This window comes from Haemaphysalis longicornis, unplaced genomic scaffold (genome assembly GCF_048455015.1).
Source record: "Haemaphysalis longicornis isolate Haplotype H1 unplaced genomic scaffold, Haemaphysalis longicornis Haplotype H1 scaffold_61, whole genome shotgun sequence".
Classification (NCBI taxonomy): domain Eukaryota; kingdom Metazoa; phylum Arthropoda; class Arachnida; order Ixodida; family Ixodidae; genus Haemaphysalis; species Haemaphysalis longicornis.
This window is the reverse complement of record NW_027526409.1, coordinates 702,593-824,750: the sequence shown is the minus strand read 5'-3', so window position 1 is coordinate 824,750 and position 122,158 is coordinate 702,593. Positions and strand designations below refer to the sequence as shown.

Below are 122,158 nucleotides of genomic sequence, written 5' to 3'. Positions count from 1 at the left end.
GGTGTCCGCGAACAATGAACCAGACCACAGCAGCCGCCATCATGAACGTCGCGAGTTCAACACAGCCGTGCAATATCCATTTAGAGTTTTTTGCGAGTTCTCGCGCCAAACACACCCAGTCTAGTCATGGGCTGGGCATAGTGACCGTAGCGCCAATCAACTATGGGGTCGAATTCCACGGCTGGGTAACGTCGCAGCCAGGAAGTCAGTTGCATTTGATGGTACACCAACCAATTTTAGCAATAAACAATGAACGAACGAAGTCCCCAAGCCACCGTCAAACAATGCTATGGCTGTAGTCCGGGGTGTGGTAGGTCAGAAGGAAGAGTTCACTCTCATCTGAACCAATGGAGAGCCACACGCGCCATGATTATCCCACTGCAGTCGTCTTCGTACGCAGTAAAACACTTTCTATGACAGATGATACTATTTCAACGCCTATAACTCACTCGTCAATGTTCAAACAAGCTCATGACATGGTTAACTGGCACACTTTCTAGTACTAAGCCTGACGTGAGCACGTAAACAAAGTCAGCCAAGTTTGATAGAGTCGGGGGAAGGTCGTGTTTCCTACCCTGCAAGGGACTCCTCCGCTTGCTTTGTCTGGGCTTGTGCAAAAGCTGCAGTGGTGCTGCCCTCAAACATCGAAGAAACACAAGTTTGTGGAAGAAAACAGCACTGAGAAAATATTAGCCACCCCACGCCACTTTTACAAAAGAAGCTGGAGTCAGGCTGGTGTTTTAAAATAAACATCTGTTCTAAGGACGGTCGCACGTGTACGCCACAAGCAGGAGGGAGACTCGGGAGCTCCGCGTCAGCACCAGTTTATTCCAAGAATAGTTCTAGCAAACTCCTCGCGCTCCCCTTTCACGCGCCCTGCCCGCGATGGCGATGTAGCTGCGGATGCCACGCGACCTTGGAGGTTTACCGTACATCTTCCTTCGAAATAAACGAGGGAGGGAGGTTCAAGCCATATACTTCTTCGGTCGAGGGAGGTTCAGGCCGTATACTCCTTCGGTCGAATTACACAGCGTCCACAGCGGCTATGCCTATGCGATGAATCTTGGCACCTTGTTACGGCGTCCTCCCCAATGGTTCTATCTTGTAGTGCAGATCCTTGTGCTTCATAGGTTGACCGATGCTCATCTTGAGGGATAGTCACAAGGTGTGTTTGATTCCAGCGCACAGCTGCCTCTTTTTGTCGACGGTGTACGATCGGGGCTCGGTTGCAGCCTGTACCACAGTACCCTTTTTCTTAAGGTCAACAATCCAGACGTCTTCTCTGTCTCAAATGTCGGGCAGATTCCGCGTGCCGTCTCGTCGCTTTTCGCCGGGGCTCCTTGTCCTCTTGCTGGAACTTTTGGACAGCGCGAAAGTCTGGCAGCTCAGGAACCAGCAGTTTGGGCGCGATGGGGAGCTTAGCATGCAAGCGCCGTCCCATCAGTAGCTGGGCCGGGCTGTAGCCGTTTCGAAGCGGTGTCGTCCTGTCAGTCAGAAGTGTGGCGTAGACGTCACTTGTCTTCGAAGTCGATGCCTTAATGATTTTCACGGCTGATTCTGCCCTTCCATTACCCTGGGGATAGTGAGGACTTGAAGTGAAGTGTTGAAACCCGTACTCACGAGCAAATGTGGCGAATTATGACGTGGAAACCGTGGCGAACTGACGTCCATTGTCTATGACAACAACTTCGTGTATCCTATGGCGAGCGATGACCGACTTGCAGTAGGTTATCACTGTCGATGACGATAGCAGATCAAGACGGGCGATCTCCGGATATCTGGAGTTATAATCTGTAATGATCAGCCACCACTTGTTATGTTGGAAGTAAAGGTTCATTGCTATCCGCTGCCATGGCCTTTCTGGAAATGGTGTAGGTTTGAGCGGCATTTTCTTGTTGAGCGTCGTTTCGGCGCATTTATGACAACGCTTAACGGCTTCTTCGATGTACCGTGAAATTCCGGGCCACCATACTGTATCTGTTGCTTCTGCCAGCGTCTTCATGAGTCCGAAATGTCCCTCATGCAGTAGCCGCAGGATTGCTGGTCGGCATAAATGAGGAACCATTACTCTGTTACCATACCAAAGAATGTCACCTTTATGAAGCAGCTCGTGACGGAACTCGAAGAACTGCTTGGCTTTCGGACACAGGCCTCTTCTAGGTAGCCATTGTTTGCTGCAAAACCGCCTTAGTTTTATGCACAAACTGTCTTCCTGTTGACTGTCCTTCAGCCATTGTAGGCATGGCGCTTTGATGGGCACACTTGATGTCACGAAACGTACGAAGTTGTCGACTTCTTCAGCTTTATCCCAGGGACCTGTAGCCATGAGCGGTGCACGTGACAGTGCGTCTGCAGCCAAAAGTTCTTTTTCTGGCACATAGGCTATGCCGTAGCGGTAGCGCATCATGCGCATCCACAGACGCTGTAGCCTTGCGTGAGACCATCCAATGCTTTGGAGGTTAATATTGGAACGAGCGGCTTGTGGTCGCTTTCCAAACGGAACTGCTTACCGACGAGGTAGTCGGAGAACTTCTTGCAAGCGGAGACGAGCGCTAGAGCTTCTTTCTAGATCTGCGCGTAGCGTCTTTCTTTGTCCGTCAACAGGCGAGAAGCGTAGGCAATGACTGCATAGTTTCCTTTAGCCTGTCGTTGACGAAGAACGGCTCCAAGCCCAAATGAAGAAGTATCCGCTGTTACGACTGTTTCCTCGGCAGGGTCATAGACAGAGAGGACTGGACTTGTAAGAACTTCTTCCACTTATCGTAAGCAGTTTGTTGACATGAATTCCAGGCAAACTCTTGTTTCTTGGATAGGAGAGAAGTGAGAGGGTGGAACACCTCCGACAAGTTGCCAATAAACCGAGCTAGGTATGTTGCCATGCCTAGTACTCTTTGCAACTCTGTCCTGCTCGTCGGGGATTGCATCTCTGTAATAACCTTGATTTTGGCCTCATCCGGTCGGATGCCTTCCTGGCCGATTTTGTGCCTCAAGGAGATGAGCTCTCGGACGTTGAACACGCACTTGGCCTCATTGAGCGTCGCTTGGGCGATGCGCCGTAGAACTGTACGAATGGCCTCGTTGTGCTCCTCTGTGGTAGCTCTCCAAGCGAGAATGTCATCCATGTGACAAAAGACCCGTGGTATTCCATCCAAGATGGTGTTCATCTTCCTCGGAAATATCTCCGGGGCTGAGGCAATGCGAAAAGGGATGCGATCTAAGTGAAACCTTCCATATGGTGCGTTGAAAGTCGTTAGCTTCCGGCTTGATTCAGCGAGCCTATCTGCCAGAATCCTGAATTGGCATCGAGCTTTCAAAAATTTCTTGCTCCAGAGAGAAGTCCTAAAGTATAATCAACAGAAGGAATCGAGCGCCATTCCCTTAGCGCAAAGATGTTGAGCTCTGTGAAGTCCACACACACGTATGGCTCCTGTGGGCTTCACCACGGGCACCATTGGAGCGCACCACTGTGTTGGCTCGTCCACTCGAGAAATGACGCCTGTTTGTTCAATAAGTTCCAGTTCCTTTCTGGTCCTCTCGTTTACGGGAAAACGACATGCTCTGGGACTGCAGCAACGATTACGACAGCGTCACTTGCAAGAACGACGGCACAAATGTTGCCACTAGGCAATACACCTCCGTTTTCGAACTTCAAACACATCCACCATTACGTCTTTGTTCTCTTTCGTGGCATTACAATATTGTAAAGGGGTAAATTTATATTTGGGTCCACTGAAAATCGTATAAATACGATATACTTTGCCGAATGTTGGGTTACAGCCCCTACCTCAATAGTTTATACAAATAGGTGCCGCTTTCCGACGCTCATGGCTCGCGCTGTCATTTTCGTTACGCGTTTTAGGTCATACTATCATACCGCTCCACGGTGTATAGGACGAGATAGGTGAGTAGTGTGGACAAGGTCTCTTTAAAGCGTTTTCTGGCCATATACGCCGTATATTATATTCGGAATTGTGCACACAAACATTTTGTTGAATTTATCTCCTACCAAACATATTCGTGGATTCCACGAACAGTGCCATTACCAGAAGCGACAAATAAGGCCAAAGCCCTGCCTCCGCAAATTTGACAGACTGCTGTGCAACAAACAGAATAGCCCATGTCACTCAGAAAAACGAAGCGGTTTACCACCTGCCGCATAACAAAAGATGCACCAATGAAAGTAAACCGGGTAGAAATCGTAGGAACTCGTTCGTTCGACTTGTTCGCTCCACCATAAACGCTGTAGGTAGGTGCCTCGATTCACGCGCGTCTCCGCCGTATGGTAGCGCTGGCATCGAGGCACCCGAAAGAAGCTGTGGAACGCGGCAACATTCAATTGACTGGGCGAACCCCTAGTGTGTTGTCTTGGTAGGAACGAGACGGGAGACGAACTGCATGAGTGGTAAGCGGGAAAGAGAAGGGATGCATTTACTTGCCAGGGGCCCCAGTCGACTATCGTCTTGCGTCGACATTTCACACAAGAGGAGCAGATACGCGGCCAATTTTTTACGTCTGCCTTCCCCAGTACTGCCAACATCCCGGTTATATTTAAAGGAACATCTAAATCCTTCGTCATCGGGTTGTGCCAAGTGGTTTCATAAAACACGCTTGGTTTGAAATACCCACTCGTTGTGTAAAATTTGGAAGCAGATCCCAATCCACAGCACTCCAGATTTATTTGCGCAACTTCTAGAGATTACTGACATGTTCTCTTCTGCTTTTTCTATTGTGGTGAAGTGACGCGATATCACATGCATACGCGAATCAGGTGCTTGCAACGCAGAACTAAGGATCCAAATATTCCTACTAGTTCACGAACGCTAACCATACAATAGCCCCAACACCACCCGAACATCTTTTCCAAGACTTTTCTTGATGACTAGTTTATTTCAGCGTCATAAATTCACAATCAACAAGAGATTGAAGTGAGCTCTATCCTCAGGAAGTCAAAAGCGTTCTAGTTTGATCACCTGTAAATAAAAAAAAACGCCATCTCGAAAGGTCAATCACGTTCGTATCCGTGAGTAAACCTCAGCTTAAGACTGACTACTAGACCAGAAGAATCCGAAGAAGGGTCACAATGACTAGCCTACTAGCAGAGCAAACGGATAGAGGCCATGGCATATCACAGGACCTTGGCAACAACGAGGGTAAGGGCCTTTCCCATATTTCACGAGCCGGCAGTCGGCCCGACCAGGTCTGCATCTGAAACGACAAACAAAAATTAAAACGGTTGATCCCGGAACGTATGCCAGCTCTCATTGAGACGTTACGACGATAATAGAGAGTTTTAGCTGACCGTTTTTGACGGTCCGTTCCGCTCCCAACGGCCCACTCAGCACAACTGGAGCGTCATCAGCGGAAAGGCGTTTAGCTAACAGATAACCGCACATCCCTCGACGGGGAATCATTCGCGTTAGTGGCTGTGCCCTGTGCGTGTGTAAGCCAAATCTTCATCCAGAACGAAATATATGCATTTAAATTTTGGTCAGTAAAAACAAGCAAAATACGTTGTTTGTAGCCTCTTTTCGCCTTTTTTCATAATGTAGTCGCTGACACGACGTAATGGTCCTAATAATTTAAAAGAAGCCGTTCAACTTTTTGATAGCCAAGACAAAGCTGTCTTTCTGGGAGCTGCGCAGAAGCAGGCTCGCGCTTCGGTCGACATTTTAACTTTCGTTCAAAATCTTATATATGTGCATCTTTATCTATTTGGAGATGCTTTGGCGGTTTCGTCATCCTTGTTTCTACTAGAGGCCTGAAGTTCGCAGTAGCGCGCTCACCTAGCTGGGGGCAGTCATGTTGGAATTCCGCGGGATAGCGAAGCTGCCGCAACGGTCTGCTCAGCGAGCCATGCCAGCGGAGTGGCGCCTCATTCCGGTAACGCCGGTTGGGCCGGAGCACGCCACGCATGCGCAATGATGCCCACGCTTGCTGTCGGAGAGGAGCGGACTGTCAGATACGGTCAGGTAAAAATCTTTAGTACTTGGGATTTATACACAAAAGCCTTTTGAGCTCGGTTTTAGGAGATAGATGCAGGAGTAGGCCCTCCAGCGTGTCGAGTAACAAACCTCGTAGCGTGGACTCAACTAACGATACTTTCGCTGCACCCTCTCCACTCGCCACTTCTGCGGCGTCGAAATTGTTACATCAGTACTGCGCCCCTTCGCCGAACACACTTCGTGCGACTTCGCGTGTGCCTCACAGCTGCAGTTCCTTCTGACCACACACCGCAATGTCTGTAGTTCAGGCGCGTTTCACAGATTCGCCGCATTGTTTTGGAGCAACACCGGCGAGCCGTGTGTAGTTGGGGTATAACGAAGTCTACGTACAAAGGAAATATTAAAATAAATATAAAACAGGAAATAGTCACCGTGATGCAGCCAGAACCATGAACGTGCACACAACAATTTTTTCAGCAGAAGCGTATGGAATTTTACTTATTGTACGACACATTCTTGAGAACCAGATTCCCAATTCCATCATCTATTCAGATTCTTTGGGTGTTGTTCGCGCACTGGCATCGCACAAGCCCTCCAAAAACCGCATAGTTAATCTTATATTCAACACTATTATGTCCGTGTATGCACAAAAGCATGAGCTGCTCCTCCGCTGGGTCCCAGGATACGCAGGGATTGCTTTGAACGAGTTGGCAGACGAGAGGGCCGCTGCTGCTGCACTCAGGAACACTGTAGACATTACAACGATACCCTACACAGACCTCAAGCCACACATAAGACAACACCTGCTCAGAACATGGCAAACACACTGGGATGAACAGACCGACAACAAACTACATGTAATAAAGCCACACTTGGGACGGTACACAGCTGACTCACACAACAGACACACAGAAGTCGCCTTGGCTAGGCTGCGGATAGGGCACACCCATGCAACGCACTCGTATCTGCTGACGGGATCTTCTAGACCCCAGTGCAGCAGGTGCGGAAAGGCCCTATCCGTGGTGCACATACTAATCACATGCAAGGCACTTCACACAACACGACTCAAACACTTCAGAGAACTCTACAGACAACATATCCCACTACATCCATCGCTGTTTACAGGTGACGATGCCATAGTTTCCGTGAAACGTGTGTTTGAGTATTTATCAGACGTAAAGTTTTTAAACCTCATTTCCTATCACGCATAATCAAATCTGGCCCTATACACCAGCCCTCACCATTGCCGTTAATTGATTTTATTGTTGTTCTGGCTTTAGTAGCCACTATTTTTTTTAAGATACTTGTGTTTGGCGCTCTTTGCCCCAGCTGGCCTTGCGCCAAAAAACTCCTACCATCATCATCATCAAATCGTCACCATGTCTCTCTTTTGTTGTTGACGTCAAGCAATGCGTAGGGCAGGTTATCTGAGTGGCGTTGCGGTTGTAAAAGGCTCCTCTAGTCATCAGTCATCGCTTTACAAAGTACCGTGGTGCTGTATCTTTTCTTGTCACCTATACGCCCGTCAACACCACTTGTTGCGACGTGTTTGGGAGTTCTGCATTTTTTACACGTCAACATGTTTTTCTAGCTGTCGCGATGGCACAGTGGATAAGACGTTGTGCTTCCGAGTCCAAGAACGCGGGTTTTCTCGCGGCCACAGTGGCTGTTTTTCTGGGGGAAACGAAAAGCAAAAAAATATGAGACCATCTTCCTGTAGGGGTGAGTAGTATGCAAAGCAGCCATAGGGTCGATTCAAGTACCCATTAGTTCTGAGTTCGTCGTTTCCGTTAGGTTGAGGTACGTATCTACCGTTATATTTACAGCTTGCCATTATAACTACCACACTTTTCACTTACCGGAGCTACGAAATGGGAAACTGCGTTGAACTCATGGCTGTTGTGCATACTCCTCAGGCTTCCCCTACGGGAAGATGGTGTACTTTTATTAGATGCGACTGGGCTATATCCCTCCCTTGTCGTTGTTGCGCCGTCCACACCCCCACAGCGCATACTCGGCTGGCTGAACGCCTGGTGGTGTCTTACCCTTTAATGGCTCGTGGAGCGACAGTGTTACCGGTGTCTTCCTGGGCCGGCCCGAGATGAGCCGAGCATGCGCAGTGGGGGTGTGGACGGCGCCACAATAAGGGAGAGACAAGCGCCGACCATGAGATGCTGGAGCCACAGTGTTGCCGGTGTCTTCCTGGGCCGGCAAGAGACGAGCACACTTCCCCTTAAAGGGCTCCTGGAGCGACAGTGTTGCCGGTGTCTTCGTGGGCCGGTGGATGGACGGACGGCGGACAACGGACGACGGAGCGGAGAGCAAGAGATGCTTTGCATCAACAATTGAAGCCGTTCCGCTCAACGTGAAATCTGTCGCAAATGAAGAGCAGTGATTCGCCATTATGGGCTGCAGGGCCGTATTCTGCTCACTTGCTCACTGCAGGCCACCTATCACGGTCTTCGCCGCCCTGTCTCGCTCCTCGGAATTCAAATTTCCTGCCTTCGGAGAAGACGTGCGCCCCCTGCCTGAAACATCTCCAAAGGGAGTTGTTCTTTTTGTGCTTGCATTTCACCACACACGTGCGGGCACGGTCGGAGGAGGAGGAAAACTTTTATTCATATCAAATAAGAGCGGTCGGTGTCTTACCACACAGTTTGGAACGCGCTTTTTCTTGCCCTGATGTTTTTTTCGCTACTGTCGTAAAAACCAACACTACGAGCATTCCGCACTAAATGAACGCGGGCGCTTCCGGTTGGTTACGTATGTCAGTTACGTATTAGTTACCTGCGGTACGCCTCAAGCGTACCTACAGTTTTTTTTTGCTTTAAACAACGTGGATATGTATGACAAGCGCCAGCGGTTCGCAAGTTTCGAACGGGTATGACTACAGAAACCGCTTGGCTTTCGAAGCCTTTGTGGGACGCCGCTACGGCGGTACGCCAGGCTCAACTTGCGTCCGTTATCTCGCTGCGGCACCTGATTTCGTCAGTAGTGCGTTACATGTTAGAGCGAGCTACTACTACAAGGTGAGCCCCTTAAGTTCTCTGCACCTAAAACCTCGCGTTGTCTCACGTTAAAGTTTCCGAGGTGAGGGAGGAGTCAAATTTATTTCGGCAACTCGGAACCCAGGTGTAACTTCGGTTCGTTAGACCTCAAATTACCGAATAAATAAAGTAATCAATCAACTTGTTCTTTTGTTAGCTGCGATTTCTACCAGGTGGGAATAAATAGTGATATATTCAATTTAGTCTACGCTGCTGAAGCATTACCTTGAGAAATATATCATCCCCAGCTTTCTCGCGCAAAATTCCGCATTAGCAGGACCCAAGTGAAGCAACTGCAGGAAAGTGATATTTCGCATGGAGCAGAGACTCGACTTGACATAAACACTGGGCAAGAAGTTTCCAGAATTTTAAATAGTTTTTGCCTTACTCGCTGTCAAAGGGTATAGCACGTAGGTTTCAATACGATAGTTTCCTTGGTTCTGAAACATGGCAGAGTTAAGCGCAGAACTTCAAACACCGCACAATGCACGCTGAATTAGCAGAACCAAAATTCTTTAAATTACTCTAAACAACTGCAGAGTTATTAGTTCTGCAAGTATTGTCATGAGCCGAAATTCTGCACATGAGGTAGCGAATATCCGACATGCTCCCTCCCCTCCTCCTGAGCCCTATCGACAATGCTCAAGTTCACAAACTTACGACAGTATGGCTGTTCTGTTGGCAAATATTCGCAGCTGTCTCCCGAAAAAGATGCCATCGAGTCCCTTCTAGACGATAACGAAACCGACATTGCCATACTAACCGAGTCATGGCTCGCAGTGACACGTAGGTTAAATGCCAATGACTGTAAGCCGTAGTTCTTTTTTGGAATGGGCGTGTGAAATGCATTTGTGAAACGCGTGTTGTACAAAATACTATTTTTTCTTAATCCGGATACCTCAGTATAAAATAGGCTGTTGATTTTAACTGCAATTTCATATGCTTTTATTAGACGAAAGTCGTACAAACTATTAAGGTTAACTATTTTATATCTATCGAACAGCTCATTTGTGTGTGCGACCCGCCGCGGTGGCTCAGTGGCTAAGGCGTTGCGCTGCTGAGCACGAGGTCGCGGGTTCGATTCCCGGCCGCGGCGGCCGCTTTTCTGATGGAGGCGAAAAGCAAAAACGCCCGTGTGTACGAGATTTCGGCGCACGATAAAGATCCCCAGGTGGTCAAAATTAATCCGGAGCCCTCCACTACGGCGCGCCTCATCGCCTGCGTTGCGTCGGCGCGTTAAACCCCACAATCAATCAATCAATCATTTGTGTGTGCGGCAAATGCAACATCTGATACGACTCTCAAAACTCTCTTTTGCAATATAAGCAACTTATTTAAATTCGTTTTAGTTGCTGTGCCCCAGACTAACTGACCATAGGTTAGGTGGGGAAGAAACAGGGAATCGTAAATTAAAAGCTTTATTTTTTCAGGTAATATCTGACGGGCTCTATTTAGTATCCCAGTTATTCTACACAATTTTTTGTGAACTTCCCTAACGTGAACGTTTCAAGTTAGGTTACTAGAAAAGTGCACTCCTAGCACTTTCATAGTCTCAACTATAGCCACCTCTTTTGTGCCAAGCATTAGTTTAGGGAGAGGTGCAATCTTATTTTTGGGCCTAAAGGGTATGCCTTTCGTTTTGTCAGCATTAATAGAAAGGGAATTATTATTTGTCTACTCTAGAAAAATGGGTAATACTTCTTGACAAATGTTCTTAATATCCGTTGTTCTCTTTCCTGCAATTAGAATAGTTGTGTCATTCGCATACCATATAAGGTTCACTCAGGGGGTGTAACGATACACTACAGATATTTAATATATAGGGAAAATCACAGGGCACCTAATATGCTTCTGTGAGGAGGTACAGGACAGAGTGGTGGGTGCATCAGAAGGCGTCGACGACAAGAAAGTTTCGGAGATGTTGTTAAATCTTTTATTCAAAAAGGGAAGGCCGGAGTCCTGGTGGGGAGTTGGGAGGGGAGGATTCATGGTTGAAGGGGGATTGTATGAGTTCATGGTCTTCGGGAGGCGGCATCAGTTTCTGACAGCACAACTGTTCAGCATTGAATGGTCCATTCACTGGTGCAGACCATCGCTATATAACTCCCACTAGACCGCTCTTAGTGGCGAACCGTATTATAAGGTTAATGGTGTGTTCATCTAATGTGAGGGGATCGATAGGGGTTTAGGGATCTGGGATTGGGGAAGTGAAATTCTGGTATCGAGAGAATTTGGGGCATATCCAGACCAGGTGGTGCAAATCAGCCTTGAAGGCTTGCTGACAATATGGACATTTTGGGTTGATGGGGGGTAGTACCATTCGCGAAATGTTTCCGCTGAAACTGATGCATCTGTATAGAATTTGTTATTACAGATTTCTTGGGTTTTTGTAATAGAAGGTCTTTGTGAAACGTGATCTTTCGGCGTAAGCTGCTTGAGTCGGAGTTTATTTTCGTGTTTGTACTGGTGTATGTGGGTGGCGGGGGGTACGCTGGTATTTTCGGTCGTGCCCAAGCATTCAGGAAGGTCTGAAGGCTGGGTGACGGCGGGGTACGTGGAGAAAAGAAAAGAACACGCCTCCTGCGTAGCTTCGTGGGCTGCCTGATTCCCCGGTGCCGCCAAATCATGGCCAGGAGTCCAGTGTATGCGGACTTGAATGCCATAGAGTTGTATTGATTCCTGACCGGTTCATGTCGGAAGTGAACTTTGACGTGTTAGTATTTTAGGCTACTAGAACTCAGTGTGTTTAGGATTGACTTAAGTGTCGCAGTATGGTAGTAACTGTACCTTCATAGCGGCAGCTCGTTTCACCCAGATAAATGTTCGTCTCCGTCTCGTACGCCCTTGTCAAGCGCCTGTCTCGTGTGTGCGATGAAAGTCAATAGTTCTAGCCAGTAATAACATCACAGTTTCCCTGCTGTACTCCTGTCTGCACGCATGTAAGTTCAGATGAAAATTTACCTAAGGGTATGTACAGTTGTCGGTGATATAAGTAAGATGTTATAAGGTCAAGAACAGTACCGCGAATTTCATAGGTCAGTAATTTATTTAGCGGAACGTTATGACTCAACGAATCAGAAGCTTTGGATTATTCAATGTAAATTCCCAGTGTTAATAAATTTTCGGCAAAATTCTGTAGTATTGTTTCTTTTTGTTTAAGTAATGCAGTTTCCGTAGAACAATGTCTGCGAAACCTGGTTTGAAAACATTGGAGCAAATTGTTTTTAAAGATATTTAAACACCCTATTATATATAATCTTTTCAATCGCCTTCGAAAAAATGGGTAATATCGAGATCGGCCGATAATTTTTTTAACATATTGCATACGCCGCCTTTAAATACCAGCACACCTTTACCAGGTCGTATGCGATTAGGAAATACTCCATTTGCCAGGATTAGGTTAACTATATGAGTAATGGCAGTGCTATAATGTCAACGACATACATGAGAGGTTTAATTTGCATATATTCTGCATCGCAGCCGTTGGAATTTTTTAAATGAAGAATTGTAGCAGTGACTTCGCTTTCATCTGCGGGATTCAAGAATATGAAATTTGAATAGGAGCGGTCTTCAACAACATGCGAATTGTTTTGGCAAAACTTGAAGCTTGCGAATTAATCCACAAAAAAGTCATTGAATAGATTTGCTAACGGATGCCCTGAGATAGGCTTATAGTCATGATAAACCCCTACGACTGGGTTGTTTTCTTGAAAGCGGCCGAGAAGAGAATTTATCTTCTTCCACGTCAGCTTAGTTCGGTGGGTATCGGTGGCAAACAAGTTATAATAGTATGTTTTTTCTGGCTTTTCTGAGTTATTCACGTGGGGAAAAAGTGAAACCGTGGGCTATTGTTTTGTCAGGCTTCCTTCGCGTCTCAGACGCTTTTAGTTTACAAGTAGTCCTGATAGTATATTCTAGTGGATTACTGGGACTGTTGAAGAAGCTTTTAAAGCGGCGGACTTTGCGTCATGATTCAAGCGTTGGGAGCTCGGACCTGTCGCATAATTTAGTGATGGAAGCGTGCCTCCCGTAAGCGTGATAGATAAAACTTAGCGCTTTGTATTGACCACCTTCAATTCTTTCGTTGTATTTTTTGAGTGCGATTCCCCGCTGATGTGAACATGCTCCAACAATGCACGTACGAGGTGCGTGTAGGCAACAACTTTTGTCTTGCTGATGGAGGTTTTTTTAACGACGTTTTATGAACCGGAACCGCCGTGATGACACCGGGACTATGTTGGTGAGGCGAGCATGCATTCCAAGATAGATTACATGTTATAACAAGGCCTTGGTATTTGCACTGGGTGACATGTTTGGTTCAACACTCATTTATTTTAAAGACATTCTGTAGGAACCTTTTTACGTCGTAGTGCAAGCTGAGTGCATTTTATTTTATGTGAGCCAACTTCCCAACGTTTACACCAGTTTTCAACGATAACCTACGCATCTATTTGTTGGTGATCCTCAATTGATCGGATGTCATGGTAAACGACGGGGCCAACAGAAAAGCGACCTCGTACATGATTTATACAGCCTAAATGACTTAAATGAATAAAAATAGAAGCAGCCTGAGCACCGAACCTACCGGAGCGCCCGAGAGGAACGCCACCAAAGCGGATTCCAGATTCCCATGCTAAGAAGTTGGTGTACTTTGTAATGATAGAAATCTGGCCTCTGGGTTACTTTTGTGTTGCGTAATATTTGGCGCTGTTAAATATTTAGATGGAGATAAGAATCCTGATCGAAGGTGTTGCGGAAACCTAGAAAAACAAATCCTATTAGTGCAATCATCACTTTCACCTGGAAGTCAAGTGAAGGCGTGATTTCATTAGTTATGCAGATCACCAGACTCTTCGTTGATAGTCTACCCCAGAACCCATGCTGTGTATCCAGGCAAAAGTTTTCCGTTGCTAAAAATTGACGTGCTTGAAAAGGAAGTGTTCCAATACTTTGGTACAAGTACATAGCAATGACATAGGTCTCTAGTTGGATGGGGTAAGTGTCTCTAGATTTGTGCTTGATTTCAACCTATAGTATCGTCCAATCGTGCGGTATTTTGGTTCGGTCAACTCTTTCATTAAATATTGTTTCGATGCGCTTGGAGAGAAACTAGGAGGAAGATGCAGCATAATCACACGCTTTACGCATGGAAGAACATGGGGCTATGTGCCTGGGCCATGACAGCTATGCGCCTAGAGCTTACGCGAAACAATGAGGAAGATGAGGAATCGGTCTCGCTCTTTCCGTGGCCTATGCCTGATTTGTGACCCCGCCTACTTGGGCTGCGCGCACAGTGAACATTAAATACCTGTCAATACACCATTCTTTTTTTTGTGAATTACTCGTATTATGTTATGGACGAGGTTGCGGTGTGATCCCTATTGCTAAGCTTCACCCAACCCGGAGCTGTGTAGATGTCACCCCATCGGTATTCAGGCAATGACATCAAAACAGGAAACAGTGGGAACGGCACCGATCGTCGTCATGTTTCATCCATAAGACCCCGGTACGTTCAACGGCATGGATAATGTAGACATTAAAGACTGGCTTCGTATGTATGATTCGGTAACCTCTCACAACTGCTGTGATGATACATTGGTGCTAGCGAACGTCTACTATTAGTTGAAGGGAGCAACGAAGACTTAGTTCGACACTAAAGAGGCCACGGTTACAAGCTGCGACGATATTGCAAACATAAGCTCCGTGAACCTTTCGGGCAGCCCGTAAATACCCGCCTTGCTGCCATAAACCAGCAGGCCTCCCGTGTGCAAACATCTACTAAATCGTATGTTGTGGACATTTAGGACGTTATCTGGTGCAACTTCGTCGCGTGAGGACATTCCCCCATGCCCGGCTTCGGCACCTGATGACTGTGCTCTCCGAATCGGAAGCGTCAGTAAGGTCGTACGTCGGGAGCTGGAGGCTACGGCTCCGACACTTTGCAACCAGGCACCCAACGGCGGTATACATATGCTACCCATCAGCCAGGCCATCGTTCGCCGAGAAATTGCGATTACAGGCTTTTCTACCGCCTGCACCGCGAAGTTCCACAATGTCCACTACAAGTTTGTCTTCACCGCTCCGCGGGCCCACTTCGGCCTTCCTTCAGGCTCGGGATGGGAATCTAGCTTAATGGCGCACTGCGCAAGATAGGCCCATTTGCGTTAACTGCCGTCAATTAAACATGTCCCCTTTACTGCCGGATACGTTGGTTTTCGTCGCGCCAACATTCCTCCGTTGATTGTCGTGCCCTGGACGCCAGACCTCGCCGTTTTATGAGTAACGAACCAATTAACCGCCGTGTGCCGAAAAATCCACCCACTCTTCCCGATTCAGCCGTTCTTCATCTCCACTGTGTCGCCAGCCCTGCTCGTCGCAGCCTCGCTGTTTCCAGTCGCCGGCCCAGAGCAGACGTCCCTCTTTCGAAATCTGAGAAAGGCAGCTCCTGGAGATGAGGCTGCATTTTATACCGATTCCCGAAATCTATTTACCATACCGGCTCACCATATTTTACTGGAAGTACACGTAGACGGTGTGTCCGTTAGGGCCCTCATTGATACTGGTGTGCGAATTTCAAATATAAGTTTTGCCCTTCATCGTCGTAGTCGCAAAGTACTGACCCCTGCCCATTCTTGTATTCTGCGTGTTGCTGATGGAGGTACGCCTTCGGTTCTGGAGTATGTGCTGCCCGTTTCAACATCGGTGCCCAGAAAACTAGTTTTTTTTTCAGAGCGTTGGACCAATGCTCATATGACCCTGTTCTTGGTCTTGATTTCCTTAACACGCATTCTGCCCTAACTCTTCAGGAGGCCTACTCCAACTTGAACTCCCGTGTTCCTACGCTCCGATCGACAAAACTGAGCGGACGTTACGATCTCTATCTGTAGACCTTACCTGGTTACCACTGCATACTGCCACCTATATTCCGTATGCCGGGCCACCCCACCCCCTTTGCAGAGGGCGTGTACGAGGTTTCGCTCATCGTGGAGGTCCTCCTCACGCGCAATGTGGCGCTGCCTTACACAATTGTCACTAACTGAAAACGGTGTTGACATGCCGTTCATCAACTTGGGTTCCTCGGTGCACCTTCTGCCGAAGGGTATGTCGCTCGCAACGATTTGTCTTCCCGACGACTACCCCGTTGGCGCCCTGCCCGCCGCAGATAACCCTGATCATTCCGACGAGCACCCACTGACCAACTAAAGAATTATTTGTATTAGTGAGCATTAAGACCGGGACAAGGCTAAAGAGGAGAAGAAACACACGATAGATCTTCAACGTAGTTTAGTTTATGCCACAGAAACAGGTAAACACCAAAATGTACATGATATTTAAAACAGTTGCCATGAAAAGCAGTGAAACAATCAAAACGGTATCTCTCATATCACAGCCCGCATTACTGCACCAGCCCATATCACATGCAGTAAATTAAACCCAAACGTGTGTACAGCATTCATGCATCGCCAATGCTCAACCACCTTCACCACTCCAAAGAACTGAATTACTTTGCCGACAGTGCCCATGATGGTGAACTGACGCACCTTTCTCCTTCTCTGTCTATCAAGAAAGACTAGATAATTTCTCCTATCTGTTTCGGCTAGAGACCTCTACAGAATGCATGCCTGGCAGAAACCTAAAGTGTAACCCATGCACGTAGGACGATGATGAGCCGGGTGGCGGGCACCCATCTGCACTTTCACAGCCGCCTAGCTGCCGTCCGAGCGTTAGATTAGGCACCTGCCTGTTTGGCGAACATAGCACATTCTGCACGACAGAGGGATCCTGTAGACCAACCCCGTCCTACACTCCAAAATCCTTTTTCTGTGATTTACGACGCAGCTGGGCTTGATGCATGAGTTATTCACTCTACGCACCTTTTTTGACAGCCTCTCAGCTGCCGAGAACACCACCTGCACGCCACATTTCCCACAAACGTTTTTCAGTCCGTGGAATATTTGGTGCATGTAGGGCAAAGCCGCCACAGGAACATTCTTCCTTTGGCATTTCTTACCGGGCACGTGATCTCTCTTAAGATCTTTCACAAGGCTCTACGCCACATAGGTCACCATTTCAGGCGGAAAAGCTGAATCTTTCAGTCTGTGAGTTTGCTGAAGCAAGCTAACCCGCATTTTTTGCTGCAAGACCTGGCAAGCGCCAGTTTTCGAATGCTCCTATCTATGCTTCGCTTTACAAGCACTGAATAGGCTGACTGGTAGGCTAGGATGCCCATTTTACTGCGCGGAGCATACTGATAAAATGCCTAATCACCCCACCCGTGCAAGTGGATATCCAAAAACTGCAAAACAACCATCTTAGGCAACTCGTACGTGAACTGCAGACCATCTGCACACTCAGTAAAAATGCGTAGCACGTTGTCAACAATCTTATCTCTTTAACTGGACACAACTTGAATTGAATTGATTTGAAATTAAGTTTTACTTAAATGAAACACCGAAATGAAATCATACACATATCTGCAGATTTTAAAACTCAAGCTGTCCTTAAGGCGACAAGCACTCTTGACGTCACACTCGGCCAAAAGCAACTCACTGAGGACTGGGGCAATGCACAAACCAATGCAAATACCCTCTTTTGCAAACCCCAGCCTATCTTCAAACCTTAACCAAAGTAGGTCACAGATAAAAGTCTAAAAATTTCGAAACGATACAACACCACTTGTGTCTATGCTCTCCTGAACAGCGCCAGCATTCCAATTTAAGAATGGAGGAAAAAACCTCTTCCGTGTCAATAGAAAAATCCAAAAGGCCGGTCCCCTTTACTTCACACTCCGAGAAAAAATTAATAACTGCTTCCGAGTTACGTACCAGATACGGGTAGCGAAGCTTTAAGCCATTCAGCTGCTTTTGCAAAAACGTAGAGAGCGAACCTTGCCAAGAGCCTTTTTCCATCACAATTGCACAAAAAGGCACGGAACCTTTGTGGGCTTTTGACGTGTGAAACACTTTCATGGCGTCCGGTTAGGTTAGGTAGATTAAGATCATCACAGTGGCGCAGCGCTTCTTTGTTCACTTCAAGGGGATTGGCTGACGTGAACGCAAAATTCTTTTTAAAGCGTTCTCGGCTTTTTCTGTGAACAAGCCTTTTGTCATGACAACAAAACCACCCCCATTGTCAGACAACGTCAAGTCCATGCTTTGGTCACGCGAAAATACTATAGCGTTGTTGACAGCACTGCTACACCACGGCGCTCTGCTATTACCATCCACAATGCACTCTACCCCTTATGCGATACACCTGTCCGTGTTATCCAGACCAGCACAGGACACAACTTTTCTGACCATTGACAACAAACTAACAGAATGAATCTTGGGCTCACAACAAAATTTTAGACCAGAATTCAAAACAGACTCAGCTTCGCTAGTCAAGGTTACAACCCGAACGCACTTTACCTCCTGTGGCGGAACATTTTTCTCATAAGAAGCACGCTTTCAGGAACATAGCGTCAGAAGGCACCAATACCACAAAACATTCTTCACGGTTTCACTTTCACGATGTACGAAAGAATAGGTTTGCGCAGATGACGAGGACGAAGAGATGAGAGGACAGGACGAGCGTCTGTCCTCTCGTCTCTTCGTCCTCGTCTTCTGCGCAAACCTATTCTTTCGTACATCATGAACCAACTAGCCAGCAATCTAGTCCTACTAAGTCACTTTCACGAACTCAACGTTGATAATCCTAGGGTTTTCGCCAAGACGAAGTTTTTGAAAAAGCAGTTGAATGGCTTAAAGCTTGGGAACCCGTTTCTGGTTGATAATTGAGAAGAAGTTATTAGTTTTCTCTTGAAGCGCGAAGTAAGGGGAGCTGGCGTTTTTGCTTTTCATATTGATACAGAAGGGCTTTTTTACTCCATTTCAATAATGGAATGCTGAGCGCGCTTCAGGGAGCATAAACCGAAGATTTGTATCGTTGCAAAATTCCGCAGGCATATCTGCGAGTATCTTTGGGGCATTGTTAGATTTTTATCAGTCAACTACTATAGTCAGGTTTGAAGATAGGCTGGTGGTGCAAAAAGAGGGTGTTTCCATTGGTTTGCACATTGCCCCAGCCCTGAGTGACTTGTTCTTGGCCAAGTGTGACCAGCTGTTTGCTGGTCGCCTTGAGGAAAGCTTGAGTGTTAAGATCTCCTAATATGTGGATGATTTCCTTGTGGTGTTGGATTAAGTTGTGCCCGGTGATAGAGATAACATTGTTGCTCATGTGCTGCGTATTTTTACTTAGTGTGCAGGCTGTCTGAGGTTCACGTACGAGCTGCCTGAGATGGGTGCTTTGCAGTTTTTGGAGGTGCGCCTGCACCTGGGGGTGATCAGGCATGTTGGCAATACGCTCCGAGCAGCAAAAAGGTCATCTTTTTCTACGAGACAGCCAATTCCAACCTTGTGAAGTGAGGCATAGCGAAAAACATTCTAAAGGCGGCGCTTATCAGGTCTTGCCAGCATAAAATGCAGGCTAGCTTGCTTGAGCAAGCTGACAGACTGACAGCGGCAGGTTTTGCCCCTGATATGGCGACTTAAGTGGCGGGGAGTTTTGTGAAGGATCTCAAAACCGATCGCGAGAACCGCACAGAATGCCAAAGGCAGAAAGTTCGTCTGGCGACTGTGCCTTACGTGTTCCAAGAGTCCCACCATCTGAAAAAGGTTGGTGGGAAATGAGGTGTGCAGGTGGTGTTGTCGGCACTTCAGAGGCTGTCAAAGATGTTGCGTAGGGTGAATAAGTCTTGTACCCAGCTGTGCCTTAAAGCACACAAATAGGTTTGTGAAGTGTGCGACGGGGTGGACTACAGGATCGGCCTGTCGTGCAAAAAGTGTTGTTGGCAACACAGGCAGGTGCCTTATTGTAAGGCTCAGAGAGCAGCAGGCGGCTGTGAATGCGCCGACTGGGGATGGCCACCTGGGTGATCATTGCCTTGGTCCATGGGTTGCACTCCAGACTTCTGCCAGACACGCATCATGTACAGGTCTCTCTCACAAACAGACCGAGAAATTATCGAGGCTTTTTTGATAGACAGAGAAGGGGAAAGGTGCGTCAGTGCACCGTCTTTGGCACTGTTCGCAAAAGAATTCGATTTCTTGGAGAGGGGAAGGTGGTTGAGCATGGACGATGCATGAATGCTTTGCATACGTGTGCGTCTAATTTACGCCTTGTGATATGGGCTGGCGCTGTAATGTGACCTTTGATATGAGTGATACTGCTTTGTATGTTTCGCTACTTTTTATGAGAACGCTTTTAAATATCATGTACATTTTGTTGTTCCCTGTTTCTGTGGTATAAACTTAGTTGAAGCTCTAGTGCATGTCTTGTCTCCTATTTAGCCTTGTCCCTTTCTTAATGTTGGCTAACCCGATGAATTGCTTACTCAGTAAGCAACTCGCCAAACTTAGCGCTTTAGTTGGCTCACCAACCGTTACTCTGCAGTGATTTCCCGATATCTACCACCTGCACAAGCCAATGAGCTTCTCAATCCCTGTACCCTTGTCGAGACGTTTTTGATGTCGACAACTATTCTCTCGGTAAGGCAACCAATATAAAACATTCCATTACATCTGCGATGCCAGCCCCATTCACCGGATGCCTTACCGCGTGTGCCACCATGAACGTAAAATCATCTAGGAGAAACGGGTCACAATGCTCCGCAAAGACATTGAGAACCTTCTTCAACACCTTGGGCTTCACCCGTCGTTTTAATAAGAAAGAAAAGATGCAGCTGGCGTTTATCTGTGAATTTCCGCCGCCTAAAGAAAGACGTGCACCCGTGGCCTGTTATTAATGACGCCATTGATTACCTCCACGGTGCGAAATACTTCTCCTCCGTCGACCTCCGATTCGGATACTGGCAGATTACGATTGACGAAGTTGACAGGGAGAAAACGGTCTTTGTAACACAATATGGCCTGCACCAATTCAAAGTGGTGTCCTCCGGTCTCTGCAGTGCGCCAGCCACATTCGAACGCATGATGGACGTTCTATTACATGGCTTAAAAAAGTGCACGTGGCTCTGTTCCCTAGATGAGGTCGTCGTATTGTTCCCAATTTTGATACTCACCTTCACCGACTTCCCGGTGTAATTGATGTATTCTGACGGGCAGGTGTTACGTTAAAATAAAAGAAATTATTGGCGCACCGCGCTAACAACTATTCTTGTCCGCCTTGTGGATGCCAATGGAGTAAGACCTGGCACCGATAAAATTCGCGGCGTCCATCACTTCCCAAAGCCGCAGTCGGCTCAAGATGTGCGCAGCGTTGTCAGCCTGTGCTCGTACTTTCGCCGGTTTCTACAGGACTTTGCGAATATCGCCCGCCCCCTCAACGAGCTTGTTCGCAAAAATGCGACGTTTTTTGGGGGCCCTGATCAAGCCGGAGCATTCTAAACCTTGGTTTCTCTGCTTACGGTATTCCCTTATTTTGGGGAATTACGACCCTTCCGCCCCAACAGAGGTCCGGACAAATTCCAGTCGCAATGGTACAGCTTCGGTTCTGGCAACACCTGGTCACGAGCGCGTAATTTCATATACCAGTCGTCTCTTGTCCACACCCGAGCAAAATTCCTCGATCATCGAGCGCGAGTGTCTCAATTTGGTGTGTGCCTTTGCCAAATGCGGCGTGTACCTGTACGGCCGAACTTTATCTCTTGTAAAAGATCACCATACTGGTTTTCCTTGTTGAAGGACCCTACAGGACGACTCAGCCGATGGGCTGCAAGCCTTCAAGAATGCAGATTCTCAGGCGCGTATAAGTCTCGTCTTCTAAATCAAGATTGCGATGTCTCCGTCGCAACACCATCGACCCACCTGTACGTCTACGTTTGATTCCGATGCGTGCGCCGTTGCAATATCATATTTCGTACACATAGGGGAGGACCAATGCTGCGACGCCTCCTTGCAACACATAATTGAAAAGATTGAGTATACAACTCCGATCCCTCGCTTCACGCTTTCTTGATCCAGAATGACGTGCTCTACCGCCGCATTTTTCGTTGTGATGGACCAGCATTGCTACTTGCTTTTCCAGTGCACACGTGGTTTAGAGGTCTACAGCAGGTTCATGACGTTGCCAGAGCTGGTCACCTCTGTTTATCGCTCACTTAAGACTGCTCACGGTGACGATTCTACTGCCCTGGTCTGCACAAGTCAGTGAGGCGCTACTTCAACAAACGTGACTTTTGCCAATGGCGCAAGACCCTACCTGGGCTACCAGGCCGGCTCACTTCAATCAATAGATGTCCCAACAAACCCGTTCATCGGGTCCCCGTCGACTTACCGGGCCCGTTTCTTGAATATAACTAAGGAAACAAATGGGTTGCAGTTGCCACAGGCTACACCACGCGGTTCGCCATTACTCGTGCCCTTCCGACAAGCAGTGCGATTGACGTTGCAGAATCTCTCCTCGGTGATCTCATTCCCCCGCATGGCGCACCTTGGTAACTGCTTAACAACTGAGGCAAGAACTTTCTGTGCAGAGGTGACAGCGACATTCTCTGTTCCTGCTCTTCCACACACATGATTTCAACTGCCTACCATCCTCAGACAAATCGTCTTACGAAACGACTTAACAGAACACTCACGGACATGCTCTTAATCTACAGGTCTGCTGACCGCTGAGATTGAGACAATTCATTACCTTACTTCACGTTTGCCTAGAACGTTTCCCGCCATGACAGGACTGGTTTCTCCCTCTTTTACCTTCTTTACAGAAGAGAGCCGACATTACCGATGGACACATTGCTTCCTTTCTGCCCAGCTGTAAAAGAGTACGCTAACGAAGCAGTGAGACGAGGCAGCTCGCATGGCAGGTCGCTCGTCAAAAACTCTCAGAATTCCAAACGTCGCAAGTGGTTCGTTACAAGCCCTGCCATAGAAGCGTTAGCTATTACACTCGGACACTCATTCTGTTATGATCCCCCAGTCGTTGACCGGAACTGTCTGAAAAACATCTTTGGTGTTACCCTGGGCTGTACCGTGTTTTTCGCTAGGCGACCGATTTGACATGCGAAATTTCCGTAGTACTGACAGCGGCTTAACCAAGTTGCCATCAAACAGATATAGTTTATTTCTCGTACAAATTGGAGCGTCTTGCCCGATAGCCAGGCGGCTGGATTGTTTTTTGTCGCTGTTTTGAGGATCAATATTTTCCATTGTGTTCTTTTACTCAGCGAGGAAAGAGGAGCCTCGAATCATTTGCAGTGCGGTGTACGCTGTTGGCTATATCCGTAAGCTTGTCAAACTTTCGTTCTAGGAAACTGTGTGTTTTCGTGGAATGAAGTGAAATTATGGCGGCAATGCTCTTTTAATGTTCATTGCTTGTGGAGGTTGGATATGATTAATTAAAGGAATCATGAAGAGAAAACACAAGTTTGCTTCATTCGAAAGATTGCCTCGTTAGAACCATACTGACACCACTTTTAACACAGGCTTCGCTCAAATAAGCTACATAATTAGGAAAAAAGGGAATGACCATGCGACCCACCAGCTCATTTCCCGCAACAGAACCTATGATGTCACACGAGAATGCTCTGCGATTGGCGGAGGCCGGCAAGAGCAAACGCAAGTTATGCAGGGCTTACCAGTTTGCATAGTGAGCTATATGCCCGTTAAACATACTGCAGATTCCTTTTATGACATTAAGAACGGTGGAGTAAATGGTTGAAGTTTCGAACGAACACGCAAGCGTGTACGCAATGCGCACGAAACTACCGTTAGCCGAACCCAACATCTCGCATCCGCCACCATTGCGCAGACGAATGTTCGGGTTCGAGCCGCTTCTGTGCCAACGAATCGTCCCAGCACGCACAGCCGCGACCTTGCTTGGTATGGTAATCCCTTCACAGAAGGTTGGCCGTCATATCGCTAACCAGCAAAGGTAAAAATAGAAACGAGGGGAGTAAGGAAAAGCAAGCAGCGACAAGATAGTGGCAGTCGTCGCAGTTTCGCAATGGTGTTGGCTTGCTGCTATTGTTAGCAGCTCGTTTCCAGTTTACAACCACTGAAAACTTCAGTTTGTTCGAGTACTTTACAATGAAACTTCGTTGCTTCGCTTTGAAATGTCCATGTAGTACGGGCAAATCGCCGAGGGAGAGCGACATCCCCGCCGGTGGGGAGATCTCCTTTCATGTGCTGCCCAACGACGAACCTCGGCGCAGCAAGTGGCTACGTTTTGTGAACTCTGCAGACGGAGGAGAAAGAGAGCTAAAGGAAGTACGAGTGTGCTCGCTTCATTTCCGAGGAAGTGATTACGCAGGGACCCTTACGTTAGCTCACTCCCGGGACATGCTGGCGCTCGTCGCCGACTTCGTCAAATCGCCGTCAAAGCGCTGTGACCTTGGGGGAAAAATGCCGTACACACCACGCATTGACGCTCGTATCTTTCTGGTCGAAGCAGAGAGCTCGCGCGAACGGCTTTCCATACACGACACCGGCCAACTGACATAAGCGATTCTGCTACTTAAATTGAACTATTATTAACCGTAATAAAAATACGGCACATACGTACCAGTCTGTATTCGTCCGTAGCGACGGGGCTGACGAGGCAGCGGTGCCGACGGCTGGGCGTTCGTCTGTTGTGGCTATCGCGGAATGGTCGCTTTCCGGTCCATCCGCGTATCCCACAACTCCTGCCGCTCGTGCACTTAGAAGCATTGAGTGTTCAAGTGGTGTGAGGTTGTTAAATGCAAGCCCGAGCTTCTCGGCGAGAGTTTTGTTCTCCGGATCAGGCGATTCCATGACTAGGGCTGCGGGTGCACTAGGTTTTACTAGTATTTTTAAAATGGCTGCCGTCTCGGTTTCGGCACGAGTTCCGGTTCCTGCTTGGTTCCCGCGTGTGGGTGCTATATGGAGTCGACATACTAATTATCTGTTTCATGGACCGGCTCGTATGACGCCATTCGTGACGTGTCAAGAAATGTGCAATTTAGCGGGAGATTTAAAATTTTGGCTCAAATTGCCTTATTTCTCAGTGAATAAAGCATCATTTGCTTCCGGGAAAGCGCTTGGGGTACTATGAAACACCCAATCTTTCGAATAAAACAAACTTTTGTTTTCTCTTCATAGCTCCTGTAAAAGGCGTGCCTCTACAGTGGAAGCTATTATTTCAAGACGCTCAAACGTCACGTGTCTCGCTACACCTGTATGCAAGAATTCAGGCCGCGGCTGATGTACTCATTCTCATTTGCGTTTACGCATGGACCCGTACTTGGTGTGCTCTTTTTCCCGCGACTATTACAGCAGTGCATTCTTTCAATGTCCTCGAATTTGGCTGTTGTACATCTTTACTCGCCACCTTCATTCGTGTGCGGGCGTCTGCAACCTGCACTCGGTTGAAGTGGTGTCTGCGACCTCTGGCTTCCTTTCTATGCGTAAGTAACGACGATTTTCTTGTGCTTCTCCTGGAAAATCAGTTTTACGCTTTCGTCCTCTGTTATTAGTGGGCAGTGCATAAAGAAGATGGCCCTAACGTCGTGGCGCAGCAAAGGGGAGTAATTTACACTAAGATTTTGTTTAGAAACAAGGCTCACTATAATGAAATAAAAGCGCAAAAATACGGAGACGAAGAACACAAGTACATGGAACGAGTGCTGACTACCAAGTAATATATTTTAAAAAATACGCCATGCTATATAAAGAGCAGTGCACCACAAATGCTCCTGCGCAAATATAACCCAGGAGAAAACCAGCCAAATGTGCTGCTACACGTCACGGTATGATGGCGTGCATCGCGTTTCCGCAAACATAAAGCCGTTTGCCTCGCAAAGTCTGTAACTTCTTTCCTGTATGAAAAGCCTCCAAACGCTCGCCTGTCACCGTGTGTGAGCGGCGGGAGAACACATTCACATCAGAATGTTAGGGTGCCCCGATTCCAACGCCGCCGTACGGCGGACGCGCAATCGAGGCACCCTATCAGAATGCAAGAGTGCAAGCGTACGCTCGTTTGAGCGCAAGCTTATTCTCGGACGCTCTCGCCGAAACAGCAGGTAAGAAGCGTTGAACCAACTGCGCTATGAACTATTTTTTTATTGCCAGTATTCGTCAGTACAACGCAACAGAAATCTAGAAAGAAAACCACACAATCAACAATAAGCCCGCTATGCCATGGTGGGCTGGTGTTGTTTTCAAAATTCCCTAACTGTGGCGAGGAGTTCAAGCCTTAGCAGCCACTCAGGCACAGACGACGTTGTGCTCTGTACTCCAATAAACTGGGAAACACTTTCGCGGAACTATTGTTGTGGGGGCTGCGCGTCTACACCACAATTGAGTCATGCCATGTGCGACAGCCAAATGCTGTGCTGGCCTAACAGCATTACGAGATCATACGACACCCCATCTTTATACACAAAAACAATATGCCATCGGGGCATCCTGAAGTGTCCTTTCGAGGTGTCTTTTTAAAAACATCCCATAAAACACCGCTGCCCCACAATAAGGACATGCTCCGCAATTACCCGTTGTTTGCAAAGAGAACAGTCTGTTTCCCATGGCACAACACGCCCGTTATCCTTCATGTTTGCTGCCACTAAAAAGCGTGCCCGTATGTAGTCTACAGAAGAAAGGCTTCGCTCCTGTTGATACGTCCATTCGCTTCACCCTTCCTTGAACATCTTATCCAGGGACTACACAGTATAAAGGTCTGTACATTGGTACTGGGAAGACCACATCGCATAAACCTTTAATTTTATCCCCGTAACATTAGCCAAACAGCCTATCAATAATCGAAAAAACAACAAATGAGATGGCACAATAATCTCTTCAAAGAATCCACGAAGGCCCTCTGTCAAACTACTCGGAGAAACTACGAATTCGGGCGGAGCCCACATTAGCCGTACTTGAACTACCGTGTCCAGTAAAGGGTCCTGAACTTCCCGCAAAATGAAAAACTTATTCTCCAGTTATCTTACCAACAGGTGTGTCAGCCGTAAACCGCCATCGCGGGTTCGTCGAAAAAAATTCATTGTACTGGTCCTCTCCGAAGTGGAAGCCCTGTGCTATAATCTCACGCGTGATTAGGTCTACGAACACGCCTGATATCTTTTCCCATGACTTTCTTAATCACACGGTGCTACCGGCTAAGATAGGCAAAGTGGCGTAGTGTATTATGACGCTAATTAGCGCCGACAGTTGGAGCCTCGACGCCAGCGTCTACGTGTAGGGGGTACGCGCGTGTACGGAGGCACTCTCATACAGAAAGCTGCTGTGTTTCTGTCCCACCTACTGCCTCTGGTGTGATGGCCCCGTGTTAATAAGCTGTTGCATTAAGTGCCACAGTAAGGCAACGACGCCAACTGCGAATGACACGCTTGCGGCTGATTTGGTGCGACGAGAGGCCCGCCAGCGGGAAGCAGAACGCATTCACGCATTCACGGTCCAAGGTACGTGCCTGTCACATTCCACTATCTGAGCTCGGGGCAGTGCAACTGTTGGCCGTACACGCCACCGCGCAGGACCAAAGTGGTTGCACCTTTGCCGAAGCGCCAGTGAGCAGGAGATAGGTCCCCACGAATACCCACAGAACAGCTGCCGATCACCAAGTAATGTTCCATACACTGCAGAGAATCGTGTGTTCACCAAACGATTCACTGACAACACGTTAGGTTTCCTTCGCCCAGTTTGTGAGCGCCTGTGCTTTCAATCCGATTTACGCTATGCTCCGGCGCGTGCAATCCAGTGTTTAACGTTGATGGGTCTAACAGTGCCATACCGATGGAATACATATTGCGATGTGCAAGTTCATAACGATCCACAATAAAGCACTCATCTGCTCTTGGGCAGGCACATTTCGATTTCGTGTTTTACCGATTCCTATAAAAAAGAAGCAATTACATTTTTCTGGGACATTTTGCCGCACACATACAGAATAAGGGTCAATATCACTTCCTTCTCAAACCAATTTTTGTCATTGGCATGCTCAGGTAAAGCACCTTGTGAAATGATTGTTTTAACTGGTCTGAGCAGGCGTTGTGGCTTATGTGATATGTATGCCGAGCCCCCTAGAGCTCCAAATCATCTATACGAGAAGCTGCGGCGTTTTTACATAGCCTCTGTATATCTTGCGGCCAAGACGCTGACCGGTATCCTTTTTTGGGGGTTGTGTGTGTTTCTCTGATTTGTTTAGCTGGTGGTGCTTGTCCTAATTTTAGTGCATAAGGCTCGGATGTCTCACCACTACTTTTTTAATATAGCCCTCATGTGACTCCCGACAGTACTTGAACAAATCCCCCACGTGTCGCACGCCTTATATGCAGACGACCTCACCTTATGGTCCAACACACGCGCTCCCGGACAACAGCAAGACAGTCTTCAACAGGCAGTCGACACTACGCTCCAATATCTCCAAACATGTGGTCTCTGCTGCGCGCCATCAAAATCCGCCTTGCTCGCCCTCCGAGCACGAACCCGGGGCCTCCCACCAAACCCTACCCCCGACCCCTCACTCACTCTCAACGGGCAAGCAATCCCCACCGTCAAGACCCTCCGCATCCTAGGAGTCCACTACCACCACGACGGCTTCGGGGCCACGTACCTCCCCAAACTTATACAGACAGTCTGCCAACTTACACACCTAGTTCAACGAATATGCTCTCGCCGACACGGACTCAAGGAAACAGATAACTGCCGCATCATGAAGCAATGCTGATCAGCCGCATCACCTACGGGGCCCCCTATCTTACTTTAAAACCACAAGAACACGCCAAGATTGATGTTCTAATACGCAAATCTGATAAGACAGCCCTCAGCCTGCCTACATTTACTTCTACCGACCGCTTATTGAAACTGGGTCTACATAACACACTCTCCAAAATTATTGAGGCCCATTTCCAAAACCAACTACAGCGCCTACAACTCACACCCGCCGGTCGTCATCTGCTCAAAACGCTAGGCCGGAAGGGGGTACAAACTCCGGACTCGCCACAACGCATACCTCCATCAATGCGACGTAACAACCATTTCCTCCCTATTCCGCGTCATATGCACCCTACATACAGCGCCGAAAAAGCAGTCATTGCCGTCGCAATGACCCAAGCCATGAGTGCCAGCATAACAATACTGTCTGACTCACAAGATGCCTGCTGTCGTTTTGCACTCGGACGAGTCTCGGCTTTTACCGTGGCCATCCTTTCTCAATGCCCCACCCTCCCTCATGCCCGCATAGTGTGGACACCCAGCTACACTTCCCTCCCTGGGAACGAGGTGGCACACGCCACCGCCATAGCTCTCCTTCACCGGGCATTCCCAGAAGAGGTCAACAATGCTGCCAGTATTAGAAACTCCCTTACGCCCCTCTCCCAAACCTGCACTGACATCCTCTACCACTACAGAGCAACCCGACGCACCTATCCCCCTCCCCACCCTTCCCTTTCTACCGCTGACGCCCGCATTTGGCGCCGACTTCAAACAGACACTTATTACAATCACCTACATCTCCACCACGTATCCCCTACTAACTACCCACTTAACTACCCCAATGCGATGAGCCTAACCAGTGGCGTAGACTTCTTATTTTTCCGGGGGGGGGGGGGGGGGGCAGACCTGGAGTGCGCCTCGAAGCGGCGAAGGGAGGGGGGAGGAGGCGGGGGGGTCCCTATGAGATGACACGTCATCACTCCGCTACAAAGAGGCTACAACTAATCATCATCATCATAAGGGGCACCTGCAGCAGTGAGGGCCTTTTACATTGTGTCGGCTAACTACGAGGTGTCCCCAAATAAGACGTCCCGCAAATCTATGAACCGTGAACTTCAGTGGTTTGACGCATTCAGTAGAAATTTCTTTGAATACGTGTTTTACTGGTCACATTTATTCAAAAATATAGCATGAATGAACCATCAGCACAAAAAAACGAGTCGATTTGTTTTTCTTTTAATGGGCAGTTCGGGGCTAAAAAGAAAGGGACTCGAGAAAGGGACACGACAGGTACGCTACGCGCTGCTATGTTCATTTCCGTTAAGAGCCCCCGAAACGGGTCTGACTTTGACCACTCAATTTTGTATCCGTGTGTGTGTTGTGCCAGAGCGCCCGACACAAATTCGCTGCACCTGGCGACGTGCCGATGGCGGGGTTTATTCGCGCCTAGGTCAAACCGCCCGCGTCAGACGTGCCGCGACTGGGTGGGAAAGGCGCCGCCGAGTCTGCTCTCCCTTTCCCATCGCGACGGCTGGACCAAATCATGCCTGGGACGAACTAATCCCCGCAGACACGCAGCAAGTAGCGCCTGGAGACGCCGCCGCAGAGTCGCCTTCCCTTTCCCGGTCGTGGCAGCTCGGCTGACGCAATCGCTTCGCCCCCATTCGCCAGATTGATAATGCGCCCAGTGATAGCTCCGACTGGAGGCATTGGAACTGCACGCGGCTGCAACGGAACCCTCTGGGTATAAAACCAGCCCGGAAGCAGCGGTGGTGCGGGGTATCTCATCGAATGCCCTGAGTTGAGAAGTGCTATCGCGCTTGTCTTAGCCATGTAACGCTCTTGCTATCTTTGTATATATTGTATATAAATGCTGCTTCAAATAACCGTCAGCTCGGCTACTTCGCCGCTATGGTCTGCGCCGCGTCGATAGCGGACTGGGCAGGGCAACGTCACAACAGTAGTGACTGAGCTGGGATGGCCCAGTCCCAGCAGTGTATGTGTATGTGTTTTGGAGGCTTGGAGCGGGTATCGCTCGCATTCGACGGCCGCAATGCACCCAGTTGCTGCCGGTGCTTGGCAGCCGTTACAGCACTGTCCAACTGCTCTGGCGTGCTTTGTGAACTTGGAAACAAAGTTTGCAGACAGGATTTTCGGAGGCGTGATAGCTTGCACTGATGTCACTGTATCCCCGTGTTGGTGCCTTGGTTGCACAGTGGAAATCTGCAGCTCTTGGTTCGAGAAGCGCTGATGAAGCTGAGAGCTGTCGATAAAAAAATGCGGTGGCGTCGTTATGGACAAGCAACATGTTTTACGAGACGTTCCAAGACGCGAGCTAAAGGTAAAAACCCAACGTCTTGCGTTGGCGTTCACCATATAAAACGGCCCTTTCACGAGGACTTCCACAGTGCGAGCTTAAACTCGGCACAAGTTTCTAGCGAGGAGTGGTCGCCCCGCCAGTAAACAGCAGATGAAGGTAGGGAAAGAACCACCACTGAAATTCACCGTCATCGTCAGCTTCCTGATTACATGGTGGCATAAACGAGAAGTAGCGCATCGGGTTGCCATTCGAAAGCAAAACGCTCCTCCAGCAGCAAGATGTCACCGCTGTTCGACAAAATATGCGAGGCGAAACAAGGCGCCACACGCGTTCGACTGGGATTTATGATGTCCGATCGATTAACAACCCACAACCTCCACGGTGGGGCTATATGCTCACTTGTAAATGGACAGCACGAGGACATAGTCCTACCAAACCTGAGCAAAAAGTTTCAAAACGGGAGCCTAATAAAACCATGTGGTTGACACAAACCATGCAGTCAATTTGACGCGAATCACGTAAATGAACTGCGACTGTTTAAATGAGCGGTTCCGCTCACGAAACGACTCCAGAGCATGACATGCATCTATGGAAACTGCTTAAGACCGGAAAAGAGCGACTTCGCTGCGCGTAGTGCATGCATTGCGAGCAGCCCCCACCGCTTCCCCTAAAACAATTTGAATGAAGCAAGCGGAACGAAGCAGCTACGCGTTCCCAGGCCGCACATTTGTAAACAAAAATAACTGCTCCAATCAACAGGTGCCGTAGAAACAGAGCAACTGTGGCCGCGCTTCCCACCGGGACCTAACCCCCTCGTTTTTCCCTTTTCACCGCGACCCCTTAGCGAGCGACCGCCGAAAAACGCTAACAGCGCCAAACAAGGACAGGCAAAGGAGGGAGGTGCAGTTTTCGTTGCCTGATTTTACCATCCTTGAGAGTTAAGCAGCACAGCGCCACCGCTAAATGTCTGAAACTCGTACACGTGCGTCCAGACTTGAGTTTGTGATAGAATTGTTTGCACTGCTGTACTCACGAGTGCATGTACTCACGAGTGCAAGCACTCGAAAATACAGTATTCATGGGTATTGTAATCATGAGTACTGCGTACTCATGAGTACCATACTCACCAGTACTCATACTCATGAGTACTCATGCTCATGAGTATTGTACTCATGAGCACTCATACTCATGAGTAGTGTACTCATGAGTTCTGTACTCACGAGTAGTGGACTTACTCATGTACTCAATCGTCATCCTACTCACTTTTTAAATCTGGGTGTGTACTCACTCATCATCGTGCTCACTCGTGAGTTTCAGTACAAATGAGTAGAAATGAGTGTACTCACGAGTGAGTGCGCCGACCTATGCTCCCGACAAAATGTCGCTCTGCTGGCGTGCTGCTGAAGCCAAGCTATATGGTGGAGAAGGGCCACCCCTCTAGCCACCATAGCCAAGCGCAGCGCTAATTGTTGTCAACAATCCGCACACTGAGCACGTCTAACTCACCGTGAAGAAAAGCGACACGGCCCTGCGTTTCCCCCTGTCCATCGGGAGGACGGAACTGTCTTTCAAGGGCGGCAGTGATTCGCACATAGAGGAGATTCTGCAGGCAGGTGCTCAGGTCGTAGTCGAAGAAGCTGGATGTTCAGGGCTTTCCTGCTCCCCTAATAAGTCAGAACTGCTCCTATTACCCCCAAAAAGAAATGGTAAAGTTTCTCCAGACATTAAAATTCAGATAGCGAACAAGCCGATCCCAGAGGTCCCTGTCCTGAAAATATTGGGGTTGACAATTCAGTGAAATCGGGCCAACACACAATTTCTTCATAAATTGGAACAGCATGTCACCCAAACTACTGGGCTCATTAGGTGAATATCGAATCGTCGCAAGTGGCTCAAGGAGGCGGAGAGGATCCGACTGATTCAAGCATTTGTTATCAGTAGGATCACTTACTCACTCCCCTACTTGAACCCCAGTAAAAGTGAATTAGATAAAGTCAATCGCCTCATCCGCCGGGCATACAAAGCTGCCCTTCACCTCCCTCTTAGTACGTCTACTGCCAGACTCGAGGGACTTGGGATATATAACACGGCAGAGGAGCTCATCGAAGCCCATTTATTCAATCAGGTGGTCCGCCTATCGAAAACTCTCACTGGGCATCACATACTCAAACAATTAGGAATAACCACTCTCGACGACATTGAATCGAAATCTCCACTCTCTAGCGACATTCATTCTAATCTCACCATTAGACCGATCCCTCGCAACATGCATCCTAGTCACAACGCGGGTCGTAGAGAACAAAGGGTACGAGCTCTACGCAAACGTCTCCAGGTACGACCCGATGTAGTATATGTAGATGCTGCCGAATATAGACACTACAATGCCTACGCCATCGCCGTAATTAATGACCCCGATAACCCCCCACTCACCTCCATGACCGTTAACTCTCCCCACCCAGCCACGGCGGAAGAGGCGGCCCTTGCGTTAGCACTCTCAATGAGGCCGACTCCATCAATCATAATCTCTGATTTTAAAACGGCCGTTCAAAATTTCGCTAGCGGCCTAATATCAACGCTGGCCTTCAAAATTCTGCAACAAAATTCACCCAGTTCCCCAGTAGAGATTATCTGGACTCCGGCACACGCTGGTCTCGAGGGAAATGAGGCTGCCCACAATACGGCTCGAGGGCTTACGATCCGAGCCGGGGGCAGTCACGTTACCTACCACGGGGCCAGATCTGCCAGGGACCGACTAGTCACGTACAATGAAATTACTACCCATTACCGCCTCTCCCGCCGTAGATACCCTCCCGCCCATGTTCAACTCGACCTTTCCCAAGAACATGCGTGGCGTCTTCTGCAGACGAACACTTTTCCTAATCCCGCAAAACTGAACCTCATCCACCCTTCTATATACCCCTTCCCAGAATGCCCTGCATGCGGTGCCCTCGCCACCCTTCCTCACATCCTGTGGGAATGTCCTAAAGACCTGTTTCCTTCAATTACTTGTGAAGAGCAGTGGGAGAAGGTGCTGGGGAGCTCAGACCAAGAGGTGCACACCGTTGTGGTCAGCAGAGCTATAGCCACTCGGCTCAAGCTGGGGGCCACTACAGACCCTTAGACCAAACAGAACGCTCAATAAAGTGATTCTCTCTCTCTCTTTCTCTCTCTCTCTCTCTCTCAAGATCCCAACCCCTATTGTAAACAATAGTTGGAAGACAGGACGGCCAACAGTCCGATGTCGACGGGCGCAGAGCCGCGCCAAGCCCTGAAAAAAAATCCTCAGCTGGGGCCAGAGGGGGCTCTGCCCCCCCGTAAAGCCGTCCGGGGGAGGCACGAGCCCCACTGCCCCCCCCCCCGTAGTTGGCGCTTCTGAGCCTAACAGCACAGCTCATCTCGTCTGGAGGTGCCCCACCAACCCTTCACCACCCAGATCCCCTACCCTTGAGGAGTGGGAGTGCGCGTTGCAGAGCTGCCAGCTCGAAGACCAGGGGCCCTGATCTCTCGGGCGAGGATGGCAGCCGCGGCACGCGGCCTACCGGAATAGGATGGCCGCTCACAGCTCCTAACTCTTTTTCTGCCCTACCCCGTCCCTGCTGTTCCAATAACCGTGTTCTCTCTCTCTCTCTCTCTCTCTCTCTCTCTCTCTCTCTCTCTCTCTCTCTCTCTCTCTTTTGTTTGCTTGACTACTTAGAGTCCTCGTACTGTCATGTTTGAGCGTATTCTCTTATGCAATGAAGATTTTTCGCAATGACAACGCATTCGAATGGACGCCGGCTTCATAACGTGAGCTACTCAGGTCCGATTCTAGGTTCAGTCTTTTTTTTTCAATTGGCTGCACATATTATTGTTGCTCGCCAGAGCTAACCTCGTACCCGCGGTCTCTTTCGGATGGCCTAATGGTCACGTTTCCTGTTTAATGGGGTAAAGGTACCGGGTGAGATTTGCTGGGCCTCCCCAATCATTTTTTCCTTAGCCACGCGCTTCTTACGCATGCTCTCGGGCTCCTTGCCTCCTTGCTACTTTTCTCCACACGTATTCGCCTAGCATTCTCCCCCTCTCCACATTGCAGATCGTTATAGTTTCCTGTTAACCATTAGCTCGGTCACAGCTCAGGCTTAAACAGTTCCGCTGTTAAAAGCATAACAGTCCGTATCTTAAGTGTGCGGTACCATTGTGTACGAGTTGGCACTGAGCAGCGGTAAATCCGATTAAGCACAACTCCCTGGCCTGTCAGCCTGAGTACACGCTCACAGGGGCCGCCAGCCTGCGCTTTGCGCAGTGTATGACTGTCACACTTTGTTTTCTTGTTTGAGGGTGCTGGGCCGCCGCAGAGAAATGGCGGCATGCGAACATTTGGTTGACTTTCTGTACAAGGCTTATATATTGTGATATGTAGCTTAATGTTTGGGTGATTTTACACTGGTTGTTGCGTGCGGAGGCGCACCAGTGGTGCACTGGGCGTTATAGTGTATCGCGTTTTTTTAACCTAATTAGTTGGTAGTGCGGGCTTGCCCCGTAGACCTCTCCTGTTATTGCCTGCACTTTAACCGCTTATTTTGAAAGCATTATATTACGGATTGAGTAACCTTTCAACTGACTTGTGTAATATTTCAAAAAATAAAAAAGTGAAGTGTCCACAGCTACGAAGGAAATAAAACCTGCCGCATGTCCACGCTGCCGCAAACAGCATAAGAAATTGAGAAAATAGAAGGTGCCTGTGGTATATTCGTAAAGAAGACATGCGGGAAAAGTATGAAACTGGGAAGGATGGAAAAAATTATCTCCCAGAAGACCTCCGATGGGAACTTGCACAGAAACAGCCAATGCAGCCACAGCAACGGGGTTCCTTGGTTGTAGCACCGCGCTGTTTTCAATATGAGCTTTCCTGCGGTCCGTCATGTGGCGGTCATACAAGGTGGTTTATCGACCTTCTAAACGGGCATTTCTGCATACATGAAATCAGTTTAAAAAAGTAACTCCACTGTGCTACTCTGAATTTCTTGAACTTGCTAGCCATGTGTCTGATCTTGCGCGATGTTTTGTGTTGAAAAGACGCAAAAAACCACATTGCATGCCAAATATAAGATTGCATGCTATGAATGAGAGAAAATAGCTTTATGAATTTCTCGTGTATATTGACGGTAAAGTACCCAACCCGCCGACTACTTCGGTTGCCTCGAGTTTTCTTCGCACTGCCATTGCATGCGTTGTCTGCTATAGAGCGCCTTATCGTAACGCGTATGTTTCGCGATATTTTGTACATGAACATCTAGCAGCTATAGTCAGCGCTAGTCTTAATTTAATCCTTGTACCTAGAGCGCAGCACTTACCCGGACTGGCCCTAAATGTATGGGCCCGTCCGGTGGGCCCTGCGGCCAAAAATGCTTATTGGGGGCCCGGGCCGCGCTCGGCCTCGGGCTCGATGCTGCGGGCCCTGAACGGGCTCGAGCTTGGAGCTGTGGTTATTGTTCTTGGCCGTTATAATTTCCGACATGAAGTGTATAAAATAGACCTTAAAAGTATGTTCTCAATTTACTTCAACGCGCGTCTTAACGATCGTTCCTAAACACTAGTTTTAAAAGTATTTATTCTAGGTCTGATAGTCAGTGCACTTTATTTCAAAGGCGCTTCATGTACTGCATCGAAATTTTGTATTTCGGAGCATAACATACAAAAGGTACAATTACAGGTGTCGCAGTAAAAAGGAATGGATTAATTTACACAAACGGCAGCTCTGCCTCTATGTAATGCACATGTGTGTTTATATGTCGCGTGCTGTGGACAGGAATGTAACTCACGTGCTATGGAAACAGCACGGCTGGGAAACCATTGCAGGTAAGACATTTCAAATCACAGACATTACTTGTCGCATCAAAAATTAGAGCATACCAACTTGTGCCGAGACAGGCACGTGATATCGCCATCAATCAGGACAGCAAAGGTGATTGCGGCAGTGATGGAAAAATACAATCTATTATAAAGCCGATGTGATGTGAACTGAAGACCTTCTAAGTGCGTGCCCTACTTAAGCATAAATTTTGCCATTTTAATCTATGAATTTTGTAGACACAAGATGCTTCGTCTGATTGCCCGCCACCAAGGCACTCAACCAGTTATAACAAAATTTCCTTCATTGTCAAAGTCCCTGTCTGGTCACTCATACGCGTACTCTCCCTATGCTTAGAAATAAATGACCAGCCCCGCGCCACACCTGGGCTTGAGACGACGGGCCCAGAGCGGGCCCGGGCTGGGGCGTAATAAGTATGCCCGTGCCGGGCCGGGGATTTCAAATCAGGCACCTGCCGTGCTCTGCTTGTACGATGCCCCGTGCTCATTAAGTTTCTTTTCGTTACAGGCAGCGGTACAGTCTTTGGAAAAATGAGACTTAGTTTAGTTAATTCGCAAGCTAAGTTTGCAGCGCCGCTAAACCCTTAATAATTGTTGTCAACCAAAGGGTCTCTTCAGCCATGGCATTGAACGTTGTTACCATGTTTTACGCCAGACGGGACATTTACAGAAAATGAAATCTGAATCTCAAATGTTCTAGGGAAAAGTTGTTTTGTAATTGCGGCATAGGAATCTTAGTTTGTATTGCTGGATGTAAATTTTATGCCCGTGCCTTTTTAGTGCAACACGGTGCTCTTGCGTGTTGTCAGTTTCCGAGCACTAGCACTGAGAAGCGAAGTACCCCTGTCATCCACCAATATTGTTTATCTCTAAAGATGGATAGCACAATGCCGTTTTCATCGGGCATATGAAAATGATTCTAATGCAGCCTTATTGAACCAGTGCACGTTTTCTACCGAGCTAGTTGATCAATTACTCAACGCAGGTTTTACTTACGCGTTAAAATGGCACGTTCCGTAAAGGCACCAAAATAGTCCGCATGGGAATTCGGAGCGGACAATCGTCCCATTTGCAAATTTTCTTCCATTTGATAGCGTGCATTCACCTGCAAAGTAAGAAGATAAAAACAAGCAAAATATTTTCAAAACGAAGTCAATAATTGCTTCATGTAGCAAAATAGCTGTGTCCGGAATCAGATTTGGCAAAAAATGGTTCAAAAATGGCCGTCAGCACAAGCAGAATAAAAATAAACAATACTTTACTGGCCCGGTATTTAAATCCGCGTACTACAGAATACGAGTCACACACACACATCGCGTGCAACTACGACAGTTTCTTTGCCCTTCCCGTCATGCCCCGTTGTTAGATGCAAAAGGTGAGCGAAGTACATCAGTTGTAGTCTTTGGCACAAAAACGTGTATTACAGGCTTATATTGAGCCATACAGTAGTAATTTTTGCATCCTAATCAAACAAGTAGCAGAACAAGTTTGCGTCTTTAATAAATATATAGGTAGGGCTTAGAAGGGCTAAGAATGAGGAAACCAAATATAAGACGAAAGCTGTTCCCTCCGTGTGCACGCAAAAATACACGAAGAGAGTTGAAGAAGAAAAACAAAAGACAAAATAAAGACGACGATAAGCTGCAAGCACCATGCTGAAGGAGCTAAGAGAATACCATTGTACCCAGGAGGTACAGGGGTGTATTTTGGCCTTGCGAATGTAAGCTAAGTGCGTGTGTTTAGGACTAACAACGTCAGAGTGCAGAGTTTTTATATAGTATATTGCACATACGACAACAAAAGGGCGCAAAGGAAAATAGATTGTATGGAAAAACATTGGAGGACACGATTCTAACCCCAAGGGCTACAGTACTAAATTTAGCTTGATAATAATAACAGTAGGAAAGCACAGATACTAAAGTAGCCTGTCTGTCGTTCACGTGGGCAATTGACCAAGTCTTTAAGTGTATACAGGAACGTCGGGAAGAAAACGACGCAGTCGGAAAAGGCCAAGGACGACGGTAACAAAAAAACCAGAATCGCAATACTGCACATGTTTCTGTATTCTTGTGATCATGGGTTGCGGTGGCATCTGAAGTACCTCAGAGGCCTCGTGGATTGTTTTGATTTATTGTAGGGTTTAACGCGCCGACGAACGCAGATGATGAGGCGTGCTGTAGTGAAGGGCTCCGGAATAATTTTGACTACCTGGGGATCTTTAACGTGCGCCTCAATCTCGTACACAGGGGCATTTTTGCTATGCGCCTTCATCAGAAAAGCGGCTGCAGAGGCCGGGTATTGTTGCGCCCGTGGAGATAGGGGGCGGGTAGAGCGGCGTGTTTTCTCAGGGGCGTGGGATTGTGGATGTCTTTAACTGGTCGGGTATCTCCCTCGTTGAAAGAGCCCGATGCGTATGGGCGTGGGCAGCGGCGTGTGTTGACTTATTTTCTTAGGGGGATTCATGCCCGCGTGTCCACGTGGCCAGACAATTGATAGTTTTGGACGTTGTTTTACTCGTTTTTAATAGCGAATACTGGTAGGAATATTCATTTATTGAGCAAATTGCGGCTGTATGGAGATGCGTCGGCATTGCCAGCGCAAGTGAGGGGATCTCTGTGCATGGATTGCTCGTGCCTTTCCTACCCGTTGTGCTTTGTTATAGGTAGGGTGCATGTCACGTGGGGTCAGTGGTACTCTGTTGTTTTGTCGAATGGATATGCGAACATGTATCTTTGAATCGTTCTTTGGTTGGGTCGAATATCTTACCATCCTGAGGGTGGCTCTCCCGGTATAAAATACCGACCCAAAAAAATCTTCATTGCGTGTGCTTATTGCACACCAGCATCTTTTTATGAAGAAATTCATAAGTAACCTTCAACAAAATAAGTGGTATAATAAATGTTGTCACGGCGTCAACAGTGGTGCAAGGTTCTTGCAGTTAATGAAGTTTATTGTGACAAACGTGCACTCCAGAGTGAACGCCTCACATAAATACTTGGCTGGGAATCTACTTTTTGCCTGCAAATACAGTAGAACCACAGTATCTGCCCGCCAGCCCCACCCAATACCTATTCCTTCGTACTCCCCTTCGCACCCACATCGCTTTTTGTCCCTCTTTGTCCTGTCATGACAAACACAATAGCGGTGTTTACGATTAACATATAGTGATTAAGCATGAAGAGCTAACGCCACCTGGGCAACTGGGCTTTGATGGTGTTTTACCGGGTGGTTTGAAGGTCTGAAACTCTTGTAGGGTAATATCTGTTTCTATTACCTCATAATTGGTATCCTACCGCGAAGTTCACCGGTGGCAGTAAAGCGCGCAGTTGGATTGATTTTGAATTTCAGGGTAACTAATGCCGTGGGGTTTATTGTAAAATATATTACCAGTTCGGGTCATCGCCACAAAGTGAATATTTTATTTTAGTTAAGGTGCGAAAAAGTATGGCGTAGTTATGGAGATGGAAAGATTTGATGTTATATCTACCGTAAGTATGCGCCAGTAATAATTGTCATCAAGTATTCATCTCAAACACAGCGCGATCAAGACGGGGCCGAAGGAAGCGGAGAAGTCGAGCGCTAACTTACAGCTAGTTTATTCGTGAAATGCGCACGGAATATTAACGTTGGTATCACCAGAACAAAAAAGAGAACACACCACTGCTATCGAACACCAACATACCAACTGGCCCAGCTCACTACTCGGTCATCCAGTAGATTTCGCTTGAGAATAAAGTAATCATTTCTGTTTTTGGGAAGCCATGACCCTGGTCTCGCTTCTGTCATTCTTCCGCTACATTTTGGTTCCAAAAACCGGGAGGATGTCCGCACACCACGGAGACCATCGACGTCCCCTCTAGTTGCAGATTCGTAAACCCCGGTATTTTGACTGTTGTTTCTGATGCTGAGGGCGGCCCTAGGCCGTAGGTCGGCCTGGCTGGCCCTGACCATTTAGCGACGACCTACATTCAATGTACGATGAATAAGCCGCGCCGAGAGCGGCTAATCCTTAGAGGCACAGTTGCGAGACGGCTGAAAGCAGCGATGGACATTCTGGAATCGGCCTCACAGCAATGGAATTACCATGAAAAGGCCATTGACAAGCTCGCTACAATGGACGCCGCCAGGTACTAAACAGTGAAGAGAATAATCGTGCTTCTTGACCGTGACGAAGTTGAGCGGGACTACTTCGATGCCTTGGCATACCGACGAGTCATGTGTCATGCCCTGAGCCAGCTTTGGTATGCCTTGAAAGAACCGCATGCGCCCGGCATGAGTGCCAACACCAACTGCACTTCAGACAAGCTAAATTGCACTCGAGCCTTGACCATCGTGTCAAGCGGAGTTCGCCCGGTAATTCATCGAGACGACCCCTCTCTCATGCGCTGGCGTAAATAGATCTCGCTAGTTTTTCAGCCATCGCTGCAGGTCCCCATGATTAACGGTAATCCTCCTGGATAGCAGACGCTTGGGAACCATTCCGAGGTGATGACCCGCGAGCACACAGTCTTGTCCGAAGTAGAGCAGGGCGTTCACGTCCATCACAGTAACACATGGAACCATTTTCAAGCAAAGCTTTCTACCTCTACTAGCGAATTGTTTCGTCGCGTGCGCCACAAGAAGCTCCCACCCAGGCTAAATAAAACTAGTGGCACCGCCAGTAATCAAACCTGGGTCCGAAGAGAAGCGGGATGACAGCCCGTCACCCACACGTGGAGACAAGGACACAGACGATGGTATGATTCAGTGGCTGCGGAGGGGAAGGGTGCTTTGGAGGCGACATATGAAACAAAAGTGACGGGGAGGCAGTGACAGAGATGACGCAGGTGCCGACGTCCTCCTCACCCTTTGAAAGACGCTGCTCTCCGTTTTCGTGCTGCCGACGCATAGCCAGGCTACAGCGGTGGTGTCCGCCGCTCTAGCTTGGCCGTGGGGGACGTTGCTACGTTCCGGACACCGCCCCCGCGAATCCCAGCTAACGACTAAGGCAGAACCCCATTAGCGACACTTTCAGTCAATCGCAGGCTGCCATGGGGAGACCACGGAAAGTGGAAACTGCAGAATAAAAGCGGGAATAGAAAGCTCGAGGAAAACAGTACAGTCTGTCTCGAGAGCGCAGTAAGCAGGATCCGACACATGCTGTGAAAGCCACGTTTTGAGAATTAAAACGACGTCGCGTGCCAATTGTTGTAGGTGTGGTTTCCAGCTTTGCTTTCCAGCCACCTTCAGAGCTTGGGGTGAAGTCAATTTGTTTCCTACATCATGGCGTCAGCAACCACGGCACGTGATAACTTGCGGCCATGATCTCATCCGGAGAACAACTTGTCCATGACGGTGCTACACGAACCCCTATGTTTGGCATTGTGTCCGACGCCACGTGCGACGCGGGAAATGGTCCTTGCCTACACCAGAAAAGAAGACCATAGAAATGAATTTGTCCGGTGACATCTCCCAAGTTTTTGCAAACGAACAAGTCGTCGTAAATCCCACGCTCCGCTATTCGAGAATGCCAGGACGAGACTCAACTCAACACAAGGACTTGCTTGCGGGTGCCAGCACAGAGGAAGAATCGAGAGTGCAGAAGAAAAACAAGGATAAAAAACACGACGCTACACCTGCCGCACACAATGAACACGCAGTGGTTTCCGTTCAACTAGATGAGGAAAAGCTGCAGCAACGGACTGTAAAGAAAGGATAGAGCGACGCAGTTTGAGTTTGACTATATATGTTCGTCCCATGTCCATCGTCTCGTGAAATCAGGATTCAGCGCAATTTGTACATGTCTGAAGGAATCGAAGGTTTCAACAAGTTTGAAGCACAACTTGGTTGTCGATCGTTTCACCTTGGAGGCGCTTGGCTGTTGTGGAAGCTTCGAGACAGCGGATGCACCCTGGAGATGAAAAAAGGACAGACGTTGCCGACAGGCTCGCAAGGATTTTCTTTCGGGACCAAAAAGCAAATTGCTATTAATGCAGATTTACTATTTTATGTGTGCAACAGCGCTTCTAAATAAAGAAGCAATGGAGATAAAACACAATTTACATGAGCTACATCATTACCTATATAATTAGGAGAATGGAATGGCCATGCGACCTACTAGCTCACTTCCCGGAAAAGAACTTATGATGTCATACCAGACAGCCCTGCAATTTGCGGAAGGCGGCAAAAGCAAACGGAAATCAGGCAGAGCTTATTGCTTGCCGAACGAGCTATTCGCGCTTAAATGTAGGGCACATTCTTTTGAAAGCCCCAAGAATGGTGGCACAAACAGTGGAAGTTACGAAATAATAAGTAAACATAGAAGTACCGATGCGTATGCTGCCGTTGGTACTGCGTGAACTATGCTTGGTTTAGCTGCACAGGACTGCGGGGCTTTGGGGATGTGTCTAAGAACACCGGCCGATTTACGCAAGCGACGATTTCGTACGCGAACATATTTGTCGAGCGAGCACCATGTTTCACAAAACGATTGTCTCCATGAACAAAACAAGCCAGGTACAAATACGTTTACAAACAAACCAAAGACAGAAAAGGGCTTTACCCGGTCTGGTGGCGCCATCTGGTCCACTAACTGCAAACAAGGCCCTGTGATGTCATTGCAGACAACAAAAACGCACGATTTATCGCAAAAATTCATGTTTTAACTTAAATTTATTAATTTCTCAAATGAATAAAGCATTGTTTGCTTTCGGACAAGTGCTGGAGAGCATTATAAAACACCAAATCTTTCGAATAACACCAACTTGTGAGTTGTCTTCATGGCTCCTTTAAGGTCATCTATAACGTTGCGCGTACGGGAGTATGTTGAATCTCCCGATGGGTATGCTCCAGTCATAACTGTTATGATCCAGTAGATTCCCGTGGCATTAAAGCGATAATTCCTGTTTCAGGCAACTAAGACTCCGGTATCGCTTCCATTGTTCTTTTGTTACAGTTGGTAAGTACAACTTGGACACATACACACGTTATATGGGCTTTAAAGTGTAAGCAATAGCGTACAACTGAACACCGCAAACGCCTCGCTGCAGCCTCACGTTCTGGAAGTGCTTCGTTCTCGTGGAATGCGAAACACTTTCTCCCATTATCATGTTCATCCGTAATATGTTAAACGTATAGCCTGGTCACTCTACAACGGCTCTCGTTTTCAATGTTCTCTCGCCCGTTAGACTGGCTTTTGGTCACCTCAAACGTGCATCTGCAGCGACTGGACTTTCGCCGCTCTTTACTGTCGTCTCGTATCGGCCAGTGCTTTGCAGTTGCATCAGAATATCGTAGCAAACAGCGACGTCCGGCCGTTAGGCGTAGTGATTTCGGCATGTCGTCCTCGATGCCACCGGGGCTTTTTTGGCCGCCGTTGCTGGCGTATCCATGCCGGACGACCAACCTGAAGGGCCCACACACGCCTCCGCAATCTTCCTTAACGCAAAAGCCCCCACCACGGCCCCTCGATCAAGCGCACCTGCGCTTGATCGAGGGGCCGTGCCCCCACCTACCGTGCCACGACACCACTCTTCAATGACGTCAGACCTGAGCCGTGCTAACCGGCCGGCCACACCGCCACACATTGGGATAAATGCAACAGTAGGTGTTCCTGCTGAAGACACCAATTCTGGGCATCAGCTCGGCTGGAATCATCAATACGCCTCCAACAACTTCATTCAGACTGGACATTAACGCCCCAACCCTCGTTGCAAGTCTCCCCCGTGGAAGAGATAATCCACTGCAAAACACCCTCCTATTAACCAAACCGAACCGGTGAGTAGACCTCGCTACCTTGTCGTGCTAAGACCGCTATCAACATTTTCCGCCAACAACATACGCAACAAGCTCTCGCTCACCTTATCGGTAACACCGCCCCCCAACCGTACCTCCAAAAACTAGCCTCTCATCGTTACGATACTCTCGAAAACTGCCTGCGCGTCACGATGTATGAGGAAATCCCGAAGGTTCGTCTCCTAACAGTAACTAACCTTCAGTTTCCTCAGTTTCGCACCACCTTCACCCTCCCAGCCGAAATAAAGCCTTCCCCTACCGGCCCAACTCCTTTCGTGGAGTTTATATATTTATTTATTTATTTACACATACTGCAGCCCCCAATTTGGGGCTATGGCAGGAGTGAGCATTCACAGAACAAAAAATAACAAATAAACAGATCAACAGAGCGATACAATAAAACAACAGTTAACGCAAATCAGCAAGGGCAAGTAAAAAATTTTCCAGCGGAACGGAGCGAGTATCACCGGACAATCCATTCCAGAGTTCGGCAGTGAAAGGAAAAAAAACTAAATTTGAATGCGTTGGCTCGACAATGGTAGGGCTTGATATTAAGGTGGTGATGGCTTCTAGTTATGGACGGCGAGGCAAATGAGATGTAGGTATTGTGAGACATGCGATATACCGAGTTAATAAAACAGTAAAGCAATTTCATAGAATCCTTTAGTCGGCGCATGCGTAATGTGGTGAGTTCAAGAGAAGAGAGGGCGAGGGAAGGTGAAAAGTAGCGATCATAGCGATTACAAATAAATCTGACAGCTTTTTTTTTAATGGCCTCATTTCTATCGCAGCTGCTTGTGTGGGTTCCATACGGGGCATGCGTAGTCATGTACTGGATGAATCAGTGTTTTATACATTAGTAATTTAGTGCTTTTTGGGGATTGGGACAGTTGTTGTCTTAAATAACCTAACTTTTTTAAAGATTTTGTGCGGATAAAGTGAATATGCTGAGACCAAGATAGATTGCTGGAAAGAACAACACCAAGATTTTTGTATTATGTTACTTTCTTTAGGGTGGATCCGTTAACGAGTACGGGAAGCAGGAAGGGGACTTACTATTCGTGAAAGACATAAGCACAGATTTGTTAAAATTGATACTCATTTGCCAGGTTGCACACTATTCACAAAATTCAGTAAATGAGTCATTTAGACGATGATGGGCTTGAGGAGAGTCGATGGGTTCATAGAAAACACAATCATCCGCGTAGAGACGAATTTTAGAGATGACGTTATTAGGCAAATCGTTTATGTACAGTAGAAACAGTAACGTGCCAAGTACAGAACCTTGTCGAACGCCTGAACTAACACTAACAATGTAGGAGTCAGTTGAGTTATAACAAACGTATTGCGAGCGCTCAGAAAGGAAATTAGAAATCCAAGTAACTAGTTGCCGGTTGTTTAATATGGCGTTTAATTTACGTAGTAATTTAGAGTGAAGTACACTGTCGAACGCTTTCGAAAAGTCAATGAATAGTGCATCCACCTGATTACCAATGTCCATGTTACTAGCAATGTCTTGCACGAATTCGGTTAACTGCGTAACAGTACTATAACTACGTCTGAATCCATGTTGGAAGCTAGACAACAGTTTGTTAGATTCGAGAAATGCAATAATATGTTTGTATATAATATGTTCTAATAGCTTGCAGGAATGAGGGGTAAGAGAGATGGGCCTGTAATTGCTGAAAACTTGCTTGTCACCAGATTTATGTAAAGGTACTATTTTGCCGTTTTTCCAAGATCTGGGAACAGTACAAGATTTTATGGATTTATTGAAAATTATTGTAAGGTATTGAGAGGTCCAAAGAGAGTAGCGAACGAGAAACATGTTAGGGATACCATCGGGTCCATTACACTTTTTAGTGTCCAAATTAAGTATGAGATTTAACACGCCCTCTTCAGTGATCACTACTTCGCTGATTGGAAACGTCGGATTCGAGGTGGAAAAAGAAGGAACAACTAGATTGTCGACTGCAAAGACAGACTTTATTAAAACGGGCTCAAGAACTGAAACCCTTCCCGTTCCACCGAGGTATAACGGGTACGTAAAGACAGACTGAAAGAACGAGTTAAAAGTGTTCGAAATTTGCGCCGGATCATCAATGATTCTGTCGTTTATTTTGAAAGAATTGCAGGAAGCATCGTGAGGCAGGACCGAGGGCCAGAACTTGCGGATTTTTGTCGGATAGCAAACTTTGAAGTTGAATACGAAAAAAGAAATCTTTAGCTATATTTTGCTGCTCTCGAAGTTCCCGCTTGGCCTCGGTAAACCTGGTAGTACTTTCTGAATTTTTAGATGATTTGCAGCGCCGAAGTCTCCGGACTTTACGAGATAAGTGTAAAAGATCGCGGTTCATCCAGGAAACATCAGTGTTTTTCTTTTTAGTCTTTGTAGGGATAAACTCTGAAATGCATGACTTTACTAGCTTTTCAAAAGTGGTAGTTAGTGTATCAATGTCTCCTGAAGCGCTGAGTAGCACAAAATCATCGTGCGCATCGGCAAAAGCGTCTAAAACAGAAAGGTCATCCACACGTTCAAAGTCAGGAAACGAAGTGAAAGCATATCGCGGTTTATTGATTACGCATGCGAGGGAAACGAGAACAGCCTGATGGTCAGACAGGCCATCAATTATTTCGCAGTTAAAGCCTTTATCAGATAGGGCGGAGCTTAAAAATACGAGATCGAGAACAGCATTCAACGTGGTGGCACCATGAACAATTTGAGTTAAGCCGAAAGATACTGTAAAGTCGATAAGTTCTCTGCAAATATTAATTTCGCGACCATCACACGTAAGGGAAGGCCAGTGGATTCCTGGGACGTTAAAATCACACATGCAAATGAAGTTCGATGCACTAAACTTGCGCTCGTACATGAAGTTATTAAGACTCTGTAATGTTTCAATACTCGAGGCAGGAGGCCGATAGAAAACGCTAACGACAATTGCAAATTTTTCGAGGCAAATCTTGCACCAAACAGACTCGGTGTCGGCTGGGCCTGTAATCACAGCAAATTTTAAGTCCGAACGGATGAGAAGAGCAACCCCACCCCCTTTCTCCAAGAGTCGATCGGTGCAAACTGCTGTGTACCCTGGGGGAGTGAACTCGAACCCATCGAAATCGAACCCAGCGACACCAACGATGAATGCGAACAGGCCAAAATCCTTGACTGCCACTGCCTTGGCCGCAATATCAAAGCTGTCATTACATTCGATTCCCCCGTGCCCCAAAAAGTGGTCAAATACTATATGGCCATTGTGAAAGTGTCCCCATACCAACCACGAAGAATGGTGCACTTTAATTGTCATAGCATTGGTTAGATGTCAAAGATTTTGCCCCTCCCAAAGTGTGTGCCACTTATGCGGAAAAAGCCCCCAGAATCAGACGACCCAGAATCAGACGGAAAAAGCCCCCAGAATCAGACTTATGCGGAAAAAGCCCCCAGAATCAGACGACTGTGGCCCGGCGATTTACTGCGTGGTCTGTGATAAGTTGTCACATTTCGCTGAACCGAACCTGCCTTGGATGCATACCCCAAACCGCCCAGAGCTCTCCTTCCAAAGATAACGGTGAAGGAATTTCCTGGGCAGACCTTGTCAAGAACAGCACCAGAGAAATAGAGTTTCCTTCTTTTAAAGCCCCTTTAAACGAAACAGGAAATGCATTCAAGACAACCAGCCCAATCCTCAACTCCGCGCAATCCTTGCTCAATTGAATGCTCTTTGAATTGAAAATCCGCAACTTAAAGCTTAAATCGTTGAGCTCAAGCGAGCGCATGCACCAAAGCAGAACCCCCCTAATAACTCTCCCTCAAAACAATCTATGACGCGCCCAAATTGACCATTTCTCAGGCCAAAAATTACCCCCAGATGACACAGACATTGCAAATAATTCGCGCGAGGATCCATAAAGAATGACTGGCAAGGTTGGATGACGGCCGTCTCATGCAAGAATATTTTGAAGCTGAACTCAAACAAATCAGAGACCTGCTGTAGCAAGTCCTTATTTGAATTTGCCCTCCGGAACCCCCAAGAAAATTTCAACACAATCCTAACCATGACTCCCGCATCACCCACAGCCCCACAGTGGAACTGCCAAACCATCTATTTAGCGAAAACAATTGTGACCAGTAAAGTAAAGCAACTCAGACCACTTTTTCTCCTCCTTGAACAAACTTTGGATACCCTGAAAATTACTGGCTCCAACGCTTTCGTAAATCCCTCCATACCACGAAAAGGAGCAAGCCCCGGGTATTTAGCAATATTGGTCGATGCGGAAATTCCGGCTGTAGATTGACAGGTTCCCGCCTCGAACTCGAAGATGCACGAAGTTGTGGCGATTGCCGCCCAGCCACCCCGTGTTAAAAAGTAGTCTTGGTGTCCGCCTACTATCAACCCTACTCTGCCACCACCAGCACCAGCCCCTTCACATGGCCTCAATACCTTATCAATGCGCATCCGAATACGCCGATTCTCGTCGAGGGTGACTTCAATGCACATCATACAGCATAGGGATATTAAAAAAATTCGGCTTGCGGAACAAATTTTGTTGAGTTTACGGAAATCTTACAACTTCAGCTAATCAATTATACAATATACCCTACCAGCATCGGTCTCCATCTATCTCAAAAGGATACCACACCAGACCTTACGTGGGCCTCGCCAGGTCTTACGAAAGCATAGGTATCCTGCTCTACAACGTGGGGCAGTGATCACTTACCTATTATCATCACATTTCGCGGCAAACGAATCCGGGACGGGTGGAACAAGAGCCCACCTTAATGGGGTTGCCTTTCGAGAACGTGTGCTTCAATACGGCCTCCCTGCATCAGTTGCAGCTATGGCTGAAATTATACAGAACTCTTATGCTGCTGCATTGGAAACTATTACATGCGATGAAGATTCCCCTACCTTTGACAATCACTTCGCCAACCTTGGAAGCAAATCAAGTACCTCACCCAGCTCTACCACTCTACTGGAAGAAGGTACAACATACTCGGACGTATCCGACATCAGTGCAAGGTCATTAACCAACACTAAAAGAACTATCAAGCGACAACTGGGTAAATCTGTGTCATAACCTTCCGAAAACACCAGGTTTGGTTGCTTTATGGAACCTTTACCGAAGCCCTGGGGACACAAAAAGCAGTATGACACCAAATAATACTACCATCATGCTGAGCAGCACGAATCCCGTGGATACTGAAGAGTTGCTGCTCACTAGCTTCTTTCCCCACGTATCACTAAATTTCTCACCCCGTCTACCCGAAATCCCGATCCAAGAACCGTGCTCCGAACATGAAAGCCCATTCACAATCGCTGACCTTTGTACAGCTATTGGTCAAGGCGCACCGAAGTCGTCACTGGGACACGACGACGACGACCTCCGCAACCTTCCAGAAACAGCAGGTTACAAACTCTTGGAACAAATATGCGATTCCTGGGAAACTAGGCAGGTACCTCCACATCTCAAGCTATCGCTTATCTAACCCACACCAAAACCTAACAAAAAACAGACCTCCTCCTAACATTTTTTTCCCACCTTCGGCCAATCTCCTTAACATCTTTCCTGCGCAAACTCATCAAATGACTCATTAACAATCCACTAGTGCACTACCTGGAGTGTGTCGAACCATATCTTCTCCAAGCGCAAATTGGTTTCCGCCCGAAGCTCGGCACTACCGGCAGCCCATGGCTGCTGTGACGCGTCATTAATCGCTCAAGCTGTTCGAGGCTCTCGGACTATGTACTCGCACCAGACCTTTGAAAGGCCTTTGAATGTGTCAGCCAGAGCGCCAACCTCAGTGAACTTGCTAAGGCCTCTCCTTGCCAACGAGCACAGACATGGATTCGAAACTTCCTAGAAGCCCACCCCATCAAGCTTGAAGGGGAATTCCCAGGTTGGACCCCTCGTACCTTCTACCTCGGCAGAGGAGTTCCTCAAGGCACGATCATCAGTACCACACTTTTAATCTAGCCATAACTAGGGTCGCTCGGAAACTTAGACGAGAGACTAGTGCGAGGTTTACTATTTATGCGGACGATATCACAATATCGACGGTGTCAACGAACTACCCGAACGAACAAACTATGAGTACGGCCCTTCGAAATGCAGTAGCAAGCATTGAATCTACCATACGGGATCTCGGGCTTTCCTTAGCCCTTAATAAACAGTTTCTGTCAGTTTTAGGCCGCAATCCAGCTCCTGACATTAGTCCGCCTTGCATCGTGGTTGGCACCACACTGATCACCGCCTAACTCGACCACATTCGCCTACTAGGCATCCCGGTGGGTTACAAAGGTAGCCCGACTATACGGCTAAACCAACAAAAACAAAAATGGAAGTCCCCTTCACATGACATTCGGAGACTTCCTAAGAAACACGAAGAAGCAAGCAAAATTCCGCGCAGACACTTGCCCGCGCTGGCGCAGTCGGTTTCTTACATACGGAGCCTGATCTTACACTTTGAATTTCACCCAAAGACGCACTCTCAATGGTCTTCACAATGCGACTCTTCGTACCATCGCGGGCTTACCAAGCCATACAAAAATCCCTAACCTACAATCTGCGGCTACCCTTCCACCAATTGCAAAAATTACTCAAGAGCAAAGTGACCAATACACCTTCAAGCGGAAACTTACCCATCAAGGTGCCATACAAACGACCCAGGATAAGCAAGATCTCATCCTCTTACCTGATTTCCCGATGCCCATTCCTCTGTAGCAACGATTTCTCCTGACCGAACCAGACACAACCCACCCCATTACCCGCACAACAGCCGTTTCTAAACAAAAACGTTACAGGCTATTCACCAGAAAGCAACCCGACAAAATCACATTTATAGTGAATCGACAATTTTTGAAGTGCCTGGGTCGCGCCAGATGACCGAACCATTATAGGAACCCGACATTCCAAAGTTACCGTCACATCCACGGAAGTGGAACTACTTGCCATTACCCATGCTCTTGACTACTCAACGTACGGCCACCATCAACCCGTACCAACAAAGATCACAATAATAACCGATTGCAAAAAATCATTTCAAGAATTTTGAAAACCTTTTTCAACGCACCCTTCCGTAAACCAAATTATCAGGCAAACAATGGTTTTGCAAGTGTATGGCATTCACGTCCGCATAGACTGGACTCCTGGGCACGATTTTGGCGGCACCCGAGAATCAGGCAGCCCACGAAGTTGCGCAGGAGGCATGCTCTTTTCTTCCTTCCCCTTACCCCGCCATCATCCAGCCGTCAGACCTTCCTGAATGATTGGACACGACGGAAGTACCAAAATACCCCATGCCATCAGCATACACCAGTGCAAACACGAAAAAAACACCAACTCAAGCACCTTACGCCGAGGGATCACGTTTCGAACCAACCTTCCAGTACAAGAACCTAAGAAATATTTATCAACAAATTCTACACAGATGCATCATTTTCCCCAGAAACACTTCGCAAATGCTACTACCCCCCCCCCCCCCCCATCAACCCGAAATGTCCACACTGTCAGCAAGGCATCAAGGCTGATTTGCATCACCTAGTCTATATATGCCCCACATTCTCCCGATAGAGGAAACCCAGATTCTTCAACCCATAACGATCCCCTCACATTAGATGAATCCACCATGTGAGAATCCGGCAGTAGTGGCGGTGGACAATCCCACGTGATGGACATGTGCCGGCGAAGCATGACGAGGTGGCGCGGGACGAGCGTGGATAGGAACATGGCGGACTCGGCTGGGCTACGTGTGTGCAGCCGGATCGGCTGAGCGGTGTGCCTTGGCGTAGCGGGACTCCAAGTAAAGGTGTGTTCGAGGGGGCTCAGTGTCCTTTCTTGGGAACCGCGGCCGGGTGCAAGAACCCCGGTACCACATTTGGCGCCCTGAACGTGGGGCCGGCCGTGGTTCCTGGGAAGGGCATTGTGGTCTTCTTCCCGCCCAGAACGCAGTGGCACAGGACATGGTGAGTGGGCGTTTTCGAACGGAGGAAGCAGCGAGGCCGGCTCGGAGCGGTCGCTGCTTTGGGTCGTGCGTGATTTCGGTGGACTGCGTCGTCGCTGTGCCGGCCAGCCCCCAGTGATGATGACTCTTCAGGACGGCAGCGATGACACGGCAAACGCGACCGACAGCTCGCTGAGGATGCGGTCAGACACGATCGACCTGGCGGACCAGTCTCTGGTGGTGGACATCTCGGATGCCCTCAGCGAGAGGGACAAGGTCAAGTTCACTGTCCACACCAAGACGACGCTGTCGGACTTCCAGAAGCCGGAGTTCTCTGTGCTTCGGCAGCACGAGGAGTTCATCTGGCTCCATGACGCCCTGGAGGAGAGCGAGGACTACGCCGGGATGATCATTCCCCCGGCCCCTCCGCGGCCGGACTTCGACGCCTCGCGGGAGAAGCTCCAGAAGCTCGGCGAGGGCGAGGGCTCGCGGGAGAAGCTCCAGAAGCTCGGCGAGGGCGAGGGCTCCATGACCAAGGAGGAGTTCGCCAAGATGAAGCAGGAGCTCGAGGCGGACAGCTGCTGACGGCTGCGCCGGACACCACCCCCGCGGAGCAAGGCCCGCGGGCAGGACCTTGCCACGTTTGGACCTTCTGCAAGGACACCCGGATCTTAGGAGGCCACCTGTGGCACCGGTCTACTGCCATCCGGGCTGAGCCGTGGGAGTCCCTCGAGAGTGCCGGCGACTGCAGCCGAGGGCAGCCAGCGTCGGCCTTTTCTTCGGAGGGGGGGAGAGTGTGGGAATCCGGCAGTAGTGGCGGTGGACAATCCCACGTGATGGACATGTGCCGGCGAAGCACGGTGGACAATCCCACGTGATGGACATGTGCCGGCGAAGCATGACGAGGTGGCGCGGGACGAGCGTGGATAGGAACATGGCGGACTCGGCTGGGCTACGTGTGTGCAGCCGGATCGGCTGAGCGGTGTGCCTTGGCGTAGCGGGACTCCAAGTAAAGGTGTGTTCGAGGGGGCTCAGTGTCCTTTCTTGGGAACCGCGGCCGGGTGCAAGAACCCCGGTACCACAACCATTAACCTTATACGGTGCGCCACTAAGAGCAAAATAGCATGAGTTATATAGCGATGGCCTATATCAGTGAATGGACCATTCAATTCTGTGCAATTGTCCTATGAAAAACTTATTTCGCCTCCCGTAGACCACGGACTGATACGAGCCCCCTTCAACCATGAATTCTCCCCTCCCAACACCCCCACATGGCCTCTCGCCTTCCCTCTTCGAATAAAAAAATTAACAACATTTCTGTCTCCTCTCGCTGTCCGATCACTTTTTAGCTCTGCTGTTATGGAAAAATGCATGACGACCGTAAATTCCAGGGCCTGTTTGATGAGTCGTTTGGCTGCATTCTCCCACTTCCCTCTTTTTAACTAGCGGTGTACTCGAGCTGAGCCCAAATTTAGTTCCCCCCTAGTTTGAGCTCACCCTCTGGATCGGCAGGCGCTAAGAAACACCTTCTGTGCACGTGGAACTTCTATTCTGTCTCTGACCTTGCATCTGAGTGGGCCATTTATGTATTTGCAGGGGTAAAGAACGTACGAACATATTGCTAGACCAAACGCAGTGCGTTCGTTCTCGGCACCAGCCGTGCGGCTAGTGACTACAATTCACTGACAGAGAGGCAGACAAACAGACAAAAAATGGGCGCGTATCTTCTCACTTAGCTGTCAACGTCGTCTTTTGCCGGCCCTTCAACGTATAAATGTCTAAATGCCTCTCGTCTTTCCCGCCCCCTCTCACCATCTTCCTTTCCCGTTTCACAGCTCTCCCACCATTATCACAGCGAAGGTTTCCTGAAGACAATTCACTTTTTCCGCGTTCCATTGCTGCGGGCGATCTACTGGAGCCTCATGTTACCTTTGAACTTTTTTTTAACGCTTTTTTTTCAAGGCGTGCTTTTGCTCGCAAAAATCAAGCAGCCGTGAAGTAGTAAGGAAAATAGCAGTGCAAATGTCACTTTTGTGTTTACGTGTTGCCTAAAATATGCCGAATGTGTTCTTTTTGCTCAGCGATAGTGACAACAATGAACAACGCTACCGCATTTAGTAGTTCAGAAATGCTTTGCCCATGTAAATGCTTCGTTCAATATTTCTGTTAACGTTTGGTCGAGAAGCTGAATCGAGAGACAGACAGAAAAAGAGAGAGACAGAGACACAGACCAAAATTTTGGGGCCTAATTAGCCCTAAAAGCACTATCGTCATAAGAACAATGAGGCACGGCTACCGCAGCCGGTATTGCTGGCTCAAAAATAACCTTCTGCTGAGAATACCTGAGCACCGTCCTATATTTCTGCAACACTAGCCCATCTATGTACCCCACAACCGTCGGCGTCTGTGCCTGTCACTACCACTACATGACATCCGGTGATGTATGGCACGTAACGGTCATTGTTTCTGGACTACATATGGGTATTATATAACTGCTCGTTTGCATTGACACTAGATTTCAAGCATTGTAATCTTGTTCGTAGCCATCTTGGTCACATGTGGTGTGCCACTCGAGGTGCTGCCATAAGGGGTGTTTGGGGGGTCGTGCCAAGCGACACCTTAGTGTTGGGCTGTGCGCGTACCGTTGGGCATTGTGTTGGGTGCGGCTCTGCATTGTCGATGGGGTTGTGTAGTTTTGCCATATTTCAGGTGGATCTAAACCGTCAGTGGCTTTAACTTTCCGTCAGTTTTGCTTTTGCAGTTCTAACGGCGACATTCACGAGGGCGCGGCGACTTGAAGGTGAGCATGGATTGTGCGGAGGAACACTTGTAATGCACTGGGCCTATTTTGGCAGGTTACCGATATTTGTCGATCTCGGTCGGGTGGGGGCCAGACTAGACGTGATAGACGTACATTGGTCGGAAAGTCCCAAAGACCGAGTCGCGCTCCTTCGCCTTCACCGCGCACTCACGCCCACCAGTAGTTCACAGTTTATCATCCTCTGGTTGGGTAGTTGCAGTGGAACGACGAAACATTAGTGGCGTTGCAGGAATGCCCAATAGGTGAACAAAATCGCCATCGTGGAAAGCCTAAAAGCTGTCTCGCTATACATTGTTAATTAACGAATTACCTCTGCTCACAGGTGTCGTTGCAGCAAACCAATGGGTTTCACACCTTGTGTTTTCAGGGTGTTTAAAAGAGCAAGCGTGTTGTTAAGGTACAAAAATTAGGATCCCATTGATTTCAGCACAGTAACCAGCGGTTGTTGGTTTTTTGCCTTTGCAGCCTGAGAAAAAAACATTCACACTGTCCTTGAGACGCTGCGAAAAAGCCAAGCGCCAGGCGTTTGTAAGCTCACTTGTAATATTTATACGTGGGTCAGCCAGCCTATCAACCTTTTCATCCCCGTGTTTAAATACGTATTCTTCGTTAATGTGCGTACACGCATTTTGCGCTGAGATTTCGTACCCTTTCTGCCACACAGACCTGGTGAACGCGTTCACAATCTCCGTTATAAATGCAGTGGACGAAGCCAGGGAGAATGCGCGGTTCTCGAAAGAAACTGGAGGAAAATCTCTTGCAGCGACTCTTTTTTCTTTGAAATATTAAGATTGTGAACACCGAAACAGCGGTAGATCACAACTCTTCTATAATAATATCGGTTAATTTTAATTACCTGTTATAGAGGGGTTGGTCGCAGCTTTCTTCGTCAAGCATTTTGCTCTCATGAACCCTATCTTTTAAGCTCGACATTAATTTTGCCCTTTGGTTCAGGCGGAATTGATCAAACAGAGAACGTAAAGGTCAAGGTTGAATGGCTTACATTAGTTCTTTGATGAAGTAAATAGCTGGAAACTGTGACGCCTCAAGGGCACAGGGATGATATGCCTCCCCTATACCATAAGATAGCCTCAGAAGAGCACATGTTGACAGCATAACGAGAACAAACCTTTAAAAACCCCTATCCACTGCACTATAAAACTGGCTCGTGAGAAGTTTGAACATTTACAATAAGCCCACAGTGTTGCTTTGCTGACGCATTTACTTACACTTGAACTCAAAGGTACAACCAACTTCATAAATATTTCAGAAGGTGCTGCAATATCGGTAGCAGATCAGCAGAACAGTTCCGGCATATCCAGCCAGAGTAACCGCGCCTGATCCCACACAACAACCACCACCAGCAGCAGACCTGCTCGGGTAGTGATAAAAATAATAGCGTACCTGTTTTCCTGGAGGTATTAGAGCAAGAAAGATCTGAAATCAGTGAAAAAGTACGTTACCCATTGAAAACTCACAATTTAACGCGCAATAACACTCCACATCCCAGATATCCCCTGAGAAGTTTAGGCAGTCAAGAGTTCGACGAAAGTTTGTCTGGTCAGGTATCATGATGAGGACGAAATGCGGTCACCGACCAAGTCAAGGTGAAAACACAGAGACGTAGAATAAGAAGCGACTCACGGCTCTTGCCTGCTTAGTGTGATCAAGTTTAGGCAACACTATCAAGCTCGTTTACACATAACAAGCAGTATAAGTACTGGTAGCCGGTCGAGGTATTACGTGGATGGAAGCCACGCGAACGAAACGAAGACAAAGGAAGGGACACACCGGTCGTTCTTGCTGTCCTTGTGTTCCTGCGTCTTCATTTTATTGGCGCTGGCTTTATCCAAGTAATATGCAAAAACTGGTATAATGTGGGAAAGACACATTTGTCATTCGAGAAGCCATTTTATTTTTAACCTAAATAAGAGAAGAGCAATTATTTTTAATGTGCTATGTAAAGACTATTTACCCGCAATTTAAACCGAGTATCAGTGGATAGTGCGAGTTTTTCTGCTAAAAAACATCCAGGGCAATTTTCTGCAGAACCGGAGCCTGCAATACTTTCTGACGACGTTCACAAACCAGAATCGGCTCCCCTTACTTTCGCTTTGGACGCCAGCTACAGATCTTCACAAGAAAAATTTCCAAGTACTTGTGTTAAGAGTGCAGAACAAACATTTTATCGCCTCACAAGTTTCAAAAAAGGCGCCGGTAATAGAAGAAAAGAAAAGCGTCATTCTCGTCTGGAAACGACAGCAGAAAAGAGACAGAATTTTGTTTTGACGGCTTAGACTATGTACAAATGAATCTGCTCCAGTAAATAATTTGGATAATGCAAAGCAAATCCAGGGTGCGTGAAATAAAGTTGATATCAGATTCAAATGTTTTTCTACACATAGCAGGTGCACTCAAGGGACTTCGGAAGGCACTCATGGCAGCGGCAAAGGAAACACAAGGAAACAAACCATTGTTGATACAATATAATAGCCAGATTCTTTTGCCGAGCCAATGTAAAATTAATGAGAATCTCTTTGAAAAATGGCATCAAGAGAACTACCCTATCTCATTTTCACAAGTATATTATTTACGATTAATGAGCACCACCATGACTACTGTTAGGACAGAGCACGCTACACAAACTAGCTTGTGCTTACTACGAGACGACGGCGGGGAGAATCTCGTCCAGCGGTCAACGACTCGCGACAAACGTGCACCTATATGCCTGAAAGCGACTTGAGGAGCCAAATTCCCCTTCCTTTCCTCAGCGAATCGTCTGATGCAACTCTTTCAGCGTTCATTCACCGAATTCAAACAGCGGCGAGCCGAGAGTCGTTATGGGAAGGATTTGAACTACTCGCGGCTAAAACAGACCGCCAGGGTATAAAAACTGCTCGGCAGCAGCCGCGGAGGCGGAAGTCGACGGAGTCACCGAGCTGAGACTTTCTCTCGCCAATGTGCGAAACAAGAAAAGCCGTTGTTATCCTTGTATATACCGGATATAAATGCTGCTTTAACTCATTGTTGGCTGGCAAGCTTCATAGCAAAGTCCTGCGCAACAATGGCGTGGGCTGAACGAGGCACCTCCACAACAGTACTAAAAGTCCTTTAGTATATAAGATCAATGTTTTATTCCCCAATCAGCACGATAATCATGATTACCTAATTGCATTATTTATTATATCTAACAAAATCGCCCGTGCATTATTTGACATACAGGTATTTTGCCGAGAAAGTTATCAGCCGTTCCAATGTGGGAAGATGGAAACCTACAAAGCTGTAGGTATGATTGGTTTTCCAATGATGGGAAGTTTCTATAGTAAACAGCAACATGCACGTTCCAAGCGGCAAGTCTCCCTTCAAGTGTGAATAGTTCCCAGCTGCTCGATCTGGTGTAGCAGAACTCGTCACAAGTGAACTCGTCCCTGCCAACTTGTTGTAGTTGAACTCATCAGATAAGGCAACTCATCAAAGGCCATTTCGCACTACGGAAACTTGTAACTTTGGGCAAGTGGACACTACCCATCTCGTCACAAGTTACGTTTTTGGTCAATCATATTCAAGAGAAAAAACAGGAATTCGTATAGTTTTCGACTTAAGCGTAAACATTCTTCTACATCCGCCCTTCGATTCACCAACCTTGCGTTTCTTTCGAGGCCTTTGAAGAAAGCGTCATACTTGGTGGCTTGTTGGCTCTTGTTGGCTCTTTTTTTGCTTTGTTGAGATAATCATGTTAGGTCACAATATTAGATTTTGTTCGTTCATTTTAGTTTTTTTTTTTTAATTTACAGTTTTATTTTTAGGTAATCGGGTGGCGGCGCTGTATTGGGCAGATGTTTTCAACTTGGTTCTACAGTTCTGCATTTACGGTTTTTATATTTTGATGTTTTTGTTTTTATCTCTTCTCAAGAACAATTACTGTCATCAGTAGTTTATTTGGGTAACTTGGGCTGCATGATTTTTGTTATTACATAAACAATAAAACGCCAGTTATCCTAGTACCATTTTGTCAACTTTCCGCACTGACTAATGCAATAATTCAGTTTAATCGAAAACGCCCTTTAGCATTTTTCCGCTTGAACTTTCTTTTTAAACTCGACAGGGTGCTGTTGTTAGTTTTTCGAAGGCTGTTGATTCCTGCTCCTAAGCCCTTCGCACATATCCCACCACGCTTTGGTTGTCCACGCTCCCATGTGTAAACACAGTGTCAACACTCCCAAATATGAATGTATCACTTCCAGAAGGCCGACTAGCTTGTGGTTCAAACGCTGAAGGTATGTTTTTCTAGACCCGGCCGAGCTATCCGAAAAACGTTGAACATATAACGTAAAATTAGGGAAAACATTTTCTGCGCTCAAAGGGTGCAATAATTAAAGAAGCGAAAGTGAAGATGGACCAAATAGTCGACCTTGGACCAAAGTGCGACGAACTTATTTTGCAAGGGGAAGAAAAATGAGAATGGGAATGGGAAATTGTGTTAAAACCGAAGAGCCAATGTCTGCTCCCACATGCAAACAAACAAATAGACAGGCCAACCCACGAACTATGAAAAGGTCAACCTGGAAACAATTGTCAAGTTGAAGCCACCCAATCGCCCCAAACCTCCCTCCCTACTCGATATCCGCCAAAAAAGCGACTGCGAGACAGAATTTTCAAGAACCATAAGGTAGGTGCTACCACTATCACTAGTACGGGATCATCTAGAAACAGATGCCACCTTTGACCAGTTCACCTAGGACCAGTTTTCCTATGACGGTTGGCTGCGTCGAGTGGCCCTGCCACCTACTCGAAGAGCTGGAACTTGACGCGGTGGCAGTGGCTGCAGGTATCGGTAGCGGCTTTCCGTTTTTTACACCTATCCGCGCTTCTGTTTGCACCGACGCTCCTTCAATTCTCGATCCTGTTCCTCGAAGCGAACGACAGTGGTTCGTTCTATAGTGAGTGGACAGAGCTACTACTGACAACAGAGCTAGCACAATCAGCACCGCGCACCGCGCCAATGCAGAATGTAGGGCTGATGTAAAGGTGGCGGCCAGAGTGGCGGAGCGTGGCGGCTCAGCAAACGCACCGTTCGCCAAACAAATGCCGTCGTCAGAGGCTACGCACCTTGTGAAAAAGGCGCCAGTGGTGGCGAGAATTATAAAACTCTCCAAAAAGACGCAAATGATAATTATGACAATGTGCATCTATCATCCGTATCCAGACATGGTAAGGTGTCTTGACACATGAAGTGTTTTCACAAATAGTGGGGAAACCTGCGGAAGAGATTTTCAAAGTGTCGAACAGTATAATATCAGACAGTTTATCATCCGTTTCGAACTAAGGGCTACTGAATTTTATACATAAACCTATAGATACTCGCTGCTTAAAATTATTGTTCTAGTGTTCGCCCTTTCTTCGCTGTAATATCACTTTCTGAGACGACCCGGCGACTGTTTGGGAAAGCATAATATTCAAACGTGGATGTATATATACTGCCGGCATAACGGAATACCACAACTTCAGTATCTCTTTTCGTCTGTGGGCGAAGAAAATAATCAAATCTCTGGCAGTTTCAAGTACATTGAATACTGGCGTGCTTTGAAAACGTCGTTCTTTTTCCGCGTTGATTCGCAATTTTCTTCCATAGAATTGTGTTTTTACATGGTAGGTACGGGGTAGTCCATTCCAATCGGAAATCGTTCGTAGAAAGAAGGAATATCGCCGAGAATTTGTTTTTGTAAGCGGCATCACTATGGCTTTATCATGATTGTTCCGAGTTTTTCGTGATGTATTGTACTGCATGCATGTGTTAAAGGCGAGTCCTGAGTGTCCATGGACTATGTTGTATAGGAATTGTAGCCATGTAGCTTTCTACGGGACTCTAATGTGAGAAGACCTGATCTATTACGGAGTTCAGTGACTGAAACGTGTCTACTGTATGTGTGGTAAATAAGCCGAAGGGATTTATTTTGGATTCGTTCAAGCAAGTGTTGTTCTGTTTGTGTGTGAAGATCCCATACAAAGTCAGTATATCCCAACAATGGGCGTACCAATGAACTGTAAGCGACTAATTTTGTTTTTCTGGTACAGTGTCTCATGCGATGCCTTAAGAACCACAATCGCCGTAGTGCTGCTTATGTTATACCATCGATATGCGTTTTCCATCTAAAATTAGAAGTGATTGTCAGTCCAAGGTATTTGTACTGGTTAACGGTTGTTATAGCAGTGTTGTTTACCATGTAAGCAAATTCCGATGGCTTTTTTTAAGTGTTATGGTCATCTTGACGCACTTTGCTATGTTGAGGCTCATTTTCCAGGACTGATACCATGCTGTAATGACCGATAAGTATTCATTTAGGGTGGCGTTATTTCTTCTTGATTGAATTACAAGGTACGCAACGCAGTCATCCGCGAAAATACGACACCGCACAGTAGATTCGGAGGACATGTCGTTTAGATAAAACAACAATAAAAGTGGTCCTAAGACGGAGCCCTGCGGTACCCCGGAATGCACGGGAGCAGAAGTAGAATTTTGATCTGCTATCTGAACGTGTTGGTATCGGTGGGATAGGTAAGAATCAAGCCACCGAAGAATTCTTTCATTGGTTAGGATTCGGCGAATTTTAAACGTCAAGTGAGTTTTTACTTTTTTGTTTGGATAGGCGCGCCCTCAGAAAGGGGCTGTCCTTGGAGTACTTCGCAGATCCTTTGTTCCTGAACGACAATTTAAAACAGCAGTCGATTTCAAAAATATGCAAGCGCATGATCGCTGAAAAAGTAATGTCTTGATGTAATGTTGAAACGCATTGTTCTATTGGCGATCGCAGCAGCCCTCTGGCACAAACAACCATGCGGGTACGTGTCGGGTGTTTTTTTTCTAAGAAATAGCTTTTAATAAATTCGTAAAGCGATGGTACTTACCTTCGTGTTCAGGCGAGCGTGCTATCGCATCCAAAATGCAGTTTGAAGAAAGCAGCATTGCAAAAAACACAGTGGCAATAATTGCAGCCCATAGCATGTTTTTAGTTTGGGCCCGTAGATTTGTTCTTGGTTATCTGGAATAAGTGGTTTTCGGCCTCTAAACCTCAACATTATTCGTGAAAGTTTGGCGACAAGCACAAACATGCAAAAGTACTGTTGCATAAATTTGCTTGCGCTAACTCACGCTAAAGATGACTAGTAATTGTATTTACTGTATTCGTATTCATTCATATCTCTTACCCCTGAAGTTTATCGTGTACCAGTACTCCCTTCAATAAACTGGCAGACATATTTGCAGGCTCTACTTTACACTCACTACAGTTACCCCTCACTGAAACATACACATGTATTAGGCTCTGCGTGTATATCATGCAAGCAGCTGTTAAAGCAGTTTATTCTCGTTCTAAGTTGTTTTATTGCTATATTGGTGTGAAACTCACCCAAACATATGTTCGCACTTGATCAGCTCAAAGAACAAAACCCAGCTACCTTTCCTGCGGAAGGAAGGAGCGAACACCTCCTAATATTGACATACATGTTGTTCAATGTCCCTAACGTATTATGACGCCAGGGTAAAAGAAAGGTGCTAAAAAGCGCTGATTTCCGTTTTCTTTTTTAGGCGTATTTATGAGTCCTAGTATTGCGAGCGTAGCGTCGAACTGATTTGGCCCCATAAAGTGATACTAGGGGACTATTTGGTGCTGGACATAGGAGAACCTGAATCTTTTTAAAGTTTGGTTCGTCCTTTTGCCTATTCATGAAGCTAATAGGACGGAATGAGCGGAAATAACGTTGTTGTTACGCCTTTTTGCGATGTGAACGAATGCGAAAGCCTTCTCTGGCAACGACACGTTTGGAAATGCCTAAACAAGGAGGAACCAAAGAGCTTTTACTATTCAAGGTAGAGAAGGTACACCTGCGCTATGCGGTACTGACGTTGTAGGGTAATGCGAAATTATTAGTGCCAAAGTATTATGGCTCTTGAGGGCAAAATTTCCGCGTCGGTCTGTGAACACAGCGAGAGACAGAATGGCACAAAAGAAAAATAGAGAAGAAACAGCGCGCAGAGATAGCTGCCCTAGAAAGTTGAAGAAAACCCACCGCGTCGGGACAGGGGCTAAGATGTTGTGCTTCTGAGCCAAAGGACGCCTGTTTGATTCCCTAAACTGGTGTGAGCATTTCTGGTAGAGGCGACAAGCAAAAACGCCCGTGTGTCAAGATTTCAGCGCGAGCTAGAGATCTGTTGGTGGCAAAATTAATCCGCAGCCCTCCATTACCTTGCGTATCATATGCAGGTGTGGGTGCGGCACATAAAATACCCCAAAATTGAATTTGATTGTAGAGAGGAGGACGTTCCTATGGATGCAAGATTCTAAGGTCGTTTTTTCTGCGGCTGTTTTCTGATTTCGCACATTTTCTAGCTTACCTTCATGCTCACTGCTTGGGAATTGTTGGCCGGTGAGCGCCTAATCGCAAATGGGTGGACACCGCCTCCAAAGTGTAGTTATACATGCGATGTTATTGCAGGGCTCAGCCTCGGCTCCAGGTAGCGGCGGCGGCGGATATGAAGCATACTTTTCCACATCTGGTCGATGTTTGTCACTGTTTATGCGTACTGTTAAATGGAACGTGCAGCTATTACATGGCTTATTAGATGTCAAACGAACGCTGAATGTGTTGTACGCCGACGTGATGACAAAACGCCTGAACCAAAGAAGACATTTAGGAATTCCTAATAATTGACCATAAATATTTCTTCATTTTTGTGGGACACCTGTGTTCATATATGGTACGCAGTCAGTTTTTGATACTTTATAAGCAAATATCATGCTTTCCTGGCTTCAGCAAAAACAAATCATTCGAAAATGCATGCGACTTCAGGTTTCTCGACCACACCTATACGGCCCTCGATAACAACAATGTTATGGTGCTGCAGTTAAACCGAAAAATCGGCGCCTACTCGGCAAAAATGCTTCCAAAGATTAATGCGAATAGTGTATTGCACTGCTTTATATGTATACAAGCGCTTTACTTGTCTGTGGTCTCACCACTTAACACAAAAAATATTTTAAGCAACAAAATGTGTTCTGAAAGCTTTTGTTGTGTACCAACTACCCATTACAAAACGTACATGCTAGCTTGCCATGAAGGTGACCCTTTGTCGAAAGTAACAATAGGTGGTAATTACCTTAAAATTCTACATTTGCTGGAAAATGGGATCTAGTTGAGAAGACGAAGACATCGAAGCCTCCTCACAGGCAGCGAGGCTCGTGACACCATCTTCTTCCTCAACCGAATTACCCCCTCGAAGGTCGCATTAAACCGCTGTCCTCTAACATACGTCTGCTTCCTGCTCTTCAACCACATTATTGGTGCAGAATATTATCTAGATAATTTCCGCTGTAACAACAGTAAGCATACTCGTCTCATTCCAATGTTTTGTATAGCCGCTCCAGATAGGGTTAAATTTTTGACCTGCAGTATCTGTCAATAAACAAATAAAATAAAAATTATTGCAAGAGAAACGTGTGAGCCCTGGTGCAGCGAGTACTTAAACATAGTATTTTCATGCAATGAAGCGTATGTAAAACATTTATAGAGATTATAAATTATAGAGCCATCCTGCTTCTGCAGGAAAGTTGCGTGTAATCGAGAAGTTCTAAATAGAGCCAGTTTACCTCTCGCGTTTTGATACTAATTGGCTAAATTAATTTGGGAAAGTTTCGTGCAAAGTATGTTCCAAGCATACCAGCACACAAAAAAATACAAAACAATGCAAACCTCAATAGGCTATGGGGCTGACCTTATAGAACAATGACTACTACACTTATGCACTGGATATGATGAGAAAGGTTGTGTGTCGAATTGCTGAATGTGTCCTGTTATTATATCATCACCCTTTACCAAGACTGATTGTATATGACTTGGCGCTGCTTTCGAATCGCCGAGAAAAGAGACACTTAGCCGGGACGTACTTCACTATTGCTGGAATTGCTAATTTTGACTTACGCATGCTAAAACTACACATGTAAGCGGACGTTAATGTCTTCTGAAGTTGTGTGGGCATAAGTACACGTCTAATATACAAAGAAATCCATGAAGGATGACGATGGTAGGAGGAGAGCTTATCTTGCCCACTGAAAAGGCTCAGAAACCGAGGAAGCCTCCTGATAAAAATGTATTTAAGATTGTTTTAATTACTGCCATACAAAAGAAAACTATCAGACTAAACAACTGAGTTTCAAGCAACAAACCACGAGTTGGCGAGAACGTTTCAGCTTGTTTCACGTATGCTAAGCAATTGACGAGTACCTTCCAGCCATTCTTACAAGTGCCACAAAGACACGTTGCAACGGCGTAAAAATTAAAATGGCTGGCGATTACAACACTCCCTAATGGAAAATTTGAGCGTAGAACAAACTGCGGAGTCTTCTCGGCAACGGGGACGCTGCTTTGGAGGCGGCCACCTCTGGGTTCTGGCACCGGTGGTGCTGCGCCTCTACTCGGGCAGCTCCTTTAGCTGCAGCTAAAGACTAAACACTTCCTTCGTCTCAGGGAGTTGCCGCGGAATAGGCGAATGCACAACGGCACGCGCCACTCTGGCGCTATCTCGTAGCCGCCGCGGAGCACGTCTCGCGCGGCACCACCGGCACAGCGCCTTCCTCCTCACACCTTCGCTAGACTGTCCTCCACCGCTGCAAGTCTGCAGGAGCGGCTGCTTAATAGCTGCGCCCTAAAATAGAGGGAAAAGATAAAGAATGCACAAGGGCAATCAAAATTCAATAAATTATGAACATTTGTGGTTGAGATGATGCAAGCATAAGGTCGTACACGAAAATGGACGCAGCAATCTGGTGGAATCGAAAAATGCGTGCCATTGGAATCTCCAGGAATACGGCTTTAGGCGACCAAATGATCTTATGAAATGAATGTTCAGAAATAAAGATGTCAGCAGGCAGTGGCGTTACTACAAATTGGGCAAGACTAGGACTGGCTCCGTGCCATGCTTCGGTTGTCGACTCCATCAGCTTTTTCGGAGCCAGACGCTGGCCCTTCTGTTTGGTGGAATCCTTTCGCCAAAGAGAGATTTAGGTTACCTGAATGCTTAAGAATTCTACACTGATCTAGCTGTGCATGACCATTCCTTTACGGTATTTTTTTTACTAATGGGTGTGATAACGTCGCTGTCGGTGTAAATTTTGGTGAATTGGCCGTGAGCTCCTCATGGCTCCATGTAATGGATGCACGGAAGGGGTAATGCCACGAAGCATAACCATTACAAGCAAAAGTTGAGTCATGAAAATTGCTGAGGGAATATGTTTGGATGTGCCGATGCCAACGTGACAGAGCGTAACGCCTGGCACCGCTCGTATAGCCCGGTGCTTTTAACGCGCTATTCAAGCGATTTTGTCAGGGCTGCCACCGTTTGGTTGCCCAGTTTTGGCATGATTGAGACGTACCTTTCCCAATTATGTATGTAACGAGAACTAAACTTAATGTGTGTGTTATCGACATCAGCATAATAGGATAAAATTGCGGCAAGTAACTGTATTCCTCCGTTGTTTCACATACTTCTCATCTATATAAACTCTGTCTGTGTTCATGCCACGAAACTACGATGAATATACATTTAAACAATAAAATATATAGCTGGGGCACTTAAGTCTGCTAAGGATTATTGTTCTCTACGCGTCTGTTCTGTTTGCGTACCATCATTTTCAGGCGTCCTGCGGTGTGTGCTGTTCTACAAGTGTTGCTTATAAATTTTATTGTTTTGTAAAGTCGTCTTTGCCCTCCAAAGCTTCCAATTCCAGAAAAATCGCCCTAAGTTGCATGTGCCAGCAAGAAAGAAACATCAGGGACAATAATTTTTGACGAGGTCGTGGGTTCGATTTCCGGCCGCGGCGGCCGGTTTTCTGACGGAGGCGAAAAGCAAAAACGCCCGTGTGTACAAGATTTCGCCGCACGTTAGAGATCCCCAGCTGGTCAAAATTAATCCGGAGTCCTCCACTCCGGCGCGCCTCATCGCCTGCGTTGCGTCGGTGCGTTAAACCCTACAATCAATCAATCAATCAATCAATCAATCAATCAATCAATCAATCAATCAATCAATCAATCAATCAATCAATCAATCAATCAATCAATCAATCAATCAATCAATCAATAATTTTTGTTTTACTCTGGCAACACCCGGAGATAGCACAGTTGGGTCTGCATGCCATATAGGGATGAAGGATGGCGGTGTGACATGCTTATGCAAATGTGCTTACGGTGAGCATGCACATAGCCCAAGACGTCCTTGTATCAAGTGTACAAATTGTAGAACCGGCAGCATGAATGGTTCTGCGTTTTTGAAGCGTTGGCAACATTTGATGTTTATTTTATAACTCTCTGTCGGCCACAGTTTCGCAGTGGTTTTTTTATTTGCACTTGAATGGCATTGTGTTTGTGGAAATGTCAATAAACAAAGAAAAAGCTGAGATACACTGTTGGTAGATCAAAACACTGCCAAATGGCACAAGAATACTCAGATTTATGGAATTGCACGTTTTTTATGCTTATTTGTGTGCGGGAATTTTCAATTCACCCGACAAAAAAAAACAGCAACGGCGCTTTTTCGCAAAACCATGGACTAATATGTTTCGCCTAAAAAATACTTATTATAAGCAAATGAGCCTGCGGTAGGCGTTCCTCCTAATATTATTCCCATAAAGTAATACCTATTTCACTGTTCAAGTTTAAAATATCTTGGTCACATAAGTACGCGAACGAATTTTGGCAAATTTTTGTAAGTATGTAAGCAGTAGATAAAGTATAATTCCAAGAGGCACACAATGTCTCTTGAAGAGCCCGAGTGATACAATGCCTATCTGCGGCCTGTTGTTGGCGAAACGAGTCCGATGCATACAATTCGCACACCACAACGACTGCAATTTAGATATGGAGTTCCCGCAAGCCTGTCTGACTGCTCTCAAAAACACGAGAAAATTTTGAGAAAGACTACAAAAACCTCGGTGCTTTTAATAGCGCACACAAACAACTAGTAAGCCATGTTGGCCGTAGCTGCTAGGCATGTGTCGGTCCTTTATTGTTGTTGTCCAAGAATGATTGCCTATTTTTGTATAGATGCAGCTGTTTGGTTTAGATTGCACACCTGTGGGGGACAAGAGAATCCTTAATGTGGGTCTTTGTATACCCGTTGTATTATTCCGGAAATTATAATTTTCAGAGAAGGGCCATGTTTTACGAAGGAGTACAGTTCTACATGTTGTACTGATATGCTGAGGAAGAGTGGTGAACGCTGCATTGTGCATTCAAGCAATAGTCTTGTTTTGGGCAGTCTCTTCCTATTGTATAAAGGCAGAGTTACAGACGTGGTCAGAATTCTTGTCGAAAGGGTTTGGCAAACCTCACGCGTGCGCCTGCCGTACCAACAGGTATATGATCGCGTGATACATTGATAGGGTGACTCAGCAAAAATATTCGCATTGGCTTCTAACCCATAGAGGCACAGATGGACCGAGAATGGCAAACTGCTTGTGGAGAGGGCTGACACCAGCTACTTTGGCGGTGCGAGTTGCTGTGGAGGCGGAGCTCGATGATTCTGTTTATAAGTGCGCCTGCCGCATTGGTGTGACCGTCGAATGAGCAACTGGTGTTCCATACTTTCACTTTCTATTACTTTTCATTACAACAAGGGAAGGTTAACCGTGGTAATTACAGGTGTAACAAGACAAGTTCCGAAGCAAACTCCCGCTGCTACCTTGCATGAAGATTTACGATTGCTTGAAAACTTGGCTGCCATAATTTTCCGCAGGCGTAGTGTATTGGAATACGCAATATTCTTGTACCATAGCGGAGACATAAATTTTCCGGCAATTTTCTGATGGGCATCCATTGCGTTGTCTACGTAGTATTGTAAGCGCTGTTTATTCTGTCCTCGTTATACCACTGCCTCCATACTTCAGCGATCTTAAGGCCATCAAAGAAATGATAACAGTGGCAACTCGTTATAAAAGTAAATCGTGCTTCACTTTACACATTGAATTTTATACCCTCACCAAAGTGATTCGAGAACGTTCTGCAACGGCCAACTGGCATCTCCCTGTTGTTAATATCACTGGCAAGGGGGGCCTACAAAGGGCCTGCATTACCTTTATTGCCGCTGTTCAATTCTGACGCGTTACTTCAATCTTCTGCCTTTGATGTGAGGAGCTTGCTGGAGAATTTCTAACCGCGAAATCGCACATTTATTTGCCACCTAAGTTAACCACAAGAACTGCTTCTGCAAAAATAATTGGCTGAGGGGACAGTTGGTGCGGGAGCCCCATCTTTCGGTGAAGGAGCGGGGTAAGGGCTAATTGAGTGCTCGACCCGAGGCAAACCAAAAGTTCCAACGAGCGCCTATTCTAGGCATTCTAATGAGTGCTTAACAACATTGTGTAGCGGCGCCCACTCGTGCTATCATGGGCTGCGCCTCCATAATCAGTATCTGCCTCCCCGTTCCCACGTCGTGAGATCACTACGACGATGGCAAGAATGTGAAAAGAGATTTAGGCGTGTGAGCGTTGCGGGGAAATTGCAGTAAACCTGTAGTATTCTAATTCGCATATGTAGAGAACTCGGTTAAGCCTAAAGTTTTCACTGCCGTGCAGTTAGCTCCCGTAGGTGCTGTGTATTTCCCCCGCTGATCTCGAAACGTTTTCTCGGGGAACCCTTGATATATTCAAACTTCGACAGACAGGACACACGGGAACGTGTATGCTACAGGAAGCAAAGGTCTCCTTGCGTGCACTACACAAATAAGGTTGTTCTTACATTAAAGGCAAATTTAAATTTCCTACCGCCGCGGGGGTTTTCTCTTAAACGTGCCAAGTGAATGTGGTAGAGATAACGATGCAATTTATTGTGCGGACGATGAGGAGCCTCTAGAAGCGGGGACAACACCGGAATAAGAAACATGCTATATTTGCTTGGCGGAAACGTAGAATGTCGCGGTGGTGATCAAAGATTGTGCCGGTGCATTGAGCACTTTCTGGAACCAAATACAAACAAGGAACAGGCTGGCATCACTGAGTCCTTTCTTTCGCAACAATAAAAAAATCGTGTTTCCCGCGGAATATTTTGCGTTTTTTACGAAAGCTCCCCTGCGCAGTTTGTTATTTAAGATGAACTCTCTTAAAAATGCACTTCCACCTACAATCTCTTATTCCATGTATGTAGATGGCGTCCAGATATCCTTTATATCATGTAATATGTGAATCTGCTAAAGTTGAGTCCAGCTTGGCGTTAAGAAACTTGCCGGCTTGGCAGAAAACAATGGTTTTAAAATTAATCCTGGAAAGATCTCTTGTGTTGTTTTCTCCAGGAATCGTGGGGTCCACCCGACCCAGGCATCACTCATACAGCGTGTCAATTCCTTTGTACAAGGAACACAAGTTTTTAGGTATTTTATTTGATGGAAAGCTTACATTCATTCCGCATATCAAACAGCCATGCAAATGCTTAAAAACAAGAATCATTGTTAACCTCCTCTCACACCAATGTAATGGGGCCGACAAACAACTCCTGCTGCTCCTTTACACAGCCTTGGTGGAGTCTCGGCTTGACTACGGGAGTCTCGTGTATGCGTCGGCTAAAAAACATCACTGAGAATGCTCGGCCCAGTGCTGCATCTTGGCCGTTGCCTCACATGGAGCGCTTTCCGCACTAGCTCTGTTGAGAGTCTGTATGTAGAGTGTGACAAACGGTGCCTAGGGCATCAGCGGGAGTATGTTGACTTGCTGTATTCATCTATGATCGTGTCTCTCACCATCCATCCTTGTAATCCCATCATGAACAATACATCAAACTTGCAACTTTTTTTAAACAGGCCATCTAATTCCTCACGTTTCTCTCTCAGAGTAAAGGAGAAGGCTTCTGCACTCAATGTCCCCCTTTTAGACACGCACAAGACACTCATCCATAATTTCATTCTACCATGACATCTTCGTCCTATATCATGCGACCTGTCATACACGCAACTAGAAAAAATAGGGTACACAGGAGTGCAATTCTGCAGTAGTTCCTGTTCCTGCAGGACAAGTAGAGGTGCGCAAGAATTCTTCAGCGAAGCGTCGAAAACTGATTCTACTGTCTGTTGTGCAGCGCACGGACCAAAGTTTAGCGTTACTAAAACAATACATTTTCATAGCAGCAATTACACGGCAGAAGCGTATGACATCTTACTTGTTTAAAATAGCATCATCAAACATAAAAGTCCCAGTTCAATGATCTACACAGATTCTCTAAGCGTTGTACAAGCACTGTCACCAGGAAGGTCATCTAACAACTATGTGATCAATGTTCTTTTCAAGGTAATATTGACTGCCTATGCCTCAAATTTTCAAATAACTATATGCTGGCTACCAGGGCACTGTTCAATTCCTGGCAATGAGGGTGCCGATCAAATGGCTGGTGCTGCTGCTCCAATGACTACAGTTGACATAACAACGGTACCTTACACTGACCTGAAGACACACATAACATCACAGCTTCGTAACACATGGCAACTGCACTGCAGTCGACAAACAGAAAACAAACTACACTTATTAAAACCACAGTTGTGACGCTATACAAATGACTCGCACAACAGATGCACTGAAGCCCTGGCCAGCCCGCGGATAGGCCATACACATGTGACGCACTCCCACCTGCTCACTGGAACTTTGGGACAAACGTGTAGCAGGTGTGGAAAGCGCCTATTCGTAGTCCACATACTAATCACATGCAAGGCACTTGACAAAAGACGACAAAAACATTTCCCTGAATTATACAGGCGACAAATTCAACTCACCCATTACACATTTTAGCCGCCGAACCAATGTTTTCTAGTCAACGTGTTCTTACGTTTTTAGCTGAGGTAAAATTTCTGCAGCTCTTCTCATATCACGTGTAATCATCCTGGCCCTATACACCAGCAATCTTCATTGTCTTTCGTTTTGCGTCACTTTTACTTCTACTCACAGCTTTTAGTGCAGTGTCATCAACCAATAAATAACTTCTCTGCTGCTCTTTGCCCCTGTTGGCCTAGCGCCATTAAACACCAACCATCATCATCATCATCCCCTGAGCAGTGCCGACATTGTAACCAGCACGCGCTTCAATTTCAGTGATCTGGCCACAAATTTTCGGCATTTACTTTCCACAGAATTCTGCTGATGTCGAAATGTTTACCAAACTTTTCGACTTCGAATTAACGAGGTTATACTGCATATTTCAAAGGCGGCTCCGCATATTTCGCTGTTCTGTTTCAATGCAACGTCTAAACTGTATTGAAAACATTGCAGTTTAAGCATATTACCACCACTTAACAGTTGCGTAGTGCCTGCAAACTTAGATACGGTTTTAAGGGTTGCGTTTCCCAGCCACTGCCTGCCGTGAGTAACAATGCCTAAGTGTATTGTTTCCAGCATTGGCGAGCTGCTTGGCTTGGAGGTTTCTTTCCCGTTCCTCTATATTTATCGGAACAATACCAAGGTTATCCGGATAAAAAAATATGTGAAGCTGAAGCACTTTTAAGCTCCTGTGCTCATCAAGAAAGGCACTTGTTTCGCAATGCACATTATATAATGTGTTCAACATAATGTGCTCAATATAAGTTTATAAATAGATTTATTTTAAATTCGCTTATGCTCACCTTATTGTTCTTTTCACGGAAACGGTAGAGCAGGCGCATTCAAACATTAAGCCCGCTGAAGTCTGAAATTGTGACTGGCATGATGGCGGGTTGGTGCCGGTGAAACCGACGAGCCACTGCTGGAAGACAATCGCCCTCGCCCGACGTTGCAAGGAGGCCTTTCTGCAACCGATGGGCTGGGGCGATACTGGGCCGAAATACAGGGAAGTGGACTGGAGTTCGTCCAGATGATGTCGCGCGTGTTCAGGCGAAAATCACTGCCTACGAGAACTAGGCTACGTTTCTCCGGAAAAAGTCTCTTTCGGGGTAGATTAGTAGTCACGGTGAGTGGCATGTTCATTTTATTATGGCGTTTTGAATGTACTGTTCACATTGTTTATAACGAATTTTATACTGAAGTTCGTTACAAGGGGATGTGGTTATATTCAACTACTTCGTATAGCGAACAAAACGCGTTTGATTATGCTGATCGTCATAACCGGGTTTCATTGTACTGGCGCAAACATTCCGGGCGCTCCAATAGGCCACTCTTAAAACTCTCCCTCCTGGTTCTGCGTGTGATGTTTATTCGCGAAATGGTTCTAGCTAGGTCGCAGCAGCAAAATTAACGGTAGATTCATGACATTCAAATGATAGCACCGTGGTAGGACCTGAGGAGAAAGTGCAATAGCTGTAGCATTGGCGGTGTCGTTCGATGCGTGTGCTCTACAGTGGGTATACTATGCGTGTCTACCCACGTGCCCTGTGCGTGTGGTTGTGTATATTAAGCGGCAACACATTGTGTGCGCTCTTTATTTCTTCGGGAAGACGTAAATCCGTAACAACTCCTAAGACACGGACAACCGTCCTAATCCAAAGAATAACCCATAATTATTAACAGACACAACCCCGCTTTGGCTGCAATATTACATCCCTCACGTGGAAGGCGCTAAGTTGTTTGCAGGAAGAATTACTTAGAATGTTTGTAAGTAATGCGCGAAGAACCTAAGAATAGCTGGGCGTTGCAATATACACGGAGTAAATTACAATCTCGTGGATAGGAAATCAATTATTTTTAAAAATTCTAAATCCTAACCACTAGCATAGTGTAATATGGAACTTCATCGTGAACAAAATCTACGATCAGTTTCACCATCCGGTTGCACGAATTTACAGCTTGACTTTAAGGAAACCTTTATGTATTGTTGCTCACCTTCATAGCATAAAGCAAGTAAACCCAGAACTTATAAAGTATAAGAAGACTTCGCGCCTGGCGTTAGAAAGCATTTTGTGCACAAAGTTTATACAAAAAAAAAATTGTAAGGATGTCGGTCGCCAGCGCCATACTACGAATGAGTAACCAGAGTGTAGGGAGCACTCTCCACCCACCTTGACAGGGTACGTGACGAAACACAGGAGCATCATCATCGTAGACAGGTGGCAACAATCCACGGCAGCCGCATCGCGAACGCTTAGAACGAAGAAGAAGCTTCTTGCTTTTGCTCTCGGTCCACACGACAGAGCGGACTTCGTGCTCCTGACTTAGTGAGCTGACTTCGTTCTCTCCCAGTCCTTCGGTCTAGGAATAATTCCTCCTTACACAGGGACCGGTTTCACTCTCTCCTATAAATTTGTCATGTGACCTGGGCACGTGGACATACCGAATAGACTAGGTTAAGTTAAAAGAATTAAGCTGTTATGCGGTTTTTCGACGCATGGTATAACTGCTGAGTGCATTGTTGCCTTTGTTCGGCAGCCGCACAATAGAAGCGGTGTTGCTCGTCCGTTCCACGAATAACCAATGGACAGGCGATCGAAGCCGCTGGACGGAAATAAAAGTGTGAGTGCGTGCGAGCGCGAAGCTGGGAAGCCAGGCTCATAATTCCGAGCTCCAACTATTTTAGATGCATTTGAGAAACCTTTCTAGCTATATTTACATTCTATTGGACGCTCTTAACTGATACTTTTTTAGAGAAAAGGTTCCACAGGGGTCTTTCAATGGTCTTCACCGCTCACATTTTGTGAGGTGAGAGAAGTGCGGATCAGGTATATTTCGCAAGGTATCAAAAATGATAGGCACAGATTTATTAGCACTTGCTGTGGATTTAACGGACATGATTTCAAAAGTATTTGGTGTTTCGAAAAAAGTATTCTCCTTTCTTGCACCTTATTATCATCACAATGGGTGATGAAAGCACTTACCAGAAAGGTCTTGGGGGTGCTCGTCTACGGTTCTTCTTTTTGCGTGGGGCTACCCAAAGAAACATTCATAGGAGAGCCACACCGAAGAATTTGCTCATTTCATTTGTAGGTACCCTCAGGGCACTACATTACAGAAGGGAGCGGGTTTAAAGGAGTAGTGACACGAAATTTTCGTGCTACGTTTTTTTCGCTGCTATGCGTGCCTACCAGCCCACTAATCATAGAATGACAGATTAGACGGTCGAGCGCAGCGTAAATATTCATTTACGGCGTCGTTTATTCATGTCAGTTTCGGTTTCGACAAAATGAACGCCGAGCGGCCACCATGATAGGAGGTATCACGTGACGTCACCATCCTTGCCGTTTCGCTTCCGCTATGGAAGCGCACGCGCGCCCAGACCGGCCGAGGTCTTCGCCGTCCCCACAGTCCCGGCCAGCATGACATCAGTCCCAAAACCATGACGTGTACACACGCCCGAGCAGCGCGCGCCAACCACAGCCAGCGCGTCGGCCACGTCACGGGAGCCCCGACGTCGGCAGTTTGGGGCAAGTAGCAGATGATGTCATGTCGGTCCGCTCTTGGCTTAATCGTGCGGGCGAAGATTAAAATGAATTTTAAGTATGTTCCGCTTAACGGTTGCTGTTGAAACTTTCTGGGAGATATCTCCTGATAAAAAGGGAGCGTTTTAAATAGTTACCTCAGCTTTGAAAGTTTGTGTGACTACTCCTTTAAGGAAAAAAACAGGAGAAAGCAGGTATTTCCAAAAAAGTTACCTAGCTGGTTCGAACACTGTATAAGAAAATACTTTACATTTCTACAGCCACAAATTTGTGCAAGTATATACATTTCGAGAATAATACACAAGTTTTAATATATACCAAGTGTAACACAATATTCTCGCACAAACAAGAATTATTCAAGTAGCACTACACAATGCCGAGTGAAAGAAACTGACATCGTTAATTTCAACAACGTCTCGAGAAAGGTGGTTTCAGTCATTGAATGTAAGCGTGATAAATGAAGTAAAAGAAGCCTGAGTAGTACAACTAATAACGTCGTCTTTGTGCCCGTTGATTTGGTGGATTTAGTTTAGGGTTTTACATGCCGACGCAACGCAGGCGATGAGGCGCGTTGCGTCGGATTAGTCGGAATAGTGGAGGGCTCACGATTCATTTTGACCACGTTGGGGTTCTTAACGTGGACTTCGCTCCTGTAATCGAGGTGCGATGATACTAGGACGGCAAAGTGATTAAACAATCTCGTAAAGTGCGGTGGGAAAAAACCATGAAAATGTCACAGATGTGCGATTTTGCGACGTGACCTTAGTAATGGAAGGCCCAAATTATTTTTCACGGTGGTTACGCCCGCAGTGGGGCGGTTATTTGAGTTAATAAAACTTTCTGAGTGGTTCTGACCATTTCCAGGAAATGTGTAAAGGTTTCCGAGGAAGAATCCTATCTAGATCATGCGTATACAAGTTGCGAACGTATGATGCTTTTGTAAAAATGAAGTTCTACACACCACGGGGCGGAATGAAAGTGGCATTTTAAATAACCAAGATGCGGTTAGCTTTGTTGTTGGTGAATTCAATGTGGCTTTTTGTTTATAAGTGGGATGTAATATTAAGGCTTAATTACACGTAAAATGAAACAGATTGCAGAGGGGTGATATTTAAGTGATAAGAAAACGGATTAGTCAAAGCACGACAGATTCCCAAGGATTTGCACTTGTTAATATTTATGGTCACCTGCCACTCACGACAGTAGAAAAAGATAGCGTAATGTCATCCTGTAGCGCATCAGCATCGTTATTTGTGTTTATTTCCCGCAAAAGGACACAGTCGCCTGCGAATAAATGGGCTGGGGAAGAAATAGACTTCGGCAAATCATTAATACAAATAAGAAAAGTAGCGGCGTTAACACTGTGCCTTGGGGGGACACCCGATACCACAGGCTGAAATGAAGAGCTCGTCTCGCTAGCAACTACAAATCGTCGGTGGTTAGTGGGAAAACGTTAATTCCATGTTAGCGTATTAGTATCAAGACAGAAACATTCCTATTGTACTAGAAATAATCGCCCTGAAGCCTTATCAAATGCTTTAGAAAATCTGGAAAGATGCAACCTGCAAAAGAAATACGGTCAAGAAAAGTATGCAGATTGCGAGTGATATATCCGTAGATGAGTCTCGCATCAAATTGCCTTCCGAAGACCATGTTGTGCTGGACGAAAAATGAATTAGCTTCCAAGGAGTGTGCTATGTTAGAAAAAAAAATGTTTGCTCAAGGATCTTTCAAGGAATGCAGTTGATTGATATGAGTCCATAGTTAAAGGTGAATGTCTGTTCTCCTAATTAAATGCTGGTATCACCTTTCCTATTCTCGAGCCCGGTGGCAGCTCCCCGACGTTTAATATTTGTTGAAAAATGTTAGATATCGTAATACACAAACAATGTTTAGTACTTTTATGGAACTTTGGATCAAGACTTTGAAATAAATATGGTCATCCCTGGTAGCGTTCTCACCTCTGCATAGAAATAACAAAGCCGAGGATTGAAGATGTCATTTCAGTAAACGTTGAGCTTGCCTAAGAATATGAAGCAAGGCCGACCTAAGGAGATATCAGATCAGAACTGCAAATGTGCCCCCATGCGCAGACAATACAGACGTGAGCCTGATGTTTGGCTCGTTAAGCATGGCCGCAAGCCCTTAGGAAGTCTTTTACTCAAAAATTGACTATGAAGACGCTGCTTTCGACATGCACGGTCGTGCGACAAGCTATAATGTTTATGCTGAAAAAGCTCAATGCCTCGAACCAGTTAAACTACCACAAATACATAGTACAAGCGTGCTCATATTTTCTTTTTCACGAGGCTTGATTACGCATTAAGAGAGGCGGACAGAGAAACAGAAGATTTTGTAGATTTTGGCCTTTCAGATCCTCAGATTGAAGATGTGGAGTAGTCTGAAGCCTTAGTTGGGAGGCGTAGTACGCGGGGTGAAATTCAAAGCATACCGCTATACAGAGCACCTAAAAATAAATGCGTCTACTAAATACCGAGTATACGCAGAAATTAAGGAATGTCTTCAGAGTATCGACCAATTTTCAAAAACCACAAAACATTAAAAATAAATTATAAATATGCAACAAACAACGACAAAAGGTCCTGTACGAAGAAAATAAAATTGCCAGAAATTACGGCAAAAAAACGCTTTGTTACGTTTTATCCCGCAGGAACCCAACATTATGAAATGTGTACTCCCGATAAATTTTGAGAACAACAGGCCATCATTCTTAACGCATTACTATCGTGCAAACCCGCCGCGGTGGCTCAGTGGCTAAGGCGTTGCGCTACTGAGCACGAGGTCGCGGGTTCGATTCCCGGCCACGGCGGCGCTTTTCTGATGGAGGCGAAAAGCAAAAAAATGGGCCCATCTCCCCGCGAGGGGGACTCGAGTAAATGCGTCGCAAAGGGGGTGGGTGTATTGAGTTAACGTTTAGTGTTTGGGGAGTTGGTGGTAGTGAATGGGTTGTATCAGCAGCTTCTTGACGTAGTTTGAATGAGTCAAGGATATAAGGGGGGTTCGTAGCCGTCCATTCTGTGTCGGCTTTGTGGCGCAGTGGGTAGAGCACCATGTACCTTGCGTTCCGCCCGCAGAGTCGTGGGATCGAAACCTGGCGCCGGTAAGTATTATTTTTTATGTAGTGTAGGGGGAGGGGGGCGGACCTGTTGTTGAGAGCGAGGAGGGTAGCGTGATGCGGGAGAGGAGGAGTGGGGGAGAGGGCGCGCCTGCGCGCTGAGCTGTTGCGGACGGACATGGGACGCTACATGTGAGTTAAAGAAATGCTCTGCATTTAAAACGCCCGTGTGCACGAGATTTCGGCCCACGATAAAGATCCCCAGGTGGCCAAAATTAATCCGGAGCCCTCCACTACGGCGCGCTTCATCGCCTGCGTTGCGTCGGCGCGTTAAACCCTACAATCAATCAAATCAATCAACTATCGTGCAAGCAGATATTACTGTCAATGATGCGAGAATCAGTGACCGGGCGTCCAATGTAACTCTCGAACGAGTCTTATCGCAGTCGTGGAGCGGCACGATGTGAAATAACGATGGTGAGTGCAAGAGTGTAAAGTCTTAAATGCTTTGTGCTATCTTTGACAGAGGAATTTTTTTTACAATTTTGTTTACTCTGTCGTCCAGTACAACAAATAAACTCAGTATAATTTATCAACAAATTCAAAACATTCTCTGCAAAAAACAAGTATTACCCCCTAGGAAAAGTGAAGGAGGACAAGACTTTACTTTGGAAGCATGCCAATGATTTATTTTTTGCTGCAAACTTGGTACTTCGCGGGCCATATGTCGCTCAAGAAATGCATTCACGCGAGATTTAAGGGGGCCATGCAGGCAAAAAACAAGCTTGGTTTATTCGAAAGATTTCCAAGTTAGAATTAAACGGGCACCACTTCTAACATAAACTTCGCTCAAATAAACTATATGATTATAAAAAAAAGCAAATGGTCTTGCGACCCACTTGCTCAGTTCTCGTAACAGAACCTATGATGGCATATGCGGCAGGACTGCAATTGGGGGAGGCCGGAAAAGAAAATGCAAATTAGGGAGCGTTTATAAGCTTGCCAAGCGAGCTGTTTTCACTTAAACTCGTGGAACATTCTTTTTATAGCAGTAAGAATGGTGGGGTAAACAGGGGAAGTTGCGAAAGCACACGTAAACATAGAAGTATGAATGGGTGCTGCTGTTGTTACTGCGGGCACAATGCATGTTTTAGGAGCCCAGCACTGCGGCGCTTTGGGTTTATCTCGAAGGACACTGGCCGAGTGGCATAGACGACAGCGTCTTACGTAACCATATTTGTCAAGCGAACGCCATGTTTCACGAAACGATTATGTTCTACCTTAACAAAAAGAAGCCAGGTACAAATAAAGTAAAAATAGAAAAAACGGCCCGCCAAGGTAAGCTGGCGCCATCTGGTTTGACTAACGTTAAACAAGGCTACACAGCACCCTATGTTAAGCTTAAAGCGCTCCTCTTGTGATAGCAGGGCAGACGTCAAGAAAACACATTATTTTGCGGGAGAATTAAAATTTTAACCCAAATTGATTAATTTCTCAGCGAATAAACCATCGTTCGCTTCCAGACAAGCACTGGGGGCAGTACAAACACGAAAAATTTCTTTAAAACAAACTCGTATTTTGCCCGCATGCCCCCTTTAAAGTCTTTGGAATTGCGGTCTCGGAGGATAAGTTGAACCGAGACGAGGCAGTCGCCGCGGCAGTCTCAGTCTCCCTTGCGGTGCTTCGTTCTAGCCACGAAAGAAATAAAGGTTTTATTCTGCCTTTTTCTGTCGTCCAACTCTCCATTTCTCAGGCGACGCAGCTCATCTCTAAGGCACCGCGTGCGGTTCAGTGCCTGTGCGGCATGCGCCAAGCCGCTGGCGCGTTGGCCCGTAGTTTGAATAATAGGTAAACAAAAGGCTAGCGTTCATATGATCGGGCATTGTTTACTATGAAACTTGGCTCGATCGAACCATACCGTTCAAATTATTTATGATGTGGCATTATTGGGAGTGCAATTTACAAGCTTTCAGAATATATCTCATAACACCAGGAGTAAACGAAGAAGAACGCTGGTCAAGCCAAGAAAAGCAAAAAGCAGCAAAGCGAGCTAGATCACAGGCAGAACGTTTCACAGAAACCTCGTCCAACTCGGAAAACGGGTGGCGCGGGGTGAATGCTCGAAAACCGCAGCAAATGTGCGGGTACCTTCCCTGTTCAACCCGGCAACCTACGTTTTAGTGGTCGCGAAGGGGCACAGCAGCAGTCGCAATGAATATATAAAGCACATGAGTTTAATTTAGAAGAATTGCTATGCCGATACATCCAACGTCCACGAGCCTGCGATCACAAACATAGCAGGTGCCAATGACGTGGTACCTGTTTAATAAACTACATAACTATAACAAACCCGGGTTTACCGCATATCTCCTAGAGCAAGGTGAGTGTTGCGAGCACAGCCAAGATGGCATAACCATCGCTGGAAACGAAAGCCGAAGTGTGTAAAACGCTAAGGGCGTTTACTAAATTCTACTTTCTTCTCTGTACCCTGGATAATTCCTTATCCACGACGTTTTTACTAAACGTTGCCAGAGGTACGTTTGAAAGAATGCGCCACCTTCTCTTATTCCCCTGGTAACTCCACCATTTCGTTATACACAGCGGTGGCAAGGATACAGTGGTGAGCCATTTTCAGGCGTTCAATTTTCAGGCGTTCAGTTTCCATACATAACGCGTTCTTTCAAAGCAGGGTGAGTATATTCGAACACGCCAACTGTTCTACGGAAAACTGTAAACAAATTTGTGTTCGCAATTTGTGTAGTCAAATTTGGCGTACCCTGTCGTCAAAATATGCGAAGGAGCTTAACGATTTTAAAATATTTTAGGCAGCAAAACATGTTCACCTGAAACAATCCTTGGTGTGTCCTACCAGGGAAAGGCTTGTATAAGGCAATATTTCAACAGGCTTGTATAAACAAATAGGTAGTCTTAATACCGAGAGACCAGAAGGCGCTCCTCAGCAAAAAAGTGAAGAATAAAAATAAAGATTTTATACTCAAACCATGAGTGCCTGTTGCCTTTTTGAGTTCGGGATACTTATTGCGTGGAGCGTGCTCTTTCAAAATTGCAGAATGTTTACTTCGTTAGTCGAGCGGCAAATCTCCTCTTTATGCTGTCGAATTTAGGATCAAGTGGAGGAAACTTTAGTGAAATAATTGTAAAGGGGCTGCTATCGAAGTTAAGATGATAGGGCTTTGTTATACAGCAAATGTTTTCGACCCTGCACCTATTGTTCCCGCACAGTTGTCTTTGGAGGTTGCCCAGATTACCCAACAAGTTTTAAACAAAACGTTTTCCGGAGGTACCATTTTCGTAAGCAATATAGGAAGACGTAAAAGGGGCTGACGCCCTCGAAGTTGCGTCAAGGGCAAAGCTTGCTCGTACAGGTTCAACGACCAAGGGAGGTAAGCTAGTTATATGCTTGCTCTCTTTTGGTAAATTACATATGGCCAAAGAGGCGAAATAAATTTGCGGCGTTTTGGCGAAAATCAATGGCGTTAAGTAATTGGCGTACAATCATCTCCCAATGTTCTCAAAACCGCACATTTCACGGAGTAGTGATTTGCTGAAAGTACGATGCGGTACAGGCATAACCTGACAAATTTCAAAGTACGTGACTCGTTTGACGTGTTTGGAGACAACTAGTAGACTAGTAGACTATTTCTCCGTAGTACTCGAAACAGTTTGTGTTTGTGCACATAGTGTGGGATGCCACGGCGCATTTAAACTGAAATGTTTCAAGCTGTAGGTTTAACAGCCATGTTGTGGAACATTATACATACGTCTTGTATTCTTTTTTATACGCGCTGCTTGAAACTAGTATTATACCTTTTATGGGAGTAAAAAAAAATATTGCCCACAGTTGAATATACAATAAATGCGGGCACTAATATCACCAATTAAAGGCATTTTTAAATAGTTCAAGCAGCCACAAGCATTCCCAAACATTCGAAAGTGCTGTAGCAATGTTTTACAGAGGGCACATATTTTCTGTCTGCTTCCGTGAAACAACTGCACTTTGGTCCTCGTTTCCACCGGAAAGAAATGGCGAGTTTGCCGACGTAAGACTACCCTGTATTCGAACTGCTACTTGGCCATAAATCCGCGACGGTGGTGTATAGCCACAAATATATAGCTATACATTCAAACCAATTATTCGGTGGTTGATGGGCGACGGTGCCATAGTGAAGAAGAATACTAAAAGATCATTTGCAGAGGTCTGCAAAGGAGACAGCAAGATGAGGGGTCTAATCCCTCAGTGAAAAAGGTAGAAGAGAAAAAAAGACGATTTAGAAAGATTTGGCACGAGAATGTGTCGTTCAAGATGGATTTAGGAACGGCGTCAACAATTGACAAGTTTCTGGCAGTATATAAAAAGTCTTGGTGTTCTAAGAATCAATCATCACATTTGGCTTGTAAGCTGTGGATTGAGCAACTGATGAAAGCGCCCAACGCTACGGGAAGACTCAAGCATAGCACTAGATCCGGTATTTTTAAAGCTGTTTTGGTTGCCGACCCAAACACGACACAAATTTTGTACGACCGTGAGCCATCAAGCTGGGGAAACACGTAGCAGAAGTCGTTCGTCGGCAGAGCACGAACGCGGGACAGGACTATGGGAATGTTCTTGGTATTCGAACATTTGCGTTACCTTTTTTTGTGTTGAAGGAATGTCAGTTTTTTGTCAAGCACTATGCCTGAAAAATAGGCCCGTCAGCTGTGCCATGACTCTGTGCCTAGCTTCGCCGTTCGTGTTTATCACGCAGGTGCTTGCTGAAACCAGCCTCCCAGACGCCCTCGGCAATGCGGCAAGCCTGTTCCGCAATGGATGCTTCGACAATCCAGGAGCTAACACGCGTGCGTCACTTGCTGGATTCCCTATCCACCTGGAAACATCAGCACAGGAAGCAGGACCAAGAGATGGGGTCATCATCGATACTCCAATCACTGTTCCAACAAGCATCACCAAGATAATCGACATCAGTATTTCCGTCACCTATAGAGGGCAGCTCCCGACAGCCAACGCTTCGTGGGCTCGTCAGCTGTGCCATGCCTCAGCGCCTAACTTCGCCGTTCGTGTTTATCACGCAGGTACGCACTTGCGATTATCTTTACGCTAAGAAGACTAGTAATCGTTGTCTGGTGCAGCTGCCGAGCCCACGCTACGTTGTGTCATTGCTTTCTAGTTTTGTGAACATTGCTCATGAATTATTGCTGCGGTCGGGTGACGGGGAGGCAAATCCAGGCTCTACCACACGCAACCAAAACAGCCAAACCAACCACGCCGTCCACGCCAAGTTATCAACGTTAGACGCCGGACAGGCGACAATTTTAGCAAAACTTCAGTCCATTAATATCTCGATTCAGTCACATTGAACAGACCCTTGCTGACATTGTTGCACGGATAGCGAATCCAGAGGACCAATGCAAAGTATTACCGAGTTGTGGTCGGATGTTGACAATTTCTTGGCAACATCTGTGCAGACGTCGGACAGACTTGTTGGCATTGAGGACAGACCAAATGACTTCGAAGATAGTCGCGTCGTCGCTGCAATCTTGTCTTCTACGGCATCACAGATGGCGAGTTGGAGTCTTGGGCAGATAGAAAAAACTTGTAGCCAATATTTGCAGACCACTTGAAAACACCACTAGAACCGAAGGACATTCAGAAAGCGCATCGTATTAGCAGAATCGCCACCAACAAAAGTCGTCCGATAATTGTAAATTTCACTTCTTCAAGACTAAGCCCTATGTGCTATCTAAATCCTTCACGCTCAAAGGCACAAGCATAAGCATATCTGAGGATTTATGTTTCGCAACGCGTTCCGTTCGTCGTGAGCTTATTCGCTTCGCTCGTGAACGGATGCGCCCATTAAATTACGCTACAAAAAACTGATTATTGGAAAGAAGACATGCTACTGTGACACTGTAGAAACGATAGAACGGGGCAGCAAGCAAAAGAAAAATATAACAGAACCTTATCTGCTGCAGCAGTTCGGCAGTAGTGCACCACCAGCACAAGCGTAATCGCTGTTCTCTGCTCTTGAAGGTAAGAGGGTTCACTGTTCTTGCAAACGACATAGCCATCATAATTTGTGCACTGCTGCCGAACACAGGCAACAAGTGTTGTTTATTCTGAGCATGAGGTGTCTTTGTTCATGATGGTGGGAAAAAACGGAAAAAAGATGCGAGAGATGCGGCTGAAGTGAAAGACCTGAAAGACCTAGCTAAGCAGCTGGATAGCTTCGAGCGGGACATCGGAGCTGAAACTACGCGACTTGAAAGAGAGCATGGACTTCTGCTCCAAAGCTTGTGACGGTGTTCAGGGTCTAACGGCGGAGATAGCCGAGTTACGCAAGGAAGTTAAGAAACTAAAAAAATAAAAACTCACTGGAGTCTGAACACGCGAGACTGTCCCTCAAATTCAATGAAATAGAGCAGTACCAGCGTATGAACAACCTAGAAATCAAGGGCATCCCTGATGAGAGCGAACCGGTAGAAATATTCAAACAGCTTGGCGAGATAATTGGCGAGACAATTCAGGAGGATGACGTTGACACGTGCCACTGGGTGCCAACAGCGAAGCAAGGGGAGCGGAACATCATTGTTCGCTTTGTACGAAGAAGCAAGCGCAATGCTGTTCTTGCAAGATCGAGGAAAACGAAGGTAAACAGCACCGCTCTCGGCTTTCAGCCTGGCAAACCAGTGTTCGTGAATGAGCACCTAACACAGCAGAACAAGAGACTGCTTGGCCTGACAGTACAGAAAAAGAAAGAGACACAATGGAAGCTTGTCTGGACGGCTGATTACAAAATATTTGCTCGCAAACACGAAAAATCGCCGGCTATCCGAATCGCAGTCCCTGCTGACTTGGAAAAAATTCAGTCAGATATGGCCTAGCGCTCTTCCTAATCGCCTTAGAACCACCATGTAAAACGGTGACTGAGTAGCAAGATGCTGTACTTTCAAGACGAAGTGCCATATTACAGTGTCTCGACCTTCAATAAAAAGTCTCCTTCAGGAAACAGCCTATCGCTTCTTCACATAAACTGCAGAAGCATAAGAAACAAGCAAGACGAAATAAACACACTACTTCAAATGCTAAGTGTAAATTTTGACCTTATCCTACTCACAGAAACCTGGCTAACCGTAAATGACCTACCCCACCTATTGCCTGGATATCAGTTTGAGCACCTGTGTCTCGAAAATAAGCGAGGTGGAGGTGTGGCAGTTTACATAAAAAATTCTATCAATTACGCCATAGTTTAAGGATTTTCCACAGTAAACAGCTATGTTGAGTGCTTCACGTTCTGCATGACAAGCACCACAATCTCTGTAGCCTGCAGACCACCGACCGGAGATAAAAAAGAGTTTTCCCGAATACATGCAACAGTTACTTACATCTAGTTGTTTCAATAATAATGAGTTTATCCTCATGGGTGACATTACATTGACATGAGCTCTTCTGACTTTTGGTCTTCAGAGCTTAACAATTTATTCGCAACCTATGGTCGCGCAAATTATATTAGCATGCCGACCAGGCTCACAGAAAACTGTGAATCACTTCTGGATATATTCGTATCTAACTTAAATCAAAACGATATTACCTCCGGCATACTTTCGGCCGATATTAGTGACCACCTTCCCATTTTGTGCTTCGCCACATCAAAAGCCCAACGAACACCAAAAAATACTAGCTCTCTGCGCCGGCAAATAAAAGATGACAGACTCAAACAGTTCAGGATGCTTGTTTAAGCCATTAACTGGTCAGATATATATAACTGAAAAGACCGGAATGAAGCGTACAACAAATTTCTTCAGTATATTCGGGAATGCTATGATCTAGCGTTTCCCCTGGGAGCCATAAAAAAAATGAAAAACTACGCAAGCCATGGATTGACGCAAATTTGTACAAGCAAATCAAGAAAAAACATTCAATGTATCACGACTATGTGCGCACGAGAGAGCCTGATCGCTTATCTAAATTTAAAAAATACCGAAGCGCCTTGAACAAAACCTTAAAAGCGACTAAAGCCGAATACTACGCGCGCATGTTCAAGGACATTCAAAACGAGCCGAAAAAGGTTTGGGACGCTATCAATCGGATAACAAACAGAAAGCCAACTAAAAAAATCCCACAGGCGATAACAGTGAATGGCTGCCTTTTGCAAGGTGCCGACCTAGCAAATAGTATGAATGAGCGCTTTATAAAAGCTGGCGCCTACCCAGCTGAAACATCATTAGAAAACAGTGAACTGGTAACGGTTACCCAAGATATAAGTGAATCAATTTTCTTGCGTCCAGCCAATGCAGTTGAAGTAGATACGTGGATAAGGAAACTAAAAATCCACACTGCCCCAGGAGCAGACGGAATCAGTGCGCGCCCAATTAGGCATGTTAGTGATTTAATTAACGATGTCATAGCTTATATAATTAACTTGTCCCTTACCACTAGGATATTTCCGGATGAACTAAAGCTGGCCCGTATGACGGCAGTTTTTAAAGGGGGAAACAAAGAAAAGTTCTCAAATTACCGTCCAATTTCAGTACTACCCATCTTTTCAAAAATATTCGAGGACATATTACTTGACAGGCTGCAAACTTTCTTCTCGAAGCGTTCTGTAATCGAGGAAAACCAGTTCGGATTCCAGAAAGAAAAATCAACCGAGAAAGCTCTCTTGCGTATAAAAGACCAAATAATTGAGAATATTGAACAATGACAGTTCACTTTAGGGCTTTTCTTGGATATAAGAAAGGCTTTTGACTCGATAAGTCACAGAATCCTAATCAGTAAACTGCAGATGTATGCAATACGGGGAACTGCGATTGACTTGATTGACAGTTATTTGAACGGTAGACGACAGTTCTTGCAGACCGGATCCAGCTATTCTACGACCCTGACACTTCAACAAGGCGTACCACAGGGGTCAAAATTAGGCCCATTACTATTTTTGATTTATGTGAATGACATTGTAAACGTACCTAATTCTTCGCAAATAATCATGTACGCGGACGATACCAATGTGTTTTTTAGGTCAGATAGAATAAACGACCTTGAAGATGAAGTAAATAGGTACTCGAATTCGCTATCAGTCTGGTTCAAACAGAACCAACTACAACTAAATACTTCCAAAACCACGTACATTATATTCCACCCCATCAATAAAGTAATAGAAATGCCGCTTACGATTAAATCTGGAGAAACTGTGATCAGTAGGGTGAAGCAGCAAAAATGTTTAGGCGTATGGTTTCAAGAGGATCTAAAATGGAATACACATGTAAACCAGCTTTGTAGTGAAATATCTAAAACCATTAGAATAATGCACAAAATTGCGCACCTTCTTCCTACTTGGTTGAAAATACAACTTTACCATACTTTGTTTTATTCTAAACTATGGTATGGTGCACTGGTATGGGGCACAACAAGTGCCCACAACTATACCAGGATAATTAAATTGCAGAAAAAAGTTCTCCGAATCTGTATGAATTACAACGGTCCTATGATCAACTTAAGAACAGGGCCCCTCTTTTTAAAATATAGCATGCTCAGAGCAGATCAGGTTTATTCTCTAAAACTACTACAAATTGTGTACAACGGCAAGTTGGCCTTGACAACAGACCCTGCATCAGCTACGCAGTACTCACTCCGATGCATAACAAGGCATGCGCAGAAAGCGAGGACAAACTACGGCCGGCAAACCTGCTTGTTTCAGAGCGTCAGCATAATTAATAAAACTATAGGAATAATTAGTTTCTCTTGTGCTCCCGGTATGTTTAATTAATGATGATGATGAATAAACTTTATTGGAGACCAGGTGCTGATGTTAGGGCACCCGCCCGGTGGGAGGCTTCCTTAGTCCGGGATGCCTTGGGCTATACTGGCCATCCGTGCCCTCTCCACCAATCGTCGCTGGTGTGGAAGGTCGGAGCTGGTCAGCAGCTCCACCCACTGCTCATAAGTAGGGTTGGGGTTAGGGGTGAGGGAAGGGGATTGCTGGCACTCCCATACAATGTGGTACAGGGTGCCTGGGTGGGGGCAGGAGTTGCATGTGGCAGGGTATTGGGTGGGATACATGGCATGTAGCAGGGTGTTATGTGGGTAGGAGTTTGTCTGTAGGCGCCGGAAGGTAGTAGCTTCATCGCGAGAGAGGTTCGGGTGGGGGAATGGGTATTTGCGACGCTCGTTCCTGTAGTGGGCGAGTATTTCGGCGTATGTTTGCAGCGGGGTGGGCTTAACTGTTGCTTCCGATGGGGGTTCGTGGCCCTCGTGGGAAACGGCCCGGTGTGAGTGAGCGCGGGCAGCGGCGTGTGCCGCTTCGTTACCCCCGAGGGATTCGTGACCTGGAGTCCAAATTATTTGCAGTTCTGGGAGTAGTTTCGCTTGTTGCAGAATTTTCAAGGCGGGTTGTGATATGCGTCCTTTTAGGTAGTTCCTGCAAGCGGCTTGGCAGTCAGTAACGATGGTTAAAAAGTCTTGGCCTGTTGTGGCGGCAAGGGCAATGGCAACCTCTTCAGCTGTTTCGGTGGAGTTGGTGAAAACAGACACTGCAGCGAGCTCAGTTCCTCTGGCATTAACCACGCTGGCGGCTTGTGCAGATTTGTGGGGGTATGGCGATGCATCTGTATATCGGGTGCAGGGGAGGTGGTGGTATTGATTATAAATGGTGCGGGATCTTGCTGCTCGGCGTGCTTTGTTGCAGGTGGGGTGCATATTTCTTGGGATTGGAGCAACGCGAATGTTTTGTCGTATAGCCAGAGGGATGCGAATTTTCTGGTCGTGGTTGGGCGGTATAGAGTTTAATTAACAAATAAAAAAATTCATATTAGAAAATAACCTATGTTATACGTCGTAGAATACTAATGTATGTGAATTTACACCGTTAGCGTAACAGTGGATATTGTGGTTTTTATTTCTTTTTATATTTGACTTACGCATGTTATTCCGGATCTTGGATGTCATGATGATTATCCAAAGTATTTTATCAACCTGTGTAGAAACAAATTTAGTGCTGTATAAGTGTGTGTATATTGAACTCGTAAGTGCTTATGTATGTCACAAGATTTATTTTTTCTGAGTGATTTGTGTTTCATTATATGTGTACTTTATGGCTGATGGGAGGCAATGTGACGCACGCGATATCTCGCGAGTGCTTTTTCAATTGTCCCATATTTATCAAGGTATGTAACCTGGCGCCTGTGTCCGGGGCAGTCGCCTCGTCAAGCCGCCTCAACCAGCGGCTTCTTGCGGCTGCCCCCTCCTTTGTAAAAAAAAAGAAAAAATAAAGACTTCAAAGACTTCAGAATCACCCCTCCGTAGCCTGCCGACAGATGCCTCTATATCTGATACTGAAGTCACAAACTCGATTCTTTACACGAACATTCGTGGCGTTCTTCCCAAACGAGAAGAATTATCCGCCGTAATCCAATCAGCTGATTGTGATTTCGTCATTCTTACCAAAACATGGCTTTCACCCCATATTGTCAACTCAGATGTTACTTCGTACATGCCCGGTTTTGTTTCTTTGTTCTGTACCGGTTTTTACCGTAGAGACACTGCTTAATAAATTGACGTGGGGGTGTTCTTATTGGAATAAAATGTTCAATTAGTCACCTCAGAGAACCACTACAAAGCCAGACGCCACCCCAAACCTCCAAAACCAGACGCCGGTTTTTCACGCACTTTAATGATTCCTTGACCTTATTCGAAAAGATATCTCGGAGCAAATTTTATAATATGCGGCGATTTTAACTAACCCGTTATTTACTGGTCTAATCAATAAAGTGGAACCAGTGGGGAGTCCGGCCAATTCCGAGCTACACTTCCAAAACTTTCAATTAACGCAAATATTAAACCCAACATTCTTGACTTGATTCTCAGGTCCAACCCAAGCTCAATCCAGGCAGTACATTACCTAAACGAAATTAGTGATAATAAAGATGTCCAGGCATTTTAAGACCATCATTTCAGACAGAAAAACCCAAGAGGAAGCAAATAAAGTTCATGACAAAGGCAAGTATGAAAGATTTACCGCTGAATTCAAAAACGTCTACTCGTTTTTTTGAGCAGAGTTACTGCGACTGCTCAGTAGACGAAAACTGGAGGCTGTTTTCGGATAAAATGCAGGAGTTAACTGACAAATGTGTTCCAACGGTAACTATCCAAAGCAAACAGTCGGTGCCATGGTTCACTAACTCAATTATAAACGAAATAAGCAGAAAGAAAACATTGTTTAGGAAAGCAAAGGCCAGATCTGATCAACCCACATGGCAAGCATACGAGAGTGCGGTAAAAAGCTTTCAAAAACCATTCGCGCTTCGAAGAAAAACGTTCTTGAGATAACACTAACACATATGTAAAAAATAACCTCAAGCAGTTTTCGAAGGTGCTCAACGCGTTCCTCCAACCACGATAAGGCGCTATGATGACAATAATGATGCACTAACCGTTATTGACACTGCTGTCACACTGAAAAGGGCCTTTTCTTCAGTATTCACGACAGAAACAGATATACACTTCTCCCTCTCCTCACAACCAGAAATGCCAGAACCGGTGGCCCCGATTTTAATCACTTCCAACGGGGTTCTTAACATTAATTAACAAGATGAAACTGTAGTCCGCCACCGGACCAGAGGAAATAAACTCCAAAATCCTGAAAAATGTTAAGGTTCCTGTCAGTGACATTCTTGCTTTTCTCTTCGCTCAGTCATTATCGTCAAGCTGTATTCCCAATAAACGGAAAGTAGTAAAGATTGTTCCTACCTTCAAAATTGGCAACAGATCGTCACCGTTGAACTACCAACCCATCTCAATAACATCCGTTCAATCAAAAATTACGGAACATATAATTTTCATACATATCATAAATCACTTCGAGTGCGATAACTTCGTTTCCATCTCACAGCATAGGTTTCGTAAAGGACTATCATGTGAAGCACAGCTTTCCACCTTCACCCATTGCTTTAAACGTTAATCTCGACAGCAATATCCAACCAGATGTGATTATCCTCGATTTCGAAAAAGCATTCGACAAGGTACGTCATCGCCGTCTAATGTAAAAACTATCGCTGCGAAATTTAAATTCATTTGCATTTACTTGAATAAAAAACTTCCCCAGAACAAGAAAGCAATTCGTTGTAGTAAATGCCGCACAATCTAACACAACCTCTGTTCTTTCCGGCGTGCCGCAAGGTACGGTTCTTGGCCCGCTGCTGTTTCTGATTTATATTAAAGATCTGCCTTCAGACATACTAACAATATACGTCTCTGAGGATGATTGTGTGCTGTATGCCAAAATTACTTGTAACCAAGACCAACTACCTTACAGTCGGAACTAATGACTATTGAAAACTGCTGTAACAGTTAGCAAATGCAAATAAACGTTTCCAAGTGCAAATTAATGCTTTTATCACGACAGACAAGTCCATTAACTTTTAATTACACTGTTGCAGGCTCCTCTTTATAATCCACAAAGAAGTACTTAGGTGTTCACATCACGAATGATCTCTCCTGCACCGTCCACATAAACAAGTTAATATTTTTTGTTCGCACTGCAAAGGAATCGAACACTCTTCCAGGTCACGCGGTTCAAAGAAACCTTGACCAGTTCAAGTCATCGCTTCCAGCACCCAGGATTGTGTGATTTATTGGTGCCGTTTCTTTGTTTGATGCCCTTTGGTTTTATAATTGTTATTTACAGCGTATTTTTTCTTGTTGTTTTTGCATCCTATTTGTTGTTTCAGCTTTAGCGGTAGTGTATTGCGTATTGATATAATTTTCGTGTGCCTGCTTAATGCATTAGCTCAGTGCATCCATGTTTCTGCGACTCATGTAACTATTACTGCTATCTAATTCCCTAACGTGTTACCCCACCTACTATCGCTGAATGAAAACCATGTTCTATTTACTGCGAACTTTCTTGTCCACTTTTTCTAACCGACGTTTGTGCGTATTTGTTTTTGTTATTATGAAGCTCATGTCGCCCTTCTATGCTTGTACAAAGTGTATCTGTTGTACCACCCCTTATGTAATGCCTCCACTGTGGAGGCCCTTGAGGTAATAAAATAAATAAATAAATAAATTAGCGTATCTTCACTTACCTACAGTTACGAACGCTAATGTTAGCAGCTAGGCCACGTGGCGCTCCCTAACCCTTTGCGACAAGCATTAGGACGTAGCCGTCAGAAAAAGTTGTAACTGGCTGTGTGTGTATTTTTCTAACCGAAATTTCACTGGAAAACCATGAACAACTCGAGCCCATGAGCTGTGAATAAATTATGTCGTGCCCAAATTGTGAACACGCCATCGTAAGCGTGACCACCGTTTCCTAACCCTTGCTAGAAAAGTAAGCTTATCTACATAATTGGGAACTGTAGCCCTCACGTATAAAGGTAACGGTTTCAGTTTTGCTTTAATAGAGGTTTTAAATAGACACGAAAGATAACACCGAGAAAACCCACTTCAAGCGCCGCAGAACGCGGAGGTGTCCATCTTGGTATCTTGTTTTGTTAAAGCATTGGAGGTAGATAAACGCGCGGCATTTACGAGGTGTCCACCGCGTTTCGTAAAGCGTGAAATACAAATGCTAACTGAGCGGTTCAAGTGTGAATGACGGCCATTATAACTCACAAAAATGCTTTTAAAAGTAGCGTGCACAATTGTAGACGCCGTGTCGTGCCACAAAGGGCTAATGGCAATAGAACTCAAAGCAAGCAGATCGATGTCCACAAGCTCAGGCTTGCTGAGCGGCAGTGTATCGACTTCCACCTGGCATCGGTATCCCTCAAGCCGGCTTCTGGATGCGCCCGACACCGCGGTGCCCATCACCGGGCCAGCTTTTCCTGGTGCTCCCGATGGAAGCGTTCTTACGGAGATCTTGCGATTTATCCATATTCCGAACATTCGAGAAACGACCTCCAAAGGCACTCGTCTATATATGCGCTCTACTCCGAACTATCTGTTGGGAGCGTGCTATAAACTTAGATGACAGCTTTCTTCTTTTGCTTGACTCCGCCTACCTGCTTTCAGCGCGTGCCCTCCCGCGCGCTTTGGCTCCGCCCACTTGCGTTTGATGCTTGCTCCCTGTCTCACTCTGCGCTGCACATGCGCTTTGCACTTGCTCTCCGTTCCCTTTACTCTGTAGGTGTCCTTAGGGCACGTTCTCTTCATCTACGCTATTCCATCTGCACATTGCCGCATCCGCGTTACCTCACCTTGCCCCGACCAAAAAGAGCTTCCCCATTAATCTACACTTCTTTTTTGAAAACAATCGGTATCCCATTAGTATTGCAAGGGCAGCAGACGATTCCATGCCTGCAAGAGCATGCAAAAGAAGCACTTTTTTGCGCGTTCAGTTAAAAACATTTTTGTGTGCCATCTAGAAAGTTTGGTGACACCCCGATGGACTTGAAATTAGCAAACGGACAAATTACCTAACTTGAAGGATGTTTGCACCTACCTACATAGAATAGCATATTGTTGGAAGCAATCCCTACAAAAGCAATGCCAATTTCACTATCAACAACGTGCAGCTCTTCGCTTCCACAAGGGGCCCACATTTTGCTTGTGCACGCACTCTCGAAACTGAAGAAACCACTCAGAGATTTTTTAAAGGGGTCCTGAAATACCTTCCGCCTATGCATGGATGTACATGCACCCAAATAAAGCAAAGTATTTGCAATCTCCTCCCGCAAGAATTTTGTTAAAGCGATGCGTATTAGCTGAGAAATCGTAAATCAAAAACCGCGCATTATCGTCGCTCCGAGTTTCCTCCTCCTTTCGACTTACTGTCCGCTGTTGACGGCGCGCCAGCCTTGCCTCCCACGATGCTGCGCTCCGCAGCGGTGACGTACTTCCTCTATTGCGCTGCTGAGACTGTCGTCTGCTACGGGCAAGCTTTGTTGACACCATAAATCCCGCACGCACTCCGCTCAAGGCTGGAAAAGCGAACGAAAAATCTGGCCGCATGTATGCGGCGGCCTGGCCTTGCCCTTTCGCGGTGTACGTTGCTGGCGGCACATGACTTTTTATCGGCGGCGAACTCGCAGCCGCACGGGGAGGGTCGTGCGCTCGTTCCCTTGATGCACCGCGCACTGTTTATCCAAAAAGCGCCGTATCAGATGTGGCCCCGCTGGTGCCGGGTCTTATTTTGCGGCGGTGGTAATTCCTGCCGGCGGCATGTGACAAAGACATTTTAAACCGATACAGAACCCGTGCACAAAACGCTTCAATCATGTGACCAGTTCAGCTTGGGGCGACGCGTGGTGGAGAGCGGCAACGTTGGCAAAACATTCTCCGCCGCGGCTCCGAGCTTTCTAGCGCTGGAGCGAGCGCCATTTCTTTGACAATCTCAAACATTGGTTGCCTTGGCAACAAGGCACAAACCGCTCCAGAAGTCAGTTACGGTTCCGTGATCACGGTTCAGCTTGGGGCCCCACCTCGCGACATGTGGGCACTGCAGGCGTACCACTCACTCCTATTGGGAAGTGCGAGATGCGTTTGGCATTACAGGAGGCGATAGTGTGTGTGTTGTGGACGCCTTTGTTTCGCGATAAAATGCAACGTTGTGCTTCTGTGGGTGGATAGTGCTTCCCATGGTCTGGATTATCTCTCTCGAGCGACGTACGACTCAACCTCGCGTGGGGTATGTGCAGTGTGCGTGGCTAAAAGCAATCGGCTTGTGCGCCAAAGTTAAGTGACTTGCTGTTCGTCCCCGCAAACCGCGCGCGAGGTGAGTACCGAATTTACGACGGGCAGGAGGCAACCCATCCTCTGTCAATCGTGGTTCTGACTTTCAACGCATGTTGTGACGTTGTGTTCGTTAGAAACGCATCTCTGGATTGTTTTGAAGTTGAATAAAATGTATGCGTCAAACCCGGGCATTCGGCTCAGGGCGTTCTCTGCGATTGCACGAAAGAAGTGCCACGGGGCTTGAACGCTTTCTTTATGGAACGTACTCAGGTAAGAGAATATCTATGTCGTGTTATGGCCGTGTTGCATTCAATACAAACGGTTAAGCTTTTGTTTTACACTTGTTTCGTTTGTCGTAAAATGCCTAAGCACTCCGGCACTCCGCTGGCAGATCAGCCGGCGAGCCGACGCTGAGCAGACGACTCATGTCTTTGCCGGAAGTGCGTGAAAAAGCCGCCCAATAGTAGGATGTCTAGCTCATGACGAACATCTGGGAATCGATGATGTAGACATGTGAAGATGGCGGCGTCCAAAAACACGAAGGAAAGGGTGAGAAAAAAACGACAAACTTTGCAACAAAAGTGTGAGCTTTCCGCTGCGCGTAAAAGAGTAATACTTGGCACAGAGGACATTGACGACCCAATCTAACGGTTGCGCTAGTTCATTTAGTGTGCTCAAAATGCCTTTCAGGGCTCCTTTAAAGATATGCAACTTGCCAGCGTGTTGAATATTTCACCTAATCGGCTAAAATACTTGTCTAAAAGAATGCCCCCTCGTCATGCATTATAATAGGCCTCTTCATATAAAAATAGCGTCATGCACTGCTGTTTAAGAATGAAAGCATCGTTGTTAAGACTTTTGGGGCAACATGTTCATCGTTGGCAGGTCCTCAAACCCCAAAACCTGCCTGCCAGCTCTCTAAAAGACCACCGTAATTATCATCGCCATCATTATCAGCATAAGCATCAGCAGCAGGAGCATGCTAATTTCCACTGCAGGACGAAGGCCCCTCCCACTGATCTTACCTTCAACCGCTCCTGTTCTGCGCTGCTTCGTTTAGCTTGAGGCAAGAAACTCTGCTGCCCTCTTTTAGACACTTTTTTGCATCCTCAACGAAAATTAAGACATTTTTATGTGTCCCGGTGAGTGGGGAGGGGGCAGGCAATTAGTCTTTAGCTTTCAGTACACTGCAAACGACGTACGTCGTGCCGAAGTTATGCATAAAAGGCTTGGCGCGTTTGGAACTACAGTCTAGTAAAAGCGCTTCAGGAATATTTTTTTTTTCTTCGCAAAACATGGGCGCGACAAATTAGTTATACTGTTTTATAAAGGATATCAGGGGTACGTGCAAGTGAAATTCGTTGAGTGCGCCCGCCTTCGCATCGAGGCCGGCGCTATCCTACGACGTGGTGTGCGCCGTGGCTACTTTTACGTTCACTCAAGTTTACGGAATGGGTTGTAACACTTTTGTCTGTGTGAGCACTTTGCTAACGAGCGAAACGCATTGGTATTGCGGTAAAATGTAGGCACGGTGTGACCAAACGTATTAGAAGACGTACAGTGCGTTTTGGATAGAGGGTAATTTCACGGCGGCAGGGAAGACCCGGGTGTAGTGCTTACGCCGGGGTACCCTGCAGTGTTGCTCATGGCGGCGAACACAGCGAATTAAACGCATTTTGCCGACGTGAACATGAAGTGTACAAATATATTTACCGTGTTTGGTGTATACGCTTGTATACATACGAATCCCCTGATACACGCCGTCTATACCCGCCGCGGTGGCGCAGTGGCTAAGGCGTTATGCTACTCAGCCTGAGGACGCAGGTTCAATCCCCGACCACGACGGGCGATGTTCTGATGGAGGGGAAAAGCGAAAACGCCCGTGTGTTTGAGATTACGGCGGACGTTAGAGGTCCCAGGTTGTCAAAGTAATAAGTTAATCAGGCACTTTCCTCTACGGCGTGCCTAATCGGCTGTGTAGCCAACGTTTTTAGATTTTGTTGCGTCGGCGCGTTGCTCATAATAATTTATATACGCCCTAAAAACGCGTAAGTGAAAACGGATGTTTATATTGTACGGCATTCGGCGGGCATAGAACAGATTTTCCTGATGCAACCGGGGTATTCTTTCCTTCCGGGCTATTTTTCTTTTTTAAAATTCAGGCTAGGGCTTTCTTCAGCCGTACACAATTGGTTGCGTGCATCGTATCGAAATGTCCCCACTGGCTCCGCCCAGCTTCGAAGTTTGCTACTTGGTGTGTAAAAATGTGGAAATTTAGGGGAATTTACCCTGACCAATCAGGCTTTCGGTGCGCAACGTTAGCTCCTTCCACAATCTGTCAGTGACGACGTGAGTGTATCGTGTATAAAGGCCTATTCACGTTTGCGACAGGAGCCACAAAAGCTGTGCTGATTTCTGTTGTTGCTGTGACAAATAGAGAATACCAGTCAGCAAGAGCAAAGTCAGCGATGCGATAAGAGCGATGCTTGGCGAATAGACTAGCAGAAATCAAGTAGCTATTGTCGCTCCAGTTGCAAATGTCAATGGACCTTAATACCTTCTGCTATAATAGTTAACAGTCTGTACTTTCCTATATGAGTCGTGGAAATTTTTTTGTCTACATTCTTGTGCTACCCATCACTCTTCTGTCTTTCTGTTGTCGCTCGCCTGTTGGATATTTTCGTAAAACACATGCTTTGCCTATCGCACCTCTTACTAGAGGTCTGCTATTTACCTCTCAAATGTATTTGTATGTTTTTAAAAGGTTCCTTCTTTTGAAAGGTGTTGCTGTGTCGTGTCAGAACAAGGGTCAGTGCATAATCTCGGTGCGTCTACCTGTTGCCGTCCACGGGAATACAGGTATGCCGTGGTTTTTGTTTTGCCATAATTTTTTAGCGCACTGTTTATCCTTCTTGGTTATAGACAAAAACATTTGAAAAATGTCATTTGAAAGTTAACATTTGTGTGGAGCAGTGACAGTGCTCGCAAAGAAAGTGATTTGATGGAGTGCAGAGTTACCCCAAGTGAGCTGGTCTTTTGAGGTTACAACGAATGCACATTGGCATGATTATTACGGTTTGCCTGCTGAGGGTTTCAAATGTTACAAAGTGATTGTATTGTCATTGCCGCTTGATGGAACCTGGTGTCCATCGAGCGGCCGTGGTATGCTGAAACAGTAATTGCAATTGACGACCGGTTTTTCGGATGCCTAAAGTTTTGGATACGCTTGATTTTTCGAATTATTTCGCGGAGCCAGGACCCTACCCTTTTTTGGGCACAGCTGGTTTTTTGGACTGCCTGATTTTTCTGAGATTTTCGCGGTCCATTAAGGGTCCGAATAATTGGTTGTCTACTAATGTAACTCGGATGTTGTTGTGGGGCAAGTGGCAACGAAAGGACACAAAAGTGCAGATTGTCGATTGCGTTTCTACCCAAGAAAACAAGTACATATATACTGAAGGTTGGGTGAGTAGGTAAATCATCGGGGGAAAAACAGCACAGTGCACAAAAGAACGGGGTGACTGGAAGAGGCAGAACACAAGCGCTGACTCAAAACTAGTGTTTATTACATATCCATAGAGTATGTATAGGCAAGTGCACACATGCCCATAGGGACCAGAGGGAACTGGTGTGGCTCAGTATGCGATAAAATGCTAAAAAGCACGCACACAAGAAATAGCAAAAAAGAGCACATGCAGAAGGGCTGACGGCTCACGTGAGCTCACGTGACTCTGCCTGGCCGACTATCTGGGCTCCCTTTTCGTGGAGCGTGTTCGAGGTCTGGCTTACGCAGTCATATTGATAAAGGTTATAGTAGAAAGCTTTTACAATCTCCCGAATCCTCTTTTTTCTGAGCTTTAAGAGCAGCTCGGTATTACTGACACTGGGTTCGCATCCAAGTTTCGTGCAATGTGCAGGCAAATTGGCATATGAGCAGTTCTTCATCGTCCCTGCCAGCTCAGCTAGTCTTGCAGTTGGGCAGCGCTGTCTGCCCTATGCACACTCTTTTACACGACAATGGTCTGCGGCCGACGACACACATTTTGCATGGCGCAACAGTACGCTTGTGTATGGCACCGCACGTGTTATGGCTGGGACCACGTGGACGTTTCTTTTTGTTGTTCACCAAGGAACAGAGCTTGCCTATTTTGTTCTTAGCCAAGAAAAGAACTTGCACACCATATGAAGAACACCCCACCAGAAGAACCGGCGTGCAAACCAAAAAGAATCGGTTAAAAACGAGCTACCATGCCTTACATAGAAAACAATTCACGCAGGCTGAAAAATGTGGAGTCCCGATATGGTGTGCAAGTTCTTTTCTTGCCTAAGAACACAACTGACAGGCTTTGTTCATTGGTGAACAAGAAAAAGAAACGTCTACTTGGTCCCAGCCATAACACGTGCGGTTTCAAACACAAGCTTGCTGTTGTGCCTTGCAAAATGTGTCGTCGACCGCATACCATTGTCCTGTAAAAGAGTGTGCCGGGGGTAGACGGAGTGCTGCCTTATCATATGACTAGCTGAGCATGCAGTGATGATAAAAAACAGCATGTATGTCAATTTTGCTGCACGTTGCAAGAAGTGTAGACGCGAATACAACACAGGAATTGGAATGTTCGAGAGAGAGCTGAAGCCTTCTTCATTAACCATTATCAAGGTGACTGCGTAATCCAGACGTCGATCGCGTTCCAGGAAAAACAAGCCCAGATAGTCGGCCGTGCGCTCGCATGAGCCGCATCAGTCCTCACTGGGCCCTATGTGCATGTGCACACTTGCCTGTATATATTCTTTGGGCGTCTAATAAATATGAGTTGTGAGTCAGCGCTTGTGTTTTGCCTGTTTCTGTCGTCCTGTTCTCTTGTGGACTGTGCTGTTTTCCGCACATGTATATACAGGGTGTTTCCGCGTCAGTTTAGCCAGAGTTTAAAAATAGGCCGTTGCACTGTACGATGACGCTACCAAATGCATGTGGCTGACTTTTGTATGTAGTGTGTCACGCGGTTTTTGGTGTTTTGCTTAATTATATACTCAGGCAAGGTTGATTTACCAAGTCCTGAAGCAAGAAAGCTATGGAAAAAATTCCAGTTAGAAAGTTGCAGAGCGGTTGGAAAAAATCCGAATTAACAGTTTCTGTCTATCTATGGAGTGTTAGTGTTTTTCAGCTTACTGGTGACGCCCGAAAACTACAAAAACATGACGTGACAAGCCCGCTCGCATGTCGCGATTGCAGTGCTCCCAAACGTTCCCCAGTCAATCAGGTGCGCTGGCTGTCAATCATAGGCGACGCCATGCAGACAAAAATACAAGTTCTTTTCGTAACATACAGTGTTTTCTAGTGCCCTGAGCGCTCTCCCGGCAGCGAACGAGGCAATATTCTTTGAGGAGTGAAACATTTTAAGCCAAAATTCCAGTTCTCCCACTCAATCCTGTCTTTTTGTGCCATTGAAAAGGACGTATATAGAGCAGGGCGTTCAAACTAAAGATAACCTTCCGTCCAAGGGGCTTCTATATCATAGACGGCCGCCTGGTTACCTTGTTTATAGACGGCTGCCTGGTTACCTTGTTTACAGTCCTCGTTCAGATATGGCACTGCAATGCCGCTGAAATGTCAGCGGTACTTCGTGTCTGTCCGGAACTCCATACTTGCCGTATTTTTATCGGGGTTCATAGTAATTGTTTCCTAAAATGTAGCTGCGAACCGACAAACATGGTTATGTAAGTGACGGCGCCGCTTACTTCAGTTGGTCAGTGTTGCGAGACAAGTTTAACGCGTCCGACGGCTGTGTTCGCCAGTGTCAGCCGACGAAGTGCCGCACTATAACTGCTTCGGTGGTACGTGTTCGTTCGTAACTTAAATTGTTCAGCCCACAGTTGTTACTCGTAAAAAAAGAGAATGTGCACTAAAATTAAGCGCAAATAGCTCGTTCGGAAAGCTTATAGGCGCTGCTTAATTTGCGTTTGCTTTTGCCGGCCTCAGCCAATCGCGCAGCTGGGCATGTGACATCAGAGGTTCTGTTGCAGGAAATGAGCTAGTAGGTAGCATTACCATTCCTTTTTTTCGTTATTATGTACATATTTTGAGTGCAGTTTATGGTAAAAGTTGTGTCAGTATGATTCTAACAAAGCAGTCTTTCGAATAAACCAAACTTGCGTTGAGGCGAGTGTTGCATGCATCTGCTAATTGCTAGTAACAAACTGTCACAAGGGAAGCACATTGCTGGCGTAAATGGCACAGCTAGACGCTTGCGTATCTGCCGTTTTGATTTTTAGCCGGCTGCGCGCCTATGAATATTTGTGCTCAGAACGTTTCGCGGGTATCATCAGTAAGTTGAAAACGCTAATTTTTAACACATAGAAGGACAAATTGTTTATTCGGGGGTTCAGCAAAAAGATGCTTTGTAACTTTCTAATTAGAATTTTTTTCCTAGCTTCATTGCTTCAGAAATTCACCAATTAATCTTGACTAATTATCTATAGTTTATCAAAATACTAAAAATAGCGTGAGACACTACAAACGAAAGTGAGAACCATGCATTTGGTCGCGTCGTTCTACAGTGCGTCCGCGTTATTTTTAACTCCAGATAAAGATTGCTGAAACACCCAGTATATCATAATGAATGTGATGAGCCCGAAGAAGCAGTAGTTCAAGACGTTTCAGCAGAAAAGAAGGCAAAAGAAGCAAAGGCCACTCTTGCGCATATGATACTTGCCTCAAGAAAGAATTAGCATGCAAAAGGAGAACAGGAACGCGACAAGGCACTTCGCCGGTAGAAGCTTGGGGTGCTGTTGCAAACAACAAATGCACTCACTTACGGTGCCCATGCTATCGTGCCGGCATGTCACCAGCTATCACCTTATCATTGCGGCTCGCGCTGTAGTGCCAGCTAACTGTTCTCCCACTGCACCGGGTATCCGCGCTGGGATATTCTGCCTGCTCTTCCAGATGCACTTGGCAAGATACGCAAGCTCTTGCGGCAGGCCCCCTACCATTCTAGTCGACTGAGAGACCAGCAACATCACAAGAGGTCTAGCCTTCACGGACTATTGGCTACAAGATACAATGAACCGTTACAGTTTGTAACTGGTACTACGCCCTTGTCTGTACCTCGAGTGAAGTTGCTGGTCCACCCCTTGACTGGAATGGTATACTCGGATACAAGTCAAGAAAAAAGGGGCGTCGCCTAATCCCCCACTTCCACCACCCCCTTCCAGCCAATAGTGTCGCTCTATCAAGGTGACGTCGTGGCCGACCGCATTGCACCTGCGGGCAGCACTCGGAGCCACCCTTTCCTTAATGCGTCCGTGCCGAAAAGTAGTTCGTAAGGGCGCCTTCACTTTGAGCGGAGATAAAAACCTTAGCTGAAATTTTTTATGTGCCCGTTTTAATGCAATGCGTGAAAGAATTTATCGTCAGCTGCAGTAGCGAGTTTCAATTATATTCCTGATGGTGAATTTCTGCTCTTCCGGGTTTTCCCTCAGCCGCTTGCTTCTGGCAGCTTCTGGTTTTATGCATTGCCGGCCCCATTTCCCGCCATGGATCCCGAAGAAGTCGCATCTGAATGTGCTTCATCGTTCTCGACTGAGAATTGTGGTGCGTTGCCATCTACGCCACGCCGATGGTACAAGAAAAACAAAAGCGGCCGTGTCATCTGCAGCTGCGGACGGGAGATGATCCGGAACGCGTACGTTCGTTTGCGGCATCTTCACCCAGAGCGCAGCGTTGAAGAAACGGCCGCGACCGTGAGCGATCTTCTTGGAGTCAGCGTGAGCTTGGTGATGGACGTGAAGAAGGAGATGAAAAATAACGACGAAAATGTTGCGACGCCCTCCCGAAAGCGCCCGCGAAGCGCCGGAAAGAGACGACGCACAAAAGTGTACGACGACTTCACAAAGTGCGCATTGCGGTCGTCCGTGCATCGTTTTTTTCGCAGCAATGAGATTCCGACGGTGAAGGCAATTGCTGCGGATTTCAACGCTAGCGGCGATGTTACTCCTCTCAAGCCATGGACTGTGCGCCGCCTGCTGAATGACATCGGGTTCAGGTATGAGAAGAGGGGCCGGAACTCGCTGCTGATCGAGCGGGACGACATTGTCGCGTGGCAGCAGAAGTACCTCTACGACGTCGCCAGGTACAGGATGGAAGGTCGAAAAATCTTCTACCTTGATGAAGCCTGGGTGAATGCGGGACACACGCTATCGACTGTTTGGACGGACACGACGGTTGCTTCCCACCACGACGCCTTCATGCGTGGTCTGACGACAGGTTTGAAGCAGCCGTCAGGGAAAGGACAGCGCCTGATTGTAACGCACATCGGCAGCGAGGACGGCTTCGTCAGTGGTTGCCTGGATATCTTTCGGGGTACGAAGACCGGCGACTACCACGAGGAGATGGACGGCACCCGCTTTGAAAGGTGGTTTGCCGCCGTTTTGCCGCAACTGCCACAAGGTAGTGTAATTGTCATGGACAATGCCTCGTACCACTCGCGGCTGGAAGAAGCAGTGCATACGACGTCTTCGCGCAAACAGGTCGTTCAGGACTGGCTGACGTCCAAAGGACTTGCTTGGGATGAAAAAATGCTTAAAAAGGAGCTCCTCAGCCTTGTGACCTCTGTAAAGACACGGTACATCAAATATCGTGTTGACGGTGCAGCTGAAAGGGCAGGATGTATTGTGCTTAGGCTCCCACCCTACCATTGTGAGCTCAATCCCATTGAGCTCATATGGGCGCAGATGAAACGAGGTGTCGCAGCCAGAAATGCCACATTTAAGCTGGCAGATGTAGAGGTGCTCCTGAGGGAAGAAGCTGCCAAGGTAACAGCTCAACACTGGGCAAACGCAGTTCAGCATGTGATCAGCATTGAAACAAAGTTCAGGGGAGACGGTGGAGCAAGTGCGCATGTTCAACCTATTATAATCCATCTGGATGAAGATGACATGGACTCTGACAGTGACCTATCTGGTATCGAGTCCTTTGAAGATGTGTAAGGCGGCCAGCTATTCGCCAGTGCCGCCTTTGCCCATTTCAGTTAGTGTGGAGTGCGCAATTTAGCTTAGGTAGGTGTGTTTCCATAGCTGCAGGAGCAAGAAACTCCATCAGACAGCAGAGAAGACCAGACATGCTGTTTGTGTGCGTTATTAAGACTTATTTCTGGAGTTAACTGAGCTGCCTGTGTGTGCTGCGTAACTTGTTCATGGTTGATTGCTTTGATATGTAGCTATGAGAATCAGAAGATGGAATTGCAGTGTTTGGTTTTTATTTCATTTGCCATTACTGAATGTTGTATGCTGTGTTGTAGAGTCGACAGGGATTTTCCAGTATGGCAGTGAGGGTGACAAGTTATTTCAACAATCGATGCATGATATCATTTGCTGTAGTGAACCGAGCGGTGTATTGTGTGGTGCTGGCTTAGGACTGGTTGCCTTGATATGTAGCTATGAGAATCAGAAAAGGCTGTTGCAGTGCTTGGTTTCTGATTGCATTTGTTGCAAGTGTGGTGCAGGAATTAGGCCGAATGAATGCAGTCCTGACAAGACACTGCGTGGCAGACGTATCCATAAAAGAAAATTGTACATCTCGAGCTAGAGGAAACCCACACTGTTCCAAACTATTTTCTGGAAGCAGGGCCACGCTTGCACTATGCGATAGTTTTCGCTGCACAGGGAGGATGGCTATTCGCATGTGTAGCATGAGGTGTGTGCAAGCAGAGTCAAGCGAGTTCGCAAATTCACTTCAAGCAGAATCATCTGCAGTGTGTGGCTCTACGGCTCCTTGTGCGACACTATATAAATGGCTATAAAGGCAAGTTTCACCTACAGGAAAAGACGCTAGCTCGAGTTTTCGAGTTTTCACCCCACGTTTTTTACATTGTTTGGACACTTATGCGTGTATTGGATGCAGAAACAAAGTTGCAAATTAAATGCCTACGTGAAAGCATGTAACTGAACATTGTGTGTCCGTGTGGCTGGCTGAGCCAAGTTGTCTTCTTGTAGAACATTGAGAACAAATAAATCTGTTTAAGTGTCTTATTGCTCGTTTCATTTGCTATGCATAATTCAGCAGTGCGTCTGTTTAGCTGTCTGAGCCAAATCTGACAGGATACAGCAGTGAGGACAAGAAACGTTGCTTCGGTGTTTTATTTCTAATTTGATTCTATTTAGCTATCTGCTGTCTTACGCACGACTTAGGATAAATATGTTTTATCTGTTGCCCACTCCACTGGATAAAATGCAGAATCACAATGTTAAAAACAATCCCCAAAGCTTTGGGAAGGGGAAACAAGGTTGGTTTCAATCGATCCTCCCATGTATGGGAATCATTTCATGTAGTGCATATTTGGCGAGATTATAAATTTCCTCCTGAACATATGATCCGATTTTGCCTTTGCGTAGCAAGAAAAGTATGATATGCATTGACCAGTTTCAGTGCAGCGATGTGTACCATATGTGTGGTTCCATGCATCAACTCAACCGACATGTCATCAATCAGTGCAGATCACTACGTAACCCTTCAAACAGACTTCATTGCCTGTGTTATGAAGTGGGCATCAATTCATGTTCTGTCATTGTGATTTACACTCCTAATATATGTGTAGACATTGCACGAGTTGAGTTGCGAACAGTCCTGTGGCAAGCAGCAGCTTGCTATTTGACTTGGAGCAGCGAGCTTCTCGCTCCAGCGGCCACTTGTGACGCAACAGTGAGAATGGATGAAATGCTGAGCTGTTTTCCACCCTGAATGCTCTATTTTGAATTTAGAGCACGTGCATGCAGATGACCATTGCAGCAGCAGCTTCTTACTTAAGAGACAAACACAAGGCGGGCAGTGTCTATATAGCTTCAATAATGCACATCTCATGCAAGAATTTGATTTGGTGAACAATATGCATGCGCATGTGTAGAAAAAGCTGAAAGGTGGTTTATTTGATTTCAGTGCTGCGTTTCATGTCTTCACATGCATTGTTGCAGCTGGTCATACCGGTGAAATCTAGCTAATGCAATGTCACTATCGCGAACCACAGCTCATTCACAAAGCACAAACGGGACAATAAAATTGAACTTACAGTGGTAACACTCCTGTGGAATCTTAATTATCATAGACAATGCAAACTCAAAGCAGATGCCTATTCGTATTTAATTCACAAAGGTTTTTGTCCGAAACAACAACTTAAGGCACTCCAACAAAAAACAGGCGACAAAAACATACTTGTGGCAATTAACACATTTAACAATGGTATCTCAGCGTAACCGAGAAAAAAAATAGAAAAGGTGGCATATTAAATCCCATCACGTAGCTAAGCTACAGCTCGTACGCATTCACGGTCAAAAAGTGCGAAAATTCTGCTTCTTGTATTTGGCAACTTGATCACAATTTGGGCGAATACGCTTGCGCCCGACATGAACTTGGGACACACGGCTCGACATATATGCTTTAACGAAATGCAGCGCGCGCCGTCGCGTGGCTTGCGTTTCGCCCCGTGCGTACTGTCCATGGCGTTAATAACTTGCTGGCGTAATCTACGAGAAATAAACAAGGAGTTATCGCCCCCTGTCGCAGACACTGGTGCGATAACGTGGGTAGCACAGACACAGAAGGTACTAAACGGTAGAACGGTACTTCACGCTCAAGGCCAAACGCCCGCACAGGATGACGACGACAGCTTCGTATCATACAGCGTACTGCAGTAACTGCAGCGGCGGCTGCTTACCGGCAACGCGAGCGCTCACAAAGCAGAAGAAAAAACACCGTAGCGATTGTCATTACCGAGCATGTTAAGAACACTGCACACAACACGCAAACAATGAATACGACTGAACGGCACTAAAAATTGTCCTCAGAGAGCCCGACGACGCCGACGGTTTGACGCGAACAGCGGAGGCGGCCATTTTGGTAGAAGTCCGGAAGCGCGGAAGAACATGTTTTGTGATTTCTTCCGTGAGCGCGGCGTGGAGGCGGTCTACCGCGACGTCACGTTGATACGGCGACACCATTGGCTGGAAGGGGTTCCTTTGATGAGGAAAAGCCGCACTTTTCTTGAGTTGTATCCGAGTGTAGGTGGCCTGGCATGGTACCTTCGGCACTGTCAGTGGGCGAATTGGCTGTTCTTTTCGAGTGCTACCAATGCTTCCACTGGTGAAAGTGCGCCATTAGATTCTTCCACTTTACTTGCATGCTTTGTTTAAAATGCCAACCCATGTTTAACTTTGACATAAATGCACAGAGAATACACCATTCTTCTGTGCCTACTCTGGGGCCGCCTTTTGGAGAGAGGGGTAAAAATGGTTTCAGCGGGTGGATGTCTAGTTTGTACAGACTGTGGCGTAATAGGCATGTTCTAATGCATTTCCTATACGCTTGCGTGCACCTTTCTATGCATGCTAATACAAAGGTACGTTGATGAGCGAGTACGTTGAGGAATGTACATCAGCACGATTGGGCGAGCACGAGTTTAACTGTTTTTCTTCTGATTTTCTTTATTCTTGCACTCTTTTAGCGATGCCACTGCTTAACAATCTGATTTGTGGTTTGCTTAGAAATGTTCGCTATACCAGGTACTGTGCTTCAGGCTACCGCATAATAAGTGCGTTGTAACTGTAAGTCTGTAATTTGTTTTCTTCCTAATCGATCTCAAGGATTATGAATTTAGTTCTAAAAGATGAAAACTGGTTGTCATGAAAACCTGCGTGATATCAAATCCTCCACTTTAAGAGGTTATATTATAAGTGGTCTACACTGTATCAGAAAGAACAGGATTGCACGTGTAATCCTTGCAGAGTGTTGCCATGTGAATAAGCACGCATTTCCTTTACCATAGCTCTCTGCTCTCAGCCTTGGGACGACACACTGGCTGCTTGACTTAGAAACGAGGTGTCACGTAACAAAGGTATTCATAAAACCGTAAGTGTGATGCATGAAACGAAAGGTTTAAGATGAGTGATACCACATTCCTATTGCCCATCTCAAGCCATCTTTTTGTGGCATTTCTGTACGGCCTGCCAATTTCTGATTTTAGCAATCGCAACAAATGTCACATTGACATCAGAGAACATTGCAACCTTAAGCCCCTGCGATATCTTTGAAACAGCAGCTACCTTTCTGTTTTTTTATTTTTTAAATGTGAATGCATTTATTAGCCGGGGGTTGTCTTGCTCCGTTGGTCGGCGTGCGCCTGCATTCCTCCAGCGCGAGCGCACGTGAGCGCGCGCCTCGTAGTTCTGCCTTCGTCGTCGTCGTCGTCGTCGTAAATGCGAATGCATTTCTTAGTCGGGGGTTCACACAATGCAACGTGAGCATTACGCCTCTCCCTGGTGGTGACGTCACTGCAGTTGCTTCCACGTCAACATCATCGGTTGGAGAAGAAGAAGAAGACAAGTCTGCGAAGCGAAGAGCGCGTAATGCCGAACGCGTTACGCGCTCGGGAACATCAAGAAGGAGTCTAGTCGTTTGAACGCGCTTCGGGTTCTTTGGAACGAGTTTGGAAGAGGAGGTGATGAGAACGGTGACGCCATCATCGTGGTCTGTGACGACAACCCTCGTCTGGCGCCGTTCAGGTCGTACCTGGTGTGTGCCTCGTGCCGCGAGTCTCTGGTCCACGGGCGCGTTGCTTCGATGAGCGTGCGTTTCGGCTACCGGTACCCTCCTCGTCCGGCGCACCTTCCCATTACTGCTTGCCGACTGGTGCCTTGATAGCGATGGAAGTCGGTGAAGTCAAATCCCTCGCAGCAACGATACCACCAGAAAGAAGTGTAACACAATGCAACGTGAGCATTGTGTCTCACCGAGACTTGGAACAACAACGGTGGTGGTGGTGGTGATGTACAAGTGCGAGGGTACGATGTTGCTGCGGCTGCGCGTGCCATTGCCACCCGCCGAGCCGGTGGTGTGGACGTGTTCGTGACGCGCTACTTTCCCTTCAGCGAAGAACTGCGACAACAACGACATCCGTCACTCCTCGTCCTCGATCGCAGTGTCTGCCCGAGTGCTAGTGCTGTGGCTGATGACGCCGTCAACGAGTACTACTTGCTCGAAGCGGCAAGGACGGCGAGTACTGCGGTCTTAGTCTCGTGTCTAACGGGTATGGGAACTTGATATCGCACGCCGTTGCCACGTCTCCCGTTCGAGACACGTCTCCGTACAAGGACTTGTGCACCCTTGCCTACACCGGAGACGGAGTCTTTGTGGTGACCGTGTACCTCGCGCCCAACATCGCTCGAGACGCCGTTGCCGCGCAGCTGGACGCGGCTATGGAAAGTGTGCGCGTGCGCTCCAAACCATCTGACCCCATAGTCTTGGTTGGCGACTTCAACGTTGACGTGCGCAAGAAGAGTGGCGAGTGGCTGGTCGAGTACATGCAGACCAGGCACTCTATGCATTGTCTCTCTGCCGGCTTCGACAGGTGTCCCACTACCATTCACGGGAATTGCATTGATCTGGTCTTTACGCGAAACTGTGACGCGCGTATGCTTCTCAAAGACCCTTTCACCGTGCACTTTTGCGATCACAACGCAGTGATTGTGGCCGTCAGGTACAACGATAACACAAACAGGTGCTGATGAATAAATGATTACGTCCACACTCTCGTCATTAATTACGCCATTACTCGCAACACACTAATCGGTGCACCCAATGCATTCGCATTTCTGCACGATTCCCTTCGGGGAGGTGCGGGGGAATTTTTTTGGTAAAGCACCGGATCATTCTAAACACACTGGTTTGTCCCTGAAAATTGTCATTATTTTATTGCCTGTAGTTATTAGAGGAGCGGGCAAACACAAGAGGGCCACACCATTTTTATTCTGTTTTGAGTGACCGAAATCACAAGAGTAAGGTTTGGTGAGAGCTATGTTTACTGGCTTTAGAGTAGGACCAGGAATTGCTGATGGATTATTCAAATCTGACTAACATTGATGTGGCTTCGTGTTTTTTCAATGATTTTCTTTGGAATGATGTCAACAAGTTTTCAAAGACCTATCAGCAGGTCGAGAACAGCAAATTATCCAGATTCTGAGCTCTGTATGACTTGAAATAAAAGTAATAGATAAAATCAGTTGGGCCTAGCCAATTCTTTCCCCTTATGAGAAGGAAATGTTTGGTGTCGTGTCGAAGATGTTGTACGGGCTGAGCCGATGCCATGCTGGTGTGGAATTCCAGTGCCTTTTAAAGATTGCAGCATGTGTTCCGGCTGCACAAAAACATATAGATGATGACTCACGATAGGTAATGGCGATGTTCTATTACGCACGAGGAACATTTCCTTTCGTGCGTCACAAACACTGCTTAACAAATACCTTTGTCATGTGGCGCCTCGCACATCAGACGGGCTGGTGGGGCAAAATAAGGGCTGAGAGAGCAATGAAGGCCATTAAAGTAAAGTGAGCACACGATCGGCGAAATTTTTAAAGCGTACCACATAAGTAAGACGCGAAGTGGATGTGTCAACCAGCCAATATCAAACTATTTGGATTACGGTTTTGGGGGCATAGATAAGGTTTTTTATACCAATGTAGGTTTAGTTGAATAAAAATAACAGGTAATAAAAACCACTTGTGTGCCATTTCATTGGCTCTGTCCTTGTGTACGCTTACTGCAATACACCACCTTGCTGAAATTACCATGTTACTGAATAAATATGGTGGTGGTAATCTAAGCACAGCATCGGTTGCCCTTGGCGGCTTTTTCAAGCCTTATTATCTGTTTAAAGACGGACTCATCACGAACCTTGAGAACCATTAGAAACTTCTGCAAGCAGGCCTCTCGTATAGAACACGTGCTGTTATTTTGGCAATCGCTCTCATTGAGAGGCAGATTTATTGGAGCACAAACTGCTAGGTTTATTACTCTCTCTGTCAAAGGTGACCTAGCACAGTACCTAACAGGCTAGATGTTTCGTGCTTAGTATGCTTACACACCTTGTGCAGGGCATCGCACAAATAGGTATTTCATACTTTTGGCTCCTAATTTGTGACAACATTAGGGTGAAGCAACAAGGAATTGTCCAAGTAATATTGGGATGCCCGTCCGGTGAGAGGCCGCCTATTGGAGGTAGCCCTGAGCTTCTCTGATGTCCGGTCCTCACCACCAGCCGACGCTGCCATGCAAGGTCGGAGCTGGTCAGCTGCCCCACCCATTGCTCGGAGGTTGGGTCTGCGTTAGGGATTACGGATGGGCTGGGATGGCACTCCCATACCATGAGGTTGAGGGTGCAGGGCCGGGGGAAGAATTCGCAGGTGCAGATAGATAGTTTGAAATATGACGTGAATGGGTTGCCATGATATTAGGAATATGTTTGGAGACGGCAGATGATAGTCGCCTCATCCAGGGTGAGGTGGAGTGCCGAGGGGGTTATTTTCGGTGTTAGTCGTGATCATGGGCCAAGAAATCGGTCTCGCGGGAGGGCACAAAGTTTGATTCACTGAGTCACCTAGTGTGTATGTCACCCGGTGTGTATGTGCACAGGTAAAGACATGAGCCGCTTCGTTACCCCTGGAAAGAGTGCCGGTAGTTGAAATCTTGTGGAATTCGGGAAGGACTTTGATAATTTGAAGGATGCTCTGGCTGGGTTGTGAAATGCGTTCAAGGGTGAAGTTATGGCATGTGGGGTGAGGGTCGTTTAGGATTAGGGTGCATTCTGTGCGTAGTAGCTGCTAAGGCAATGGATAGTTCTTCTGCCTACACGATGTTGGCAATAACGGCAGCCTTGGTTGTTTCGGTTCGTTTTGTATCCATGACGCTGATGTAATATGTAAGTTGTGTGGGCTACAGCGATGCATGTTTGTGGAAGGTGAATGAAAGGTTGTCGCACTGGGCTTTCAGCGCTTAATCTTCGCCTTTTCCACGGCAACCGTTGGAGACGGCGTGCATGTTTCGGGGTACGTGTGCACTCCGAGCTGCTTGCGGATGTTGGTGGGGATACGGCCTTTGTGGTCTTGGGGTAGGTGTGCTGTAAAATTGTGCCATTGTATGGTGGCACAGGTGGTAGGAGTGGAATGAAGGCGTGCGATTTGTGTTGTGCGACGGATCTTAGATATTCGCGCGCATTGTTGATTCCTAGTTGTAAGAGTATGCATGCATGCATGGGCATGGCTCGACACAGCACTCTGTTTCTTAAGCTGCGATGAAGACTGATTCGGCGTGACACGCAACATGACGTCGGATGTCCTTATATGTTCGGACATATCGGGCTTCTTGGACCGTGAATCATATCGGGTGCTGTTTTCTTTAGGCGCCAACATTACTGGATGCAAGAGCCTTCCAAGTGGAACGGGCAGTGGGGGGAGGGTGTTGCGAGTCCAGTGTTTATTTATTTATTTTTGTACCTCAAAAGCCTAGACAACAGGCATTACTTGAGGGGTGAGCTCAAAAGAAAAATCACTGGTAGAAAAGCACGCGAGATATTAACAAAGAATTTGACAAACAATTGATTTGAAAAACTGCAGGGGAGGGCTCTGGGGCTCACAAAGGGAAAAAATAAAAAATCTGAAGGAATTTTAAAGAGTTTATGGCATATGCACGGAATAAAAAATACACAGTTGAAAAATCACGCGAGATATGAACAAACTTGACAAGCAATTGAATTTAAAAAGTAGGGAGGCGGGTCACAAGGGGAAAAATAAAGAGCGGAAGGAATTAATAAAGAAGTTTAAGATGTCGAAAGAATGATCAAAGAAATTTTAAAGACATGCAGATGATCGAAAGCGTGCTATCGGGGAGAAAGCAATGCACGTAAACTAAGCGAGGTCAATCGGCTTGTATTTTTAACATTGATTGCCTGAACTGTGCTGAATCTCTAATCTGCACCAGTTACTGCGGAAGATTGTTTCAATCTTTGGCTGTGCGAATGAAAACAGAGTGTACAAATGCAAATGTTTTGGCTGCGTATATAATACTTGGAATGTGTTTTTGCTTCGGCTCGAAAAACTTCCGCGACTTATGACGTATTTGTTCGGTGACAGTGTGTAATTATATTTATGAAAGAGTGCTAGTCGGGCAAGCTTTCGACAGTGACTTAGAAGTGGAACAGAAGCACGCGGTTTTAGATTCGTTAAGCTCGTAAAAGATGAATAATCTGAAACAGCAAATCTGACTGCTCGGTTTTGTACTGCTTTCAATGCCTGAACAAGGTACTTTTGGTGGAGATCCCAGATAGCGGCTGCATATTCTAACTTTCGGCGTACTAGTGTTCTGTAGGCTAGTAAGTTTAGTTCGAGAGGGTCCATTTTTAAATGGCGTTGGAGAATACCGAGAGTTTTGGTTGCTGCAGAAACGACAAATTTAACATGAACGGACCAAGTCAGATCATTTGTTAGATGTACACCCAGGTATTTGTACGAGTTAGTAGGTGGGAGTACCGAACCGTGGAGGGAGCAAAATGGAAAGATATGGTTTTGCATTTGAGTACATTTAGCGACATTTGCCACTCGCAACCCAAATTTTCAATGGCTAAATGGTCTCCTTGTAAGGTTAATTGTTCGTCGCGGCTAGTTATTCTAGTATATATCACACAATCATCCGCAAAAGCCGAATTGTATTAGTTACTCGGGAAGGCAGGTCATTCATATTATTAGGAACAGAAGTGGTCCGAGTACAGTGCCTTGTGGTACTCCAGAATACACTTTGGTAGTATTGGAAGCAGTGTTGTTTACGACTACATATTGTTTTCTATTTGTAAGAAAGTTACATATCTAGGGTAATACAAATGAATCAAAGTTCGGCTGTTTTAATGTATGCATCAAACGACCATGAGAAACTTTATCGAATGCCTTTGCGAAGTCCAGAAATATTGCGTCGGTTTGAAGGTTACTATCAAGGTTTGTGTGCAAATCATGACGGAATGTAGCGAGCTGCGTTTCACACGACAATCCTTTCCGGAAGCCGTGCCATGACTGATGAATTTGTTGTTTTCCAGGTGATTTATCACATTTGTAAAAATGATATGTTCCGTAATCTTTGATGGAATGCTGATTAGTGATATTGGACGACAGTTACATGGCGATGATTTGTTACCACTTTAAAGATTGGCACAATTTTTCCTAGTTTCCATTCCCAGGGTATATGGCCAGATGATAGCGATTGGATGAACAGCATTGTCAAAAATGCGCTTGTCCCATCCGCTGTGTTTTTAAGTATTTTTGATACGATGTTATGGTGCGCCACCGCTGAAGAATTCTTCAAGTTTTTGATTAGGCAGGTGATTCCGTTCGTGCTATTGGTAATGAGGGGCATATTATTCAAAATTGACAGTAAGGTCTCCTGGGAGGGTAGTGGTGTGCTCTGTTGTAAACACGGAACAGAATACGTCACAAAAACGTTTGCACAATCTTTATCACCTAGCGTTTGGTCTTTGTTGCCGGATAAAATTAATGAAGAAGTGGGCGGAATTATGGTTCGCCAAAACTGTTTGGGATTAGTCTTCAGCATGTTAGGTAAGCTGACGAGAAAAAACTGATATTTGGCACTGCTAGTGGCTTTTTTTAGTTCTGTTTCCGCCTTGTGGTAGGCTTCCCATGCTGACTTCTAGTTTTTTTTCCTTGCTGTTTTCAACAGCCGTTTTTTTCTTGCCTATCATTCGTTTAATTGTTTTAGTGAACCACGTGGCTGATGGTTTTTCTTTAAATGTAATTGTTGGCATAAATGTTTCACTAAGTACGGTTATTTTAGATTAAAAAAGATGCCAGTTCTGTACAGATCGGTCATCGAATCCATCTTTGAAAGATTGGTAGAACTCATCCAGTGCCGTGTTAAAAGCTTCATAATTCCCCCGGTCATAGAGCTTGATTTGTTTGTTTCGGGATTTCTCAACTATAAGGTGCGTTGTAAATGTTGCTAATATATTTTGTCGTCACTAAACGCCTGCATGTATAATACCGATTTCAGGCTGCTTGAGTCCGACAACAGTATTAGGTTCAGGATGTTGGACGTTGTTGCTGTTTCTTTGATAGCCTGTGTAATCACTTGAGTTAGCTAATATATATGTAGGCAGTTTAGAAATTCATTACATTCTGAATGTGGGTAGGTGGTGAAGTTATCTCGGCAATTAATGTTTGGATAGTTGAAATCACCTACGAGAATAAAGCTACCTTTTTGAAATTTTTTGTTTAGGAGGTCAAGGGCGTCGTTAAGATGGGTGGGGAAATCGTAATCGGGCTTAGAGGGGCGATAGCACACACCAAATATTGCAGTGCCTCGAGGGCTTTCGCACGATATCCAGAGTGTTTCAAGGGGGCAGTTTATTTCAATTTTAGAGTGACGGACAGATCTATTTACTCCTATTAACAGCCCACCACCACGTTGTAGTAATCGGTCATGTCGGTAGACCAGAAAGTTTGGGAGCGTTGGAAAGATTTCAGAGTCAATAATAGCGGGGCATAACCAAGTCTCGCTCAGCCTGACGATGTCGCATTCCGAAGTCTGCATTAGGTCAGTTATCTGATTCCGAAGTCAGAATTTCCACGGGCAGGTGGGTGTACCTTAGGATTTGGTTGCGCTTGAGATGACTTTTTTCGTTTCGTCTGATTCGGTGATAGCTATTGTGTAGACGATACGGTCTCCTTTACTTGGTGAGTGGTCATATCGTAGTAGAATGTTTTTTCCCGATTAGTAGTTTCTTGTAACGCAGTTTTAAAAGGGCGTTGTCCAGCCGCGCAAATCGGAGCAGCTACTTACGCATGAAACGTGTAGCACTGCAAAAGTCCTCGCGAATGCTGTAGGGCGTGTCTTGAAGTTCTACGCCTTTAGTTAACACCGTTTCCTTCGTTTTGGAATTCCAGAGTTTAACAATTATTGGACGTTTTTTGTTGTCTTGAGGTTTTCCGGTGCGCTCTTTCTATTTCATGAGGCTCAAGAGTTACTTCATGATGCTGGCTATAAATTTTTCACTGTCACTCCACGAGCTTCTTGGCTTCTTTGCCTTCAGGTGTTCTGGCGCTAGTGTAGTGGTAACGGAAGCAGTTTCATCGCCCCTGAATTGGCTGGTTGCCGCCGCAACCGCTGCATGCTCAGCGTGCCGTGAGGGGACGAGTTGGGCCGCCGAAGACAGGCCAGCGGGTGCCAGGGACAGCACAAAGTCCGATCTCGGGGGTGTGTTCCTGCGGAAATAGGACGCCACTGAGGCCCCCAAGGAGCTGACAGCGTGCTCCGCAGGATAAAAGAGAACCTCTATTGCACCTCCAGTAAAGAAATATTTCCGCCAAGTTGTTCTTTAGGATTATTCTCTAGTTGTAACTTCTCGCAGATTTGTTGATATATATGGTGAGATTCTCGATAGTTTCTCCCGGTGAAGCTCTGAGAATGAGAGTTCTGGGGGGGATGGTCATGTTCCGCACTTTTTGTGGAGGTTATTCTATCGCGAATTTTGTCTCAGCCATGCCCACACTATTGGTAGTTAGAACACCTCCTTGGGTCTGTCATGTACTGGCAGTCAAAACAATATACCGTAAACTTCCGAGCAAACACATGCCCCGTTTTGTGGTGAAACATACAATTTACTAAAAAACCCAGTGGACCTCCCACTCCTTGCGCTAGCTTCGACGCCTTCAAAATCTCGGAAAACTCCCTTTGCGAATACGTCTTGCGTGGGCGAACACCGCCGAAATCGCTATGCTGAAGAACAAAACACCCAACCTTTCGGTATTAACTTCAAGAGAAGGAGGAAGGAATAGAATAAGGGATAAGGAGGGAGGAATACGTGCCCAGGTTAGATACAGGTACCAGAGAAAAAGAGAACGAAAGATGTCCGTAGCCGGTCATATATATGCCTGCTACATAATTTGCCAGCCACACTCGCATCCATCTACGACCATGCAAATTACTTATACAGTTGAGAAAAACGTCGAAGTTGTTTGGTGGCACAAGAAGAACGGCGACAACGTAAGCAAAACTGCTAGACATTTCCAGTTGGACAGCAAACATGTTAGCGAATGTAACAATTACCCGTCTTTTATTCAAGCAGTGCCATACGAAAAAGAAATTTAAGAGAGCACTCAGCGATATACGGCCTGTGTTCAGGGAAGAGCTTGAGGAAGCATTCATGGCCTTCGATACCGACAAGGCAGCGTGGCGCGCGGAAAGCAACCGTCTCCTCCAAGAACACGCACGCAAGCTGGTGGTCCAAATTAACATAGTTAATTTCGAGGCTTCTAACCATTACCTGGCACGCTGGAAAGCCCGCTGTAACGTTTTGATGCACATGGGAACAAACGAAGCCAGAAGTTGCCGGCCGATTACGCTGCGGCAATTTCAGTATTCCTGCAAGCTGTGGGAATTCTGCGCTTGGAGCCCCATTATCTCAACTTTACTATCGCGAACATGGATCAAACAATGGTATCCATGAACTTCCCAACGAAGAGGACAAATAACGTTGCCGGTGAATCCACCATTCTTATTGTTAACAAACGATGCCCTCACCTTGGACCGGACATTTGCTCTCAGTGCAACAGCTGAAGGCATGCAACTCCCGGCCCGCGTCCTGCTGAAGAAACTGACGGGCAGAAGTCCTCCCATGTCCCTGCTCGCACTTCCAATTCCACATATTGTCGTCTTCACGTTTGCAAGCGCCACTTCTTTCTCTAAATCAGTTTAAATGATTTTTGCAAACAAATACTAGCATATAACGCCTAGGGCGCAATGTGGTGCAGGAAAACCAAGGGGGAAGTGACACCCGCTCCGTGTGCTTTGTAGATGTCTAAAAACAAATTTGTTTGTGTTCACCAGTATTGCAGATCATATCCAGATATACCGAACTCCGCTGATACACATACCAAGGCAGAGAAGTTGGGAAATGCTGTACGCAGTATACATATAGGATGAAGCTCTATCAATTCTGGTGCATCTAGTACAATAGCGCCGCTCTACGACTGCTACGGTGACTGTCTTTGCGCGTGTTTCTAGGTTTCCAGTATAGGGTGAGCTGCTTGGGATGGTACCTTTTGTGTTTTGCTGTAAATTCATCCGTGTATGTGTATTGCTGGGTGCGTGTGCTGTTCGTATTATCGCCTTGCGGGGAGTTCTTACAAAAACTGCATGTCGGCTCCTTTCAGATGACATGTGAGCGACGTGTTCAAAAATGGAAGGATGACGGCAACGGTGTTCCTCGAGTGCGTGCGAAGGCTGTGGTGTGCTAAACAAGATCATGTTAGGCGGCTGCTCATTGACAACCAGGAACCAATACACCAGACCTAGGCAGCGCGGCAGTCGTACGATGAGAAGCATACCGATATTTTCTACATTCCTGGTGGGTGTACATCCTCCATACAGCAGGTGAATGCTGAATGAAACCATTGAAAAGTTCGTTAAGGGATCGTTGGTCGTCATTTAGGCGGGAAGGGGCTGTTACCGCCAATGGAATCTCAAAGAAACGTTGCGCCAAAACGTCATCACCTTTGTCTTGAAGGCGTGGGAGTCTCTGTCTGAAAATACCGTTTTGGCATCCTGTAATTGGTGCGGAATCTCCAGTTCTACCAGCGGCGGGCCTCCGAGGGCGCTGAATCGGCGAGGGGACAGGGAGCTCAGGAGAGAATGGGGGACGAAGCCCTACAGCTCGGATTAGACTCTGACAGCGACACATCGTTCGGTCGCTTAAACGACAATGAGTGAGGATATTAAACTCGAATCCTCTATTTATGGATCGACGCTGTCGGTCTTTTTCTTTGCGCCATTCACCCGAAAGTTCACCCGCCCCTTTTTTTACATCATATTTCCGTAGTAATATTCGGCGGTAGTCCCACATTTTTGTAGTTTTTCGCGCCTAACCCGAAAGATCGCCTACGCCGTATTTTTTAGTTGATATCCCTGTACTCTGTTGGGTGTTTTTTTGGAACTGTGAGTAAATTTGGAACAGTGAGTAAATAATGAAAGTTGGAAGTGTGGACTGCTATAGGTCACGATCCTGTGTTTTCTGGAAATTTCCCATTTATTCTAGTGCTTGTCGTGTGGCTTTCAGCCTTAACACCCTCATCCTTCATAACTTCCAGCTGGTGGGCATCTGTTCTGTTTAGCAGGCATAGCCCAGAGAACACATCCTGAGAGCTAATGATGCTTTCATGGGGTGTGGCCCTTAATTCAAGTTGGAGCATCCCGAAGTGTTAGAAAAAGTCCATGGATTATTTATGGCTATCTTAACATTCCATTTCCTGGTCCTGGGGTTTTTAATTTGTCCAATTTTGTATATGAAGCTTTTTACAAATTTTGAAACATAGAATACGGACTGCGAGGCAAGGTGTCTTGCTGTGTCAACTAATTCGATCAAACGAAAACGCGAATAGCGGTCTGGCCAGGGAAAGCTATAGTAGAAGTGAAGAAAACCGCACTCTGGTGCGGCCCCTTTTCAGGGACCCCTTATTTTGCTTACGGAGGGGTGGGGTTGAATATTATATTGCATAAAAATGGGTGGAATTGGCAATGCATGACTCACTGCATAGTCCCTGGTACCGAGCGATGTCCCGAGCTCGATGCCAGGTAGACAGAGCGGCGGGAATCTGAAGGAACTTAACAAGGGCTTCACCAGCCATGGTTTGAGGATTCCCTCCCTTCCCTTGCCAACCTCACGCCACATTATGTCAGAGATTGAGTATAGAGCTCGGGGTCCCCGTTGTCGCCACTCACCGCACCATGGTTACAGCATGTTGCCAGTGCAGCGAATGCTAAATCGCAAATTACGAACTATTGCGTCTCGACTCTTGCACACGTTTAGTGGTAGGGGCGAGAAGAATATAAGTGAGAGAAAAGAGATGTAGGTAATGAATAAATTGAGTTCATCTGAGAGGTCTGTGCGTACAAAAAACACCGTGCGCTTGAATTGAATTCCTATTCATCCAGGGTCCAACTGTGGCTTGGCCACGATTTCGCAAGACGGTAGTTTTGGTCGTGCTACATAGCTCTAAAAAGTAGCACATTTCTTGTGCTAAAATGCACGTTCAATCGGTTTTCCTGAGACGAATGAAAAAATGATAGAGCTTTAGAAATTAATCAATCAAACGATTTGTATCAGCAGACAGCGCGCAAGCAGTGCGATTGCGGGAAAACTTCTATTTTCATCCAAGCGAGCAGATATGCGTTCAAGTGTTTTCTTTCCCACAGAGCGATTGTCAGAAACACAGCTTAACCAAGCTCCTTCCCCAAAATGGGAATGCACTCAAAAATGGGAAATCTCTCTTTCCATCTTTTCGGGCTTTGTGCCGATTTCACATCTTTGCCTTTTTCAATTCGTGAAGGGGTGCACATTTCACAATCGCGCTAAGCCTCCTACATGTTTGTTAGTAAATAAACCCAAATATTTTTGGGTATTTGGGGACGGGTTGTCATCATCAACAACATCATCAACAGCGTACTCGTGCCCACTGCAGTTCGAAGGCCTCAGCCTCAAAGTTTTGTTGTAAGCAAAACATAATGCTATATTTCAAAGGACTGAACGCCTATTGTAAGATATCTTCCTCCGCAAATTTGTTATCAGACGCGTTTTACCGCAAATCAACACTAGCTGTAAAATCGCTTCGCTAATCAAAATCTTAAAACTATGTGTGGATATTTTCATGCGTTACCTAAGACAGCCAAAACCACTTCGATGTCTGAACGGGCATGAAATATAAATTGGATTTCATGGAAACTGTTTTGGTGCCTTTTTCGTTCAGGTGTAGAGCTATTAAATCGTGCCGAATTTTTGAAAGGAGAATGGGAACATACTCCCAACTAGCAGTTGATATCACCTTTTAGCCCTTCATTTTCCAGGTACTTGAAAAGATTCGTTTTTTCATTTTGCGGCGCCATAGGGCGAAATCCTTGAAATTCTTTTAGTTACCATGCATAAGGAGAGTTTTTCATGGAAGAACATTTTTATAGATCAACGGACCGAAAGTATATAGTGAACGCGTATGATACTCCACCTCGACATGGGCATGGACGACCGCTTGCAGGTACCTGGTCATTTATTATGGGAAATCTCGCGTATTTCATCCTCGACGCAAGTTCACACAACACGACCATCCAAACCTCCTTTGTCATACGTCATATGACAGTATGGGGTTTCGGAATCAGTTGCATCGCTGAATGAACCTACTGGTTCAGCTGTTTTTCAGGGGCCTTAACAAATTTGTAAAAAGAACCAGTGTACACTTAAATGCAAATTCGAGCTTCGTGGGTTGGTCAGGGGAAACGCCAGAAGCAATTTTTTAAATTTTTTGTCGACATCATATATAAGCACGCAGCATTCCGATAGCTCCACAGGTGAGCGGGGTAATTCAGAATATCCGAAAACATAGTATTCTCCTTTACCATTTTAGAGGGTAAATTTCTGAAACATCAGGCTTACTTAGCCCCTATGCTATCATATTAATGCACTTCGAGAATTTCAAGTCTTTATGTCGAGCCATTCGAGCTGGACGTTGATTAATCAGTACACCAGTCAGCCGCGCACAAGTCTTTACATGTATAGATTGGAAGACGACCTTCAATAGCATTGACAAAAATCCGTTCCAAAACTTGCGGGTGTGAACCGTACCTAAAATACCATAATCTCCTTCCTGAAGACTGCTCGAACGACAGTTTAGCCCTTCTGGTTCCTTGAGGGTACCTTAAGGGAACACTGAAGTTAATTGATCAAACTATTGTTCTTGCTTGCTGTGGTCAGACTGGCTAAAGTAAACACACTTTTTATCGGTTATCCGGTCGATAAAGTAGTAAATAATTTAAAAGGAGGTAGAAGGA

General features: G+C 46.3%; 1 long non-coding RNA gene across 1 annotated transcript; it reads right to left on the bottom strand.

Annotated features, from left to right (window-relative positions):
* Positions 1-4,914: 4,914 nt before the first annotated feature.
* On the bottom strand, positions 4,915-74,525 carry LOC144144092 (uncharacterized). Its single transcript, XR_013317152.1, has 4 exons — positions 74,330-74,525; positions 62,224-62,357; positions 56,722-56,754; positions 4,915-5,205 (listed from the first exon to the last, which is right to left on the bottom strand). It is a non-coding gene; the product is annotated as an uncharacterized LOC144144092 (long non-coding RNA).
* Positions 74,526-122,158: the final 47,633 nt, after the last annotated feature.